This window comes from Agelaius tricolor, unplaced genomic scaffold, assembly GCF_023055355.1.
Source record: "Agelaius tricolor isolate 1412-34295 unplaced genomic scaffold, bAgeTri1.0.p SCAF_3, whole genome shotgun sequence".
In the NCBI taxonomy this organism is placed as follows: Eukaryota; Metazoa; Chordata; class Aves; order Passeriformes; family Icteridae; genus Agelaius; species Agelaius tricolor.
In genome coordinates this window covers 46,130,463-46,274,641 of record NW_027269263.1, presented here as the reverse complement: position 1 = coordinate 46,274,641, position 144,179 = coordinate 46,130,463, and the positions used below count along the sequence as shown (strand labels likewise).

General features: G+C 40.0%; 2 protein-coding genes and 1 long non-coding RNA gene across 11 annotated transcripts; 1 reads left to right on the top strand and 2 right to left on the bottom strand.

Moving 5' to 3' along the window:
• Positions 1–68,856: 68,856 nt before the first annotated feature.
• On the bottom strand, positions 68,857–70,789 carry LOC139588402 (uncharacterized). The gene is made up of 2 exons (XR_011678666.1): positions 70,127–70,789; positions 68,857–69,086 (listed from the first exon to the last, which is right to left on the bottom strand). It is a non-coding gene; the product is annotated as an uncharacterized lncRNA (long non-coding RNA).
• Positions 70,790–118,598, top strand: ANKRD26 (ankyrin repeat domain containing 26). Of its 8 annotated transcripts, none has more exons than XM_071423708.1 (39): positions 70,793–71,224; positions 72,940–73,054; positions 73,291–73,464; positions 73,590–73,696; positions 74,196–74,333; positions 75,097–75,248; positions 78,134–78,184; positions 81,029–81,062; positions 81,145–81,214; positions 82,418–82,478; positions 82,831–83,846; positions 84,373–84,502; positions 86,016–86,077; positions 87,183–87,294; positions 88,798–88,826; positions 88,923–88,989; positions 89,074–89,118; positions 91,220–91,302; positions 92,944–93,927; positions 94,717–94,925; positions 95,503–95,652; positions 96,587–96,620; positions 96,774–96,912; positions 97,359–97,572; positions 97,865–98,048; positions 98,456–98,602; positions 99,751–100,704; positions 102,253–102,405; positions 103,348–103,523; positions 103,723–103,816; positions 104,924–104,998; positions 106,160–106,294; positions 107,226–107,338; positions 108,375–108,516; positions 109,099–109,380; positions 110,089–110,324; positions 111,053–111,299; positions 116,005–116,050; positions 117,120–118,598. In XM_071423708.1, the coding sequence occupies exons 1-39, from the start codon at positions 71,022–71,024 to the stop codon at positions 117,239–117,241; spliced, it is 7,485 nt and encodes a 2,494-aa protein (XP_071279809.1). In that variant the 5' UTR covers positions 70,793–71,021; the 3' UTR covers positions 117,242–118,598. The 8 variants fall into 8 exon arrangements, 7 of the variants coding, with proteins under 7 accessions (XP_071279809.1, XP_071279808.1, XP_071279811.1 ...); XM_071423707.1 differs by having other exon boundaries at positions 81,142–81,214; XM_071423710.1 differs by lacking the exon at positions 78,134–78,184.
• A 7,299-nt stretch (positions 118,599–125,897) lies between these two features.
• On the bottom strand, positions 125,898–130,241 carry LSM8 (LSM8 homolog, U6 small nuclear RNA associated). 2 transcript variants are annotated; one of them, XM_071423715.1, is made up of 4 exons: positions 130,104–130,241; positions 129,241–129,281; positions 127,742–127,869; positions 125,898–126,152 (listed from the first exon to the last, which is right to left on the bottom strand). In XM_071423715.1, exons 1-4 carry the CDS (start codon positions 130,132–130,134, stop codon positions 126,062–126,064), a joined length of 291 nt encoding a protein of 96 aa, XP_071279816.1. In that variant the 5' UTR covers positions 130,135–130,241; the 3' UTR covers positions 125,898–126,061. The 2 variants fall into 2 exon arrangements, with proteins under 2 accessions (XP_071279816.1, XP_071279815.1); XM_071423714.1 differs by having other exon boundaries at positions 129,241–129,314; positions 130,020–130,193.
• Between the last annotated feature and the right edge of the window lie 13,938 nt (positions 130,242–144,179).

Here is a 144,179-nt window from a genome sequence, read left to right as displayed (position 1 = left end):
AGTAAATGTCACTGTAGTTATTACACAGTAAATTGTCAGGGAGTTTTCTATGTCTTATGAAGAGGAGGTCTAGAAATGCCATCAAGATATGAAGATTGTATTCATGGAGGTTTTCTTTTTCTTAACTGTGTTTTTACTATTTTTAATATTCTTTGGTTTGTAAATGATATCCACTTATGCATTGCAGTTATCTCAGTAAAGAAAATACACTTTTATTTGGTAGAGGGGAAACAAAGAAAGCAAGGGAAGATGTTTTCCTTCTTGTAACTTGCATTTGACACAATGAATGAAAACAATGGCTGCAGTTCAGTAGTCTACAGGCTTTGTACTCCAGAAAATAAAACAAGTTACTGCAGTCTTAAAAGGAATCATTTTTTCTGGGATCTCAAAAAATGCAATTACACAAATCTTGTCTGTTTATTCAGATGTGTTGGTAAGGAACAGATGTGGTTTTTTGGCAATACAAATATGAGGACTTGGCATAATTGATTTGTCCAAGGACCTGTGTACAGAAATACTTCACTGGGTTTCAGTTCATCACCTCTCCATTTTAGTGTCAAAGACAAGACAAAGAGAAAACTGAGAGGTTCAAGTCTATACAGTTATCAAAATTCAAGAATACTTAGCAACACACACACCTTTCTTCAAGTCAGATATTTTTCTGTTTAATTGATCATCCAAAAGCCTAAATGTACAAAAGTGGAATTAATTCTAATAGAGTTAAACCAGAATGCTTCCACTTGTGCAATAAAGTAATTCCCTGAGTCAGGTTTCAGTAAAATCCACAGCTAAAGTAGATTCACAAACACCAGTGGCAACCAGTGTTGATTTTCATAACCTCCAAGTTCACAGAAAGCTTCATCATTTTTTCCAGTGTGGGGTTTTCCATTGTCACCTGTTCTTACACATTACCTCCAAACTGAACTGTAGAAGGTTTCAACTTTAGATCACTTTAAAATTACAGCTTTAGAGTGCATTTCTCCAAATTTAGACTAGTACAAATTCCTGCAGGCACAGATCATCTGCTCTGAGGTCTGCATACAACTTCCCTGATCTGACAGTGCAACTCAAAACACTGGTCACTGTGTTCAAAGACTAAAAACCTTGGAACCTGAACTCTGAAAAAAAAGTATCATCTCTTGCTGCTCAGAATACCTTGAAAACCACCCTGAAGCCTCATTCTGCAGTCATGACTGTTGTGCTCCCTTTTCTGCCTGTACCAAAGAACATGAAACTCACTATCCCCATTGCTTTGGAGTTTGTCTGCAGCCACCATGCACTGCTCATCTCTATGTGCCTTCTCTTTCCTTGCATCTCTTTGCACCTTAATCTTTTTCCTGCTATGAAATTTTCGTCTAATTTACTCTACTAAATGTATGTATCCACTAAATTGGTGATAAAACAGTGGAGAAAAAAAAAGGTGTATACATTCATGTTTTGGGATTCAATCTGAGTAGTGGAAAGCATTAACCTCTGCATTGTCTTAATTGCTTTTGTCTGTTTAAATGTACTCACTTTTAGATATATAGCAGTTTTCCCCTGCTTGTAGAAACACAACATTGGGAACCAATGTTCCATGCATATTCAGGACCAAAACCAGCAATAAATAAAAATTACTCTGATATAATATTTTCTGCCTAGTTCTCCAATTTTGCTTTTGTGTGTTACTCCCACAGGTTGTCACACTAGAAGAATGCAACAAATACAGTGTTTTGCTCCTTTTGGAATTAATTTGAAGTCTCTATTTATTGAGGGTAAGTAATATGTACACAAGTAACTAGCAAAAGACAATTTTTTCTCCCAACAATAAATAATTCAAGAAGGAATGAACAATATTATTATCTTTTATTATATTTTGTGAACCAGGATATTAGAAACATTTAAGACAAATTTGCAAAACTGGACACAGATTCACTTTTTTTAAAAGGAGGAATAAAAACATGTATCATTAATTTTCTCAGGTTCCTCTATTTTTTTTTTTCCAAATAATGAGTTTAAAGAAGTGCCATTACAGAAACATAGAATCAGAGAAGGGCCAAGGTTAGAAGGGGCCTCTTGGGATCAGCTTGCTTTCCTATTGGTCAGCCCCTATCTATTGATGCTTATGTCTTACCCAGTGCAGGGTGTTGCACCTCCCTTTGTTGAACTTTATGAGGTTCACAGCACAATTCTCTGGGATGTAAGTCAGTCCTCCTGTGCTATTGGTATACGTGGTAAGGGTATGTTCTGTCCCATCCTCCAGATCACCAGTGAAGATGCTGACCAGGAGATGCTAATCATCAGCCTCCACCTGGATGTTGTACCATTGGTCACCACCCTCTGGGTCCAGCAGTTTTCAACCTCCTGTCTGCTCATCCACACTTCATCAGCTTCTCTGTGAGGAAGCCTTGTCTGTGTCCACTAGTACATACATTTATTTTGATTTTTAAAAATCAACAGAAGTGATTATTTTAACACCAGGTTTACTTTTCTAAGGGAAACAAAAGTCAGAGTTCCTAATTTTAATTATCCCCTTCTACATGATACTAACTTACATCTAATAAAAATAAGACAGCATCAAGTTTTAAGGGTTTGAAATGCCTTAAAACTTGGATACCTTTAAAGATTAACCTACATGCTTTATTTATGCATCTGAATTACAGATTTGGCTGTGATGGAATTAGTGCCTTCAAGCCCTATTGGGAGGCACTGTTTGAACACAGTGTTTTGAGGATTTTTTCATCAGAAATAAAACATATGATGTTTCCATTTCAGCCTTGCTTGTTTCAGCTGCACCTGAAGGCCTTCCTACAATTGTATTTCCTCCACGAGAAGAGCAACAAATAACTTTATAAGACTGCATTTCAGGTTACTGTCTCCTACCAGTCCTGATAATATCTAATTTACTGAAGTGAGAGCACAGGAGGATGGAGAAAAGTGAAAACAATTTGTTCTTGACCACAAAGCTTAGTGCAAATTATTGGCCCATTCAAGGCAGATATTTAATACTAATACTCGTGAAGACATGTCATTATTACTCATTAAGTTCTCTGAAAGCAGCCAAACTGCATCTTATTTATGCCTGTTTACTGACCAATTCACCAGGAGCTTTCTACAAAGTATACTGTGGCTTTTGTTTTGCCAACTGCAAAAATTTTTTAAGTATTCTTTTAATTACAATTAGACAATATGAGTAAGTTTCTGCACTTGCAAATATTTGCAATGTTTCTAAGTTTTAGAAGAATTCATTGTGTTTTATTCAATTTATAAGATGTGTGGACAGCAACTGTTTCTTTAATTAATTCCTAAAACACACAAGTTTGTTTATGCTTTGCAATTAGTTACATTTCATCTTACCATATATCAAAGAAAAGGTCAAAACATTCCATTTTATTGATGACAAACAGAAGCCATGTATACTTTTATGGTTCTTGGACATCTTTTTCCATTGAACTATTTCACCTCATTTGGGAATGATTTGCATTTATTTTGATCTACCCAACCATGTAACAGGAGTGCAGTGCCTGCTTTGATGTAAGTGTCACTTTGCTGTACCCATGCACAAGAGAAAAGGACTCGTGGCTCCCCATATCACTAGAGTTATCTACTGCACAGCACCCTTTCACATCTTCACTGAACCTGAAATTCCTGACATTGTCATCTTGCCATGGCCAACAGTAATGTGTGACGAAGATAAAGTGTGGGCATAGATGCCTTCAATAAGAAAACAAGTTTTTAGTTGGATATTGTTAATCCATTACATCGACTCCTCTCTGACTATGAGACATTATAAAGAAATCTAGGACAAGGATCCTGGGAAGTTTGTTACATTGGGTGGTTATTTTGATGACATCAGTCATTCCTTGCTCTGTGCAGGCTGCAAGTGGCATTTAAGTAAACACACTCTTCAGCAACCTCAGCCCAAATATCAGAATCTATTCCAAGACAGTAGCTATCCACTTGCTACAGATAAAGCAGAATTTAACCAGTTAAAATCAATCCAAGGTTCTGCTAAAAGCCTAAAAATTAACACTGCTTTTCAAAAAATCTATTAAGCTGGTTGAAGTCTAAGAATTATTCAGTGCCTAACTCATGAGGTTGATCTGTGATGCTAGCTTTAATAATTCTCTGAATCTGCTCTTACCTTTAAATACATGCTACCTCTGCTCTGCAAGCTGTCTCCCCCTAGGAATTTCTGGTGATTTTTTTGTTCCTGTAAAAAAGAAGAAGGGCAAGAACATTTCAGACTACCACTCCCCCAAAACAAATCTCTCTTTTCTTTGTAAGACCTACAAAGCCATTGTACAAAACTGCTATAAGCCACTGGGTCCTCCTCAGGCTGAGAAAACTGAGGGAAAACACTGAGATTGAAAGTAGTCTCCAACTAAATTTAATTTCAAGTAATAAAATTTTCTACATCTCCAATATATATAAATAAAAATATTCAAAAATATTATCTTAACTAAGATCTTATTTTACCTGTCACACCACTTGACCTGATCCCATATATTGACCTCAGTCTGCAATAAATCAGTCACCCAATAACATTGCAGGACGGGGTCATGTTCATGGAAAAATCATTCTCAGTCGCTATCCAAAATTGCTCAGCAGATTATTTGTAATTTGGTTTTGACTGTAAAGATTTCCTTGAGTAAGTTCATTAATATTTATCCAATGCTTAGCAATCAGAATTTAAAATCAGTAATAGAAGCAGCACAATTAGCACATATGTTCAAAGTCAGAAGGGTTATTTTTATGGTTAAGTAGAGTTGAAGAAACTTGTTTTACAGTTTAGAATTCATGCTAGTAGGAAAAAGCAGTGCTTAGATTCAATTTTCTCTCATTAAAGTGGACAGGAGTCTTGACAAGTTCAAGGACAGTAGAATCATGCCCCAGAAAGATAGATGTCAATAGTCAAATTCAGAAGTCATGAATGAATATGAACTTAGCAGTAGAAGTTTATACCCTCACCCATAAGAAAATGAACCATACTATGGTTTTTATTCTTTTTAAAACTAATTCCAGGAAAATTATATATCTTAATCCTGATTTACTTTGCGTTAGATATTGTGTATTGAATACAGAGTGCTTTTCAACAGTCTAAACCAAAAATCAGACAGTGCTTTTGCTTCATCTTAGGTTTTAACCTAATTATGGCAGGGCAGATATTTCTAGGGCTTATAGGTACCAACATAGAGTCAATTAATAAATGTACTGATAACTAGGATTAAGAAATCTATCATGCGAGTGAGATCAAAACTGAGTATTTGGTAGGGGGGTTTCTTCTCAGTACAATAAGTATCCTGCTACTTTTTAATCCTCTAGTAATTATATTACCATTAAATTGTAATTTCATATTTGTACTGCTGTACATAACCAATAACCTCTTCCATCCTCCAATATATGAATAAGGAGCTGAACAGTAGGTCAGTCAAACAACCCATCAAAAAAGGGTATTATTTTGTGTGCTTGTGGGCAGCAGAGGCATGAAAGACACCACACTCTAAATGGCAAAGTGACAATGCACCATGCAAGAATAAAACACTGCACCTATGGCATGGAGCCAGCAGGCTTTGACAGGGAAGCCAAAAGCTCTGCTTTTGCTCTGCAAATCCATAGAAGTCTTGCCTGTGTGTTTACATATGTGCATATGTGCACATACACTCCTACCTAATCAGACATCCCACGCTGCATGTGTACTTTGTATGAAAAATATAAGACCTTGTCCTGGTTTCTCCTGCATTTCCTTCACTTGTCCTTCACTTCAGAGGTAGTGACAGAGGAATATATTTGTGCAGGCTGTAGCATCCTTTTTTCCTCATTTAAACCTGGAAAATTCTGATAAGCACATTCTAGGGTATATGAGAGATTGATGTGATGTCCCTTTTTCTAGCAATGAATCAACTCTTCAGTGTGATACGTGTACCTATTAATTATGTAGTGCTCCCATTTTATAAAATCTGTTTGCAGACTCTGTCTGGAATACTAATTAATTATACAGTACATATTATATGCTTTATTTCTCTCCAGCCTACATTCAGCTAGCCTCCGTTATTCATTAGGGCTGTATTTGTATGCCATATACACTGTTTAACCCTTAGCTCTTCCTGCATTGTACTGAACCCCTAACTCTCAGCTACAGAATCCCTAACCAGGGTTCCTGATAGAGCTGAGGTCACTGCCTGACTAATACTTGAGCAAGGGAGGACTTCACAGTCAGGAATACATGTAAGAGAGACGATAAACCCCATGCCTTACACAGAGAGGCAAAAGGAAGTGTGATCATCCTCTCCAGGCCAAGCCCAGGGGTCAAGACTAGATTAAACATATTCTGTGCAGACATTTATGCCACCTTCCAGATGTATTCAGTGTAGTCAGAGCCTGACTGATATTATATGTTTTCAATTTGAAATCCCAAGGCTTATATACTTGTATTTCATAATGATTTATCCTATAGCCACTGATTTTTTAACAAGACACTTGATATTTGCATTTCAATCTGTTCTTTTCAAATATATCATCCTCTATTCAAGATGGAAGGGAAATTTCAGCTTCTAGTGGTCAGCAAGACATTTCCCAATTATTGTTATGGGATTTGATCACTGTCTAGATGAGCAGCCTGTCCTTGGCCCATTAACAGAAAAAAAGTCCAACTAAGTGACTGAAACCCACAGTATGAATGAAAGAAACAAGTGCAATTCTTTCTGTTGTCCCAGTTCTTATTTTGTCCAAACCATAACACATATAAAAATATATTTTGATTCAGATAAGATAGAAAATGAGATGTCTCAGTTCCCCTATGGAATTTCTTAAGCAAAAGCAGAAGAAAAAATGGAAATAAAAATATTCTGGCTGTTGAGATCTTGTTGCTCTAGTTCTTCAGGAAAATTGATATTTAAGATTGATAAGAAAATCAGATGTTCAAAAGCAACAGGATCTGTGTATTCAGTTAACAAGGAGCAGGAATACCACTTCAGATGCTTGAAAGTAACACATAGAAGAGAGTAAAATAACTTATCTGAACTATTTAATGTGACCATAGAAAGAGTCATTGTGATGTTTTCTTTTAGTAATTCTCCCATTAGTTAATATACTTGATGTAACAGAGAGCACTGCATAGCCTTAATGTCACATGGGAAACACAGATTTCTCCATAATTTCTGTACATCAATGGATAAAATTAATTAATTACATTTCATCTTGTGAAAGAGAAAGTAGAATTTTGTACTAAGATATTGATTCAATGATTACCGAAATTTACAGGGAAGATGTCTCAGAGGTGTCATCCTGTAACACTTCATCTTTGTTACAAGATGCATTATGGAGAAATCTCTGACATACTGTGACTTGTTCCCAACATTCTTTCAGACAGTTTTCACGGAAGCTATGTAGCTCTTTTTCCTCACCTCAGTTTCCATTTTCTTACATATTCTTTGCTTTCCAACCCAACTTTTGCAGAGATTACATCTTACTAGTTCTGAGATCAGGTAATGTTTTTTTATTAAATTAATCAGGTAATGTTTTTTATTTATTAATTTTTTATTCTATCTATACATCTAGAGTATTTACAATTACTCTCAGAAATCTACAGACAGGTTCTCCAAGAATTCATCTCTTGACTAGTTGTTAAGACTATCTAAACTGCAGTATGTTCCTCTTTTAGGTCTCCAGCTAAGTCTATGTCAAAAAGTTATAAAGAACCACTGAAAGAGATAAAATTCAGTGTCCCAGTTCTTCACTTCATAGGATCTGCATGCAGTTAAATTTTGAAGACTTGTTTTATTGTGTTCCAGGAAGGCATTTAAATCCCATGAGGAGACAATCAAATTGTTTTTGACGACAGATGCATTTGTTCCTTCCCCCTCTTTCAGTGAGTTATGAGGTCCAAATTAAGCACTTCTGGCAAAGACTGACATTCCCTTCTGTCCTTCATTTCAGACATTTTTATATTCTAAGGCCACTTTCAGCTACCTTTTCACAACATGTGGGTATGAATGTAAAGCATTCATTGATCAATTTTCAGACCAAATAGGACAGGTTATCCGAAGCTTGTGCTCTTCCACACTCTGCTCTGAACATTAAAAGCCTTTCAGGGACTGATCTTTCAAACACTTATTCATGCAATCAAGTTTTACAGAGCTTCTTACACACTTGAAATTAAGCACCTACTTCAGTATCACGTTGAACTAGACTCTAACTCTTCTTTATTACCAACAATTACTAAGCCTCATTTTTAATTTTACCTAGCCTGTCAGACAAACACACCCATAAAACCCAATCTGTTATTGTCATTCATACATACAATAATCCCCAGCTGCCATCATCTGAGCCTGAAGTAGATAAATAAAGAATCTTACACCTGCCAGGGATAAAACAAGACAGTTACAGCAATGAATTTGCACTTGAAACATTTTAAATATTTTTAGATTATAGCAAGTATAGTATTATTCTCAAGAAAAGGAAAACAAATTAATGTTCCTTTAGTATTAGCTCTTGAACTATCAAAGAAGTCTCTGATATCATGAAACATAAAAGAAGCCTGCAAAACAGCTCTGTGATGAAGACACAATGCCTGATGACAACATTGTCCATAATTGTGCAAATCTGATATGAAGCTTTAATTTGTATGCAGACACAACCCTGCAAATCTGTTCAAGTAATCAATTTCTACCAGATTTCTGGGAGTTTATGACATCATGTGCACCTGAATTTGAAGGATGTAGCCAGTGTCCTTCATACCTTCTTATAATTGCCCATCATGCAAAATCACTGATCAGAAAAATCAGTGGAGCTTTAAATTCATCTTTTCTTTTTTTTTTTTTTGCAAAAAATTTGGGTATGACATTTAAGCATATCTCATCTGATGCAAGCTAATGACCTTTGTATCTTCCCACTCTGTACTTAATCTCTCCAAGGCTGTTATCAAAGTTAGTAGGCTGATACCTTCAACAACATATAAATTCCTACCTGTCAAAATACATGGACTCACACCACTGCCTCTTTCCACACTCCATCTGCTGCTTTTGTCATTTCTGACCACACCATGCCACCTCCCACTTGGGCCAACTTGCCTGTAAACTGAGCTCAGTCAGAAATTAGGAACAATCCTGAACTTTGTTGTTCTGCCTCTGCCTATGTTTCTGATATTAGATGAGGGCTATGCTGCCACCGGGATACTTTCTATGATAGAGGACCAAATCTTAATCTTGTTATTACACTAGAACTTCTGCAGAGTTACATGATGGGTTGTTAATAAACACTCAGGGAGTCAAAAATGGGAGACCACCTAGATCCCCAGGGAGCTGAGGACAGCACCCACATTGCTCTTCTCAGTGGAAGCATGTGCAGATCAGCAAGCAAAGAAACTATTTCCAGATTCCATCATGAATCATTCAAGTGATTCAAGTTTTGCAATGAGGGTAGACTTTTCACTATTTTTATTATCGCTGCATTGAAGTGATACCAGTAAAACTGAATAACGCGCTATGTAGTCTCTTCAAATAGTTACCATGACGATACTCATTAGATGTTCTATGCCAAAACAAAATGCTTCAGGTTACTTTGAAAATGTGAAAAAAGCTTGAAATTGTTCAGTTTTGTCCTAATTCTGTCACTGCATGTATGACACAAATAAGCAGTACTTTGATTTTTTTTTTCTTACTTTTTACAGCAGTGTTTTCCCAAAATAAGATGCTTTGCTTATGCCTCACATTAAAAGGAAAGGGAACAGAATAGGATATATCATTAGGGGCACAGAAGCAGAAGTCAAAACAGCATTAAAAAGGAGGAAAAAAGAAGAGCTCAACAGTAGTTGAGAGAAAAGAAGCATTTCATTTCACAGTGATGTAAGGAAAAGAGAAAATCCTCCATAAAGGCAAGATATCCCTTCACTTATGTTTAAGAAAGAGGAATTCAAATGTGAACAGAATCAAAGAAGTACTATCACTACAATTATGAGAATGGAAAATTTTTAAGAACCTTTAATATATCTCATGATACAAGTTAAATTACTTTTATCTGCTTATCCTAGAAAGGAATATGAGAAGCTTTTATAAACACATTAAAAGCAGTATTTGAGAGGGTGGAAAATTACCCAGATTAAAGGATAATAAATAGTACAGACAAAATCAACTGTCAATTAATTGGCCAGAAATATATTTTCACTGAAAAATAGAAGTGTTCTTGTCATGTGCAAGGCTGATTACCCTATGATCCTATAATCTTTTCCAAAGGAAAGTTAAGATATTTAAATTTTAGTGCAGGCTTTAAGGTAGGGGCTCCAGCAGAGCATCTCTAGGAAAGTTCCATGTAAGAAAATTTATAGAAGTTCTGCTAAGCTACACGGGTACTAATAAGCTTCCCCTGCATTTTTCTAATAATGGGTTTGTATGAGGCATGAACCTGTTTGGTTACCAATTGATACTGACATTGTTCTTCCAGAGAGGAAAAGTCACAGGTGACCCGAAATCTCATCTCCCAAACAAAACTTACATGACCCTGAATCTGATGTCTCAGAGCAGCACCAGCCAGGACAAAGAGTGGCTTATCACAGGAACGTTTCTGAGTTGGGGAGAGGTCAGGTAACTTAACTCTGGGGAAAACCTGAGGCTTCCCAGCTGCACAAAACCATGCAGCACCAGAGCTTCTCCTTTGCTGAGGGACAAAACAGCTCAGCCATGAACAGAAGGCATCCTCCCCTATAGGCATAGCTACCAGCTGTGCCCATGCATTGTTTGGAGTGGCACAGCTGGCATGGGCCAAAGCCAGGACAGGGAAAGTGTGAAAAGTCAGACCACAGCATGTCCTTGATGCACGTAGCTGCAACGTACAGGTTTAGCTAGAGGGAATTTATCCTGTGCCTTGTGACCCATTACAGCACTGCAGCAGCCCTGTCCTGTTTGTCCCTGTAATGGAAAGCAGTGCACAATTTTAACAACAATGCTCTCAGGTGAATAAAATTCAGCTGACACCACTTAGTTATATTGTTTCTGAAGTGCTAGCAAGACTGAAAAACTAGTAAAAATTATTTGTAACGCTCGCAGGCATGTTTATGAACAGAGAGAGGGGAACAGATTTGCTGAGTATGGAGGTGCTGTTGTATTTGAGAGCACAGCTTCTTGTAAGCATCCATATTGCCTAAATTTAGCATATACAATATTATCCACCATCAGATCAGCAAGTACTGTGTGAGTGAGAGTGAGATCAGCACAGGCAATTTTTCTACATGAGACAATCTTTAATGCAGTGTTGGGTGAATAACACTTTTTTTAATCTATTCTCAGAACAGGACAATGTTTCTTATTTACAAATAACACCTCCAGTCACTACTTTAATCTACACCTTTCATTCATTATGGATAGGCTACAGCATATAGTGATAGATCTCACAGTCTGGGGATTCATTAATCTATGGTGAGCTGAGAGGTGATTTATCTATGGGATAGAGGAGTCTCCTGGGCTCCCAGAGAGTGACAGTGTTACTGCTGACTTACTGTTATTCCCCCACAGCTGTTCTCAACCAAGCCTGCACCTCTCCAGCCAGCAATGCAATCTCCAGCCCCAAGGATGTAAGGCTCAGTTAGAGTCTGGATGAGAACTGGCAGTGTGTTTGACACATGGAAAAGACCCCAGGCTCCATATCAAAACTCAGCAGCAGCCTACCTATACATGACACACATGCAGAAGGCCACACCACAAGGATTTTGCATCATAAGATACAAGACTACTGTTCCCTGGACTGTTGTTATTGTTGGGGTGCAGGAAAAATGTCCCCTGGTGTTGCCTGCCCTCATTGTCCTCAGGCCGATGCAGCCTCACTGCAGCAGCAGAGCTCCAGAGCACTCAGTTCTGCCACCACAGCCCACAGAGCATACTGTAAATTAGCAGGTTTCAAAACACTTTTTTTTTTTTTGTTCAATGCATAAATGCCAAGCACCCACCTTCTCAGCTCCACCCACACCCACCACTAAATTCCTACCAATCATCTTTCTTGATGGAGAAGAAAATTCTGTGCATAAGGTGCTCTAGATAAACAGAACTAAGAAAGATGAACAGGATTTTCTTGCTCAAAAGTACACTGATGGTTTTTTTTTTTTTATTTATGGCTATATCAGTTAACCTTCTTGTCATCTACAACTGGACCTGAAAGTAATGTCTTTTCAATTTCAGAACCCTGGGCTATAGCCATTCATGCCAGAAGTTTCTTTTATTTGAAATGGGGACTAAGTCTTGCTACACATTGCAGCTGTCAGATGTTTGCCTGAATGTCAAAAGCAGCTGAGTTGATATACAAGCAGTTGTTTATAGAACAGCTTGATTTGCAGACACCTCCTGATTTTACTTTAATTGTCCTAGAGCACCTGAACTGCAATGACAATAATAGTGGGTAGCTGCCATGGAAAGGTTTGTAGCACACAAGATATTTAATCAACAGAGGGAGGAATATATTTTTCATTTTCCATTAAGATAAATATGCTTTCACCTCTGATTGTATGCCACAGTTTACTACAGATAAAAACTACCTCCAGCCTGAGAATTAAAGAATCATTATGCATCTGACTTTTCCTGAGGTTTAAGGCCAGCATTCATGTTGACTGTCCCAGGAGCTGACTGTTCAGCACTGCCTGAAAATGAGACATTTCAGCTACATACACGTTAAGTGAATCAGGTGGCTGCGCACTGCTGCTCTCCTGTGGTCTACAATGGAGTTTCCTAGGAGAGGGCTGGGAAGCAAAGAAAGTCAAGTTCACATGGAGAAGGGTCATCACAAGGGACAGACAGGTGGGTAAAGGATGCTGTATATAAGGGGCAGCAGCATTGGGCCGCCAAACAAACATCAGAAGTCGTTTCTCCTGGGGACAGGAGACAGAAGAACAGAGCCAAGGGCAGGAGGAGGAGGCTCTCTCCTGCATTCCTTCTCAAAACTGCAGGCAGACAGCAGCACAGTACCCTGCAGTCAGAAGAAGCAGAGGTAGGGAGGGGCTGGGCAACTTATCAACCCAAAGTAGCATTATCATCTGATAAGGGATCTTCTTCAGAGATTTTCCAACAGCCAACTCAACAAAATTGCTCCCGGTACTGCTCCACCCTGGGTGGGGCAGGCACTGAGACCCAGCCTGATCCATAACCTACCTTGACCAAATATTTGTGTACTCTTGCAATGAATTCAATACCCAGTGTTTTGCACAAAACAAGTATGATTGTAATGTATACAATAAATGCAAGTGACCACCAAATTTCTTTGAGACATTAAGGGTACACCCAGAGGTACAGCCTGGAAGGAGGTAAACAGCAGGCAAGTGAATTATCATTTTGTACCTTATGTTCTCAGAAAGGTAAGTGAGATAAGGGAGGAGAAACTGGGCATGCGAAGCTCCTGAGTGGAGTTATAATAGAAACTAAACTGCTTAGATAAATCTGTAGCAAAGTGGTAAGGCTGTAATGGACTGCTATATTTTATGTAGTGTTCTGCCCTTTAAATGGAACCATTCATTTAAGGAAGGACTACAAGGTATTAGGACTAAATATAAATAAGAGGGAAATAGAGGAATTTGTTACTAAGAAGAATAAGATATATCCAAGTGGGCTTTACTTATGTACATTCAGCCAGCTACAGACTCCAGATAACCACAGCAAGATTGCAGAACAACAAGCATTTACAAAATTTTTAAATTCACCACAATCCCAGAGGAGGAAAACTGTATTTGTGAAATGGACTTCAGCATCAAGCTTACATTTAAGGATTCTGTAAGTTTCTGAGACTATTAGGCAGGAGACTAAAGGGCAATGCAAAATACTGGCACTTGGAGGCCAGGAGAGTCAAAATTCCTCTAACAGCAGAAGAAGACTGAGAAACACCCCACTCTTTGGACAGCAGATTTTCTTTCTAGAGAGGTATCTTTTTGAGTTATACTGTATGCTCCTATAGGTTTGTGAATCCTCTTCAGCTCACCTTCTGGTTTGCCTCTATTTCCTAACTTATGGCTAGCTTGGGAGAGAAAGCAAAATACACTGACTACCCAGACACATAGGAGTTTGCACCCACTACATCTTGGGATCAAGAGTTCACAGGAAAAGAGAACGTGTCCAATCTTCCTCGGGACCACTCATGAAGTCCATGAAGCTTGTTCTTACATGTGCCGAAAACCACCAACTCCAAAAGCAGAGGGAATGGTGTCTTCATGTGTCTCTAACTTACATTACTACCCATAGAGTCTCTGCAGGTGATGGCCATCAATCTTGGCTCATAGGTAAGCACAAAATATAAGTTAAAATACCCAGGTTTTGTTAAGTACTGTGTGTTAGAATCAGAACCTTAAATAAAAATATAGAAAACTGGCAAAGATATTGTATCTAGTGCATTGAAAGCCACATAAACTCAGATCAAGATTTATCCTAGCTAGATGTCAGAATCAGCTGAGGATCCTCCATAATCCATAGGCTGGGGAGTATGAGGAATCTATAAGAACCCTCAGATACCTGAGTGCTGACACTCTGGGGTCTCCCTGGAGCCTTGTAGGACATGAGCCTTCTCAGGTCAGAACTAGTTTCTGCAGACACTTATATTCATAAATGCTGAGCACTACTAAATGTGAAGGCTTGACCCCAAGATGACAGACACTTTATCTTCTTTCTTCACAGAAAAAAAAAAGTTTAAAAGCAGAAATCCAAAACATTGTTTAGTAATGACAAAGAGCTGAGGACTTTTAAACATACAATAGCAGAATAAACTTTGAGAAGTTTCAGTTGTTAGTTGTGTGCTTTAGACCACATTCCTGATGATGATTTTGGGATTGTAGGAGCAAAAGTAGAAATTTTCAAAAGAAGGACAGTATTTGCCATGGAAAGTATTGAAATCACTTTGATGAATGAAGTAGCAAGTTAACTGTATAAAAGTCATGCATCCATCATGTTACCACAACCATCATAAGAGACTGCTTAAAAGATGCTAGTTTTAAAAAACAGAAGAACAAATCAAACAAAAAACCCAAAAAAAAATACAGAATGGCAAAATATGTAAGTAAAGTGGATTTATTCCATTTTAAACATAAAAATTTAAAAGTGTTTGGAGGGTAAGCCTGAAAGAAGTAATTCTGAATTTTAACAGTAGCCTCATCCTTGAACAAATGCATTAAAATAGTGAAAAGCCTTCACTGTACCAAGAGTAACAAAAAGTTCTTGATCATTGTATAGTAACATGCAATATTAGTATTATACTATTGGACTCCCTTCTCTCTCCAAAAAGTAACTGTCAGCAAAAAGAAAAAACAAATAAAAAAAAAACCCTAAAAATTTCTTCCCAAGACTAGCTTACTTAGCTTTCATGGATTTGCCAAAAGGAGACTGGCCCTTTTTGATTAGAAAGGATGATAAGTTTCATTGCAGAGAAGAAAGAACACATGCAATTATTGAATCAGTTACACAGATGAGCATGGTTTGCAGAAAATGCTAATTTGACTAATGCCTTCTTCCATATCAATATCTTCACCATATGGTGACAGTTGAAGACAAATGGTTGTTCCTGTTTTTTAACAAAAAGTGACATGGTTGAACTATGATATCAAATTACGATGAAACTTAAGTAGCACACTGAAAATAGTACACAATGGAAAGTCATCTGTGTTGTCTGCAACAACAGTTTTTGTAATCTCAAAAGAACATAACTGGTACCAGACTTAGAGCAGAAGGAAAAATTATTCTCAGAGTTACAAACAGGCTGAAATTATTTAACCAAATATTCTTAAAGACTACTCTAAAATGGTAAGAAATTTCATTTAAAAAGTGTATATCAGCATTTTTGCCATGATGATACCCACACAGATATATCACATCACTTAAGCGCAATCTTAAGTAAAATACTTTGATGTTTCACCAAAATATTTGTACTTAAAAATCAAGCTTATTTTTGCTAAACTCTTGACTTGCTGAATTTTATGCCCACATGTTTAATTAAAAGACACTGACAGACACAGAAATGTTAAAAGTATTTTAATGAAATTATATTAATATAATGAAATTACTCAGAGATATTAACTTTAGATTCAGGAGACCACTTCATTCCATGAGTTTGGGGAAGACTCCTATGAGACTAAATGAATAATAAATTTTGGAGAGGTTGCTCACTTTCCAATAATTCTCCATTATAAACATAGAAACTTCACGCTTAGAAGAAACATTTTTTAAACTATGGGGGAAAGAAGATCTTTGAACAAACTGGGGTGAGGGAGGTAAAATTAGTCATGGAAAAGCTAAAGAATTACAACTAAAATTATTTTAACAACAATACCTTCTTCCCCTTATGTTTGCATAGTATGACATTTTTCAGTTACATTGTGGACTCCTGCATTGCTTGAAGATCTCTGTGTCCCCCATTGCACTGGTAGTACAATTTCCAAATAAAGGATCATAGGAAGGTGAATGTCTTTCTTCTGTGTTGAAAACATACTCATCTACTGTCTATGAGTGACATGGAAAAACAAACAGACCATCTTTATCTCTTCTTGTCTCTCGTTGACTGGAAAACAGCTGGTAATTTAATTGAGCACTTTTAATGGAGGACAGATGTGATAGCTACAAAATTCAGTTTGGTTTTACCTATAAAATGTACAGTGTTGAATCAAGCTAGCAAAAGGCTACACTGTTGCATGAGGTCACCAATTAAGACCAGTGAACCTGACAGGTCTTTTGATATGAGCAGCCATTCACATCACCCCTTTGCTTGCTTTTTTGGGGGGAAGAAGTTAAGTCTGAGAAAATGGACTCTGCACAAAGGCAAAGAAGCCATTGCTGCTGCTCTAAGTGCTGAGAAACAGCAGATGCATAGGGAACCCTATGAGATGGATTTGTGTCACCTTCAATGCCTATTTTACAGATATTTGTACACAGAGCTTTGCAGGCTACATTTTAATTTATACAAATAGAAAAAAATTCCATTTTTTCACCAAACATAATGAAAAAAATATGCACAATGTGTAATGTCATCTGCCCTATAACTAAGAACAGTTTGTCTGACAGGCCATTCACTGATGTGCATGATGCTATATGTTTTTATATGGTGGCCTTCTTGGCATATAGTATCACCAAACACTTCAAGGGAAAACTATTATCCTCAGAGACAGGTCCATTTTGAATAACATTTGAATGACAGAAAAAGAGGTGGAAGGAACTGTCCAGTCCACATCTGTTATTTAAGCTGTTTTTAATAACTCTTTTTAACTGTTGAAATTATGGTGAGTGAAGGCAGAAAAAACAGTGTGCCAGATTAACTTTGCCTTTTATTTCATAGGACAGGTATTTTGCTGAAAACTGCTCATTAAATCATCAGTCAGTTTCACTGGCCAGAATATGTCCAAACCCTATTTCTCAAAAAGCAGTTATTAATTGCTGTACTAGAACTATCTCAAGTAAAAATGTTACAGGCAAAACTTATCACAAGCTTTAGAATATGCTTGGATGTATCCCGGAAAATTATTTCTTTTTTATAGCTAGGATATAGACTGAATTTGCATTAAGCACCATATACCTGCCAAGCAGGCAGCTTTGTTCAATATCTAAACTTATTTTTGTTATTCGTGACTTTTGAATGAGTAGAGATTCTAACAAGAAGTATTATGTGAAAATTGCACCAGCTGAATAATAACTTCTGCACAAGTTAAGCACTTGCTTGAGCAAACAAGAGCTATTACAGCTGCCTCCTGAGGAAAAGAACAGCCAACAACTTATGTTTTCAATGAGCTGTCCTGTCTTCTTTTTAACCATGATGGAACACATTGCTCCAAAACCAATCAATAAAAGACAGCCTCAGTAGTAAAGACAGCACTACATCTGCCCTCTATCTAACAGATTCCACAGAACAGAAAGCTTTTCAGTGAGACTCTTACATATGCTGATGTGACAGAAATATAGAAGAAGAAAAACTATGGTAATTAGTTCTTTTCGGCACAAGAATAATCTCTTCCTGTAGTATGAATGGGTTTGAGATAAGAGTGGAGGGAACTGGCTAGAAACAGATTTGCATCAATGCTTTGCACTAGTTAGGCTTTAATACTCCTTTTGGCTGGGGCATTTCTGTGTACACACTCAAGTTAGAAAGACTACACAAACCTTGCCTTGTAGGTGGAATCACAGCAACATAAAGTCATTTCTGAAAAGGGAATAAATCCTGTGCCAGACACTTACTCAGCTGGTTCCCAATATTTTCAGTTTAATGATGCACCTTTCATGTCTATTTGACAGAGGTGACTTGTTAGAAGACAAGTAGATGTAATCAAAAACTAAGAGCTAAACCCAGAACCCATTCACCACTGACAGCCTTTGAAGGCTCTCAACACAAAGTCCACAGGAAAAGTTTAGTTTGGTATCATCAGTCATGTACCCTTAACCAGTATAACCTTCCCTGTGTATCAACTGTTCTATTAATTATTTACTCCTGCTCATATAAATTCTTTTTTAGCACTGCAGTAATAGTGGTTGTAACATGATTTAGTGTTGATCTGTATAATTATAAAAGTATAGTTGACGTTTGAAAACATGTGTTGCACATCTGGGAAAATATCACACTTCAACACACACAGTTTAGTGGAATGGATGCATACAGAAACAAATCTGTCAGTGAAGGTGATAGGTGTGCCCAATTCTCTCAGTGGGTACACACAAACTCTCTTTGCTTTATGGACACTCTCCCCATAAAGAAATTCTGACATCACTATAAGTATCTCATAACATTACATGGACATATTGCATCGCCACAGGTGGCATTTCACTGCAGAAATGATGGCCTAGCTGACTGTAAGGTTGCTACATGAAAATCATTAATTTTAAAGCTTCCCTTTGATTAATAAATGTCTGGGCTAATTAATTTTAAGTCACATATGATATTCCCTTAGAAGTTAAATCCCATCTTTACCACCACTACTGTCATAAACTCAGTCACAAGCTCAGAATTCAGCAAAGAAACCTAAGCATTTCCACATAAAACAAAATTGTAAAGCAGTAAAGATCAGAAATAAACATAACATTTACATTTTTTTATATCATGTTTACAGATTCCACTCATAGGAACTTTTCATGCCTAAGGAAAAAAAAAATCATAGATAGGACTCAAGTTTTCTGGAACCACTGACAGCAATCATATCAGTTCCTGTACTGATGCCCTGATAGCATTCATAAGGACCACTACTGTCCATTCTGGAAGGAATAGAAGAGACTGATACAATCAGAAACTTATTTGCAAACTTCTATGAAAACTCCAGAGGCTGCATTCTTAGTCTCAAGCAAACATTATCCCACATGAGCTCAGACTGGGCAAACACTTTCAGAAATAACACAATTGGTTTTCCCCTAGCAAATGCTCACCAAAGCTAACAAAATAAACCTGCACAGAACAAAGAACACTCATTCTTCTTCATACAGTACATGGTTTTAGTAATCCAGCTACTCACTGTTGCAGTGGAGACAGCCACAATACGCAGTATTGCCACACAATTTCAGAGAGCTTCAACCCATACAGAGCAACACCAAACCACATCAGAAGGCTTCAGGCATCTGCCCATACAGAGTAACATCCTATCACTTCAAAAGGCTGCCTTGCTTGTTCTTTAGCCCCACCTTTTATACCCCTCATGTTCATGCATTGCACCTGTGTGCCCTCTGTTCCCTTTGGTGGTTGGTCAGTGCACCTGGGCACTCCATGGCTCATTGCTGTCAATGCTGCTCACCTGCTTTTCACATTGGGGATGAGGCTCAGCCACAGCCCCACTCCCAATTACCACAAACTGCGCCTATACCTCATCATCATTTGATCCCTAAAAATTATAGGTGTTCAAATGAGAAGCAGTAACAATACTGCTGGACTTCAGTGCCAAGTTCCAAGATGAATAGTAACAGAGTGCCTACCAACGGGAACATTTTGGAAGTGATCCATGGGAGGAATGGCTTGAGGTACCCAGACTATCAGCAAAAGTCACAGCTCCTAAGTGTTAGCACTCCCATTCAGGCCAACCAACACCTTTAGCCACATGCAGAGAGACCCTACAAGCATACACTTTGTTTAAACTAAAAAGGAATTGTTTATTGATCAAAAAAAGCATAAGACTCCCCTGTATTTTTCTCCTCTGAGATTTTAATAAATTTTTTAAATGGATTTTATTTTCTTCTCAATCTCTGCCTCAACAACCCTACATCTGATTGCAATTTCACATTCCTTATCTCTCTGTAGACCTCTCATAGCTGGTTCTCCCCATAAAGCAATTCCTTCAGCAACATAAACCAGGGTTATGCATCTGGCCCATGCAAAATAAAGCCAAGGATCCTCAGACATCACCAGTGCCAGTCTGGGCCAGGGGAAGGCTACAGAGGGGGTTACAGTGTGAACAGGTTGTGTAAGTGACTACTTAAATGAAATACTAAGTTATTCTATCAAGTACAACTACAGTTCTGGTTTTTGTAGCACTGAGAGGAAAGGTTTTTCTTCCTGCTAGCAGCCAAGCACCCCATCCTACTTCAGAGGCAGCACTCAGGATGACCAGCTTCAGAGAACAACCTCTGCTGAGTCCTTCCAAAAACAGCGCAGTCAAAGTGAACTTTGCACTACAAGGATCTGCCAGATACAATATAAAGAATGAAATACTCAGACATATAGCAACAAATTACCACAATGACAGCTACAGTATAATGTCCCAAAGATTGCTACAACTTCAGTCTTACTTGAGGGGCCAGATGGGTATATAGGCTGTGCATCCACAAAACCAGGGTCATATGAAATAATGCAGGAGAAAGGGTTATGCTGCCTAGTGCTACGTCCATTCAGCTTCTCCCATCTTGTATTGCTTCCTGATGGCAGATTTGTCCATAAGATTGTGGGAATCTTTCAAAAACATAAAGGGGTCTTGATGTGGTTAAATTCCATTGGATGCTCACAAAAATTTGAGTTCTTACAGTTATTTGAACCTCTCAAGATGTCACTAAAATTACTTTTGATTGAATTATTGTATGCAAGGATAATAAAGTTAATTCTGCTTTGTGCTGTTAACAATCTGTGTCCTGAATTACACTGCCTACATATTACATTAATAATCCTTTTGCCATTTAATTTCTCTTGACTAGCTCTTCAGAATTGATTCATTTATTCCCCAAAGCATTATGACTTTGAGCACACAACAGAATACATTTAGGATTAGACTTTACATTTGCTGTAGTACTTTTAGGCTCCTGGACAGTCAAAACTAGTAAGACCATTTCTATAGCAATTCAGTTTCTTATTTGTACAATTCCTCCATGCTTTTAGCTTACAAGTGAAGAGGTGTAGGTTACAAAGATTTGCAAAATATAACTTAATTATGCAAAATTTAATCAAGAAATTACATTTTTCTTATAGCTTGAAGTAATTCCTAAAAATCTAATTAAAATCTCTTTAATTACTGCGGCAAAATTGTTCATGTGTCAAAGCAGATCATATTCCCCACCTCTAGCAGAAATGATAAAATCATTTTACAATCTATATGCACTATTGCTCCTGGGAAAATATAGCCATTTGACACTTTCTAAACACTCTGTTCAAAAATGTTCAAAGATAAACTGTGCAATGAGTCATGCTGGCATTGTACCTCATGCACATGACAAGAATAAAAAATCATGATTATTCTGGCAAAAACAGTGTTCTGGGATGTCAAACACTGTGTCAGTCAGAAATGTTATCTGGAGTGTACACTGATTTATTACCAGTTGGGTGAGGCAAGGTACTCCATTCTGTCTAACGTGTATTCTTGTTTTATTCATTAAACAATAACTTTTGAAACTTATGTCTGATCAGTGTCAAAAAGGTAGGGAATGCCCAGATAAATCTCATTCATTGTGGTCAAAAGTCAAAAAACATGAGAGGAGAAACTGGGTACTCACAAAAGCTATTTGTCTCTCTGTACCAGCAAAACCTGCACAGGTATACCTGTTCTTGGCAATATTGGCATGCTCCAGTGACATGCACACAGAAAAGAGCTTGAGCCTTTGCAGTGCAGGAGTTGTGTCCACTCAGCCTTTCATCATGTGCGGCACTGAGTAAATAGGGGACTCATTTTGTGCATCTCACCCCACAACCCTCTGCCAGCTGCACGTTCCATGACCACCACAGCACGTGCCACAGAAAAGACTGCAGCTGTCACAGCCTCCAGCCATTTCTCTGAATGTCTTTCCAAATCGTGCTACAGACTTCTGCACTCATGGCAGACAGTAAGATGTGGACCAACACTAGGGCCAGCATCTCAGGAACATCCTCTCCTCCTGACAGGAGAAACAGTGTAATTGCACAGTGGTAAGTGCATGGCTGACAGGAGATGCACAGTGGAAAGACAAGAGGGAGTGGGCAGGGAGGGAGGAAGGGGAGGAAAAGAAGGAATGGAGATGTGGAACAAGACAGTCAAAACAGAAATGGGGCCACAGAGAGTCAAATGCTATGTCCCTGGGATTTGCAGCTGGGGGTGCACCATTCCTGGTGTCAGCTGTTCCACTCCTTTCCATGCAGCATGGCAAAAAATGCCAGGCACACTCAGCAGGTCTTCATTTCAGTGCACTGGTATTAATGCAAGACCCCTCCTGCTGTTTGTTCTTCTGCCTAATGGAAACTCACCTGAACAGTTAGTACAGACACTGTGTACCAAAAGATCTCTGGCTCCCAGCCCAGAAGAGCTATCTTCCTCATCATTGCCATGGATGTGGTCATGCAAGACAGCAAAAATTCAGGAATACAACAAAGGTAAACAGATCATAGAATCATGAAGTCTTTTAGGTAGGAAAAGACTTCTAAGATCATTGAATCCAACCACTAACCTAATACTGCCAAGTCCACCACTAAACCATGTCTCTAAATTCCACATGCAGACAGATAAACATGCAAACACACATCCATGCCTGTAAAAAATCCTCAGCAAAATTTCTCCTAATTCCATGACACACGATGAGATTCTTCTGCCTTCCCTCAGCCAGGAAGTGAAGGTATAGAAAAAGTCTGGGGGCACAGAGCTAGTAAGAACATAAGAGATCCAGGTCTGGTTGATTAAAGGTTTCACCTGGAGTTCCTACCACAACCCAAAACTGAGAGCTCCCTCTTCCTTTTGAAAATACTTTCCCTGCCACAATGGAGAGAAAACCTATCACTCTCCAAATAATGAAATGTTTTCTAGCAACTTCATTTTCCTTCTTTTTGATGCATTGTTCGGAACCTGAGCATCAGTTCTGCCTCCTTCAGGTCAGCAGGCTGTCTTATTTTGTGAGTACCTCAATTAGCCAGTAGTAGTAGTAGCAGTACATTTCTCATATCAACTGTCTTTTTCTGATTATTCTTTGAAATACCTCAGATACATTGGAGAAGTTGGTGGGGGTAAAATAGAGGTCTGAGGGGTATCTCTATAACTGAAATCTGATGCTTTCAGAGTTAGAACACCTGCAAACCACAAGACATTTGCAGTAAGTGTTGTTTCTTATTCGGCATGAGCACAGGTGCTCTGGAGAGGGATCCAGTGATGATTCCCTGCTTAGTCACAGCCATACAGCCATTCCTCCTGACTGGCTGCTGTTATGGTTTTTACTACTATAATTAATGCTAACAACAGTAATAATAATATTATCTAAAGCTTGGTAGAGCTCTCAATTAGTAGATCTCATAATACTTCCAAGGAACCATTAACTTCTCAGTTTGTCAGTGGCATAAATGAGATGAACTAAAGCGCCACTTACTTTCAAATGTGCATCACTGTCTGACACTAATAGGACTGGCAATTGCCTTTATCCATGTATGTTAGCATAATTACTTATGGTTGTTGTCTCAAGTGCTGCCATAAACTAAGAATTAAAAAGTCTCAAACGCTTTTAAATAAGCTTCCTGCCAGAAGAATCAGGAGGGACATCAGCGTACAAAATCTTTAGACATAATTTAGACAGTGAAATGTTTCAGTTGGTTTTTCGTATTTTCTTTCTACCAGACTGCAAATGGAAACTTTCCATTATTATCAGACACTTTTCTTATTGTATATTTCTACTCAAAAATTTCTGCGTGGAGTAAGCCCACGACAGGCACAAAGCCAATGGCACCTCTGTGCCTCGGCATTCATGCACCAGTGCAAACCATGTGCTAGTACAGAGCATCAACACCACAGCCAGTTCCACAGAAGCCAGCCCAGCTCAGAACATATACACCCTTATTCTCCCTAATAAGCTCTGCTAAGAAAAATAATTACCTGAAGTATAAGCCACCTGAATGAAGGCACATGGTGTTGAAGTTAGTGGGAACTTTTTGTGAGTTTTGATGTGCATTAGAATTTAAAGTTATGTCATGGTTTGACACTGGCATGATGCCAGTGCCCCCATGAGAATACTCTCTCCCTGGTTTCTGCTGTGAGATGTGACCGGGAATAAGCAAAGCAGGCTCCCACTTAGAAATAAAGAAGAATTTATTAACTAAACTACAAGGGAAAGGAAAAAAAAAAACCACACAAGGAAAATGAAAACTTCACAAATACATCTCCTCCTCCTCCCCACCAAATTCCCAATACAATACATCCCCCAAGTCATCGACTCTCGGTCTGGCACCACCCTTCAGAATACCCTCAGTTCATCAAGAGGAGAAGGAGTCCTTCTTGTGCCAATGGTGACCTCTTCCTTTCATGTCCAGCGCTCTCACCACTGAACACGGACCAGAGCTGCTTCTAGGGTTGACTTTTAAGGATGCTTCGTCCCACTCTAAAAAGGCACAGTCTCAACTTTGGGACATCTGTCCCCCCCATATTTTTCACCCCCTGGGGCCGAGGGGTACCCACACCGAATCCTCTTGGTCCTGAGGCTTTGCCTCCCCCTAGAATGCAGTCTCTGTATCACAAGGAAACATGGCTCTGTCCATGGCTACACAAAAAGAGTCCAGCATAAGCTACTCCATCATCTCTTCCACTTGCATTCTTCTCTATTTCTCTCATGGCCCATTTCCTCTTATCTCATCTCTATCTCTCTTCTCATTCAGCTCCAGGAGGATTAGCATTTGTAAGGTTTCCATCATCCAAGAAAAGGGTTAAAAATCCGAGTCTCCGTCTGTCCAGAACTCCCACGGCTGCCCTGCCGGGCACCTTCTCGCACCCCCCCTTCTCCTCCTCGGCCGGCCACTATTCAATTTCAAGGTGGCACAAGCACAGGCACAGGCTCTCTCTCTGTCTCTCCTGGGGGGGTGGGGGGTGGCTGCCCGATGCCTCTCAGTGCTCCTCCACCCTTCCATCCTGCAGGGGCCTTCCCCTCCCTCCTGTCCAGGCCCCGGCCTACCTCACCCGGCCGCATGGCTGCCCCTGGGCCTACCTCACCCGGCCTATAGCTGCCCCTGGGCCTACCTCACCCAGCCCCATGGCTGCCCCTGGGCCTACCTCACCCGGCCCCATGGCTGCCCCTGGGCCTACCTCACCCGGCCCCATGGCTGCCCCCGGGCCTACCTCACCCGGCCCCATGGCTGCCCCTGGGCCTACCTCACCCGGCCCCCATGGCTGCCCCTGGGCCTACCTCACCCGGCCCCATGGCTGCCCCTGGGCCTACCTCACCTGGCCCCATGGCTGCCCCTGCCCCGCCCAGCCCACAGCCAGGCAGGGCAGCTCTGAACCTTTCCCTGACCAGAACCCAAGAGAGTCTCCCAGGGGAGAGCCCTGCTTTAACCCCATGCTCTCAGAGGCGCATCCAATGTCCCAATGGCCACATTAGGTGCCGATATTAAAATCTGAGCACCCATTGGCCTGACCACAGCATCCCAGAAAACATATTTCCTGTCAAACCACCACAAGTTAGCAAAACAGTTTTTAAAGCCTAACTTCTTGTTCCTTTTATTATGGATATGAGCAGAGAATAAAAGGACATAAAAATGAGTTAGAAGAGCATTATTTATGTATATGCAATGTAAATTTATCTGCTGGAAACATGTTCCCAAGCAGAGTAATAAGCGTTATATTTTCCGGATTATGCCTAGTATCTTAATTTCTCTTTTATAGTCAAGTAAAAAATTCTCTTTATTATATAATGATGATATAGTCCAAGAAATAATTACATTTTTAATTAATTATGACAAAGGTATACATTGCAGGATTTAGAACAGGCTGGAAGAGATGAAGAACTATGCTATTAGTTGACTCATGTATTTCATGCTATAAAAACACATAACACAAACATAGCAGTTATAAAATTTACCCTAGATTTTAAAATTAATACACAAGCTGCTAACTTGGTCACTGCAAATAAAAAGAACATTCAGTTACACAAGCAAGTTGGACTCAGATGATGTTGAACACTGTGGCCGAGCAATCACGGTGCCTTTTGCTCCAAAAATGAGTAATTTTTACACCATACTCAGTACAGCTACTCACAGCATTATTTTAACTTTGTTTGAATAATGCATTGGAATATCTGCCCTGAGCTATGAGTTTGTGACATAGTACAAACTCATAGCTCAGGGCAGATATTCCAATGCATTATTGCAAACAAAGTGAGTCTTGTGCGGGCTCAGTACAAGGCCCAGCTGTGACCTAACAACTTTCTGTCCTCATGTTGCAGGCAAAGCTTATTAAAAATTGCTAACAAAAGTTGTTGCAAAACTGCATAAAACCAGATGTAACATGAAGACATATAGGTTTTCCTTTTGGATACTTTTCATGGACACACTAAGAGAGCCAAGGTATTTCTTTCTGGTTTACATTTTTTTAATTGCCAGACTGGGTCTCCCCAGTCTGGCAATTAAAATTGTGTGAGATTCAAATTTATTTCCCCCAAACGTCTGTGCTAAAATTTCCCCCTCAACATCTCCCTTGACTATACAGAAGTGTTGCACTGACCTGAATGGAAAATCGCAAAAGCATCATTGTAGGAAAGAAATATTGGAAAAGGTAATAAATGCATTATCTTTTCCTCATGAACATTATCTGGTTCCTGTTAAGAGCAGAGTTGCATTCTGCAAAATATGTTTTGGGGTTTTTTAGACTGAAAAAGCCCATTACTAGCAGTTCATTCATTCATTAAGCACTGTGGAAACCAAACTCTAATTGTATTAATTGACTCCTTATGCATGCTAAATATGGACAACACCTGTATTTAGCAGATTTCATTGATTATCAGTGCTCCTGAAGTGTAAAGAAGTGCTGTGTACATTTAGGCCTAAAACATGTACATGCCTCTTTTTTGTTATCAGCCAAGGGCAGTTAATCCCTGGAGGAGAGGAGGTACAATGTACTTTTAGTTTGTTGTTCTCAGTATCAAACTTGATCGTCTTTAATTCTCCTCCATTACTTCCTAAAGCAAACAACTGGTTGTCTGTTTCCTATTCCCCTGTGGCTCTGCTATTTCAGGCTGCTTGTCTGAATTTCCTTGAAGAATCCACTTTCTTCCAGTCAGACTTCAAAGGAGAATTATCAAGTGGGCATGGCTATGTAACTAAAGATTACTTTTTCCCTTGGCATCCTCCTCACCTTTTTCCACACACAATTTTTTTTTTTTTCAAAATCTCAGGTTCCTCTGTACTTTGAACAAAATCTTAATCTTCTTTCTCTGTCCTATATTTGTCTCCAGTTGCATGGAGACAGAAGTTTGATGGGAGCACACAGCTGTGATGACTACTGAGGGACTGTCTGAGAAAGGAAGAAGTTGGAGATGATGGTTCTTAGCACAAAGACTGTTGTTGGCAGAAGTCTGAGATGAGGTCCTGAGGGAAGCACTTCTGCTAGGAGGAGTGCTTTGAGGAAGAGGATGAGATAATTTAAGGTGGAACTGTAGGAAATGGAAAAAATTGGGAAAGATTAGGAGAGGAGGAGAATACAGTGGTGAATTCACAGCAGGATGAGAAAGAAATGGTAAGTACAATTCAGTTTCTGAAATAGAGGCATTTAGTGCTATTTGAGATACTCTATAGTATTTTAGACATCTCCATGGGACTGGCAGCTAAAATACGGAACACAAGTGAGCATTCCTGGACTTGCAGGGTGAGATTTCCAAGGACATTTCAAAGGAAAATAGATCCCTATGAGTATTTGATTGAACTATTCCTGGCATATGTGTCAAGACATAGAAATTAGGGAGAAACAAGGAGCACTCTATAAAGAAAGCACAAAAATGTAATCACAAGAAAATGGTAAAAGCAAAGTAGAAAAAGGAAAACTTGACAGGTCATATTAAAGAGAGAAAACATGCTGAAGAGTAGAAAGCACAGAAGCAAGGGATCTCTGGGGTAATAGTAAACAAGCAGAAAACTGCAGTGCTGCTTAAAAGCTCCACTAGTGAGCTACTGGCTGAAACTCTGTACACAAGTCAGGTTAAATTTCAAAAATATCCATGTCCCACAAGCCCTCAAGTTCAACACAACTCTTATTCTGTAATGTCAGGACCTCATCCATGGGTATATAGAACTAACATGTGGAGGTTCTAATGATACCTTTTACTTAAAGGTAATACATTTATCATTTTCTAAATTAAAAGCTAAAACTAAGGACATATGTAGGTCAGCCGTTGAAGCACATACTTTGCTTATATTTGAATCCATCTTTCTTTCCAGTTGGTAAGAGTGAGCAAATAAAGCATCATAAAGTTCTTTATCCAGTAGAAGGAGAGGGGAAGGAAGAAGGTGGAAAGGAAGCAGCTTCATCCTCTTGCCCTAGATCAACTGGGCATGACTTCAGGCAGTGGGCTGTTTTTCAAGCTGGAAGCAAGAATTTAATTGATATGTTCAGATCCAGGCTCAAACTGAACATTTTTCACCATGACTTGCATTTGCATATTCAATTCAAATCCTGATTTAGTTTGATTAAGGACTTGAAAAACATGCTATTTAATAACAACTCTGCCTGGATAGACTGGAAAATAAAGAAAGATGGCAAATAATTCAGCCTAATAGGTTTTTACTATTGCCAAACATATTTACAGATTTCATTGATTCTTCTAGGGAACAAGGAATGTATTCAAGATGGGAGATAAGGGCATACATTCAGTGGCCCCAAATTGCCCATCTTAGGGTTTTAAGTCTGTACAAAATGCTAACGTACTGGAAGGAAAAAAATAGAATTTATTGACACCCCTAATGTCTCACCACATAACCAAAATTCTGTAAACATAAATTGTTCTGTATAAGGCACTTTAGCAGGCAATATACTGCATTAAGAATCAAACTAGCTCTGGCGATGGCTTGACATGCAAACTTGACTTCCTGTGTTCTTGTGTACCTTTATCCATTTTTCTTTCACTGTTAATGAGCTGCAGCACTTACAAAGTGTTATGTAGTACCCTGACAAAAGGAGAGTCTCAGTTCCTATGAGATTTGTGAATGCAGAAATAAAAGTATTAAGAAAGGGTATCCATAGCATCCAACTGTGTGATCCTAATTTAGCCTAGGAGCCCACTCTGTAGGTCAGTAAACCACAGTTCCTGGGAACTGCCTATGGCTCTTTACTGCTAGGCAAATGTTATACCTGTTTAGTGAAGCATGGTGCCTGTTGCTCAGCAAGAGAATATCCTCTCAACAGAAATGTACCACATGTTTGGAGAGGCCTCGTGGGCCTAAAATGCAGCAAAACAAAAGTAAAATAAGAAAACTTCTGCTGTTGACTTCCTATTGTACTTCTCACAGAAGGGGAGAGTAAGAAAAAAGATACGGCAATGTAGTTTCTATTTCAGAACAACTGAGAACCACCCACAGATCACTGTAGCATACAGTCATTTGATACATGTGAATAGAACCATCAGTGCCCAGCCTGGGAACACAGTTCATGTTTTCCCTAAGAAATTAAAGTAACATTAATCCTTGATAAATTGAAGTGTCTTCTAAATACCAACCCTTGTAATTTGTTTTAAAAGCATTTTTTATCACCAGACTATAAATGGGGCAATATGCCTGTAAGCATGTCACTCTGTAGAGAACAGAAGCTGAATACCTATGACAAAGAATTGTCTAATTAGTCTACATTTAAAAAAAAAATTGCCATCAACCATTTAAAGCATCTTTCTGGAAACACATTTCCCATGGAAGCAATTGAAATGACAGGATATGGATCCCTGAGAATATAAACCTTCCTCAAAATCAGTCCTATTTCTGTTGAGTTATAGAAAAGTATATTTTCAGTGCTATTTTATATTTGAAGTTCTAAGCATAAAATTAAGGAAAGATATATTTAAAGGGTTTTCAGGGCTCCAGCAACAGTACTGTTCAACTAACATACAACAGCTCATTTTAAATGACAAGGCCAGTGATTTATTTTATGGTATATGCTAAGTGTCCCTAAACTTAAAGCACTGCTGTTGGTTTTTCAGAGGACATAAAGCCCATGCATTAACAGTGGCATGAACAGAATAGTGTGAGGTTGAAGAAAAAAGGGTTGAATATTAAAGCTGTCACTCCAGGGGAATATGGAGGCTATTTTTGTATCTTCCTTTTAAATTGTGCTTAGAGCAATAATGCATTCATTATCAGACTTCATGGGTACTTCTACAAGGTAAAACTTATTCTGTATGCAGTGGTACAGAGGCTAGGTACTTTCTAAGATACTTTTACATAATTTAGAAAACATAAAACATATTTCAATAAATATTAGTATCTTTAGCAAAGCTCAGATTAGCTATTTTCCAATACCTCATTTTGTATCATGCCTTCTTATTCTAACAGCAATTAGGCACCAGGGAGAAAACAGATCTCATACCAGGAAAAACAACTAAATTAGAGATGGCATAGACTTATTCTGTTCTAGTTATATCCCTGAGGATGAGTCTGATGTGATGTAATCAAGAAACTGCTAAGAACATAGGTGAAAACTCTGCTTAATTATGTATTGAACATTGGTGTTTATAGGTTGGCATAACTCAGCTCTTCATGTAGTACAATTTGTATGCTGTGATTTACAAATCACTTATAGGTAATTTCTGTTTTTTTCAAGGCAAGGGTTCTACACCTTTAAAGTTTAAAAATTAGGAAATTTAGAAACTGGGGAAGTTTTTATGTTCACACTTACCAGGGCTTTCAGCAATGCCTCTGCCCACAAAATACTTATTCTCATCCTTAACACCCAAATATGATATTTAAACAGGGGCTACTAATGTTTGCTTGCAAAAAGTCTTTATTTCATTTTTTACCTTAGAGAAAGATTGTGATATTTGGCTTTCCGATGTATATAAGCAGAAAGAAAAATCCCTGCTAATTTTAATATGCCTTTGGAGCACAAAATTAATGACTACTCTGAAGTTTACACACTAGAAACAAAAAACCCCAAACCTCTCTTTTGCCATCTGAATTGGCAGACACCACATGTAGGAGGTTTTGTGTTTACTTGCCATTCATTATTGGAAATCTCTTAACATCAGCCTTCAGGACTATTTTTGTCACTCTATCTCTGAAGCAAGAACCCTGATTTTCTTTCCACATTCAATATACAACAGATAACAAAGATGGTATTACAAAAAGAAAAGAAATTCCCTGAGATTCATTAAATTAGTGATTATTTGACTACAAGACCTAACAGGAACATTTTCCAAAATACTGTGTTCATTCTTTCAAAATACTTCATTCATTATTTTTGTTAAAAAAGCACCCCAACATATCAATACCTTTAGATGTATTGCTACTAGGTACCCATATACCTAAATCTAAGTTTTATTTTAGCTAGCTTCAAAAATGTCAAAAGATATCCCTTCACTTATACTACAAGGCCACAGGATTGCCTTAGAATTCTTTTTATTTGAAAACTATTTATATTAAAAGATTTTTAGTTGTGTCTATATATATAATATATTACCTATGTGTGCTCTGAAAAATAGAAAAATGTGTGGATTTGGAACTATAACTATTCTTTTCCATGTTACATGGACCATCAAGTTTCCATAATAAACAAACCAGTGACATTACTGATATTTTACTTTAGTACATGCAAACAGAATCCAGATAAGACTGGACAAATACATCAAACAATAATAAGCCATATTGCTTATTGCATATTGCTTAGGTATGTGTTTGGCTTTGATTACACTTTGTGTGTACTATATGCATCATTTTCAGGCATCTCTGCTATAAGTAACTAGAGTGGTAGACTCTGTGAAGAAACAAATGGACTCTGTAAGGCAATATTCTTGGCTATACAAACATCAGAAATTAAGAAAACATGAAAAATTAAGAACCTAACTGGGAAAAAACTTGGCATACCACATCAAATGTGACAAGCAATGTATTAATCAAATATACTAGTCACAAGTTTACTGTGGTGAGTTATGGAAACAGGTCACATTGTACTTTTGTGTAATTTTTAGAAGGAAGTCTGAGCATGCATGCCTCCCACTCTCCCTCATTTGTTCTGTCAGCAACACTTGTCTCTTTGATGTCTAATTGTAAATTGTCTGTATAATGCAATTCTGCTGGTATACACTACACCCAAGCTCTACTTTATCAAACCAAGTTGGTTATCACTGGTCTGAAGTTAATATTCTTGATTCAGTTCTCAACAGAGATGTTATAAATCCTCAGATAATACTGAATCTTGTAGGTCACATATGACCCTCCTGAAAAAACAGGTCATAAACTTGCAGTCCCTGTCAGTCTACTTACTACAAACAATTCAGAGGAGGAGGCAACAATAAAAACTGGCATCCCATCCAAAAGATGGTAAATGACACAGGGATGTCAGAATGGGGAAAAGCACAGGCAACATTGCAATCATCTATGTCAATTTGAAGAGAACATAATTTACAATTCAATGTTATGTGTAACAATAACAAGAAGATAAAAACAATTATAAAGAAAAATACAAGAGAATAAAAGGTTTTTCCAGTGAATATGAGGATAAAGGTCACAATGAATATAATTGGTAAAGCCATCACTGCAATGCAGCTACAGAAGAGGAAATCAAGTAAGTGAAGAAATTGCCTTTTAGAAATGTTTCTATGCTTTTATTACAGAATCAGCATCAACTGAGATTTAAATCTCAGGGGCTTTTTCACATTTATTGCTATGTAAATTGCTAATGTTTCAACTGGAAAAAAGCTCCAGCCCTTAGTGCTGGTGAAGGGGGAGAAAGGAACAACATTTTTTAAAATAGGAACATCTCTATTGCACCAAGCCCTGGAACAAAATCTTACCACTGGGGCCCATGTTAAACTCTTACAGCTACCAACATAATTGAAAAGGTTTATCTTCCTACAAAGAAGACAACTTTCACTGAACTACTGTAAAGCACACATTTTACCATTTCCTCCAAGTTCCTCTTGGCTGCCATCCAGTAGATCATATATAGCTGCTGTGCTGCAATATGCAGTGGGCTTTAAAGCCTTTTCTGCAGGGACTACTGGCATGTACATTTTTACTGTTGCATCATGTCATTAAAAGCAGAATAAATTTTGGTGCACATTGCACTGGCATGTATCTTAGATGGGAAAAACATGTTATTGCAGAATTATTTATGTGATCCATTTAGTTCCTCAGAGATACACTTGGTATTGGCCTCACATAATTACTACAATCTCTATTTTTGCTTCTAGAATACAGGTTGTATTCATAGTTGTAATAGACCATGCTAAACATTACATGGTAGAGATCTGCAGCAGGGAATACACTTTTGTTCATAAGATGCTCTCAAGATTTGAGGAATCAGTATGGATACAGAGAATTCCTGTTAGCTTCACAAATTTTTTGCAGTTCCCTTTTGGTTAACTAACTCACACCAGACAATAATGAGAAACTGTCTTCACTTACAGTCAAAGAGAAATATGCTTTACAGTCATGGAAAGTGATAATATTCAGATTTGAATGTGAAGCCAATTTAAGCTCAATAATCAAATTTAAAAGAAGACTCTGAAAATTTTAACATAGCTCTAGTGATATTGGAATAAGAGTGTGTGAACTCAAAAATAGCTGAAGTCTCTTGAATTTATCTACATGCATACATCAGACCAAAAGTAAGAAAGAAATTTCTTACTATGAGGGTGATGAAACACTGGCATGGGTTGCCCAGAGTAGTGGTGGATATCCCATCCCTGGAAACACTGAAGGTCAGGTTGGACAGGGCTCTGAGCAACTGATCTAGTTGAAGATGCCCCTGGTTATTGCAGGGGTGGTGGGACTAGATGACCTTTAAAGGTCTAAGAATGCATCTACTTAAGCATCACTGTAATTTAAATAAAATAAACTCATCAGATGTGTGGGTTTCAGCTGGGATAGAATTACTTTTCTTCTCAGTATCTGGTAAAGTGCTGTGTTTTGTATTCAGTATGAGAATAATGTTGATAAAACACAGATGTTTTAGATGTGGCTAAGTAGTAGCTACTCTAAGCCAGGGACTTTTCAGTGTCTCGTGCTCTGCCAGTGAGGAGCTGCACAAGAAGCTGGGAGAGAGCATGGCCAGGACAAAGGGATATTGCACACCACAAAACGTATACTGTTATATGTTATAACTTATATACTGGATGCCCAGTATATAAACTGGAGGAAGTTGGCTCAGACTTCTCCTCAGGGACTGCGGGGCATCCATCAGCAGGTGGTCAGCAATTGTATTGTTCATCACTTTTTCTAACTTTCTATCTTTTTGTTTTCTCCCTTTTCATTACATCATCATTATTGGGGTTTTCTTATTATTAATATTAATATAAATATTATTTCAATTATTAAACTGTTCTTATCTCAACCCACAGGCTTTACTTTTTTTCCTATTCTCCACCCCATCCCACTGCGGCAGAGGGCATATGCAGTGGGCTAAGCTAATGGCTGAATGGTACTTACTTGCTGGCTTGGGTTAAAACATGACATCAGTTAATTCAGCACTTTTTTCTTGAGGCTGGGAAAGTCAGCTGATCATTACCATTACTACTTTTAAATCCCTGGGAGGCACTCTGATACTCCAGTGACAGAAGTACACAAAGTCTGAGCCAGGTAAATAGATTTTCTAACTGAAATCTAAAATATTATTATCAGGTTTTCCAGAAGATGTGATGTTCTTCCCAAGGGCAATACAGTGATGGGGACACACTGCTTGATGTTATAAATCCCATACAATTTTTCATTTCTGTCCCTTTCGTCTCCCTTGTAACATGACCCATCTACATGCAGAGAACTGAATGGAAGGGACTTTTGTGGTGGTGGTCACAGGGGTCTTTGGATGAGGGAAGAGACGAGGATTTGACTCCATATTTCAGAAGGCTTGATTTATTATTTTATGATATATATATTACCTTATAACTATACTAAAAAGAATAGAAGGAAAAGTTTCATCCCAGAAGGCTAGCTAAGCTAAGAATAGAAAGGAATGAATAATAAAGGTTTGTGTCTCAGACAGAGAGTCCAAGCTAACTGGGCTGTGATTGGCCATTAATTGTAAACATCCAAGATGGGCCAATCACAGATGCACTTGTTGCCTTCCACAGCAGCAGATAACCATAGTTTACATTTTGTTCCTGGAGCCTCTCAGCTTCTCAGGAAGAAAAATCCTAAGAAAAGGATTTTCATAAAAAGATGTCTGCGACAGACTTTTTACTGGGAAGATTTGCACCTGGAAGGAATGAAATGCACTTTCTTTGTTATCTCTGTGAACAATGGAAGATCTTTCCTGCAACAGCGACTAACTAGGCACTACTGAATCCAGACATGAAGTCATGAACATTTCACAATATTTTCAGAAATGGGCAAGCAGTTGTAGGGGCCAGAAACTTTTCAAGTAGATGACATCACACTGCAGCTTCCATCTCAATTAGTTATCAGTTGAATGTCCAGAAACACATGCACATTTTTTTCTTTTAAACCATGAGTTATATAAAATAGGAAATAATACTTTTTTCAAAATAAAAATCTGGCCTTTTTTGTACATTTAATTCTCCAGCTGCCAAAATTACTGCTCCAAAAAATATTTTTTAGTGTGAAGCTTTATAATGGAAATTGTTGTTTAGTCCTTACTGTGTATCCAACACAGTATTACCCTTCATCATGTAGGGAAATTTTATTTTCAAGCAAAATTATTGCTTGGAGTGTGGAATACAAGTACACTAAATGATTTTGCTGTTGTTATTGTGGTTTTAGTAAATTGTTATTTCAATGCATGATCTCATTTATTGTCCCGTCCTTACAAATAAGGGGCAGAAGGAATGGCTTAGCTAGAGTTTAATTTCTCTACTGATGTCAAAACCAGCACACTGAGCTACAAGCTGGCCACAAAATACACTGACAATTTAAAATACATGTTTGGTAAAGTCATGGCTTTAACAAGAATTCACACTTAATCATAACACTGTAGAGATGACACTATATTTCATTACCTGAAGAGTTGAGTTCAGGATCTATCTCTCTGTGTTATGATTCACTGTTTTATAGTATTGAACTGAATGTATTTGAAGTACAGACTATGACAGGCAATAATGGAGTGTGTTTAACTACAAACTGTGACAGGCAATAACCACTCTCTGGTTATCAGGGAAGTATTATACTCCTAGAAATCTTGAAACACTAGTAAGAGAGATTAACATGAGTCTATAAATCTAGTGAAGACATTCTGCATTAATCTTTCCTCGAATGATAGTGACAAGACAAATTTCAGGCTGTAGCTATCATGAATTTAACTTCTGACAACTTTCTTGTTAGAGTGCAACAAATATTAAATAGTCAGTCACAGGTCTCCTTGGGCACCAGTGAGAGACAGCAGAGTAAATACTCAGAAAAAAGAAATAATGGTAAGAAAAGAAGTAATAAAGCCCATAAAGCATCTTAAAATAGCTCTAAGTGTATGGAAGTCTTTTGTATAGACTTCCATAATAAAATGGAAGTCTTTTGTATAGACTTCCATAATAAAATGGAAGTCTTTTGTATAGACTTCCACTCAATAATTCAGAATATCATGCACCTTAAAAAACATGAGGAAAAAATAAAACAGCATTGAAATGCATGAACAGCAACTTTTCTGTAAGCCTTTATCAATGAACATGTAATGTTTTCATCTAACAACAACTTTAGCTTTATAACTGGAAACTTACACATTTTGCAGTATTTACCCTTAAGTGCTTTGGAAAGAAACTGCAAAAAGTAATCTAGTTATTCTTTCCATGTTGAGAAATGACTGTGCTGGAATGGGGCTAAAACCGGCCCAAGTGCTTCTTCCTCGTAATCTAAAGTCTGCAAGCAGTCCAAGTAACTTTGAAAATTTGAATATTTAAATAGCTACTTACCACATCAAGACTTAAACCTAACCAACAAATGCTAACAGAACTATAAATGCAATAACATTAAAAAATACTGAATTATAAAAATCAAATTGACATAAATAAACTCATTTAGATAAGAACTCAGTTTCCAGCATCTATCATGCTGAAAGAAGTATGCAGCATGTCTTTTTTTTTGTTCAGTCTAATGCTCTCCCAGCTGAGCTATTGAAACATCCAGATCTCGACCTCACTTGCAATGGGTCAATGAGCTGTTACAGCAAGATGGTTTTTTACTCTTTGGAAAATGTAATAAAACATAAAAGGTGTTTGCAGTACTTTGTGACAGAAAGCATTAGAACAAAGGAAAGCATGTTAACCACGCATTTTTCAAGTATTACATGCTGCTTTCTTTTTCTAGCTGCCCAGTATTTTGACTAAACTATAAAACAAGTACCAGGAAAAAATAAAATAGAAAAATATACAGGGGTTTGATAAAAACTAAGCAAATCCAAGAATTCCTTTTTCCTTCTTTTGTCTTGGAATCATGGCTAGGTGAAACTAAGTGCTTTTCATGCACATGTCTTAGTTTTTCTTTATCTTGTTAAAGGGTAAGTAACTGGTTACTTTTATAAAGTTTTTTTAATGCATTCCTGTCACTGAGATTGCTTTTTATGACTCATTCAGGTTCATCTACTGCATTCTTCCATTTATTGCTATCTGAAATTTTATATGCAAGAAACTCTGCAATGACTGCATTTGCACTCTTAAGAATTTTTCTTTTCCTTTCATTTACTCTTCTTTCCTTTCTATATTCTTCTCCATCACCTAGTCTCAGCCCATTGAGGTTTTATTGCTAGTGAAAGAACATTTACTTACATGAAGCAAGCACCCCATTTCACAAATACATGTGAAACAGATGACATGGCCACAGAAAACAAGATATATGCATCCAAGTTATACTGTACCTTGCAAATGCAGTTTGATAACTTAACATTAAAAGCACAGGAGAAATGTACCCCTCAGGTCAGCATTATTCAGATCAGTACAGATGATTGGATAATTTGGCTTATTCAAAAAGCATTCCTTTATGTGATTTAAATGTCACCCATTGAGAAGAAGTAAGTCTTTGGACTGTCTCCTGTAGGGAAGGAAGATTATATTTATGACAGAAAATGCTGAGCTGCCAGTGTAGGTCTTGGGTCCACCAGCACTTTTTTAGTCCAATCTCTTCAGTGTCTATTTAACATACTTATTGGCTCCTACTGATATAGTTTCTAATCTGAGGAACATGTATTCTTAAAATCTTGTGGTGTGAGAACTAGCACTGCTCCTATTCTCACAGGTGGATGGAAGCTCAGTCAGAGGCACAAGTATTTTAAATCATTTGTTCAGGATCAAAGAACAAATTCCTGCTCCTCTACAGTTTAAGTCTGAGCTACAAATGCTCTAGTCAACTTAATGACTTCTGAACTCTCAAACTCACTGATGAACAAGCAAAACAGGGCAGTGCCTGGGTAGCATCAGTCTGATGTGGGGCACATGGATGCCTAACAAGTTCACAAACCACAAACTACATTACAGCAGAACAGTCTTCTCTTCCACAAGTCCCTGGCATATCCATCAGCGCTCCGCTGGTGGACAGAAGTTCTAGGGCTGAGACAGGATCAAATCCATTTAAGTATTGAAATCAATGCTTACCCTAAATAAAATGGAGTAAGAGTACAAGGACTCTGATGCACACTGCTGAGTGCATGTGTCCTGAAACTACACAGGCACCTTCCCCAAAGCAATTCTGGGATAGAGGCAGGTTCAGCGCAAGCTTTTTCTACTTCTTTCATCCTGCTGCAGCTGATGCAGCAAGAACACACCTTAGAGCCATTACAGGCAAAGGAAACAAACTGCAGCATGGAAGACAGGGCTGCTGAAGCACAGCTGTGCTTTGGTTACATGGTGCTGGGCCTGATGCCTTTGGTAGGGAAGAAAGGCCTCTTGTGGCCCTGAAAGCCTTCCTGGGACCACTTATGGGGAAAAATACCCATCATTAGTATAGATAGGAACAAGGACATCAGACTGAAAAGGTGTTTTGTCAGTGACACAAAGTCTCATTATGGCATTTGCTATTGGCTCTGGGAAAAGAAGCCACAGAGCTCTGTACTTAAATCCTCTGAGTCCTCTGTGTTGGAAAAAATTACTTCTATCTGCCCTGAATGTATAAATCAATCCTCTTTTAACATTGCAAATACATGCTTCCTGGCTCTTTGAGATCCAGACAGTCTCTAATAAAGAAGCTGAGGAATTTAACGTTCTTCCTTTTGGCTGTTGAGAACACTTGCCCACCACTATTATGTATGTCACCTAGAACGTCCTTTAGTAAGCTTCCTAAGTGCAGCTTAAATCTAAAACTGATTTAAGCATTTTCAGAATAAATCAAGCCAGATAGGGGCACTGGGCTAAATCTGAGCAGAAGTTTTCAGAGGTAGGTCAGGGGGCCTTTCCCAGGTGGGAGGTGATCAAGCTTAGCTGAGCCTTCCTGCAACTCCTGGCTCCCAGGAAGAGCAGAGTGTCAAGTGAAGGTTCATGGCTACTGTCAGTAATTTAGGAGCAAGGGTTTTCAGAAAAGAAGACCTGTGTTGATTGTTTTGTGTGAACAAAGGTTTGGGATTTTTTTTTATTACTTTTCTCTCACTTGAGCTTCAAAGTAGCCAGTAGCTTTGTAATGCATGTCTGTAATGTTTCAGATGTATGAACATATGAAGAGTATGAAAATCTGTGGAAGGATATTGCTGTCACTTCCTAGCCCCAAAGCTGTTACAAGGGAACAAAATTGCTTGTTCTGTAACTAAAAGAAAGTGTTTAATATTAAAACTAGCTTATTCTAAATCTGTTAGCTTCAAAATAGTCCTATTTGTACATAACTTGGTGATCCAATTTCATTCAGTTGCCTGTTTCAGTGTATTACTCTGTCTGATTCAGCTGTAGGAATCAACAAAGGTAAAATCACTGGTGAATTGATCTGCTTCAAGCTCATTCAAATCACCAACATCAAATTTCTCAGTGGCCTAATTTGTGAATCAGCAAGAGTTTTACTGAACCTAGCGACTGTCACTGATGTCTGATAGCATATTAAAGTACTTGCTTTTCTAATTTTTATTACTTTTGATAGATAATAGCTCTAAAATTTTCCCATCCCCACCAAAATAGTTTCTTCATTAACTGCAGCCTACCAGCTTAAATATACTGTATATAGTTGTACAGTGTTTAATATTCCCTGACTACTTTCTATTTACAGTATCTCCTTTCCTCCCTCCACTCACAGAAGAATATTATATTTTGGCCCCTTTCTCCCATTTATATCTCCTAAACTGCAGTAGCTGTTGCCTTTTCCCTGCTGTTTAAAATGTCTTCCAAGCCATCCATCAATTTATGTCAGAGTGGCGCAGTGAGGGAAATGCAGCAGGGCTCTGCACCTGCACCAAATCCAGTGTTATGCTGGGCCAGTGAATAAAGCAGCAAACTGCAGCATAACACAAAAACAACCCAGCAGATTGATTACAGCAATGGATAATACAAATGTCTTAAATTAAATATGTCTGACAGGATCCTCATCCATTTCTCGCACTTGATGCCAGGATGTGCTTAACTTCAGCACAGTCCATGGCAGCCTGCAGCATTATAACAGGGATAGAAAGAGTCCTGATCCAGGGGGAGAGAGAGGGGAGGGGGAAGCCACGCAGCTGTACAGCACAGACATCAACGGAAAAATATGTTTTGTGTGAGCTGATCCTAATGGAAAGAATAAAGCCTCATCCCTGCTGCTATACCTATGTCTGGTTATTACTTGGATTTCCACAAAAATATCAACACAATGAATTCATCTGCCCTGTGATTCACGTACATCTTATGCAATTAACTTGTCATGACCAAGAGGTATGGGTTCTTGCAATATTTACCCATCTTCCAAAAGCTGGTACAATATAATGTATTTGAAGTCATGACACAAGACAACTGAAATGAGACATGTATTTCTGAAACATACAGACTTTTTCACAACACTTATTTGCATGCACTTAACCTCCAAGCTAGTTTTGCTCTAATATGATCTATACATCACTATCATGCATTTGCATGATAGTGAACCCAAGACACTGCCCCAAGCAGGAGAGTGGTGACAGTACAGGGCCAAGCCATGCAGAGCACACGCCCCAGTGGAGTGCCACCAGTGCTGGAGGCAGCTGCTCAGAACAGTCTGAGGCTGCAGCACGGCACAGTGCACATGATCTAGTTTCTGAGGGGGTTTGTTTGCCCTAGATCTCCATTGCTTTGTCAGACAGAGCAGTGGGAGCATTGAGCAGTGGGAGCATTAAGCTGTGGAAGCTGTCATTAGCCATATTGCTCCTGTCTTCCCAAATACCACATGGCCCCGGCACAGGGCCAGTTGCCATATTGCCTTCATCTGGGAAACCACACAGGGCACTACCTTAGGGAAGTGCTCTTCTTTGCTTAGTGGTGAATATCCTTTTGTGGATAAAACACTCTCTCTCTTTTGTACACTTTTTGTTACTAATATTGTTGTAGTTATTGCAATTTTCAGTTAATTGTTATTCCAATTCATAATGTGTCCTAGTTTTCCTCCATTATCAGAAGGGGAAGGGGAAAGGGAGAAGCTTGATTGTGTTTAATTTTCCAGCTAGGTTTTAAACCACTACATCATCCTTCTTTTATATAGAAGTGTATCAATCCTGCAACCCATCCCAAGTACCCATCTCCTGCACCGCACATGGTCCCTTCCCCACTTTCACTGGAATGCAGGGATAGAAGCAGACCCAACAAAAGAGGGCCATGCCATCCACTTATGCAGATCCACATCAGAGAAGCTAAAGAAAAGGCTCACCCTGAGGGGGAGCAAAGGTTGGGTCAGCTGTCAGCACTGCAAAGGAAAACCAGAAAATGAGGACCAAGGGCTAATAAGAGAGCTAAAATTCTTTCTGCACCACAGTGAAGCACATCTAGACCATTTTCTCTTCAAGATTGCCTGGCTTCAGCAAGTTCCTTCATAATTCCATGAAATACAGACGATGATGCAACGTAAGACTTTAATAGAGAAGCACTATCCCAATATAATCCTAACTTCAACAATACAGCACACAAAATGCATACATTTGGAAGGAGTGATACCAGACTTTGTCTTGATTAATACTGTTTCCAGGCTACAACTGAGTAATTTAAATGCAAAAAATCTGCCTTTGTATACTGCTAGGGTTAATAGTTTACATAGAGCAGGAGTAAAGAAGGAATAGAATTATATTATTTGTCTGCCAAATCAGACAAAATTGATCTATACAGAAGATTTTATATCTAAAGAAAGAAACACATTGCCCACTAGAAGGTAACAATAAGACTCATGTCATTAGAGTACTACAAATAATCTAATTTGTATCATAGATCATGTCACTACAGAATTTTGAAGGGTGCATAATATAATCTTGTTCTACATCTTAGGAAGTTGTCCTGTGGGCACATGTTCCATGTTATGCTTTTGTAGCTTGAAATAAAAGAGATAGCTAATACTGAGTAGGGTTATTTAACAAGAATCAAAACATTTTACTGCATCAATATAAGAAGCCGTCTGAATAGAAAAAAATTATTGTAAAATTAATCACTCCCAATATTAGCAAACCCTAAAATGTCTCCATTCTTAAGTAAATTACTTTGTCACCTTAAAAAATCACTTTCTGGAGGGAAACTTCCTAAAATCTCAGAGACTGGTCTTGCCTGGCCCCCACTGTCTTCCCATGTGCACTTTCCTGACCTCTGTTAAAGCCTCCCTTGTGCTCTCTATCCATCAATTTTTGTGTAAGACATTACAATGCCCTTGGGAGTTATTTGCAAGTTACTGAAGCTGAACAGGTAATCTGAGAAGTTCTGAAAAAAGGACTGAAAATCTGAAGAACTCAATTCTGATTAGAATCCTCCTACATTAGCAAAGAACTTGGTATTGCCTTTACTATGCAACCAAATTGCTTACAGCATCAGAAATATTAACATCAAGGTTTTTGGTTTTTTTTTACCTGCTTTTCATCACATGAGATAATGAAAAACCCAACTGAAAAAACTACAATGGAGTACACCAAGAGGAAGAGAAAGGAAGCATAAAATTTTGCTTATTATAGATTAGTTGATATCCAACTGCCCAAAAGAGAGATGGAGAAAGATGTCGTGCTTATCTTCTGTTTTCCTTCTCTATCTCAAAACCCACCTTTCACCTGTGATCAAGTTATAAAACTGCTCTTAAAGACTTAAAGGCCAGAAAAAAAATCCACTCCCATACACATCATCTGTGGTAAAAAGCCTGCATGACTTGTGTCATTGTGTTCTGGCATAAAAAGAAGACAGTACAGCTTATCGTTATGCCGAATACTGGATTATGGATATTCTGATTATATGAGTCTATAAAAGTAGAGTTTCAGTATTGCTGAAAATATCCTGTACTAGTTCACCAATTATAAATATTTTAAATTTCTCACTGACATTCTGGAACAGCCCTAGCTCATTAATTACCGCTTATGATTAGGAGGATCAAATTAGTGACTAATGGATGAATACATAACAAAGCAAGGCAATGTAGCAACAAAAGTCTGTTAATATGTTTGTTCAGAACAGTTTCATTCATTTTTAATGCAAAGATTTGTGATTAGAGTCAATTAGAACTCTTTCTTTTTTATATTTATTTTTATTTGATTGAAAAAATACTTTCCCTGTGGCAAATGCCATTTTATTAAAATCTGAGACACCATGCAGTAACATCCGAATGCAAGAAAAAAATTTACAGAGAAAAGGTGTACACCTCCCTATCTCTCTGGCATCCTACCAGAGGTTACACTGCTTTGTTCAAATTAGTGTCAGGCAGAAACACTGAGTCTATCTCCAGATAAACTGCTGCTCCCACAGAGCAGCAGTCAGCGTTACCCAGGTTTTTGCTTGGGTCCCATATGCAGTACCCAGCCCATACTTACACAAACCTCTGCTCATGCACATTAGCCTGAACAATTCTGGGTGCCTTAGAGTATCAGGTTTCCAACCTGGCTGGTTCAAAAAAGCCTTGTGCCATACATTCTCATGCCAAGAGATAACCAGCAGCCTGGCAGCTCTTAAGTCTCCAGTAGAGATTAGGGAAGGCCTGCAAGCATCTCCTGCATCTCCTTACTGTAAATATGTATGTATAGTGATAACAGGATTTCCTCATATCTATTTTGTCCCTGTGTACTGTCCACAGAGCTGATCAGGACTCTTTCATCCACTCTAAAATTAGCAGAGTAGCTAATTACTGTTTCTCCAAACTGAAAAATTCTAATCTAATTCTTTTTCCATAGAAATTGTTTAAAATCCATTCCCTTTTTGTTTAATTCATTAAATGATAGGATTTCAGGAGCTACCATGTGTGACAATAATAATGGTACGCTTAAGCCCTAAAATTCAAACTAAAAGTTACTATTATAGAAAACCTGAATTTTCTTCATGTGGCTGTGTTCTACATTTCTCCCTTAGGAGTATCCCTAACATTACCAGCTGGATAGTGAAGGATATACTGGAGCAGGCAACGGCTCCCATTTGGCATCAGGCATCTGTGTTACCTTCCAGATAGTGTATTTATTGGAAATATATCTTCCAGAGGGATTTGAATATGAAGGAAATCCAGAAGAAAACTCACTTTTATGTAAAAAATGCAAAACGTTAATAAAATGCAAGTTTGTAAAATTTTGCTTTAACACTTCTTCCCAAAATATGATTGATAATCTGCCATGATAACAAAAAGGCAGAAAAGAGACTATACATATAAAATAGGAAGCCAAAAGCTGCTAATTAAATAAGAATGTTGAGCTCCAATGATCCCTGCATAACTCTCTGTAAAGGAAATGCACCACTGAATTTGCCTGTTCTTCTAGCAGCTATATATTATAGAAACACACCAAAAAAAGGGAAATTCTCAGTGAAAGCTGAGCCCATGGACGTCAAGTGGGGGATGTCTAGACAGATGGACTTGGGCTTCTCGCTGCTATGCCCTACACTGAGCCATGAACAGGCTCATCCCAGGAACCACACAATCATATTTGTTAAATGCAGACCTGTGGGCAGTGGGAACAGACATGGCTGTGTCACTCTACACAGGAATGATGCCCCAGGCTGGCTTGGCTTACATCTTCTGCCAGGGATTTCTCTGCTGGCTGACAGCGCTGTGTTAGCCAACGTTGTGGTGCTCTGCCTGGGCTCACAGGTTACCCAGTGGTGCTCTCCAGCCTGAGAAGAGAGTCCCCATGGACAGCAAGGCTTCACACTGTTCACACTGAGATCAAGCAGTGCCCCTGAGCCTCACCCCTCTCTCTTCATTACAGAGCATATGCACAGAGTGTAAATAAGCTAATTCACCAGGGAAATTATTTTCTGTGTCACTTAATTTTCTACAGCCTTTCCTTCCAGAGGCCTGAAAAGGCTGGTATTGAGCAAACAGGCAAAAATAATTAACCTCTCTCACCTTCCAATTGATCAGCTGTGGCCATCCTCCTTTTTATCTGGCTACAAGGAATAGGTTTGTGGAATAACTTTTCTATGGTTTACCACTGGTCGCTGCATGAGACATTATGAGATCTACTGATGCAGAAAAAACTTATAATTAACTATCTGAGATCTTCAAAAAACTGAGCTAAAGGGTCAGAGATGAGATCTCAGCCCTTATCACATGCTTGGGGAAAATTACCAGCTCAGTGACAGAGCCAAACCTCCTGCTAGCAACAGTCTACTCTAGAAATACTTAACTTTTGGTCATTATTTTTCACATGGAAATTCTGTTTCCATGCTGCTCCAATGAAACACCTTGAATGAATGTGCAGATTTGCCTTTTTAGTAACCCAGTTGCAGAGATTTCTAAATATTCACAGGTAATGGGCAATGCAGGTCTCAGGATAGCTGTCTGCCTCCAAGCACCTTTTAACATTACTCAATAAACCATTTTCACATTTACTGTGAAAATGGTTCCAAACTTGTGTTACAAATAATCTTCTCAAGATAAGACAGTTCTCTCCATACATGAAAAAAGGCATGGATCTTTTTCTCCTGGACTAAACCTTCCCCAGATTTTGAACAATGACCTGTGGAAATGGTCAGAAAGTGTCTTACAATAACTGTTTTGTTAGAAAGTCAGTGCTCTTCCATGGACTGTTCTGTGTTACGAACAAGACCCCTTATGCAATGCTGACATAGGAGTTCTTGTAACTCTTCTGCCCTGTTTTTAGACAGAGAAAAGGCAGAAGAGATTGGAGATCACATTGACTGCTGTGTTTCGAGTGGTGTTTTGGTCAGTGATGTCATGCATCTTACAGTCAGTGTCAGCCCTGAAGGGATTTTAAGGGAGAGAAGTGAAGGGAGAAGTGAAGCCTTGCAGGGCTTCATGGGTGCCACTGCTTTCTGGAAGCAAAAAGCAGGACCACAGCAAGTGAGAAGCTTAGTCATCACCAGGTGACCAAGGAGATTGTCTTCCTGTGGTTGTATCAGAGGTACTGCCTGCAGATCTTAGGTAGGCCATCTTGGAGAAAGAGAGGATGCTAGGGCTGATTCGGAGGATTTAATATTTAGGCATGTCAACCAATCCTAATCCCTAATCCCTAATGTCAACCCCTGTATCCCAATGGAAACAGGATGGGTAGCCTGTCTCTTAGACCTCGGGGACCAGAGGTCCTGCTTATCCCTGCTGTCTATGGACAATGACTTTTTACTCTGCTATTGACTGACCTAGACATATTAATTATAGTCCTTGAGCCCACTGAGTCAAGTACTTTTGAAGCCTACATTCAGCCTGCATCCAGTTGCTGTGTGTCTGAGGTGCCTGAGGTTTTACTTCAAAAGCAGTCAACCTTGAAGTAGTTTGGCTGCTGTTCCCTTAAAATTAAGAACAGGTGCTCTGTGTGGAAACACAGACACACTGTTCCCCATCTTTACAGTTAAGACTGATCCAAATTATGAACATTTTACAGGCTGTATGTACAGGTCTCTTTTAAATATTTTTCTCTTGAGTATCCCCATATGTAATTTCCTCTCTTACAGTCTTTCTTTACACCTGTTTTTGTCCGCTCTCTTCATATCAGTGCACCTGCTAATTCATTTGTGTTGCAATTAAACTGAACTTGAACATACAAGGAATGAGAGGCCAGTATTGTTAATCTTAAATAATCTGCTGTACAGCTTGTTATCTTGCCATAAACCATTACTCCCAAGATGTTTGTCAGACACAGCACAGCTAGTAGTTCAGTAGTAGATCACAGACTCTGAGGACCTGTGCAAAACATGAACCAGGAAGAAATAATTAAATTTGTATGCTCTACTGAGGCCTACATGTTGTACTTCTGTGAGAAAGAAGTGGCCAGCTGAGTAAAACCCAGGAAACAGAAAGATGCATTAAGATAATGCCAAATAATATGGAAATCTAGTGGTTCTTCAGTAAACATTCATGTTCATCCATACCTGGAGATCACCAAGACTTCCAAAAACAATGGAATGCACAATGTACAAATAAAAATCTCCAGTGGGAACTGCAGGAACTCAGCTACCTAGCTAGCATTCTGATTGCTAGGGTGGGACACAACTAAGCCAAAGGCTCTTGCAGACAAAGTGCTGAACAGACAGGTAAGCTGTCCCTAGAGGACAGTGACAGTAACAATGACACTCCTTTTTTTTTTCCATTGTGGTCAAGCCTAGAGATATATTACTGAGATTAAGTAGAATCAAAATCTCTGTAACATCTTTCCCTGAGAACAAAAAAAGCAGCCTGGTAAAGAGGTTAGCAACAGCCATCAGATCTCTCAGAACAGCACAAGTATTCACTACTGACCCACTCACTCTATGTTGCACATAGCTGCTAGGGGCAGAGGAGAGCCTTCTGACATGTGGTATTACACATATGACAAACTAGGCACTGCAAATATATCTCTTTGGCTTTTATATAAGAAAATGTACTTCTTTCTATCCTTCTTTATCCCCTCTTGGAACAAGGAGAAAAATATCCTTTTCTGAATTTGATCCCTGATGACACACTGAATTTCATTTTTGTGGGGATTTTTTTGTTTGCTTGTATTCTGTATAAACAAAACAAAGGAGATTTTTCCCAAGTAGCCTAACACCACAATTCATCTGAAAATAACAAAGTTTGTATTCCAAAGTTAGCTACAAGTTTTAAGCAGACTATCAATTGTATTTTATATACATACTTACTCAACTACATACATACATATTTATTATGTATATAAAGACACAAATAGTACAAGGTGTATACAATACACCACTGTAATTTGAAATCTATAGCAACATGCAAGGAAAGCTCCAGTCTTTGTAAATATGAAGAAAATGACTGATTTGTGATTATTAACTTAAATATCTTGTCAATAGAAACCAACCAAACAAGAGTATATACCTGGCATAACAGCAGAGGCAAAACAAAGAAATGTACCCAGTTCTTTCACAACATTTATAAAATGTTTTTCTTACACAATTAATATTTTCATCATCAAAAGTAATTCTTTCATTAGCTTATGTAAAATTCATACCCTGTCTTTCAATAACACATTACTTAGAGTTTAAAATACAGAAGCCAGTGTTTATAGAAATGTGATGCTGAAAAATAAATTCATCTACACTTCCTAGCTTGCCTATTGTATGGGTGATTCTATTCTTTTCTGCCTTTTAATTACATTTTAATAAAATGTAATGGCAAATCAAAAACCTGCAATCTGTGGAAATGCTGCACTATATTTCACTAGATTCAATACAAATACCTTTGTATTTGTTGCTTATTTACCTCTTACCACAGTTACTGAAGAGATGGTTGTCCATCCAGTAATCACTAGTAGGCCAATAAAATGATAAATGTCCATTTTTCCTCTAGTTACAGGCTAGACTTGTAAAACCTAAACTATTATAACTCTGCAATAGCAGTGGAACACTCAATGCCCTTTGCAGCAAGCTCTGTACAGATGTAGTGAGCCACATGGCCATTCAAACATGAAGTGAGAAACACGAATGGTTAAGTAACTGAAAATATGGAGAAAGGTGTTAAGAAAGAGCTAACTGCATTCAGCATACTATCCAAAACCAAATACACACCAATAAAACAGGGTAATTGTCCAGTTACTGTAGAATACCAAATACAGTCAGCTGAGCACTAACTACAGAAGGAGGAGAGTTGTTTCACCATTTCTAGCTACTTATCTTTTAATTACAAATATCACTTCAAGAGAAGAATTTGCCACTTCTTTATATCATTCTTACAGGTACAGTTTCTTAGCTTCTTTGAGATAAGGGCTCTGCCCCAGATTGTTACCACTACTTAGCCATTCCACACCCCCCACCAAAAAAAGGAAAAAAAAATTGGCTTATTTACTGGGACTATTTATGTGAGTACATTTGTAACATCCATGTTTTCATCCTTATGTATCAGCACATCAAGTCTTTGACTTATTCTGAAAAAGTCAGTCAATACCCCAATAACAAAATACACCTTCAATATATCTGTTATTGTTATTCTTTTTTTCTTTGCTAGCCTTCCTTAACTTCAGCTCAAGTTCTTGTCTTGAAGTAATAGATTTTTATAAATAAAATGCTCATCCCAAGAAGATGCATGGAAAACATATGAATCCTTTATACTGTGCAGCATTTGGGCTGGACCATTCACACCCCCCTGGATTCAGCCAGACTGGTAATGCTGGTTTGAGGTGTTGGTTAGTGGCACTGTCTCAGAATTATGAGGGAACAAATTACCATGTTTGGGTGGAAGCACATTAACTTTGCAAACAGCCACCAATATTCATATGTAAAGCTACTACCCTGAGCCTGTGGGGTTGTTTTGGCTGGTTTTTTTCCCCACAGCTGCTTCAGGTGGAATCCAGTCAATCACTTTAAAAGGGAAAGCCCATGAAGGAATCAGGGCAACCTTTTTCATTCTGAGTGGATGGCAAAAGCACAGTGGCAGGATCATCCTAAGTCACCACATATGCTTGCTAAACAAACATTTATCAACTAAACATCTGCAAACGGTTTAGTAATTGGGGAGTAGCCATCTGTGAAGTTTCCATAGGGTAAAGCAAATTAACAAGTTCCACACATAGGAGAGGCAAGCCACTTGAGTTCAGTGGGGAAACAGCTCTGTAGTCACACAGCAAACATGGTGGGATAAGAGTCTTCTCCTCATGTTGTCCTGGTGAAGAGGCTGAAGATACCGCTAAACAAGCTCACATGCTTATGGGTGCAAATCTAGCCACAACAACATAATCTAATTATGCTAAGAAAGTTCCCCTATCATGGAATGTAGATGAGAACCCTCCACTTCCTTAGATTAGAAACCTTAGTTTCCCTCCTCCAGTGCAATGCAACTTTGAGCTGTGATTTGAATATTCCTTTTTGACTGGACTGTATTCTGCACAGTGTTTCTGTATCTTGGGAATAATGCTTGGTTTAAAGCCAAGTGCATTGTCTAAAATGCCTGCTTACCAAAGGCAGGTCTTGCATAGTACTTTTCAGACATTATAACCTCCTGGAGACTATTTGGCCATTTCAGTGAGGTTTTGCAAAATTGCTCCTAGGCATTGCCCCCTGTTTTTTTATCTGGAATGTTCCAAAGTAATTTCTGGGGAAATCAGAACATGCCCAAAATAATCCACAAATATATGCACTTTATGCCGTGTCTACTCCTGTGTGAAACAGCTATCCCAAAGAACCACAAATTTATGTGCTATGAACTTTTTGCATGTACCACCCATGCCAGTGACTCAGTTCCTCAGCAGTAATATGGATGGATATTATTCCTATCACTTGCAAACTGGTGGGATTACAGCATGTTTCAGATATGGAGTAACCAATAGCAGGTCTCTAATTTCTGGATGTGAAAAGACACATATTTGAATAGCCTCATATCAGGTGCTAGAACAAGTCATCAATAAAGACAAACCTAGTTCCAGTTCATACCGTTTCAAAAGTGGATGGAAGCTCAGGAAAATGGCCACATACAATCCCTACAGGTGGGCAGAACTGTATTTCAGTAAAGCAAATTCCTCTAAAGCAACTTGGCATCGCTGTTGTGGAGCTGTTTTAAGTACCTACATGTCCTACACAACTGCTGCATTTCAGAGACACAGCATACCTAATGATTATGGGAGGCACTCATGAAACACACACTCCCATCAAAATACAGGTTTTCATTTTAGAGGCTCTACAATCATAGAATTGCAGGATTGTTTAGGTTGAAAAAGATCCTTAAGGTTGTCAAGTCCAATTGTTAAGCCAGCACTGCCAAGTCCACCACTGAACAATGTCCCTAAGTGCCCCTTCTGCACATCTTTTAAATAGTTGCAGGGATGGTGACTCAGCCACTTCCCTAGGCAGCCTATTCCAATGCTTGACAAACCCTTCTGTGAAGAATTTTTTTCTTATTATCCAGCATAAACCTCCCCTGGTACAACCTGAAGCATTTCCTTTTGTCCTATGACTTGTTACCTGGGATAAGAGACTGACCCCCGCCTGGCTACAATTTCCTTTTCAGATCATCATGGAGAGTGACAAGGTCTCCCTGCTGTTTCCTCTTCTCTAGGCTAAACAACCCTAGTTCCCTCAGTCATTCTTTGTAAGACTTGTCACCTTCCAGGATACATCCCTAAATCAGCAACCAGGTTTCCATACGATCACATAGTGAGTATTTGGTTAATTAACTCACAAGTCCATTAAGCTTCAGAAAAGCACCAATTTTGAGCACTCCTGTGGTTTTACTTGACACTGGACCCTTCACCCAGTCTGACCATTCCATCGAGTCTGCTGACCCTTCACCACAGCGGTACAGTCAGTAGCATGGATGGACAGTCGCACCTTGCTGCTTGATGGAGGAGTCGTACAACAAAGTTTTGTATAGTGCCTAAAAAGTAAAATTGTGAGGCAAACAGTACACGAAGACATACGGGCTGCCACTAGATGGCATAAAGTGCCCATGAAAAGCAATAACGCGTTTCTGAGAGCACAACTAATGGTCTCTTCACTTAGAGGAGTATTCTCGGTCATAGGGAAACAGCTAGGAAGGCAACAGGGCAGCACAAAAGCCCTGCCTGAGTATATACTGTTCCTTTCGAAAAGCTGTATTGTATCCCAACACTGTCTAATTCTTCACCTCCCATTGCATCAAGCTGTGTTTTAAAGCTAGCTAACAACAACAAATACAACAAATATAACAAATACAACAACAAAGTTGCAGCTGAAGCCCCAAAGGCTGTTTAGGTAAGCTTTAAAGACAGAGCACAATAGAGTTCAGAACTCTGGCTGCAAGAGACTATGAAGTTGTGACAATATTGAAAGAGGAGGGAACATAGGAAATTCCTGGGCCATTTGAAAGGATTTACTCCAGAAGTCTTGCTGTTGACTTGTGGAGTGAGTATGGGACACAACACATGATATGAACAGAGATTTAAATAACACAAAATGACCACACCTACACTAGGCCTGGGGACAGGCAACACTGTGGGAGTCACTTGAGAAAACACTGGCACCAAACACTAATTACCACAATGATGGTGGTGTAAGTTTTCTTTTCCAAAGATACTGGGGAACAGATCCCACAGCATACTTCCCTCATCTACACAGCATCATCTCCTTTTAACACTAGATTGGGAAGTGACTCCTACTGTCACTGCATCTTTGTGAATACAAACTGAGATGTCCTGAGGGCTGAATGACTGCAAGGGTCACAGGTTAACACGGCAGCAAGGACTTGTGCTATACATCCTGGCAGGTCTGCTACAAAGGACCATATTACTGTCAAGTTTCATTTATTCTGGCACAGTGCTACAAAGTCCATTCATCCCCTTTTTGCATCTACTAACCTTCTTCACATCAAAATTGCCTCTCCAACGCTTCTTCAGTTTAGAAGACTTCGCTACACCATGCAAAGCACGATGACTCAAGAAAGAGCAAACTGAGGCCACCCAGAAAGCAAGTGCAGAACCTCTGGGCCTTCACACTCTCTTGGGACCAACAGGGATGTGTTTTCAAGCGTGTTTGCAGCAGGCCGCGTGCTGTCGCTTGGCTGGTGGAGCAGCAAAACACAAAATCAGCGTTGGCAGCTGGCATAGCAGCAAGTGCCAGCAGTTCCCATGGTGTAGGGGGATAAAGAGTCTGTCTGCTCTTCAAGAGGGGCAAGACAGAGGAGTTGGGGAATTGTCCTGGAACTCCAGCATTGCAGCCTGGGAGCGATCACCTCCGAGATGCCTGAGAGCTCCTGTGGCCCCGCCCGCTCGGACTGAGATCCGACCCCAGCCTGAGCTTCATTTTGGGGCCGTGAGCCTAGCGGCACCCTGGCCATGCGCTGAAGGCAAAGCCCAGAGCGGATGAGGCGAGAGTTGCTCGAGCGCCTGCCGCAGCCCCCGGCCCGGCCGGAGCAGCCCGGCCTCTGTGACGCCCCCGGTGAATCCCCGCGCGTGCCGCCGGCCGTTGTGGCGCCGCAGGTTCTGTGGGTGCCCGGAGCGGGCGCTCAGAGCTGCCCAGCCCGCTGGGGAGCCGCAGCGCGTCCCACGCTGGCAGCACTGCCCGTCCCTGCCGCCCTCTCAGGGGATCCAGACCGCCGCCACTGCGCGGGGCGACCTTGTCTGCCGTGTGCCGAGCGCCTGTTCTGGTCCTTTTCGCTTCCTTGTCCTTCATCCTCGCCCTGTCCCTCATCCTCGTCCTGTCCTTCATCCCCCATCCACCCTCGGGGCCAGTCAGCCCGCCGGGTGCTTCCTGCTGCTGATCGCCCCCAGCAGGGCCATGTCGTCGCACGCCCTGCAGAAGAGAGTCGGGTGGCTGTTCGGCAGTAGGCGACGGCAGTGGCCATCCAGCAGCCCGTCTGGGCAGCCCTGTGCCGCCGCCGCCCGTGCCTCCGAGCTCAGGGACAAGGTCCAGGGCCGGCTGCACCCCGCGGCCGCCCGCCGCGACCGGGCATGGCTGAGGCCGTGGCGCTCGTGGTTCAAGAGAGTCGGCATGGAGCCGCGAGACCAGCTGAGGCGGTGAGTTCTGTGGGCCACTGTTGGGACACCTTGGCTGCTTCTGGCAGGCGCTGCCGCGACATTTTCCGAGCCAAGCTCCACTAGTCCTCAGCAGGCTTCTCCTCAGGAAAAGGCAGAACGAGAATATCAGCAGGGTGTGACCAGCACCCCACAGCAACTTTCGATGCCGCGTGGAAGCCCCCGCCCTTAAGGCCGTGTGTGGGATCGCATTCAAGCTAATGGCTTGAAAAGCGAGATTTGTCCTGTCAGCTGGGAGAGTGAACTCTAGGGTTTTTCATGGCTTGGAGCGGCCTGGTTAGGTGGAGCACTGTTGGAAGTGCATGCTGCCGGCCTGCCGCTTTGTCGTTGTCTCTGCAGGGCTGATTCACAGCTGATAGGACCTCACCCATTCTCTTGTGCCCTGTGGCTCTTCCTGTGTGACTGATAAATGCAGGTCTGCTCTTGGCTGCTCTTAGACCTTCAGTAGTCTTGTATTTTGTCTGCTGAGGACTGCCAGAATGTGTTGTCTGTGGTGCACTCTCCTCACACAGAGCCAGACTCACTGGGAAAATTTGCCATTAGATCAGCAGCAAGGTTGCTCTGCAGGAGAGGGCGTTTTAAGCAAAGGAACTAAGTGCTATGAATGGGAGCACTGGGAGAAAGAGAAGAAACTTGTCCAAGGGGAACTGATGGATTCCAACCACAGTTGATGGATTCCAACCACACATGAAGATAAAACATCTTGCCGTGTAGATGGTCAGGCAGTTGAACAGCTTGCCCCAGGAGTTCATGCAGCTGCATCCAGGGGGATTTTGAAGAACAGTTGAAGGAGCATTAAACAGCATGGCCTTACCCCGTAGTCGAGGCTGCACTGCAGAGGTAGTAGGACTGGAGACATCCTGATGTTCCTTCTAAGCTGAATTCTCCAAACTTCTGTGTACTTGGTTGTCCTTTCACTGTTCTTGTAGGAAAGGGGAAGGAGTAGACTTGGGAGCAAGCAGGGAAAAAAATGATGCCGAATTAGACGTTTCCTATCAAATTTTGGATGCTTTAGGACTGCTCTTGCTGTTACTACAAGCCATGAGGCTGATGAGGAAGAAGACAATCTGAGCATGCAGGAGGAGTTGGAGAGGGTTGAAGCAGAGGTATGGAAAGGCTGTTCCTACAGGAATAAACCATGAGGTGCTCGATGCTTTCCTGTCCATCACGAAAAAGAACAAAAGAGTATCCTGTGGACCAGAAGAGAAGAGACCTAGGAAGTAGTGGTTACATTGGCTTTGATCTTCCTCAGTCCCTTCTGACTTTGCGACCCACCATGCTGAGGTAGAGCTGCCTCTCTTCAGGGTTTCACTACTTCCCAGTCAGGTTGTGGGATTCCTCTCTCTGCTCTACATTCGAGGTCTTCCTGGTTTAAGAACACTCCCCAAGCACTCTTGGGGATTCCCAACACCAGAGCAGGTCTGATGGCATAGTTCACCTGGAGCCATTGCTGAAATGGTGCTCACCAGGATACAACTGCTGCCATTCCTCCCGGCCCCACCACACAGAAGCAGAGCTGCCATTCCTCAGGAATCCACTGCATCCCGTTCAGCGGGAGCTGGGCACCTCTCTCAGTGCTGCATTTGAGGTCTCTGCCACTTCAGAAAACTCTCCCTGGTGCCATGCTGTGCTCCAGAGCAGGTCCACTGGAGCAGTTTTCATCTGACACTTCCAAGACTCCTTCCTTCTTTCTGACTAAAAGCATTTCAGTTTATGCTTTCCTGCAGTAGCAAATAAAGTGAATACAAAGAGCATCCGAACAGGTCCCCAAAAGGGTCAGGGCAGCAGTGTCAGTGCTTAGAGCTGTGCTCTAGGAAATCTGTGGAGGGATGGGAGAGGCCGCTGTAGAAGACTAGGAAGTAACACAGCTTGTGTTCATTTGCTAGTAGAAGGTTTGAAGGTACTTGAGACGATTACAGTTCTTTGGGCAGTGGGCATGGGCAGATATCTGCAGCAGGTGAGTCCTTGGGCAGCAGCTCACTGCCCTGTATAAAAGCTCACCTGAAGACTGTGGACTCTTGCTGTCATTTTACAGCTGCAGGAGATGAAAGAAAACTATCTTAAGTCAAAGCATTTTACTCATGACTTGAAGATTGCATTGGAAGATAAGGATAGAGAAGAGCTGTCTGCTGTCCAGGAACTGCAGGACCAGCTGTTGGCATATTTGGAGAACCAGACTACTGTGAAAGGACTGGAAGAACATGTGCAACGGTAAGGGAACAATACCGTGGGATGATGTGTGTGTTGCTTGCAGGGGCTGGGACAGAGGCCTGCACAGGACACATACTCTGATTTTGAAAGACATTCTTGCTTTTGATTCTGTTACTTCACACTGTTTATCTGGAATTGGAGCTCTCCTTGTAGAATTTTCTTCAATAAGACCTCTATTTCTCCTAAAGCCTTGAAATTCAAAATACCAAATTGGAAGCCACTGTCCAGCAACAAAACAACAGGATTGAAGCCCTGCAGAGAGACCTGCAAGCCTCTGCCTCAGTAAGCTGCTCATAAATTTCTCTCTTGGAGACTCCTGAGCCTAGTTACCTATTTCCGTGGGGAAATTGTATTGTGGACTTCTCCTGAAGACCTGAGGAAAGCTCAGTGCCTTCATTCTCCTGAATACAAGCTTCTCAGAAACCAGCTGAGGACCTGGCATTCACAGCAAGTGGCCTTTGAGTGGCCTTTCAAGTCTCAAATAGAAGCAGTGAAGTTTTCTCTGTTTCCCACTGCAGCATTGGGCTGCTTGACTGGAAAAAGAGAAGTGAGAGTTCACTGGGTTTTTTGGCTACCTGCTGGTGGCCAGCAGCATTTCTTACTCTGAAGACAGGCGTAATTCTGCAACTGAAGAAGTAAAAGCACCCATAATATGCTTAGCAAAAACTTCATGCTTGTGGAATACCATTTCCCTAGGACTCAGTGCCACACCTGCACTTTCATTGGCAGAAGGTTGCCAATGCAGTTCTAGAGCAATCTACATCCAGAGCTTCACTGTCAGTAACAATGAGCCTTGAGGCTGACTTGGAGAGGGGCAGCCTGTAAGGAATTGGCTAGGGTTTGAGCAGAGTTAGGGAAAGCCTCTGCCTTTAGAATCAAGCTGTGCATGTCTCTTACTTCCAATACATGTTGAAAAAGAGCAAGACAGTATTCCAGGGGGAAGGAGAGAGACCTAGGAAGTGGTGGTTACATTGGGCTTTGATGTGCCTTTGTCCCTCCCGCCTCCTCCTCTAACCATGGTGAAGTAGAGCTGCGTCTCCTCATGGTTTCCACACTCAGGGGTGTGGGATTCCTCTCTCTGCTCTACATTCGAGGTCTTCCTGGTTTAAGAACACTCCCCAAGCACTCTTGGGGATTCCCAACACCAGAGCAGGTCTGATGGCATAGTTCACCTGGAGCCATTGCTGAAATGGTGCTCACCAGGATACAACTGCTGCCATTCCTCCTGGCCTCACCACACAGAGCATACTTGGGCAGCAGCTGACTGCCCTGTATAAAAGCTCACCTGAAGACTGTGGACCCTTTCTGTCATTTTACAGCTGCGGGAGGTGGAAATAAAATACCAAAATTCTGAGTGTTGTGTTCAGAACCTGATGGCTACCTCGGATGATAAGGATAGAGAAGAGCTGTCTGCTGTCCAGGAACTGCAGGACCAGCTGTTGGCATATTTGGAGAACCAGACTACTGTGAAAGGACTGGAAGAACATGTGCAACGGTAAGGGAACAATACAGTGGGGTGAGCTGTGTGTTGCTTGCACGGGCTGAGTGGAAACCACAGAATAGATACTCTGACTGTGAAGGGCACTTCTCAGTTCTGTGACTTCATGCTAGGATTGATGCTTGTACTGGTGCATTTTCTGGCAATAAGACCTATATTTATTTTTAAGCCTTGAAATTCAAAATACCAAATTGGAAGCCACTGTCCAGCAACAAAACAACAGGATTGAAGCCCTGCAGAGAGACCTGCAAGCCTCTGCCTCAGTAAGCTCCTCGTAAATTTCTCTCTTGGTGACTCCTGAGCCTAGTTACCCATTTCCATGGGGAAATTGTATTGTGGACTTCTCCTGAAGACCTGAGGAAAGCTCAGTGCCTTCATTCTCCTGAATACAAGCTTCTCAGAAACCAGCTGAGGACCTGGCATTCACAGCAAGTGGCCTTTGAGTGGCCTTTCAAGTCTCAAATAGAAGCAGTGAAGTTTTCTCTGTTTCCCACTGCAGCATTGGGCTGCTTGGCTGGAAAAAGAGAAGTGAGAGTTCACTGGGTTTTTTGGCTACCTACTGGTGGCCAGCAGCATTTCTTAATTGAATTCACTCTGAAGACAGGCGTAATTCTGCAACTGAAGAAGTAAAAGCATCCATAATATGCTCAGCAAAAACTTCATGCTTGTGGAACACCATTCCCTAGGACTCAGTGCCACACCTGCAGCAGAAGGTTGCCAATGCAGTTCTAGAGCAATCTACATCCAAAGCTTCACTTTCAGTTACTGTCAGAGCCTTGAGGCTGACTTGGAGAGGGGCAGCCTGTTCTTGCATAAGGAATTGGCTAGGGTTTGAGCAGAGTTAGGGAAAGCCCGTGCCTTTAGAATCAAGCTGTGCATGTCTCGTACTTCCAATACATGTTGAAAAAGAGCAAGACAGTATTCCAGGGGGAAGGAGAGAGACCTAGGAAGTGGTGGTTACGTTAGGCTTTGATGTGCCTTTGTCCCTCCTGCCTCCTCCTCTAACCATGGTGAAGTAGAGCTGCCTCTCCTCATGGTTTCCACACTACTCGCTCAGGGGTGTGGGATGTGACGGTGTTCACAGGGGTTCTTGGATGAGGGAAGAGACCAGGATCTGACTCCATGTTTCAGAAGGCTTGATTTATTATTTTATGATATATATTACATTAAAACTATACTAAAAGAATTGAAGAAAGGATTTCATCAGAAGTCTAGCTAAGAATAGAATAGGAAAAGAATGATAACAAAGATTTGTGGCTCGGCTCTCTGTCCGAGCCAGCTGGGCTGTGATTAGCCATGAATTACAAATATCCAACATGGGCCAATCAAAGATCCACCTGTTGCATTCCACAGCAGCAGATAATCAATGTTTACATTTTGTTCCTGAGGCCTCTCAGCTTCTCAGGAGGAAAAATCCTAAGGAAAGGATTTTTCATAAAAGATGTCTGCAACAGTGGGATTCCTCTCTCTGCTCTACATTCGAGGTCTTCCAGGTTTAAGAACACTCCCCAAGCACCCTGGTGTGATTCCCAACTCCAGAGCAGGTCTGATGGCATAGTTCACCTGGAGCCATTGCTGAAATGGTGCTCACCAGGACACAACTGCTGCCATCCCTCCCAGCCTCACCACACAGAGGCAGAGCTGCCATTCCTCAGGAATCCACTGCATCCCGTTCAGCGGGAGCTGGGCACCTCTCTCAGTGCTGCATTTGAGGTCTCTGCCACTTCAGAAAACTCTCCCTGGTGCCATGCTGTGCTCCAGAGCAGGTCCACTGGAGCAGTTTTCATCTGACACTTCCAAGACTCCTTCCTTCTTTCTGACTAAAAGCATTTCAGTTTATGCTTTCCTGCAGTAGCAAATAAAGTGAATACAAAGAGCATCCGAACAGGTCCCCAAAAGGGTCGGGGCAGCAGTGTCAGTGCTTAGAGCTGTGCTCTAGGAAATCTGTGGAGGGATGGGAGAGGCCGCTGTAGAAGACTAGGAAGTAACACAGCTTGTGTTCATTTGCTAGTAGAAGGTTTGAAGGTACTTGAGACGATTACAGTTCTTTGGGCAGTGGGCATGGGCAGATATCTGCAGCAGGTGAATCCTTGGGCAGCAGCTCACTGCCCTGTATAAAAGCTCACCTGAAGACTGTGGACTCTTGCTGTCATTTTACAGCTGCGGGAGGTGGAAGAAAAATACCGAAATTCCGAGCATTGCGTTCAGAACCTGATGGCTACCTCGGATGAGAAGGATAGAGAAACAACAGCTTCTGTCCAGGAGCTGCAGAACCAGCTGTCAGCATATTCGGAGACTGTGAAACAACTTGAAGAACACGTGCAACGGTAAGAGAACAACACAGTGGGACAAAGTGTCTGGTGCTTGCAGAAGTTGGGTGGAAACCAAAGAATAGAGCCCTTGTTGCATCAGAGCAAATCAATATGGTTTTGAATGATGCATTTGCTTTTCAATATTTTACTCTGTTCTTTTGGAATTGGTGCTCTGGCAGATTTTTATAGTAAGACCTATATTTCTTTTTAAGCCTTGGATTTGAAAATACCAGTTTGGAAACCACTGTGCAGCAACAAAGCCACAAAATTGAAGCCCTGCAGAGAGACCTGCAAGCCACTACCTCTGTAAGCTGCTCATACATTTCCCTACTGATGAATCCTGAGGCTAGTTACTTATTTCTATAGGGAAATTTTGTAGTGTGGTTTTCCCAGAGAGCCAAGTGGAGCTTAGTTCCTGCATTCTGCTGAATTGCGGCTCCTTAGAAAGCAGCTGAGGACTTATCTGTCTTTCATAGCAAGTGGCCTTTGAGTGTTGTCTATGCCCTGTCCTACAGAGATCGTGCCCTTTCATTAGTAGATTTGAACAGTAGTACTAATTTGGGCTTCATCCTGAGTGAAAAGACTTACGGTATTAGCTCCAGGGTTCTGCCTTAACTGCTGATGGTAGTGAGAAGGCACAGCTGCCTCTGTGAGCCAGGCTGGGCCCTTGAACTTGGGTACATGCAACTGACAGGTGGGGAGAGTTCTCTTTTTCTTTGTGGTGGTTGAAGGTGCACTGTCTCTTTCAGGCACAGGCTGCCACTCAGGAGTTCATAAAACAAAGCAGAGCCAATCATGACTCACTGACCAACCAGCTAAAAGACAGAATTAGAGATCTTGAATATGAATTGGACAGGATAAAAGATACTGAACAAGAGAGTACTTTTCAAAAACAATGTATACAGGCAGAAGTGGAAAAGTACAAGGAGCTGTATCTGGAGGAAGTGAATATTAGCAAATGGCAAGCAAAGGAACTGGAAAGGCAAGTCCATATTTTTTGTAGTGGTAATAAAAGTGGCTCTTGTTTCTTCATGCATCTTCCTTCCAAATCACTCTTCTCCACCTGTTTAGAGTCATGTGTGGAACCATGAGATGGCATAATTCTGGTGAAAGACCTTCCCCTTCATCAGCCTTCTCTTCATTTCTCTTTAGTGTTCCAACAGCAACACCACAGTAGCAACATTATGCCATGAATAGGATACTTTTCAAGTTGATGATTTTTTAACTAGCAGCTTTGTTTGCCATTCTCTATAATCTCTTCATCCTGTGGACCACAGAAATGATTAATTTGATGTCCATTACTCTTTAAGTATGAATAGGCCCCTCAGAGAACAGAATTGGATTCTGTGAAGGAAAAAAAAATTATCTTTTTTGGCTTCTGTTTAAGCAGTGGTTCTGAGCTTTGAGCTTTCTTTGGGAAGGGGATCAGCCCAGAGTTGTTACAGAGGTGATGCTACAGAAGAAGCTCTGTAAACACATGGCTTTCACAGAAGGCTCTGAAGCCCTCATGCTGAGCACTCCTAAGCGTTGGTGACGCTGCTCCCTGCACCTTGTGACGTCCTAGAAACAGGCCCTCCAAACAAGCTCAGGTCAAATGATGTACTACTTTTGGAGGCTCTTCATCTCAGAAGTCAAACAATAGTTGAGGACCTGGAGAGTAACTCTGGGACAGTGATGCTACTGAAGGTAACTGTTTGTGTGCTTGCAAATGTTTCAGAGCTAATGAGAGACTTGAGGAAGCCAATGCTAAGCTCCTCCGGGAGCGCCATAAAAGCAAATCGTTAATCACAAGCAGCATTGTCAGTGGAGGTCTGGCTGCAACTCCAGTTCTGTATTCAACTGCACTGGGACATCTTGGCAACTGTTTAGGACTGGACAGAAGTCTTATTCTAGGAGGAAGCTTCCTAAGCCAATATGAGATGATCTTCTCATCAAGAAAGAGGTTTGCAGCCTCTGTGGCCAAGGTAAGCATTCTGAAATACCATTCTCGACTCCTGCTGAAGAGTTGCCATATGCAAGGTTCTCCCTTTTAGCCTGAAGTTAGAATCCATTTATTGTTCCATATTGTCTAATAGGCCAAAGCAACTGCTAATCCTCAGAACAGCTGTATGTTGTAAGGCTGAAGATTTTTGGTCATCAGGGTTGTAAAAATTTTAAACTCTTAAAACCTCTCTGAGTCATAAATAGGAAGTACTGTTAGTGGTCTGTGTACCAGAATTTGAAAGTTGGGGCCTTAGGCAGAGAATGTCTCTGCAGCAAGTATTGCAAGAAGATTTTGGGACTCAAGGCCACTTGTTATATTTGCAAACTGTCAAGCTTCCATCCTAACAGCTGTGCCAAAGGCTGCTGCAAATGAATGTGGGTGTCTAGAAAAGAATAGTGAACTCTGCTAGCTGCAACCAGTGTGAATTGGTGGATTTATGAAACCAGTTTCCCTACAAAATGTTAGAAAGGGAATGTCAGCTCCCTATGCGCTCTCTCAATTTTTGTTCCTTTTCTGGTTTTATTTTCCCGCTTTCTTGTATTTTAGTGGTTTTTCTATTGTGAGCTTTTTTCCTTGCCTCATGTACATGTAGGCCATGTGTCTCACTGAAGACCTTTGAACTTAAGGCTGTTTTTCTTTCTTCTTCAGACTGTTAATCAACAATCTCTCTCTTCTTTGCAGCCAGATATATGACAAGGTTTGTAGCCTGAACAGTTTAACCTTGGGTGCTATTGCAAATAGTTTTGTCTATTTATGCTGCTAGGTTTGATTCAAACTTACTGATGCATTCACATTGGCCTAAAGCTGGAGACACTTTGAACTTGCTGGTTACTAAAATAAATAAGAGGCAAACAAGACCTTTTTCTTCTCCCGATTAATCTGCACATGTAGCAGAGGGTCCTGTGGACCTTCTGGTCATTGTGAAGGCTTCATAAACTGGGGAAAGTGCTTTCTTCCAACAGCTCAACTACTATGGCTTTGCTTAGGATTAGTCCTGTTTAGGTCATCTTTTGGTCTAGGCCTGAGATTTCCTGCTTCCTTCCACTACCCATGTCTAATTTCATGCTCTGGAGGGATCCCTCTTCCCCTGGATTTTACTGTCCATGCTTGAAAAAAACTTGAGGCTTGGAGGCAGGTGGACTTTTGGTACCACTGAGAAGAGTTTGGCTCCATCTCTGTTACTCCACACCCTAGTAGTTAATACACACAGACAAGGTCGCCTGAGCTTTGTCTACTTCAGGAAAGAAACAGTCACAGCTCTCTCAGCCTTTCCACATAGTTCATGTGGCCTTCAGCATCTTCTTGGCCATCACAGGCCATCATCTCTATTTGGGATGATATTTTTAGGTTTTATCATATTGTCCATGGGGTGTAAGAATGTTTTAGAAATTTTAGCAGTTACATTTGGGTCATATTATGTATATTATGTCTTAACTATATTTTTGATGCATAATTCTAGGCACAACAGGAACTGGATGAAAAAATCACTAAGGAACTGAAAGAAGGTAATGTGTCATTCCATTTAGAGGGTTATTAAAGAAAAAGGTGTCTATTTCTAAGTCTTGACATGTTTCAAGCCATTATTTTCAACTTCTCCTGCTAAGCACAGAGATTTTTTTCTGCAAGCTCTCCAGTTTAGACTTGAATGTGAAAAATTCCTGCTTCCCAAAATACTGCATAGAATGTTATGGACTTGCTTAGGAAAAAACCAGCAAAAAGAAAATTCATCCACTGCTCCACTCAGAAACACTGAGCTTAGGATGTAGCTGCTATTCACTAGAGTTAATCTCCAGCAAAAACATCAAAGAAGCCCCCAGATTTTTATAGATCTTTATAGACTTCAGCCATCCCTTTCTTCCCTGTACATGGATTGCATTCAGTACTAAACCATACCCTACGTATTCTCTGCTCTTAGATCTTGATTTTTTTTTTTTTTTTTTTTTTTGCTATGATTCATGGCTTGTCTTTGTAGCTTAGGTGTTGCAGTCTTGTTTTGAATAATTAAAAAGAACATGATCAGGGATAAAAGACAACATTTCTTTAGGAAGAGATGGTTCAGTAGTGTTTAGGCAAACATGAGTTCAATGCTTGCAACATGGAGCCTAAAACACACCCTGTAACTTGAGGCCAGGCATCCAAAGAGGAAATCCACTTGCTTCATGATAGCTGGTCCTCCAGAGTCCCTGCTTTGCAGGGACTGCAGCTGTGTAGTTGTAGTGTTGCAATCAAGCACAGCTTTGAACGTTTAAGGAAAGCAAAGACTTCAGGTTGAAGAGCTCTGCAGGGGCTACATTCAGAAGCCCTGTTAAGGGCCACTGGAGTCATGTGGAGTCCCACAAGATGTTCAGTGTGTAGCCTCTGGAATGTCCATCAGTAGCTTTAGAAATGCTGTTGCCTGATAAGCACATGTGCACAAAATGTGTTTCTTCCTTTGTGCCCAGCTTGTCCCTTGTTAGGTGTCTTTGGAAATTTTAAAGTCTTGTTCAGATTTGCAGACTAGCAAGTAAGGTAAAATCTTCTTACAGTGCCTTATTTCTCCATGTCTGCTGTAGAAGTAACATAAGGAATTTTGTCTCTTTTCCCCTCAGCCACCGCTGAACTTGAAACTGGATTTGCTGGATCTTCCAAAAACCTTCATGTGGACCAGAATCCCCTTTGCAGAGCAATAGAGGAGTACCGTGATGTTTTAGCCAAAAATTACCTAATTAAATGAAATGCTGTAGAAAGGCTCTGAAGACTTTTTGCTTTTATAGAGAATCTATGGTTTCCCTTCTCCCTAGTTAAGATGCTAAAACTTGTTCATTGCAGACTGAATATAAACTCTATTAAATGGATGTCAAGCACAGTGCACCCATCTGTTGGGTTTTTTCCTGCATAGCTGGTTTCTTTTGTACTCACGATAAGAACCACATCTGTTTTTTCTGACCAGGAGATTGACTGATCTGGATCCTTAAGCTTGACAAAACTGTCAGAAATGTTTCCTCTTACAGTAGTTTCATTGTGTTACATTATTCATGTTCTTTTTTTATTTAACAAAAGTTAAACCAAAGTTTCCCTTTATTTTTTCTCATCCTTTCCTTTAATGTGTTTGGAATGTTTCCAGTGTTATTTTCATGCTTAGAGACATGTTTGAGACCTGGAAGTCAAGAATAAAAACCATTCCCAGGTCTTGCTGGGAAGTGGACATCTATGGAAGTCCACCTCACCAGTCTTCATTTCCTCAAATTCATGAAGGCAGGCATTAGAACTCTGAGACATCACTCTCCACACCTATACCAAAGTACAGTTGGCAAAAAGTGCATTAAAATAATGTTCCACCTCCTCTCCAGGTGATTGCTGTGAAAGTTACATTTATTAGCAAATGTATGGGTTGTACATCCCAAATGCCCTTTGGAGGCTAACAATTTTAATTAAACAGTACATTGCATGAGTTCTTCACATAATTGAGAATGAGACCTCTGCTCAGAGGAGGAGAGGAGCAACAGTAACTCTAAGTAAAGGCACATGACGTAAAAGCAGCAGCAAGCTCTCTGGTGCCATGTAAGCTGATGAAATCTGGCTATTTAGCAATTTGATCACAGCAAGTATGTTTTGATTTAGCACTGATTTCTTTTTGTCTGATGCTGGCTTGATTTTAAACACCAAGTATGCATAATTGTTTCAGGAAGTCTCAGTCTTTCAAGAAATTGAAACTAACTTGAACTTGAAAAAATGCCTAATAATCAGTATGTGAGGGTCACAGAAAAATCATTTACCAACTGAAGCTTTCAGGGGACTTTTCTGGGAACAATCATGGTTCTCTCCCTCAGTGTCTGTTGAAAACCATGTCTAAGCCTATTCTAAACTCAAATTTATCAGTATCTGAAACACAGCTGGCACAAACTGTAAGGACAACAAAACATTTCATCAGACAACAAAGTGAATAATGTCATCATTGACTTCCTGCCTACTCTCTTATTAGTTGTTCACTGCTGGAAGGATGAAGGCTCCCATACCTCTCCATCAGAATGTTCCTCACACGTTCTCTGTACTCAAGCACAGCTCCTAGGCAGGGCTGATATTTGCACTGCAGACTCAGATTAATTGATGTGTTAAGTTCACTGTCCGGATGCACCAAACCCAAACACAGGTCTAATCCTACAAAGCATTTCAGCTCAAATTATTTCATTGCCATTACTGGAATCACTGATAGACTCTTCATTGGAGAGGAATGTACAACCTTAATGCAGTTGGATTCTGAACATTCAGCACTTTTCAGAAAAAGTAAGACTGGAAATTAAGATTAGTTCTGCCATCATTGCTGCCATGAATAAAACTTTCTACTTGATTGTTTGGCATTGTTCTACCTAATTTAGCCCAGGGGTATCCCAAATATCTTCTACCTGGGTAGGTGGTCTGTGATTATGCTCTCAGGACCTGACATTTTGTGGCTATCCCAGAGCAGGTGGCCCAGGACTGCACTCTTAGGACCCAACAGCACTGCTCAACAATGGCAAAAACACCTCTACATCATCATCATCACTATGCTCAGAACAAATCAAAAACACAGCCCCATACCAGTCACTGTGAAGAAAATTAACTCTACCACAGCCCCACCAGCACAATAACACACTGTTTTGGCTGTTGCTGAGCAGTGCTTATCAGAAGTCTGGGAGTTTTCAATGTCTCATGTCTCAGCCAGTGGGGAGATGCACAAAAAGCTGGGAGGAGTAAGCTAGGACAGCTTACCCAAACTGGCCCAAGGCATATTCCACACCATAGAAACTGGGTCAAGTTATACAGGATGGGCATCAATCAGTGGGTAGTGAGCAACTGTATTGTGGATCACTTGTTTCTTATGGGTTTAATTTTTCCTTTTTTAGAAATTCTTACCTTTTTGTTTGTATCCATTATTAAACTGTTCTTATCTGAACCCACAAGTCAGGGGTTTTATGTTACTTTTTCTAATTCCCCATCCCACTGGGTTGAGGGGATGGTGGTGTGTATGCAGGGGATAGTGATCATGCAGCTATGTGGTACCTCAGTTTGGGTCTGAGGTTAAGCCACAGCATTTAGGAATTGGAGTAAGTCCTCAATGCATTTCAGTCCTACTGTCAGCAGACATTTCTCCCTTTCTTGTGGTTTATAATTTCCAAGTAGTTTAATAAAAAGAAGGAAGACAAAGGTCTTACTTTGCATTTCTCTCAACTAAAATGAACCAAACCTAACAAATCCAATTGCGACCTACCTGACTCCATAATAACGCAGAGTTCATTCCATAACTGTATACTGGTAGCCCAGAAAGTTTGAGCCAGTGAATTTGTGTGGTTCTGAATACTCTAATAAGCCTCTTCTGAATCATAGTATCACAGAAAATTCTGGGTTGGAAGGGACCTACAAGGATGGATCATCAAGTACAACTTTTAAGTGAATGGCCCATAAAAGGATTGAACCCATAACCTTAGTGGTGTTAGCACCAATCTCATATAGTAACTCCTTTAGTGTATTGAAAAGAAAATAAATTTTCTTGCTCATCACTTAAGAGGAAGCCAAAAGAAATCCCTTCTACATCCTGAATGGAAAGCTAGCTGTTAATCCTAGCATGTGCATCGGATATGGTGTGTCAGGCTGGACTGGGAGCAAACTGCCCCCACTGGACTCACAACTGTCCAATGACTCTGGAATTCAGAGGTGGCACACCAGAAGCACCCCCACAGCTGCAGCTCTGCTCTTAGAGCAAAAGCTGCTGAAGTCACTGTCTGCAGGATATGTTCTAACTATCCTGTCCCCTTCAAAGCCTCAGAGTTGGCATTACTGAGACATGCAATCCTCCCAGGCAGCTTTTCTAAGCTGTATCACTTCTTCTATAAATACAGCAGTTGCAAAGCAGGTGTACTATACCAGATTCTTAGCAGCATATTGTTATCAGCCCAAGTCTTTACTGACACTTTTCCTTCCTGGTAGACAAAATGCACCAGGTGGTCTAATAGGGGAATTAGCCATACTGGCAAAGGGGAATTTCAGACTGTCATTTTATACCTCAGCTGTACAAAGATTGTGAGCTAAATTATCCAGCTACAGTGAATCATGTCGAAGGAAAGGTGTACCTATAGCAGACTAATCCAAATACCAGTGCTTATGCAACACTTAAGTCACACTTAAGCCCTATTTGGAAATCTCCCTGTGATACAGAAGTCTTGTAATGAAACAAGAATTCAGGAACAGGAATGGAACATTTCATGCAGGCAGGAAAAGAAACAGCTGCTATTAGATGATACTGAGAAAACTACAGATAAGCATATAGAACCCTGAACAGAATAGGAAATACCAAAATTTAAAAAAAAAAAAAAACCCAAACCTAAATCCAAAAAGGAACTATAAAAATTAAATTTAAAATAGAAATAGATCAAAACTAAAAACATACACTTTGGTATCTTCAACAGCACCCTGAGCCAACACAATTAAAGAAGTAGTATTGATAAAACAGCTGACAGTTGCTTTAGTGACAGAGACTAGCTATTTCTTTTGCATCTTTTTTGGCTAGTAAGGAATGAACAGCTCCAGTTGTACCCATATGACTCTATGATCCCATCTGCATCCCCTTATCTTCAAAAGCATGAAACTAAATTTTAGCCCATTCAGCTTTCAAAGTCACCAACTGAAACTGACATTGTAATCACAGGGTTTTTTATTGATACCATTCTGAAATATTTGACATAGAATTAGGGTTTCCTGCTCTTAGCTGGGGAGTAACCTGTAAAAACAAAACTATCTGTGGCTGAGCATGTGTCCACTTGAAAAGTTGAGATAAAACACTTCCTCCTGAAAAGCAGAGAGATGACTCATGTTTATCCCATGTTGCCATCTTGTAAATAAAAACTTGCCTTTCTTCTAAGATGGCTGGAAGAAAACAAATATATCCAGTTAGAAAATGCATTTTGCTCTCCATTTTTCCATTAAATGGTCAGACTAACTATAGAGACACTCTCAAAATGGTTACTAGTAATTTCCTAATACTCATAGAAATTTAGGTTTTGCAGCCTGAATCTACTTAGCTGCAGTTTCAGCAAAAGAGTATTTTTACATCTTTTTAAAATTATTGTTATTATTACTTTGGCTCTTCTTTCTAGTGTCAGGTCTGAAAAAAAACAGAACACTGCTAATACACTGAGAATCAACTAATGAAAGTGTCTGTACATCAGTCACCGCAGCAGAAGAGAATATTGCCAGAAGCAAACCTTTGATAAAGCTGTGAAGGTTCATTCTGGAAAGGAAAATAAAGATTTTAATATATATACCATTCTTAGTGATGAAGGAAAAGAAAATATTTCTAAGGGCTGAATCACCTCCCTACAAAGTGGTACTATATTCCTGTCCAGTTGCAATAAATATTTTTACTGCTTATGATAGTGAAATGCATTTCTCTGTTTGAATTAGGTTTTGTTTGCCATCTGTTTTTCAGAAATTCATATGCAAAAAGTAGTTTCTATAGATAGGAAGAATTGTTTTGGCAAGGTGTTCCATTAGCCAAATACCCTAGGGTATACTGTACCATGGCATCAGCCCCAAATTATATGGTATCTGAACTACCCAGTAGCATCACTGTAGCAGTACAATATTAATAATTATTCCAAACTTACCCAATATTTTGCTTTCTCTACTACAGTTTCATACAGCCGTCTGCATGCATGTTTGTATTCCTCTGTGTCGGTGCCAACTTAGCCCCAGTTATCAGAAAGTAACTTTCTGAGTCCGTCATGGATGTTAGGGAAGCTTCCCAGTCTGACCGTTCACAAAGCTCTGACAGTCTCACACCCCGAAGGTGTCACAGCTTCCGCTGCTGGAAGCGCAGCCCCCACGGGTCCAGCGCGCTGAGGGCGGCTCGCCGGACACATCTCCCCGCACCCCGACTCTCACACGGTCACACCAGCTTTCCTTACCGTTCGACCCCGCTTTCCAATAGCAGAGTCCCAGATATCTCGTTCCATAAAGCAATTTATTCCTGTGCAGTAACACAGAAACAGCTCGAGCTGGTGCCTCTGAGGAGAGCACCTCCATAAAGAACCTCTGGACTTCTACAGCCTCACAGTCGACCCCTGAGCCAGTCCCGCTCTTCCGCCCGAGTCTTCGGCTCTTGTCCCACTCTCCATGTTCAACGACTTGGCTGGCGCTCTTCATCTCCCTTGCTACCCAAAAAGTCGGCAATTCCAGGCTCCTGCTGCGTCTCCCAGAGTCTGTTCACCTGACTAGCATCACACATCTTCGCGCTCTTGGCTATATCCCGAAGGTTGGCAGCTCACGTCCTCTTGTCTTGGGCTCCCACCCAAAGCTTAAGCTGCATCTCAGTCGGCAGCTTGCAATCCCAGCTACCTGGACCAGACATATTCCTCAGCACCTGCTCAGCCACGGAAGTAGATGATGTCTGAAGCTCGGCTCCATCCCCTTTCCTCTTGTATTAATCCTTGCTGTCCTTGTCACCCATTCACCCAAGCCTGATAGCGACACCCACGCAGCACTGAGTGCCCTGGGACATTAATTCCATCCGAGCACTATTCTCCTCCTAACTCCCCGCCTCCCGCGGCCGCGCCTGCGCCGGGCCGCCCGCGCCTGCGCGGAGCTCGCGGTGCGGTGGGACGGGGCTGCTGGGGGCGGTGGGCGCGGGCTCTGCCCGGGGGTCCCGCCGCGCCCGGGGTTCGCTCCGCAGGAGCCGCATCGAGTCGAGCTCGGTGCCGGGAGCTGCCCTCCCCTGCCCCTGCTTGAGGCACGGTACAGCCCGCCGGTGCTTCCTGCCGTCGCTCTCCTTAGACGGGACTGTGCCTGCGTTCCTGCTGCAGGATGAAGAGGATCTTCGGGTTCGGGAGGAAGAGGAAGGGGCAGCCGCCGGCCGGCAGCGCCTCCCTTCCCTCCCCCGGCGGTGCCTACGAGCTTCGGCAGAAGGACCTGGGCAAGCTACACCGCGCGGCCGCCAGCGGCGACCTGGCCCAGGTGCGGCAGGGACTGAAGAAATACGGCATCGACGGGCGGGACAAGGCGGAGCGGTAAGGGCGGGAGCCGCGGGGCGGTCTCGGGAGCCCCAGGTGCAGCTGTCGGAGCCCCGCGAGCTCCCCGGCGCAGGAGCGGAGCGGCAGCGGCGCTGGGAGGAGTGGGAGTACGGGCGCCGCAGCCCTTGGCTGGCTGTGGGAATCAGCCTTGGGCTGCCAAAAACCCCTTGAATTCGGCCAACTGTCGCCTTACCGTTTGTGACCCGGCTTCCTCAGTGCCCTCATTCCCGGACTCCTATGTCCTTGCCCAGGGGCGCGGGGGTAGAAGCGAGCTCTTAGCCTGGCAAAGGGGGACTGCAAGAGGAGCCTTGTGGCCATTCTCTAGCCAGGGTTTGAAGTCTGAGTGTAATCGCATCCCTCTCTGTGCACCTCTGAGGGCTCAGCCTGCAGGTTCAGTAGCTGAGCCCGAAGGATGTGCTGCCTCAGCTGGGAGCAACTTAAAGAAAGGTGGAAAGCGTGTTGTTTATTGATGCTGCACGCATAGTTGCTTTTTTTGAGTGTGATGCGACAGCCTAAGCCACAGTGTGGTTTTAGGTGGCAGTTAGTTTTTTGCTCTGAGGCTTTGGTACAGCTGATCAGTACCTTGGACTGAAATATCTGTTCAGTGACTTGCAGGAGAAGCTGTTGCTTTCAGGCAGGTGTTGTGTGGGGGTCTGAGTCAAGCACAGCAAGCACTTAACAGTTCTACCTTCAGGAGAAGCCCTGGGCTGCAGCATAGTTCCTAGTGATCTATCATAAGCAAAAGGGAATCACTTTTTCTGAAAAGGCTCAGAGTCATATCCTTTGTGATGTTCTGAAGAGGGTCTGGTTTTAGCAGAGTAGCTCAGCTTCCTAGGCTGGACTTCTGGCAGCAATAAAGCTCATCTAGTTTTATTGCCCTAAAAACACCTACTAGATTTGTAGGAGGAAACACGTGCAAGGACTTCCTCGGTGGTTGTGTCTTTGTGTGCAAGTAGATTGGTTAATTGACATCAAACCTAAGATGTTGTGGTTTGAAGGACTGCTTTTCCTTCTGGCAAGGCTTTAAATTGAAGAAGAAAGTTCGGTTTTTCTGTGCTGGTTATATATTGTGGAAACACAGTATTGCCTCCTTGGAAAGGACTTAATCTGTAGTAGGCTTTTTATGACTATGATAGTTAAACATTACAGGAAAGTCAAAAATTACTTTCCTGTAGTCAGGATCAGAGTGTTCTGCTCTCTGGTTTGCTACATGTTGTTGGAGGCACTTTGGTGCAAATGTGTTCTTGGTTTTGCTTCAGTAGTAAAAAGCTAGAGAAAAAGGAAAAGTTCTCAAAGTGAGGGGAACCTGTGCTATTACTTCAATTCAACCCATCTCTAACATCTCCAATACACTTCTGGCCCATGAATGATCAAAGAAAAACTTAGAGGTTGATTTGCCAGCTCAGATTGCCTGGCTTTGGTCTCTGTTGCTGTGCCACATGTGTAGTCCCACACTACAGAGGACAATACCCAACGCCTGGGCACAGGAATCTCTGCAGACTGTGTTCTGCAGTGAAGGAAATGTCCCCCTACTAGCAGATGCTGTGGAGGGTTTTTGCTAGCAAGTCCCAGCTAGTGTGCAGCTACTGTGCAGCTAATGGAGTGTGTTCTTAAGCTTGAGATTTGCAAACTCAAACTTGTGGTCATATCTGTTTATCAAAAAACCCTGAAATTATCCCTGTCTGTGCTAATTCAATTTATTTAATTTTTAGGACAGCTCTGCATCTTGCTTGTGCAAATGGCCATGTGGATGTAGTTACATTTCTAGTAGAAAACAAGTGTAAGCTAAATCTTTTTGACAATGATAACAGATCACCACTGATGAAGGTATGTGGACTATGGTACGTTCTTGCAAGTAAGACTTACTGATTTTGAACTAAATGATGTATTTTTCAGTATTCTTTATGTGGACCTTTGTAAAATCACGCATATTGTGATTGTTGTGGAATGGGCATATGTTAGCTATCTTTGAAGGTGCTCTTAATTCCCAGTATTGGGAAGATGGAGGAATTGCTACAAAGTGAAACTGAAAATGCTGGAAGTTTTTTGTGTTTTGTTTCCAGGCAGTACAATGCCAGCAAGAAAAATGTGTGGCTATTCTGCTAGAACATGGTGCTGACCCAAATCTGGCAGATGCTGATGGCAACACTGCCCTTCACCTGGCTGTCTTGTCTGGTAATACTACTGTAGCAGGGCTGTTACTTCAGCATAATGCCAATATTGATGCCCAAAATAAGGTAAATTTTATATTTGCTAATGAAGTGCTTTCCAAAAGGTGCATTCATATTTTTCTTAAAGTTTTGTTTGGTTGGTTTTTTGGATTTTTTTTTAAACTTTGATTTTTAACTATCTGCCCTTTCAGGAGGGATGTACCCCTCTTATTCTTGCTGTCTCTGAACATCATGAAGAAATAATGGAGTTTCTCCTTAAAAAAGGAGCTGATGTGCATGCTCGAGATCAATGTGAAAGGTGAGCGGCTGTCAAAACTTTACACGGGTCTCTTTAATATTCTTCAGCTTGGCTTGAGAGAGGCATGGGAGTGATGTTTGAAAAAATGCAGAACAAGGAGCCACACAGAAGCAGTTACTTCTGTGTGACTTGTGAAAGATGGTCATACCTTGGTGCTTGCTGTCGTATCTCGTTCGATGCTTTCCATATTGAGGATTGTCTGTGATGGCTTTTCTGGCAGGAAGCCTGCCACTAGCTCAGTGGCCTTCCCTCAAATTGAAAAGCCATCTCCTGCATAGTAGTAGAGTTACTAAGTGTTGTCTGTGTGAAAGCTTTGTTTCAAGATTAAACATTTAATTGTTTTGAGACCCTCTCTGATTTTATTGTTTATCTTAATGAAAAATTATTTTTCATTTGTTTGTTATTTTAAAGTAAATTTTTTTGAGGGCGAACAGAAACAAAAATATTTATGGTGACTGTAAAGCAATCTATTTCATATCATATTTCTTGGATCCTTCAGAACCCCACTTATGACTGCTGCTTCTGGTGGAGAGCTTAATGTGATAAAGGTTCTTCTTCGGTATGGTGCTGATGTTTCCCATAAAGACACTAATGGATGGACAGCTGAGGATTATGCTGTTATTCATGGATATTCTAGGTAAATTTTAAACCGTATCATTAGAGTAAGTTTTCAGTTATCAGTGTGGTTTTTGATAATTTTTGATAACAGCACCAAAGTTTAGTAGTGTGCTGAGACTTGTGTTGAAGGTGCTCTCAGTGATGTCTTCATAGAATTATTTAAATTGGAAAAGGCCTCTAAGAATCAACACTGCCAAGCCCACCACTAAACCATGTCCCTAAGTGCCAATCTACAACATCTTTCAAATACCTCCACGGCTGGTGACTCAACAGCTTCACTGCTCAGTCTGTTCTAATGCCTGACAACCCTTTCCCTGAAGTAATTTTTCCTAATACCCAGTTTAACCTTCCCAGCACAACTTGTGGAAATGTCCTCCTGTCTTCTATGTATCATTCCAGTGTCTAGTGTGAACTTGGAAGATGAGGAAAATTTTTACCCAGAGTTCTCTGTTAGATTTCAAGTTTTATTGCTAAGCTCACATTTGCTCAATATAAACTCTAAAATATGTCTGTCTCCTACAGTTACCAGAGGTGAAACTTGACAGGTACCAAGCAGGAGTTAATACCTTTGTAGGTTTGAATGTGACTGTAGAGTGAATGTGACTGTAGTGAATATTGAAGTATGTAATAGTCATGCAGTAAATGCATATGAGTATTTAAATGGCTATGGATGGGATAAGAATAGGTTGGATAAGAAGTGGCTGTTAACTCTTCTATTAAATGGTATATGCAGGTTTGGGATTATTTTTTACCTAATGCATTTTCTCTCTTTTTCTGTACAGTCTTAGCAAACAACTGGCAGAATATGCAGACTGGGAAAACACAGGAGAAGCTTCTACAGGTGGTGGTGCACGAGGCATCACAGCACTTGGCACTCCACACAGGGCAGCAGCTGCTGGCTTCACCTTGGGTGCACCTGCTGTGGACAGAGGAGGTAAGACCCTTCACCACAGAGTAGCTCACGAGGAGAATCAGTGTGGCTTTTTCTTAGTGGGTTTGTGTACTTAGTGCTTACTGTGTTCACCATTTGCTTTAGTGGAGGCATCAGATGGAGTAGCACTAGCTTTGTCAATGTGCTTATTTGATGATAGTTGGAAGTGCTGCTTGTTAGGCTGTGAAAGCATTTGATTTGCATTCTGTGTTCGCTTCTTAGGGTTACTCTCTGTCTGAGTAACCTATTGTCCACCTATTTGGGTTTTCCTTGAGAGAGCTAGGAGGATAGGGAAGGAACTAGGCAAAAGTGTTTACTTTTCAAGCATGTACTTTTACCTAGAGATGGCAACTCAGATTGTGAAAATCCAATTACAAAAGCAGTGGGTTCTACCTGAGTAGTTGTTCCTCTTTCTGTACTTGGGAAGCAACAGAGAAATGAGCAGAAAGGTATGTGTCTTGTTGATTTTCATGAAGTTTGTGTCTTCATTTTAATGTTAATAGTTCCATCTGCACTAAGGTCCTTTTTGCATGTCCTATTTCTCAAAATCAGTTTTAACTGTTTCCATGTAGGTGCTGTAGAGACATACTTAGCAAATATTATATTGGAAAAGTAACTTTGTTGACAATAACATTGGAGTGTCTGTGAATGCTGCATTGGCTAGAGCATAGTTTGATTTACAATAAAAGTAATAAGAATGCTTTTCTTCCACTTTCAGTAATTTTTATGAAATTTTTTAGAAAATAATAATTATCTTGTGATCCAGAAAAATTAAATTGCCTTGTGATCAAAAAATTAACTCCTTCAGTGAGTTTTAAAAATTCAGCCTATGGTTATGAGCTCAGAGTCCTAGAGGAATCTTAGAAAATTAATACCTTAGTATAAATGAAATAGTGTGTCTTGTACTTTACATTTCAAGCCCTACAAGTGGGAGATTTTACTCTTTCCAAATTTTTAAGGGTGTTACTTTGGTACTATCTGGCAAATGGGCAGAAGACACTGCTCAAACACAATTCATTATTCCTTTAAATACAGTTCCTTACTCCATTTTTAAATATGTCTAGAAAAATGAGCAAAATATGGGATATATTTTTCCTCACTGACCTTTCCTAGATACAGGAATTTAATTTAGAGTCAGGCTTTGTTGCTTTGACTTAGGAACACTTGATTTGAACTAGTCAGAGATTTGGAGAGTTTCTTGATAGATTGCAGGGATTTTTTCTTCTTTAAAGATTTTGATACCGGTGGTTTAACCAGGAAAGTGTTGCTTTTGCCCAAACAGTGCACACTGTTACTGTCTCTTAGGGATTAGTAACATAAAGAGAATATTTACCTGCATTAATTCTGCAGTCTCTACCTTGCAGACAAAAGTACAGGTCCTGTAGCAGGAGAGTCCTTCTAATATGCTGCAGTAACAGACTTTGAAGCCTCTGTTAGAGGAGAACTTGGAATGATCTCAGGAGAACAGAGAAACCTATTTTGGAATTATTTTTGTTTCTGTTGCTCTTCTATACAATTTTTTCTGGGATCTTCAGTGTTGTCTTTGTTCTTTTTGCTGATTTTGCACTTGTTGAATATTTTTCAAAATACTCTCCTCTAATGAGCAATTCAGCCTACTTCAAAAGTTAGCTTTTGTTTATATGAATACTGTGTGATGTGTTGTTCCTTTCGTGTTCCTGGGTCCCTATGGAAACTGTTGGATTTCCATCATAGATCTCTTTAAAAAGAATTCAGTGATTTCTGTCTCCCAAGTTCAGTAATAGCTGTCCTGTATTATCCCTTCAGAAAGCTGAGAAATGTAGAACACATGAGAAAACATCATGCAGTCCTTTCTTAACTCTTTAAATGTATCTTGTTTTGATACAAGTACATTCCTTCCCTGTGGTAAAGTCGACAGAAGCAGGACACCCTTCTGTTCTGAGACAAATGTTGCATCATGAAGGAATTTGGTGTCAGTTAGCTGCAATAACAGAATGAATTCTTGCATTTTACTAGGTGGGATGGGTAGAGCAGATGCATAGTGATTTATATTCTGAACTTGTGTTCCACAACACACAGACATGTACACACACAAACACATCTGTGTGATACACCAGTCAATGCACCCATTTTAGTCCAGTTGTGGCCTGCTCTATAGCCCTGGGGGAACATGCTGCTCTCTTGTCATGTCTGAGTGGTCCAGCATGGTCAAATGAAGGACTCTTCAAACTGAGGTAGAAGTGGCCTATGTTTGTATCAGGCACCAACTGACACAACTTTTCAGATGAGCTGGTTTAAGGCAATAAGTTACTGGGTTCCTTTTTTAGCAAGGGATAACAAACATGCTAAAACTGTAACTTAAGATGAGTTTGTGTAAATAACAATGTCTCAAAGTTGCATGCTGGTCTGAGTACAGGAAGCCAAGATTTCCTTGAAACTTCTGGATAGTCTCCAAAGTTTGATTCTTGACACATAAGGACTTTTGAGACGCTTAGAATAAGGACTTTTGTGTGCTCTATGTGTAAGGCACTCTACAACCATGAAGGAATTTAATTAGCATCTCTGCTAGAAAAGTAGTCAAGTTGAGGGAAATGCAAAATTGTCAGGAGAGTATATTTCTGATAAGATGTTTCAGTGTTTCAAAATACTGAAATATAGATGTTTTACAGGGAGCAAGTACATTAAGTTACTGTTTTACACTGTCCCTTGAGAGCAGAGTTCTTTAGACTCTGGTTGGGTTGTTTCCAGCACTTCTAACTGTAGAATAGGCTGATAGTTACAGTGTGTTCTCCCATTGCTGTAGCTGTTTTGATGTACTGCTTATGTTTTCCAAGCTTCTGGAAATTCCAGTTTATTCTGATGTCATTGTTCCATCTGTCCTTTCCATGCCTTTTCCTAAATGGATATAGAAATGCAACAATCTCCTAACCAGACATCAAGAACAGGAAAATCAAGGAAAGGTATTTTGTACAGTAGCATTTAAAATATGAAACATGTTGTACAGTATACAGATATCAACACATCTGTGATGTTTATTATCCTGGAGGCTCCTATTTTGATGGTTCTGGTTTTATGAACTACATTTGAGAGCAGGCTTTGTGTGGTTTTTGTTTGATTGCATGTTTTGCCTTGTTCTTTATTATTGAATTTAGTGTTTGCTTTGTGTCATTTGTGATAGTAAATATGTTTTTCAATAAGCCCTTCTTTTACTCTGAAATGGAAATGGGCTTGAATTAAAGTGGAAGCAAGCAATCCCCAGAGACTGCTTTTCTAGATCCCATTTCTACTGTAATCAGAGTTCTGTCTGAGAGGTGGCTCATGAACTTTCTCTCTTGCCTTCTAAAGGACAATGTGACTTGTTCTTGGTCACTGCTTAAAGTCACTATTTACAGAATGACAGAATATTTGGAGTTAGAAGGGACCCACAAAGATCATCAAGTCCAGCTCTTAAGTGACTGGCCCATACAGGGATTGAACCCACAAACTTGATATTATTAGCACCATGCTCTACCCAACTGAACTAATCTATTCATTGGAAGCAAAATTTCAGAAAACTTAACTCAGCTCATTTGATTACTTGAGTACTAATTGAAAATATAGCTGAAGTCACCCATCAGGCATGATAACTGACTGCTCCACACTGGTGGAGGCATTTTTACTCAGCTTGGGAAATTAGCAGGTAGGTTAGACTGCTGGTTCTGATTGAGTTAACAGGAACTGTGGTATGTACAAGTAATTAATATTATTTAAATATTGTGTGTTTACAAAAAGAAACAGTAAAAATTAGAGACTGTGTTGGTATTTTTAACTGTTAGCTTGTCCTTGTTTCAGCTTCTAGGCTTTCTCTACATGACACACACACTGTATTTCATTGTCCAAAAGTCCAGTGCAGGTCTGGAGATGTACTCATGAACATTTCTACACGTACCCTGTCTTTAAAACAGCCAAAATTCCTATGCTCTTTTGTGTTTACTGCTAGTGGAGGAGATGTCTTCAGGCATATGATATGCCTTTGTTTTCCTTTCCCTTGAATGATTCAGCCAAAGACCTTGGATTGGTTGTTATGATAGTTGACAAGAATTAGTTATCAAGAATTGAGAAATACCGAAATAGGTACAATTGGAAGTTGTGGAAATTGTGTTTGTTTTCCCCTTCTGTTTTGGGAATTGAAGAGCCCTTTTATATGATCTGAGCTGTTGATAGTTGAGAAGGTTCTAGGACTTTTGAAGCTGGATTCTTGGAGGTGAGGTTTCTTTAGTGGATCAGTGATATGCTGGAGTGCACTCTCAACAAGTTTGCAAATAGCCCTGAGTTGGGAGGATCAGTGGATGCACTTCAGGGCAATGCTGTCATTGAGAGGCATTTACTCTGACATACTGTGTAAATGAACTCTCAGGCCTTTCTAGCAAAATTCAGCCTGGGCAAATGCAAAATCTGCACATGGAAAAGAACAACCCCTTGCTAAAAGCATGGTGGCACTGCCTGGCAGGAGAGATGCCTTGCTGAGGAAGCCTGATGTGTCTTGGCAGAGTGAGCTGAGAATGAGCCAGCAGCAGGGTGCCCTGACAACAGTGTCCTGAGTTGTATTAAGAGCAGCATAGCCAAGAGATTGAGGAAGGTGATTATCCACCTCTACTTGGCACTCTCTGGATTATGTCCAGTGCTCTGGGTGTAATTTGAGCCTCCAGTTCAAGAGATTTGTCTTTCAAAATTGAGCAAGCTTAGTGGAAAGCCATCAGATTCATCAGGGACAGGAGTATTTGCCCTTTGAGGAGAGGCTGCAGAAACTGGAATTTTTCAGCCTAGAGAAGTGAATTTGCAGGGGACCTAGCAGCAGCTTCCAGTATATGTGAGAAGACAAAGCCAGGTAACACTGGTAACCCAGTGGTACTTTGCCAGGAGGCAGAGATATAAGAGGCATATATGGCAACAAAATAGTTTCAAATTGGATGTAGGAACAGTAAAACAGAGAGGCTGTACAGTCTCCCTCCTTGGAAGTGTTTAAGACCAGACTGGATAAAGCCCTGAACAGCCTTCTCTGACCTCATAACTGAGCCTGCTTTGAGAAGGCTGGCTAAGAGACTTCCTGAGGTTCCTACTGACCTGATTTATCCAATTATCCTACATGCAAGTCGTGTTTGTAACACTGATAAAAGCTTGGAGTGTCCTATAGAATGCCCTGGGTTTGCCACTTGTGTGTGTCTGCTGAATTCCCTTTTTGATGCAGTGTACAGAAGTGTTGGTGATTCTTCTACTTGAGCTTTAGAGCTTGATTATGCTTTTTGATTTTCGTTACCTTTGCAAAACAATCTGTATCTGGGTAGAGCAGCAGATAGTGTAATGTTATCATAATGTTATACATAATGCTGCATAAAATAATAAATCTCTGCATGTGATGTGTACTTGTGGGTAAGATGAGTACTTTGGAAGTCTTAATGTCTTGCTAAACCACCACCATTTTGTTAATTGTTTACTAATGTAGGATATTAATGTTATACTTTTTTTTTTTTTTTTAAGTTTAGGGGTGTTTCTATGCTTTTTAAACTTCTAGGTATAAGACTCCAAAAGAGATATAGCTCTGGTCTTTTTATTTCCTTTTTTATTTTTTTAAAATTCAGTGTTGTTTGAAGATGCAATTTTGTTTTGGAAATGCAGTCATTTATGCCACCTTGTACTGAATTTACTACCCAAAGCATCGTTCTATTATGATGTGCAGAGTTGTCCATGTAAAATATTTAATTTTTAAATGGTTAATTTTTAGCATGCTAAATTTAATTTCAACATATTGATTAATGTTTGAACAGCAATAGATGACTTCTCCCAAGGAGACTCAATAAGGTGAGACTTTAAAAATAATAACACTTAACCTGAGGAATGACTTGAGAGACACGGTACTCATTTTGCTTTGCTTTTAAAGAAGCTCTGAGAAAGAGGGGAGCGATGACAGTTGGCATACCTCTGAGGAAGAGGAACTTGATTTTACCCCCAAGGTATGGTGCATTTACAGGAAAAATATCCTGTAAAAATAAGGGGTTTGAAGGCAAATTCTTTGGAACTGAAAGAAACTGCAGCTCCAGCCAATATTATTTTCTCTTTAACGCAATCTCTGGCCTGCCAGCCTTCCTTCTGCTGTTTTTCCTAAAGGACCTATAGCTGTGACAGAGTATGCAGTAGATTTGTAATTTGAAGCCAAAAAGCAGTAGGTGACAAGATAACCACATAGTTTTATATTTTTTCTTGTTCATGTGAGTCAGATTTGCAGACTTCAAAAAATTGTGATTTATTATTATAACCTATCCTGTTCTTGTCCAATCATTGTTATTGTTTTCTGTAAATTTGGGGATAGATTCCTAAGTGATAAAGGACATTTATTTATCAAGATCTGTAAAAATCCTCATCACCCAGTTCTCCTTTCCTCAGCAGGTTCCTCAAGAGTACTCAGTGAGCAGATGAGTTACTCAAATGGGTCATCTATTTTCTTCTATAAGATGACATTCAGTACTTGCATGTGATCTCACACTGCATGTTTTTCCTCATTTTTTTTAATACTTGGGTAGTACTCTTTTTGTTAGTTACAAGCTCTTATGTCTGCTGTTTTTACTAATGATCTGTAGAATTATGAACTTCTGAGTGATGTCTGGAGCATCATCTGTTGCATTGGCATTGTGCTGTAATGTAGAACCTGAGTGTGGTAGCTCAACCCACTCTGTAATGCTGGAGATGCAAGCATGTTTAGTTTTAACTTGATTTTATTTTCTTGTACTGATTTAAATAGAAATGATAGATTTTTCTGCCATGATTTTGAGATTTAGGGGTATTTTTTAAGTGTACTTGCAGGGACTAAATTTATGCATTAAGTATGGGGATATTAACAGTTACCTTGTGTACATTTGCAAGTAAGCATCCTGAAAATGCACTTTTAAATATAATTGAATTTTACTTAAGTATTGCTCGTATTAGAAACGGATTTTTAGAATAGTTATGCACGTAAACATTTTTAGAAACAATTTGCAGAAGGGTGCCTGCACATACTTACTGAATTGGATATGAGAGGAGTGTTTGTGTAGTTAGAAGTATAGGATGGAGCCAGCATTATCATAAGGACAGTGATTATATTTACTGTTCAAGATTTGATGTGAACAAAGGATTGGTTGTTGTTACTGTTAAAAAAAATCTTAAATCTTTATTTACAGAAGCTGCAGAAGCCAAACCTGACGCTGTTAATGAATGCATCACAGCAGTTCAGGAAAAACAGTAAGTTAATTTGCAAAAGGTTGGATGATACATTGATATATAAGATAGACTTGCTAAGTAGGTTTTTTTGTCAGTTTGTTTTTTTTTAATAGTAAATAAGAAAAGTAGCATTTTGTAAACACTGCACTGTTTACAATTCAGAATAAAATAAATCATTAAAATGAAGATATTAATCACCTCTTAAGCCCCTTTTCTTCATCAAGTTCATCCTCCATCCTGCCCAACCCTCTATTTCTAGACATTCCTAAATGGCTCCTCTCTTGTATATTAATCTGAGAACATCCCTATTACTGTTTACCTAATTCTTTCTGTTCACATGCTTTTTTTTTTTTTTTTTTTTTTGTACTTTAAGATGATCGTGGTGGTTCTAGAATTGAAAGTCCTAAGTCACCAAAGAAAAGTCTCAAACAAAGAATCCCATCAGGTGCAAATGTGAACAAAGGGGACAGTGAAGAATTGTTTAATCAAGATGTCTCAGCTGCAAGCAACCTGGATGAAGAATTGGAGGAGGAGGAAGAAGAAGAAGAGGATGAAAATGACAATGAAGATGGTGATGAAGATTATGAGGAGGAAGAGGAGGAGGAGGAGGAGGAAGACGATGATGAAGATTTTACTGAAGATGAAAAGGAGGAGGAAGAGTTGAAGGATGAAGGAACTCAGTCTAATGAAATACTGGAAGAGGAGAAAACAGAACCTAAAGGGGAAATTCATCAGAAATTAGAGTATTTCAGTAAAGCCAAGTATGAAGGGGATGCTCGATGTGGAACAGCAAATGTCTGTGATGATGATGAAATAAGTAAAGAGCGTGATGAAAAGTTGGAGGAATCTGTTGTTACTCCTGTGTCTTTCATAGCTGGGTCTTGTGAAAGGTTTCAAGAAAATACAACAGCAGTGTCTCCAAAGATCATGAATAATGAAATATCTTGCAAGTCAGTACCAAAACAAGCTGTCTTTCAAAATCTAAATAATCTGCAAGATAGGCAAGAAAGCTGGACCAGAAAAAGCATGATTGAGGAAAAATTTCACAGAAACGCTGACTCCTGTTTTCCAAATTCTGAAGGGACAGACTGGAAAAAAGAGATACCTCAGCCTCTCTTAGATAGTTGTGCTGTTAGGGAGAAAAGGCCAAACTTCAGTGATGGCTTTGAAAGTGACAATAATTCTTGGTTAGCAGAAAAACCCCTGGGACCTGAAAGGGAAAGACCAATGTCTGTCACACTTGAACATGTGGATGGTGAAGATACTGAAGAAGAGGAATATGAAGGAGTAGATGATCAAGTCTATAAACCACTGAAAAAAGAAGGTGAAATTTTGCACTTAAATAAGAAAGAAGAAAATTTGAGAGCAGCATTTCATTCAAGCAGCGAAGTAAGTATATAAGGATGATTCAATCACAAGGGTGTTTTCTAAGGGTCAGATAAGTAAGAAACACATACTAAACCAGATTTCTCTTAATACTTATTTTTCACATATATCCATCTTTTGATCATCCATTTTTGATGTTAGTGTCTTACTTGGAGTCAAAACAGTTTCTTTGCTATGCTATGGTAATACATTATAGTATGGAAAAAGAATAGGCAGCAGACTCTGGAATCGGTTAGATTTTTCTAAGTTCTATGTTACAGCTTTTATCTGTGAAGTTTTACTACCATTTAGGGAAATTCATGTTATGATAGCTGAAAGTGAGGAAACAAAAAGAATTTTGTATAAGATCAAGAGCAGGAAACGAATGATTTTCCATGAGGCAAAGTAGAGGAAAAAAAGAAATATGCTCTGGAATGTTGGAACTTAAATGAAGCTGGAGTTAGACTGACATGAGGAATTGCTTATGGAGGAACAGCAAAGATAATGTGTGTTACTGTTCTTTTCAGCTGTTTTCATTGGTCTCTTTTAGGAAGAATCATCTGAACATGAAGAGAAGGAGGGTGCTGGCAAAAAGCTACAAATTACAGTTGCTGAGGATGTGAAAAATTCTGTTTGTAATGATAGGCACGAAGTCCACAAAGCTTCAAAGGACAACTCTGGTGAGAGAAATGACTTTGTAAATCCTGACCCAAGTTCTTCCTCTACAAATATTAGTGCATTGAAAATGAGCTAAAATGGTGATTGTCTCCTATGGTAGCAAAATTTTCTCTTTCCTGTGAGTCCCAGTGGGCATTGGCAGAGAAGGAAAGCAGATTGTGTTGCTTTTCATTCATTCTTAAAGAACTGAAATTGTAGCATTGGGTGTGAAGCAATGCAATATGAAGCAGGTGCCATTCTTGATTTGTTGCTATGTTCTTCCTGAAGTGATGTGAACAAAATGCACAGATAACAAAGAGAAGGAGGACTAGAGGGTCTTGAGTGACAACAGTATTCCTTTTTATCACGAGTACTGTCACAGTGAATGGCTGTAATTGCTCTTGGCTGAAGCCAGGGAAGGATTTGAGTCAAGCTGAGAGAAAGCTGTTCAGTGCCTCACCTTGTCCAGTTTTAAAATGTAGAAGGTCTCTCCAGCACCACATGTGTGTGCTTGAAAACATTACCAGCCTAGTCAGAGTAGAGCACTTTGGTACTTACCTGAGGTCTGACAGTAGGAAGACAAAGCACCATTTCCATTGTCTGTCTCCAGAGGTGTTACTAGAGTATGTGTAGCTGCTGCTCAGATGCTGCACAGGGGGCACTGGCAGAACCTGCTGTAGTGTTGTGCCTATACCTGCTCATCCACCTATATGTGTTTTACTGTATGTATGTATCTGGCACAGTGTAAGTAGTCAGAGTTCAGATTGGAACCAGCAGTTGCCTCTTCTGGAGTGGGTGCCCTCACAGGCATGCAGGTCCTTGCCCCTTCTTTATGTGTATGTGTCCACACAATTGAATCCGGAATCAATTTTTCCTAATGGAGTAGCTTAAAATAGAAATACGATAGTAAAATCTGGCTAGTAACCCCCTGAGACTGACTCTTAAAATTGTAGGGAAGAGGTTTGAATTTTAATTCCACCCTCCCCAAGACAGAAATGGCTTTTGTGTGTTTGGTTTAAGTGTTTGAGGTGTGAGCTTCTATTTTTAAATGGCAATGCTTAGGTGTCTGGCTTCTGGGAAGGGGCCGGGTAACAACTTTGTCAGGGAAGATCTTTCCTAGTAGCACAACAAAGGGAGGATTGTTTCTTGGTGACTTTGTGCATGTTAGTGTGAGGAGGTTTTGGATAGTGTTTCTGTGGTATCCCCTGTACAATGGAAAGTGATAGCAAATGCCAAGTTTTGGAGCTATGGGCTGGAGACCTCTATATACAGCAGAACTGCAGGATACTGAAGTATCTTCCTGAATGTTACCTAAGTATGTTGGATATTGCCTGTAGCTTTGTTAGCTGTTGTGCATAGCTATCTTCTGATAGAAAGGAAGCAAAAGAAACTGGAAGTGTAAAGGAGATAACATGATGTGTCTGGGTGGGAAGAAGCACTTGAATAAAACTTGCTTTGTAGTTTGTCCTCATCAATGGAACCTGCACCTTTGGATGTACAAACACTCAAGCGTCTCACTTCTTACCTTATTTGTAGGTGACCTTCCAACAGTGGGAGCAGAGCAAGAGGAAGATGCTGAATCTCCCTGGGATTCCGAGGTACTCTTTGTGAAGGACACAAGGGTTTCCACTGCAGGAAGTAGAAGAAAGATCCAGAATCATTTGAGAGCTTCCTTTTCATTTGGACACTACTGTTGATAAGGCTTATTTCCTCCTTCCTTCCTTTTGCTGTATGTTTTTAACTGGGGGCCCTTGAAATAATTATGCTCTAGGCCAGCTGCTCAGTTAGGATTGGGATGAAGTTAGGGTGAGCTAATGGCTTGGGTCACAGCAACTGGCTGAGTTTGGTTTCTGGTATAGTCCTGAAACAGTGAAGTTCCTTGCTGCTTAAAATACTCTGACCTTTTCACAGAGGCTGTCAGGATTGTTGCATTTTCACCATGCAGCCCCAGTCTGCTGACCTGGTTAGCTGTTGCCCTTGGGCTCTACAAGCTAGATGGCTTGCTGCTTATGAACAGATCCTCTCCACCTTTTGTAGGTTACTCTGGCCCTCTTGACAATCATGTTCAAAAGAGGTGCACTGCACATGCTGGCCCTGTTTGCCTTTTTCATTTTTTCTGTCCATGGCAATCAGCAAGGTCTGTAGCTAAGTCCCTCTGGTTCTTCTTTTGAGAAAAAAGAACTCTTCCCATCCCCTTCTTAAAAATACAAGGCTCAAACATTGTTAGTTTCAAGGTAATTTTAAGCTCTGCCTTGCTAATCTTTGTTCAGTCCAAATGGCTCTTGCAATTGAGAGCAGCACTGTGTTCATTCCCTACTGCAGGGAATGTCAGTACCAGCTTGAATGTCATATACAATTTCAGTACTAATGCTGGACCACTGCAGACATGTAGCTGTTGGTTCACAACCTGTATCTTGAGTTACCATGTTAATTCTTGTTTGTGGTTATCCAGTCTGTCAAGGTCTGTTGTCAGCGTGGCACAATAGTGGCATGAAGTTTTTGCTTAAGATCTGAAAACAAACACAATTGCTGTGATTTTCCAATATACTGTGTTTTGATGGATTCTTGCCAAGGGCCTTAAAAAACATTTTTGTATCTAGAATATACTTAGATACCGTACTACACAAATTGGTTTAGCGGGAACTTTTTATATAGAAATGAGTTGAAAATGCATTTGTACTAATTTTCATTCGTGTGTTTTAGGTTACACAGGCAGATTCTGAAATGCCAAATAAGATACCATGTGGTGTGCTGCTCCCAGCTGCAGAGAGACATGGAACATGCTCCCAGTTTGTTTCAGAGGAAAGTGACAATGGTAACTTCCTGGTGGGCTAATGTTTGTCTGTAAGCATTTATAAGCTTAAAGTAAATTTTTATCAGTGTCTGTCTTAGAAATGCTGTCACAGTGTGAGTGCAAACCATACCAATGAAGTTCTTATTGTTTGTTAACTAATGCCAGTAATCACAGCACTTGCTGGCCAGTTTGTAAAGGAAATTCTTTGCATTATTTGTGTTCTTCCAGTGAGTATCTAGTTTTTTTGATTTAGGTTCTTGTTTCATAGTGATGGCAGTGTATGTCTATTAGGACTGACCATTCTTAGATGATAATGCAGCAGAAGACAGCTGTGATCTGGCTTAGCATTTTTGTTGCCCCTAGCTTAACCTTTGATAGCATTTTGATAACTTTATGTTTTGCTTTGCCTAGGAGCTAAAGTAGGACTATAAGTACAGGGATTTTTGCTGAGGATTTCTGCCTGGAGTTCATGACACTGTCTCTTGAGTGTCTTGAGCAAAACTTTACAAGTTTCCAGGAGTTTCAAATGTAGTTGTTAACTATTTGTCACGGAATTCTGCTTAGACAAGAATTCTACTAAGACAGGTTTAGGATCAGTGTGAAAAGATGGTGAAAGGTGGTTATGGTAATCTTTCTAAGGTCTTTCCACACTGCTGAACCACCAGGTTTACTGAAATTGAATACTGTTTGTTTTTTAATGCTGGTTTGGATTTTTTAAAATATAAAGTATAAACAATTTTATTTAAATAAAAAATTCTTGCCATGGAGCCATTCTTAATAATTCTAAGTATCCTTTCATATACTTCTTTAGTGAGAGGACTCAAACCATAACATGACTTAAGCAGAGGATTTGAGAAGTATAGATGGGATTGTGTGGGTTTGGAAATTATTTAATATTGAACAAAATTTTAAAAAATATTTGGAACTATACTATAAATGTAGATTAAAATCAGACAACATTTGTTTCTGTTGTTCATCTGCAAGCTAAACCACAACAATCTGATGAAAACTGCCTTGATTTTACCTTGTTAGATATGTATGAGGTTTCTCTGTCTGCACCCATGCTTTTTTACTCCCATCAATGGAAAAGAAAATGCTCCTCAATATTAAGCACTTGTAGAATAATCACAGTCATAGTACTGTTTGATGATCATTTATTGCAACAGACAGCTTTGGCTTTTGAAATAATCCTTTTAGAAAGCAGGATTCAGCTCCTCAAAAGGACTAAATATTTTAATCTTGTTCTGTTAACAAGCATGACCTTACTGCTTCACCTATATTGTCCTAGTTATGTGATAATCATTTTTTAAATCCAAGGTGTATGATAGGAAGTATGCATTGTTCTTTTCTTGTATACTAAGACACATGCTGCATGATGAGGTAAATGGAATGTTCAGTATTGTACTCTTGATGAAATAATGCTTGTGACTAATACTTAGTTGTAGAAACTACTGATGTTGAATGGAGTAACATGTACCCACAATTTAAAAAAATAACATTTCCCAAAATATTTTTCACTTCCAGGCTTTTTGGAGAAACCCAACAATTCACAGGTAAGTATTTGTTCATGTTAGACTGACTACTTATTCTGCTCATTAAATAGTAGTTACTTTGAATTTGATGTTTTAACATTGAATTCTCTTTCATAGCTGAAGACTCCCACTTCTTCTTTGGAAATGAACAAAACTTCTCCTGAAAATAGGCAGCAGAAATCAGGTAATATTTGCCTTAAGTAGTTCTGGATTTAGCTTCATAATCTTTTAGGAGTATTTAATAAGGCATCTGTTTTATCTTTTGCAGATCTATTGCAGGAATTTGATTTAGAAGATGTTGAGGATATTGAAGGTATTCATGACCGTCCCTTTGTCATGTTCTTTCATGGACAGACACATTGTAATCGCAAATCTTTTCTTAATTTTAAATTAATCATTCTAACAAGGTGTTCTGGAAGCAGAAGGACTACTGGAATATGCACCTGTACATGTTTGCTCCCTCCTACAGTCTACCCTTCCATGATGTTGGCTTCCTCCAGCATACATGTTGTCATCTCCCCTTTTCAGGCAGTCCTGAAGGTGGAGGAGCATTGATGCCTTGTGTCTTTCCTGCCTTTTCCCTTGTTCTCTGCCAGTTACACAGAAATTTCAAGATTGGTTAAACACTATGTGAAACAGATCTTATGGGCTCCAAAGATCCTAAAATCTTACTTGAAGACTGAGACTTCAAACTCAACATAGCTGCTGTTGAAAACTCCTCTGATGGGCAAGACTAAATGGGAGTTAGAGTTGCTTTTGATTACAGCAGTCTTGATAGTGATAACTTAGGATACCCTCTGCAGTAATTTCTGTGGTGCTACCTACGGATGTTCCTTGACCACCAGCACATCTGTCTGGTTTTACTGCTGGCTGGAGCCTTCATCTGTACCAGCAAACAGCTTGGTATTGGGATATCTAATAAGCATGAGTGAAGTCTAAAGCACCTCTTGCTGAAAAACAAGGAAAAGGGAAAAATGCCTGTGTTCCTTGTAGAATGTTATCTTTAGATAATCCCTAATTATTGCTGTTATTATTGTCTTTAGTATTTATCAGACTATCTGAACTGCATCAGTTATCAAGAGATCATCATAGCAACCCTGTGAAATAAGTGCTGTCAATCCACTAATGACTGTTGTGTAATGCCTTGTACTGAAATACCCAACAATCAAATCTACAAAAAAATCTCAAATTTTACCCAGCAGTGAGGTGGGAGGAAAAGGTTGTTACTTCACACTGTGTAACTTGGGTCAGAATGGACCTCTGGAGACCTTTGATTGACTGAGGAGTTCAGACATTAAGTTGTGACTCTTGTATCAAATGTTAAGAACCCTTCAAGGAATGAAGGCTTGCAAAAGTATTCACCTAAAGCAGAAAATGCCAAGAAGTGAGGTTGTGCCCTTTTGTATTTTTATGAGGATACCTATGTATTTTTCTCAGTCTGGCTCATTTTTTTGTAGGAAGGATATTGTGTCCCTCTTTAGCAGTGAAACTTTGTATATAGAAATGCTATTGTGTAGAATCCATGGCATTATGGAGCAAGAGAGGAGGTGCAGAGTGATAAGGGTGAAAAGCCTCTATCTCTTGTTTTTAGATTCCCCACTTGAGTTGCTAAGATTAATTTCTTTCTGGAAGCTTGTCACTTGAAAGTGTACAATATGTCTTCCACAAGAACAATGACAGTGAGGTGCTGCTTCTAGATTGTGTCTGGGATTATCTGGAGTGCAGTTCTCTGGTGTAACAGAGATTCAGGGTAGGCTGCCAGACTGGGTGAATACCTCTGAGAAGTTTGTGACCTGCCCATATTATATAGAAATTCTGAGAGGGGGAAGAGTGGAGTCCGTTTTCAACAGTATAAGCAAAGTGTTGAGATCATGGATTGTTTCTCAGCATTACACAAGTCTGTCTTTCAGTTTTCCATTCTGCAACAGATAAGATAGCAGTTTGAAATACTCAGTCCAGATCCATATCTAGCAACACATTTCTTTCATGGACAAAGTAAAGCTGGGGTCTTAAAATATTGCAAAGCTGTGATTTTTTCATGATTTTTTGTGTACTGCACATATACATATAGGGGAATTACAGCTGCTGGAACCATGTAACTATTTACTGTATGGCTTACAGTGTTTCAAAGAGAAAGATCAAGACAATGCACCTTTAAGAAACAGGATTGGTTAATTTGTCACCACTTGCAGCAATTTTCAGCAAATTTCCTTTAAATGCCCTGTAAGAAAGCAATGTACACAGATAAATCTTCAATCTGTTTTTGGGTAATTTTTGTCTCTAAGAGCTCACAAATTAGAGGCAATGCATTATTTTGTGTTAAGATTTTTCTCACAAATATGATTCAAGATGCACTCTAAATGTAAGTAGTATTAGGTCATGCTGGTTATCAAAATATAGTTTTCTCATTGTAGGTGAGTACTCAGGACCTACTTTTCATATGTCATCAGCAGCTGAAAAAGAAGATAAGGATGCCATTGAAAACTATGGAGTGTGGGTATGTAACACCAAAGGTTTTGAATTAGGAGGCTGAAACAGTAAATTGTATTATACACTGTAAAGCAAAGAATTATATGTTATATACGTGTAAAGTGAAGGAAACTTACCAGTCAATGAGTAATTCTTGAGAATTCTGTAGATAAAGGTTGTATAACAGCCTGAAGTAAAATGGAATACAGTCTTCTTACAATGGGGAAAAATCCTTAGTGTTATATTGGATACTTGCTGTTATACTAATTTGTTTCCAGCTGGTTTGCTTAGACTTTGTTCAGTGTTCTTCCTTTTTCACAGTGCTGAGAAACAGTGCAGTCAAATTCTTTTGTTTCCCTATGCAACATGCACATTCAAGTAAAGAAGGAAATTTGTCTATAAGTATGCTGATCTATTTGATTAAGTATGCCTGGCTTTCCACTTTGTAACAGAAGAAGAAACAAAAAAAAAGTTAAATTTTGTGACCTCAGTGCTTTCCCTGTCCCTGCAGAATATGTGCTTTTTGACCATGTTAGTAAGTGTTCGAAAAGGTTTTTTTCAGAGGGTGTTTTAGACAGGAATAAGGCAGACATCCTGTTTGTGTTGGGCCTACAACAGGAGAGGGACAGGGCTGGATAGAGGGGTCTGGAGTCTTCTGTAGCACCTGAAGCTACAGTGGAGCAAATCCCTTCTACCCCACACCCAGGTATGGTGAGAAAGGACCATGCTTAATATTGACACACAGAGCATGGAACTTCGGCCTACTGGAAGTGGCGGTGGGTGGACAGTGAACTTGGGGATGGTGAGGCTGAGACAGATGGGAGCTGGCTGAGGTGCTCCTTCCCTGTCCTGAAAGCAGGAATTTGGCAGAGAGAAGGGCTTGGCTAATGAGAGAGAGGAGGTGAATGGTTTTAGCCCCTTGGGACTGAGGCTGCAGGCCTGTATGGAAGGCACTAGGAAGCAATGGGGAAAGGAGCCTGTGAGGAGCAGGGTGTGGGGTCAGGGACAGGGGGAGTCTGAGGGGCATTGAGTGAGCTGAGCCATGGTATGGTTTTCACGTAAGTTTGGGTTCCTGACTTTTGGGATGAGGGAAGGAATGGACAGGTTTCCCTCATAAATGCTTTTCTTTGGATCTTGGAATGAAATTTAACATTCCTGTACCTTGGGTGAAGAAATAGGCCCAGTTGTCCATGTTGTGGACAATAAAAAGGTTGTCGTGTTCATTAAGACTGCATAGCTTAGCTGGCAGGGGATTGTAAAATGCCAGACAGTATGGAGGAAGGAAGGTGAGGAAATATGGGCAGTTCCAAAGAAAAATGGTATTAAAGCAATAAAACATGAAAAAATAAATTGCTTTCTAACAAAGGCCACTGGTTACAAAAAGCAAGCAGGCCTAAAGGTGAAAGTAACCCTCGTCTAGACAACTCCATTCCTAGAAAAGCTGTTGTCTCTAATAAGTCCTAGTAGCTAGTAAGTCCTTTATTTTTAAGAAAAAGGTGAGTCAATGAACCTTTAATTTAGTATCCCTTGATTTATGTTATAAAATTTGTTTTCAGAATATCTTGATGCTGTTATTGCTGTTACACGATAGGATAAGTTTGCAATGGAAATTACCTAGATTAACTTCCTTTTTCTTGGTAATCTTTTTGTCTGTACCTGTTTACTTAAGGATAAATATATTTTAGAAACTACCAACTTTATAGAAAACACAGCACATGAAAATCAGACTGACAAAGCAGAAGTTTCACATCAGGAAGCCCTAACAAAAAATGAGGAATCGCACAGTGCTGACAAGGACTTAAATCTAAAACCTTGGGAAGAAAGATATGAAAGAATGTGGGTTGAAAATGAGAAAAGGGAATTGAAAACAAATTTCAAAAACATTACAGCAGAGCTGAAGCAGTTGTTTGGTGAAAATGAAGCTGGGGAAACTGCTTCACTTGTGGAAGAAATACCAGAAGATGGCATTGGTGAAGAATTGAGGAGTTCTCACACTTTTTCATCTCCTGTGACAGAATCAAGTAATAATTTAGAAAGCCAAGGTGAATTTGGGGATATTAAACCTACACTAGGTGGAAAAATACCCAAAATGGAAATTGTATTTCCAAGTCATGGTGTTCTTCCTGATCAAAATAGCTTAAAGACATATGTAGAAGATACCTGGAATACAGATGAAGCAGTTGGCATTAACAATGTAGATAACAGAAAGATGGCTCTAGCTAAAGGAGAGAAAAAGAAAATGCCTACTATGGAAACAGAAGAGAATGATAATGGAAATAGCAAAAGTGCAGAGGAAGGTCCTGCTTACTGCCTGAGACATAGCTTAGAATCAAGTATTTTGGGTGACATTTCTAATGCACTTCCTCAAATAAGACCTGTTTGTGCAAGGGATGAAAGTGTACATTCTGTAACAGAAATGAAACTTAAAAAGTACTCTGGATTTAATAATGATATTCCCAAGAACTGCTGTATCAACAGTAATATAGGGGAAACTGAAAGTCTTTTCATTAGTGCTCAGGAATCCTGTGACATGCTGGAAAGGAATCTTGATGAAGAGCTAAAAAGAGATATGGAAAGATTTAAGAGTAAGGTAGGAATGCTGCAAGCAGTATTCCTGGCTTTGGAGAAGGAGAAGGTACAGCTGCAAAAAGAGGTAGTTCACCTGCTACTCCTTATTCTTTAGTCTTTCTCCATATCAATGGTCCTGTTCACTTCAGCTATTCATCATTAAATGAAGAAGCTTTGTGCAAGAGTTGCCTTTTCCCCTTTTTCAGAAAACGCAGAATGTGCTATTGTTGCACTTTAACACTATGTGGCACTCTGTTCCAGTGTAAGAAGTTATCACTTTATTGACATTAAAAGAATTGCACACAATTGAATCAGTTTTGTTTCTGAAACAAAGAATGAAAATAGCTTCTGAACAGGGTCTTGACTGAACTTCTCATTTGCTGTGATTTCTGCATGGTGTGTCTTCATTGCCCTTCACTTAAATTCCTGTTTGCTGTGAGTGGAGATGTTTCTACTTGTGGGTTTGGCATCTTTTTCCCTGCTACCCTGCCTACCCTCCATGGAGGAAGCAGTAGCCAAGCACACTTCCATTTGATTTTTTTTATTTCTGTTTTTATAACAAACATTGTGCAGTCCTTCTAACTCTTTAATCCATCAGTAATGCTTTTGCATTTTTGTTGTTCATGGTTTAAGATACATTGTTGTTTTCTTTCTAAGGACCATGTTTCTGTTACATCATAGGTTCATGAGTGAATTTGAAGGACTTTCAATAACAATACATTTTGTAATATAATTTTTGTAAACATACTTGTCTATATTTTTTTTCATTTTGCACTTCTTCAAAGGTAAATGCTGAGTTATTCAGTCTTGGATATTGTGTTTCTCTTTTATGGAAAGACTGATTAATACTTGAAACTTAACTTAATTTTTGTAGGTTGAGAAGGAAAAAAACAAAGAAAGAAGTTTCAATACACAGACAGTGGCAAAAGAGGAAAATGGTGATAAATTAAATACACCACCAGCCAACATTACTAATCAGCAAATGAAAGAAAAGCTTTCACTAAAGAAGAATGACTCTTTGAAAATGGAGGATGAAAACACTACAGAAGAAAAAGTCCACAAGAATTTTTCACCTGAGGAAAGGTCAGAAATTATTAAAATGCCAATGAAAGTAGAAACTAAAGACATGATCTCTAATTCATATCTGTAGGAATTCTTAAGTATCTTTCAGGTTTTCTAATATTGTACTAGTTGAAGCAGTTTCTTTGATACTGAAAGCAATACTGAGCAGACCACTGCTTCACAAACATTTAAGAAAAACAGTTTTTTTTAGGAAGAGGGAAAAGATACTACCAAATGAATATTAAAAGTTTGAAGGAGGCATTGATATTTTTATGAAATCCTAAGCAGGAGGGTTTTTCTGTCTGTCCTTCAAAGGAATCTCTGCTCTTAATACTTCCCCTAATGTGAATATAAGATACTGCCTGAATCTCATTCAGGTTCCACATTTCCCCCTCATTCCTAGGGCAAGGTTTTTTAAATACTTTTAAATACTCCACAATCCTTGGAGTTAAGTCTGTATTTTATCAGAGATATTTTTAATCTCAGTTGTTTCTGAGATCTGACAGATCTGAGTTTCTGATGTCATCTTATGTCTGTTTCAAAGAAATATTTTCTATAAAGTTACTCAAGTGGTATTTTTTTTCTCTGTTTAATGTAGTGAACTTTCCCTGAATCATGATGTTGCAAAGAATAATAAAGGACAGACTTCAAAGCTGAAGGCTAATCAGCAGATGAGCTCTTCCAGTGGGAATAATTTTCGAGTACCAGATGATAGCACTTCAAGTGAAACATCTCAAGAGGAAGGAAGGTACTGAATATAAGAACCATTATGACTAAAACTTACTTAATGATAAAAATTGACCTAAGGCTAAAGGTAAGTTTTTTTGTGAACCTGATGTGCACAGTGGTTTCTCTTCCTTCATGTGACAATATGACTTGATTGTGTTCCAAAGCACAACCTTTTTGCTTTATGTGCTTTGAACATCTTACCCAAGTTCATTATAAAGACAAATGTGCACAAGTGCTGGAAAATTACCTGAAGGTCAGTGTATATGTGAACATGTATTTTTTAAAAGGGAGGCGAGAGACTTATACAAGAACACAGTTGCTATTTCATCACATGCATCTTAGGGTTTGAGTTTTTTTCTTTTTTTTTTTTTCTTCATCTGTATATCCTCTTGACTTCTTGCCTACTTAGACTTAACTGTGAGGGGCAAAATGAGAAACAGAAATTGTCAACAGGATACAAGCACTGTTCAGCAATAGCTAAAACACTGATGTGTTGTCAACGCTGTTTTGGTCAGAAGTGTAACACACCGTATTGTGTGGGCTGCTCTGAAGAAAATTAACTCCACTCCAGTCAGCCTAAGTATATTAGAGAATCTAAAATTACAGTTCTTTGACCTTAAGGGAAAGAGTCTAAATACTGAAGGGAATGAAACCTCTAGTATTAAACAGGGAATGCACATAACTATGTATCTATATATCTCCGTGTCTGTAGCTGTATGATTCCTGTCACTTTGAGTGAACAGTTATTTCAACTCTTTGCTTAATATCCAGTAAAAAAAATAATCTTCCAATAAGGATGATAATTTTTTCCAGTATTCACCTACGTCTAAAAATACTCTTGTATTAAATTTTACTTTAATTCCCTACTGAAATTACATTTTCAAAACAACTTTAGATATTGTTCTTAATGCAAGATAAACATTCTAGAACTGAAATACTTTTCTGTTTTCCAGACCTGCAGCAAAGACAGCGAATGAAAAGAACAAGGTACTGAAAAATTAGTTTCTTGATAAATAGTTTTATCAGCTTGTAATCGCTCAGATGGGACCAATCAGATATGGACTGTGAATGAAAGAATCAGTCATTCATGCATCTGTAATATTACATAGTTGTATACAGAAAATACTGTATTGTTTGTAGGTCAGCATACACATGGATGTAACTGATGACCTCGATTTAACTCACTCATCTGACACAACATCAGAGGACGTCAAGTTACCAACGTCCACCTACAAAGAGGCTGTGTTGCTCTTAGAACAGCTTACTGTGGATCATACAGGTATGTTCTAAAGTCACTTTTTCCTCAGATGTTACAAGTTTTTCTTTTGAAACATGGTTTCTTTGTGCGCACTCCTAGGTATCTTGGTTCATTTATATTTAGGATAACACCTCCCCACCACCCCCTTCATCGCTGACATGTGTGTACAGAGCAGCTGTTGTTCCTATTTTTTGCCTTTGCCTGAGTGGTGGTTTTGTCTTCTCCTAAATATATTTTTATGAGGTGCCACCAGCATGGCTGAAAGGCTCAGTTGTGCCCTTGCATTTGGTCCATTGTCTTGTGTCTGGAATGGGGCCAGCCCTGGCCTTTTCTCATAGAGAACTCCCACTGCCTTCCTTCAGTCTTCCCACTGCCAAAACTTTTATCACCTGCACCAAATCAAATAATTTACACATTAGAAGGTATTTATGCATATGTGCAACTTTGTCTTCTCTATGTCAAAATAGGTTCTGCTATTTTACTGAAAATTCAAAACATACTTCTTAAATATGAACAAATAATAGAGCATGAAAAAAATCGATATGCAGCAGTCTGGAGAGAAGTAAAAAAACTGGAAAGTGAAAAGGAGGAATCAAAATTAATAGCAGAAGAGACTCAAGATTTGAAATCCATATTGGCTCATCAAGAAGTGGAATGGAAAAGTGATATCCAAAGCCTTAAGTATGTAATCTTGTGTTCTGATAATGTGTTATCTTGTAACAGTATATTTACCTAGATAAACTTACAAATGATAAAACAGTCAATAGTTTATTTCCATATACTATAAACTTGATACCATAGATAATGGAATGATGATAGAATTCTTTAAAAAGTTAAAAATTCGAGTAAAAATATAAAATCTGAAAATATTTAACATTTTTTATGGTTTGAGTTGTTTCTGCAAGTTCATAGTGTAGAATATCTAATTTTTGTATTAGTGCTTTAGTTTCTCAACTATATTGCTAATTCCCAGGTTTACTTTGAAACAAGAAGAAGAAAAGAGGCTCAGACTAGAAACACTATATGAGAAAACAAAAGAAAAACTCAGAAGGAAAGAAGAGCAATATTGTAAAGAGATGGAGGAGAAACAGCAACTTGAGTTACAATCAAGGAATTTAGAAATTGAGTTAGTAACACTGAGAAAGCTCCTCAAACAGGTATGTTAGACAATGACTTAAACACTTGTCTTCTTATTTTCTGCTTCTTTTTAATTGGTGTTGTGTTCCAGTATGCCTAGAGAAGTGGTACTTTGTTCATGGAAGAGGCATTGGGTAACTATTGCCAGATTTTGCAAACAGCTGATTTCCAAGTGTGTGTTCCCTTTTTTTTGTTTGTATTTCAAAGCCTAACTTTGAGTTATTTTTCAAAATTATTACAAAATAATAATTAAAATAACTAAATTATTCTGTATTTCTTCTTAATTTTCAGAAGAAAATTAAAATTATAGATGGATTATTGTAACTCTGGAAAGCAAAAATATTTAAAAGAATAAAAGGGAGAGTGGAATGATATTGCTAGCTTTGATTTTTCTGAAGGTGCAAGTAATTTAATTGTATTATTGTAGGTTGAAGACGAGCGTGATGAAACACAGAGACAGCTCTCTCAGGAAAAGAGTGCCAGAGCCCTGCAAGAAGGCATTTTGAACAACCACCTTTGGAGACAAAAGGAACTAGAAGAAGAGACAAGAAGAACTATAGGAAAAAGTTCAGATGTAAGGAGATTTTTTTTCTAATTAATTCAATTTCACCATGTTTGTTCTAAACTTATAATAAAATTTATAATTTTTTTCTGCTTCTTGATGGATTATGTACAGTGTGATTTTATTGTGCAAACACCTCTTCTGTTTTCCCTTTTGTCTTTAAAAGTTTTGAGAAGCAGTGTCAGCGCTGTATGTACAAGTAGAAAGCTAAAAGAAAACATTATTTACACCATTTTTTACACTGTCTTGTTTTTATTTCCTTGACATTTTATCACCACTTTTTGAGGTTTCTAGCATTGAAACACCTAGCTACCTACATCCAGATTGGCCAGGAAGGAAGTTGACACTCTGTGTTCCCATTACTTGGGGTTTTTTAAATTATTTATTCCCTGATCAAGCTTGAAGTATGAAGTTCTGTTCCACCTCCACATATTAAAGTTTTATGAAGGAAGATCAGCAATAAAACTCTCAATACTAGTTAAATAATTGAAGGAGAATAAGCAATCATGGACACTAAAAAAAAAAAAAGTCTTGAAAAGTTTAATGAATTTACTAAGAATGTGAAATTCATGGAAGAATTATTTGTTCTTGGCTGTACTGCCCAATAAATATAGGGTGAATATGTTTACATGGAAAATAATTTGTATAATAAACAGGCACTATACAAGACTCTTGCTTTCTAGGGATGGTTCAGCTGTATAGCAAACTTCCAGTAATACCAAAAAAAGTGTCAAGAAGACATTTAAAAAGGAAAATACCCGTTTTAGCCTGGTAAGCAGAGATTTTACCAGATCAGTAACACAGCTAAATTAATCTAAAAGGGAATATTTTAAAGGCATGCACACATAAGAAAGCACTGTTATTTTGTAACCTTTATACCTGAAATATTTTAAATAATTTTATTATTTAGTTGCTGGTTTACAGAAAAAAAGGCATTATGTATTTGGCTTGTTTATTTATGGATGTGTTACTCCTTCATTCTATGCCTGCTTTGGACACATGCACTGGTTCATAGAGTAGCTTATGTCTTATCTGAAATTTCATTCTCATCTTTGCAGTCATGTTGCAGTGTTAGAAACATTAAAATGCAGTTTAATGCTGAAGTGGTTTTGTAGATTTATTTCCCACCTGGATATTTATTCATGTTCTCTGTCTTTCAGGAATCCGACACTGAGAGAGAAAAGGATCTGTTGTACAAAAATCAGTTACTGCAAGATGAGATTGCCGTGCTAAGACTAGAACTTGATCAAATAAGACTTAGACACCAGGAGGAAGAAGGAAAATATTTAGAGGAAAATGAGACCTTGAAAGAAAAAAATGAAGATCTCCAAAAAGAACTTAAGCTGAATGAGGAAGCCTTAACGCAAACAGTTTTTCAGTACAACGGACAGCTGAACTTACTAAAGACAGAATCTGCAATGCTAACTTCCAAACTTGAGCAGACAAAAGAAAGCAAAGACAGGCTAGAGACAGAAATTGAATCATTTCGTTCCCGCTTGAACACTACTGTTCAAGAACTTGAACGTCAGCAGTCATCAAGAAGCGATGTTGAGCGAACGTTTCAGAGAGACCGTGATGAATGGCTTCGCCTGCAAAACAAGCTCCATCATGACCTCTCAGATGTGCAGGAAGCCAACAAGAGCTTGTCCCAGCAGCTGAGTAAAGCTGAAAGCAAAGCTAATAGTCTAGAAAATGAGCTTCACCAGTTAAGACAAATGCTCAGAGAGAAAACATTGCTTTTAGAAATGACACAAAAAGAATTAAGTCAAAGCCAGTGTCAGGCAAAGGAATATGATCATGCTCGACAGCTTGAAAAAGACCAAGTAAACAAACTTATAATAAAGCAGGAATCCATGCAGGAGCGATTGGCCCAGCTCCAGAGTGAAAACCTTTTGCTCCGTCAGCAACTGGAAGATCTGCAGAACAAGGGGATCATCAAAGAAAAAGTAGTTAATGATGTGCAAGATCGGTTTAATGATATTTTCAACAAACTCAGAGCTGATACTGAGAAGCAAGTTTACCTAGTGGAAGAGAGAAACAAGGAATTAAATGCCAAATGTACTGATTTAAGAGAACAAGTCTTCAAATATGAGAGTGACAAAATAGAGAGAGAGGTAAAATACAGAGTTACAGCAATTTAAAGTTTTCCAGTTCTTGAAATTGTTTTGTGTTTTTAAAGTGTATCAGATATAAGCCATATGCATGGGACCAGATAATGATGATTTGTTCTGGTTTGTTGTGTTTCTCTTGAAACTGGAAGGGTTTGCTAAATGGGGTGTTACTGCTCAGATCTGAGCAGAGAGCAGAAAAAAGGTATCCAAGTCTGCTTTAATCAAGAAAGGTGATTCTTCTCTAGAACTTCTTTAATCGCTTTTCCTTAATCCATCTTTTGCCCTATAGAATTGGTTTAGGTATTTGATGATTTTTTTTTTTAGTATTGCATTGGTGGCACAAGTAAGTGATGTAAAAGGAAGAATGATCTAATATATGACAGTTGAGAAATGAAAATGCAGATGAGTTAATTGTGTGAGATGGACTAATATTGAGTTCCTACAGAGGAAAAACATTGCTTCTCCCTAAGTTGCTATCAAAATTGAAGAGTATTTTAGTGTCCAGGTATTAATTTATGAATATTCTGGGGTCTCTAAGGGGTCTGCCTAGAGACTGCATCAATATCTATGTTCCTAGGAGTAAGTAGGGTATTCTGTAATGATGGTGTTCTGGCCAATTTCAGGTAGAGTAATGACTTAAAAATTGCTTTACCCATTTTGTTTAATCTCCCTTACTTTCTAGAAAATAGGAGCTAATAAAAGTCAGTATTTAGACACACTGGTGTATGGTTTATAGCCTTTAGTGATTTGAGAAGTGATTTAAAATTACACTTCCTTCTTCCTAACATGTCCAGAATCTTTGAGTGAGATAAATATAGGCATGTGTGAGATAACTGCTTTATTCTTCATTTATCAGTTACTGTAAGGTGTGTGTGGGGAGAGAACTCCAGCAATACTATCAGTCATTTTAAGCTGTGAATTGCTCTGTATTCTTCATACCAAAACAATAGATTCCCTCTGACAATACTAGATCTGTTTAACTATGACCTATCCAGGTTTTAGCAAACCTAATATGTCAGTATAAAGGCAGTTGTTATTATAAACCATACTTATTAAGACAGCTGTAAGAGGATGTGATTCAACATATTCTTAGAGTATATGTAAAAAGAACTTTTAGATATTGGTATTCATTTAATTATATTTGTAAAGTGTAGGAATAGAACAAAGAATGATGTGATGTCAAGTCCTGCCTTTGGTCAACAAAATAGTATCTGCAGTCAGATTATGGCTCTTGCATCACAACAGATTTCTTTGTATTCTCTTAGTAAAATTACCATGATTGCAGTGTGTGCTTATGCATGGTTTCAAGAAGAACAATATCTGGATCTTTTATGTACTAGGAAACAAAAATCCTCATGAACAGCTGCTGACAGTTTGGGGTGCTCAGCTGAGAAAGATGGAGAGGTGATTGTGCACATGCCTGCTGGTGACAGACAATTTCACTTGAGTTCAATCCAAAGACAAGTCTAACTGTATAATGAAATAAGTCAAAGTAAAGGCATTTTTCATTTTCTTACAACTTTATTCATGCTCATTTAATTGTTTCATTAGGGCATGATCCGACAGCTGCAGCAGGAGCTTGCTGATGCTCTTAAAAAGCAATCTATGTCAGAAGCTTCACTCGAAGTTACTGCGCGCTACCGGAGTGATCTGGAGGAAGACAAGCTGCGCTTGCAAAAGGAATTGGAAAAGGCTAAAACCAAGGTACACGATGTCTGTAATTATATGAATAAATCTTATGCTGGCTGTTAAAAGTAGGATTGGATGTCATCCTTAAACCCAAGGAAAAAATAAAACAGGATAGATTTAATGATGTGGGAATCAATTGCATTGTTTTAAAAACTTGGTGTCCACGTCTTTGACATGCGGACATTATGCCCTAACTTGGACAAAATTTTTTATTTGCAAAGGTGCTTTTCCCAATAAATTTGTGTCTATATTTATGCCTTGTTACCTTTGGTTTAGCCAAGCAGATTGTCTGATTTCTGAATTTCTACAATATTCAGAAATATTGGACTGCTGTGTTTGGACATTTTTATGCTCTTGCTTTCCCCTTGCCCCCACTCCCCTACCCTGCCCCGTCACCCGGTAACATGTCAAATTTTGAATGCTTTTGTACTTATTCTGCATTTTTCCCCTTTGGCCCTGCTATAATTTGCCATCTGAAGTGGTTTTCCTGCAAGGGAAGTGTAAGCTCTTTCTGAGTTAGGGACTACATTTTCCAAGGTGTGGGCATAGAGAGGCCTTGGAGTTCTGAAAGGAAAATAATTTAAAATCTGATCCTTATGAGGGACTTGTGAAGTCACTACAGACAGATGAACTTCTTAACTCATGTTTTCACAGAGGAGAAAATGAGTGACTACAAAAAGCATCCTAAGTCCCCAAAAGGGTCGGGGCAGCAGTGTCAGTGCTTAGAGCTGTGCTCTTGGAAATCCATGGAGGGATGGGAGAGGCTGCAGTAGAAGATTAGGAAGTAACACAGCTTGTGTTCATTTGCTAGTAGAAGCTTTGAAAGTTGAGATGATTACAGTTCTTTGGGCAGTGGTTATGAGCAGATATCTGCAGCATGTGAATCCTTGGGCAGCAGCTGACTGCCCTGTATAAAAGCTCACCTGATGACTGTGGACCCTTTATGTGATTTTACAGTTGCGGGAGGTGGAAGAAAACTATCTTCAGTCTGAGCATTGTGTTCGTGACTTGAAGACTGCCTTGGATGATAAGGAAAGAGAAGCAACAGCTTCTGCCCAGAAACTGCAGGACCAGCTGTTGGCATCTTCTGAGACTAACACTACTATAAAACAACTGGAAGAACACGTGCAACAGTAAGAGAACACAGTGGGGCGAGGTATCTGTCACTTGCAGGGATTGGCTGGAAACCACAGCATAGATAGGTAGCCTTGTTGTGTCACAGCAATTCATGAAGATTATTAAGAATGTTCTTGTTTTTTATTATTTTGCACTGTTCTTTTGGAATTGGTGCTCTGGCAGATTTTTATAATAGGACCTGTTGTTTTTTTTAAGCCTTGAAATTGAAAACACCAAATTGGAAGCCACTGTCCAGCAACAAAGCAATAGGATTGAAGCCCTGCAGAGAGACCTGCAAGCCTCTGCCTCAGTAAGCTGCTCATAACTTTCTCTTTTGGTGTCTCCTGAGCCTAGTTACCTATTTCTGTGGGGAAATTTTATGGTGAGGTTTTCCCAGAGAGCCAAGGGGAGCTCAGTGCCTGCTTTTTCTGAATAGAGTCTGCTCAGAAAGTAGCCTGCTCTACTTTCCAGCCATCCAGCTTTGAAAATTTTCCCATGCTATAGCAAGTCAAACATAACACTCAAAAAGGTAAGGATTTGACAGCAGTACACTGGTGTAGCTATTGTCTGCTTTAGACCCTTCGTAACATCAGATGCTGCTTTGGGGACTGCAATGTGTTCCATTTAAGTTATTCATCAAGTTTACTGGTAGAAATTCCACAGGGTATATTGATGCCAAGCCCTTTATGCCAGAGATCTGGCTGACATCATCAGACTGAAACAAAAATTACATGTCCCAGAGCTTTTGCTGTGCAGAATTGCTTTTTCTTTGGCTACTTGATGTGTGTCTGTTTTCATGAAACAGTGAAGAGGACTGCTTGTGGTATCTGCAAAACTCAGTTTGAGCCTTGGAATTTACCACAGCTTCTACACAGTGGTTAATTTTGGCTTTGATAAGGTGCTAACATCTGTGGCCTGAATTAAGAGATTTTTTTTTTTATTATTGTTGTAGTTTTGTATTGTAGCCACTGAACTAGGGTTCTTGTTACGACTGTAGTTATCAATTATAGCTAAAGGTATTTTGAAAATCATTACATGTGATAGTCAAACTTTGTGATGTACTGATACTGTGACTGCCAGTGGGAGGGCAGTGACAAATCCTTCCACTTTGATTGATAGGGCATGATTTTCAAGTGTACTGGGGATGAGAAAAGCTACTCCTGCCTGTTTTCAATGAAGATTCTTTATATCCCACATGGTCTTTTCTCTCTCACTCTCTGTGTCAAGTGCCAGAGGTGATGATTGCTAACAATTTTACAGTGGCATCAAACTAAGGCCATTCTGATCATTGTTGTGGGTGTAAATAGTGTAAGAATAAAGAGGTTAAGAGGTTGTGTGTAATACTTTTGTCAGTGAGGTGTAACTTCAATCTAGCAAGTGATAGTGTGCCTTCTTGCTTCTTGTAATGCTTATCTAGGTTCATAACCGCCTGGAAGACTTGATAATGAGCTTGCAGACAGCACAGGCAGCTGCAGAGGACCACCACAAGCAGGTACATGACAGGCTTCTGTGAATGACTGTTTTAGTCTTTGAATTTTTTGTGTATAGGTAATTGATGAAAAGATCATGTGGGTTGTGTAAGCACACAGCTGTTAAATATCCTGGTTTTAGGGCAAGGCACCCTCAAGGGATAAGACTGTAAATTTCCTCATTTTCCTACTGCTGTGTTTTATATGTGTTGTGATGTGCAAGATAGTTGTGTTCATCAGTGTGATTCATCTGATGAATTCTCTTCCCCATGCCACCTGCAGGGAGTGAGCCAGTTGCTGTGAAATGCTTAGCTGCCTACCAGGGTTAAGCCATAGCAGATGACTGATAGAGTGGGTGTTGTGGACAGCATGGGGATCTGTGGTTGAAAGCTGAGAGAGGAGAGCAGACTTTACAGATCCATATTTTCTTTGTAAGTTTGTCAGAGCTTATCTTGAGGCCATGTTAGTTTTTTTCGTGAGACACCAGTGTTTTACCTCCTCTGTGAGGACTTGTGATAGTCATACACCCTAAGGATTTTTTTTTTTTTACCTGAGACTTTGTGTTAAGTGTTTTGTCACTTTCTGTAGCCAGTAAGCATCTCTTGTTTTTTCCTTTTTTGCTTTTGTAATTGTCTTTTTTTTTTCCTTAAAAAATGCCACTAAAAGCCTCTAGTCAACTTCCAGTCTTTATACTTGAACTGAATCAGGAAGTCGTGTTCAATTCAAATGCATCTGTTAGGCAAATCTTTGTCCCTTTAGATAGAACCATCAATACCATTGCCAATTTCCGAATGTTTTCTTGCTGTGAGGAGATATACAGCTGTCACAGAAGCCATGAGGGTAGGGTACATTCTGTGGTGGGCACTAGAAAAGACTGCATTAGAAAATATGTAATGAACTCTGGAGAACCTTTGGAAGAAAGCTATGGGGTGATTTTGTGTGTGTGTTTGTTATTCCCCAAAGTTCACCTCATCTAACTATCCCTATAGCATTCATTCTTTTTACTATCTTCAGTTTCTCTTCTTGGTTATGTTTCACAAGCTGTGTTCTACATCCCACATTAACATTAACCATAGACATGGGATGGAGAGAGGAGAGAATTTCCATTCAAGTTACAGCTTTCTGTTCCAGTGTATTCTTTAGAGTCACCTTAGTTTCTTCTTCTGCTATTGTTGCTTTTACAGGTGCAAAAGCAGAATGTGCTGGCTCTGACATCAAAGGACTTGCAGAGCATGTGGGAAGAGCAGTTTAAGTCAAGATCTAACCTCGAAGAGCGTGTTGCTCAACTTGACAGGGAAAAGGCAGACCTCTTTGAACAGGTAAATCCAGAAAATTCTCCAGAGACCTAAGCCAGTACCTGAGAGTACTACATTAACCTTTTCGTCAAGTTCTTAGATAAAGAGCATTTTGTATTACCCCTGCCATTCAGGCTCTGGATATGTCATGATTTATGGATCATCCAGGAAGCAAATGAAAGTTATCTGGGTATCTTGTGTAAGTTTTGGAGTGATTCTCTTTGAGAGAGTTCCCAGTATGGTTTGCCTCAGTTGAACACATCAAGCAGTTCAGTTCCCCAGGGGAACTTCCCCTGGGGCTTCAGTTCCCCAGGTCTTTCTTGGATTCCTTCTGGCTATCTTCTGACCCCTTGTTTTCCGGGCAGGATTGAAGTATTTCATTTTTCCAGTGCAGTGCAGGGAGTAGCAGCAGCGTGTTTTCAGGGTAGTGGACACTTAAAATCCTTGCAGAAAAACATAGTGAAGGAATTCTGGGGAGATGAACTAGTGCTTGGGAAACCAGAAATGACTGACAGTTGCAATGGGGCAGTCTTTCCCTCTTTGCCTGTAGAGGAATAAAGGAAGTAAAAAGCAGCTAGCACATAAGTAGCCACAAAGAAGGGGTGGAAGGGAACAGTTTATTGAAAAAATTCCCAAAGATAAATTCCTCTGCCTGCTTATCAATAAAGATCCTGTAAAAGCTTTAGATTAGTTTGTATTCTCCCATGATAAGAATACCTAAATAATCCTTACTATGAGTTGAGAACTCTTATAAGTAGTCCAGCATCTTCTCCCCCTTTGTTTCAGTGGAGGCTTCTATTTTTGTTCTTCGATATTGGCCCAGTTTGCTGTGAAACCTAACATGTAACTTGGCTAACAGAGATGGACTGCAGCTTCTAGAGAAGCTAGACACATATTGCACATAGCTGTTGTTTTTACATTTTGTGCATGTCATGTGTCTTTTCTGTTTTGAAAGTGTGAGAGTGAAAGAAAGAAAGTGAAGAAACTGATAGAGTTAAAACGCCCAGTTGAACTCCGTCTGGACCAAGAAATGAGACGAAACTTGGAATTGCAGAAAGACTTTAAGAGGTATGGCTTTTCAATATGGTGAAGAGATATCCCTGAATAGAAGTGCAGTTTTATTGAACTGTAATGTAAGAATATTGGAATAATTACCAATATAGCCGGACAGGACATGCCTGAGCTTCTCTGGCCCTTGCTGCTTGACCAAATATGGGCAACTGTGGTGGTTTCACCCCAGAGACACCTTTGGCTGGGTGGATGCTGCAGCTGGGTACCTGGAGACAAGTCCAGGCATGCAGGAGCTCAGGTTTACCTCTGACAGAGAAGCTTTAAGGCGATGGTGAAGGAAAGGAGTCGGTTCTGATGGAGGGTTTCAATCCAGAGCTTTGTTCTGGCCCACAGGCCTCTGAATCCAGCAACAGCTCCAACAGAACTCCCAAACTGTGTGGTTGCTGGCTCTTTTAACCCCAGGGAGAGGGGGAGGGAAGGGGTAGAGATCCCACCAATCAGGTACGTGATAGGAGGTCTCAAGGGACAAAGGACACCTGGATGGCCCAATGTCCCCCCAGGGGTAGATGGCATCTTTTGAATTCTGCCAATCACTCCATGCCCTTCTGGAATGCCAGGATTTCCAGACAGTACTCAGCAGGGGGCAAGGATGGGGGGGAAGGAGAGGTGACTGACACACCTGGCAGGGAATTGTCATGGGAGGAACCCGAGGTTATGAGGTAAATCCTGAAATCACAATGAAACATAATAGGTACACATACTCTGCAAGCAAACTGAAGTCTTGTGTTAGTTCCTGCAAGGTACCTCTGTGCATGAGCCTATACTTATGGCTGCAAGAGGAATTGCCAATCCAGGTGGCCCTGCAGTTCTCCAGGGTTGGGGAAGATAGTCTTCAATTCATCTTTTCAGCTGAAATTTGGATGTGTCAGGTGATTTGTGGCACAGGAAGACCAGGTTTTTTATCATCAATTCCTGGTACTTTCAAGTATGTTAAAGATGAAGAAAGCTATTTCTGCATGCCTTACTGGAGACCATATAGAAAAGGTTGCTTATTCCTGTGTTTCATTGTTTCCTGAACTGATTTGCTATTTAGGTTGAAGAGACTTCTCAGTAGAGCTACGAAGAAAATAAAGGTGTATGAGGAGAGAGAAATGGAGTCACAGCTTAATTTGAAGGGAGAAATGAAGAGTAGATACTCTGAAATGGTCAATGAAGTTGATAGATTGAGAACAAAGGTGAGCTCTGCTTAATTTGAGGTTTGTTTGGTTGTGGTGTTACTACTTTTCAACCCTGTGTGAAGCTTTGCCAGTTTTTCTTGTCATGTTGATGATTTGCTTTCCTTGGCTGTATTTTTGATTTGATTGGTCTCTCTCAATGCTTTTTCTACTGTTAGAGAAGCAGGTGACTATTAACCAATACTGATGTAGTCATCCATATGGGTAAAGATGCAATCCTAAAGTGCAAAGCAGCATCTGCAATGGCACCAGAAGGGCAGAGGAAGGGCAAGCCAAGAGTGGCAGCAAGGCTGTCAGGGTCCATGACCTCATGGGCCAAGGAGCCATCCCACAGCCACTCACCAAGAAGAACAGAACAGGTCTGGTGACAGCAGGCAGGGTCAGCCAAGAGTGCAGATCCTTAGGGAGGACCTTAGGGATGGGCAGTTCTGCTGTCCTACCAGGTTGTCATGTCCATGGGTGAGGGTCAGGGCTGAGTATGCAGATGATAAATAGTCTCCATGGACAGCCCCTTCAGTGATTTTAACAGAATTCACTGCCTTTAGTTGCCTCCGAGTTTCTTTTTTTTTTCCCCACATATAGGTTGCTGAACTTTCCCAGCAGCTGGACATGGAGTCTAAAAAAAGCATGCAGCTAGAAGCCCAAAACCGGGATTTGCGAGAAGAGCTATCTACCCTGCACGGGAACTGTGAAAAACTGGAGAAGAGCAAATGCCAGCTGAAAGAAGAAGTGGCAAAACTCCGACATCACTTAGAGACTAATATGGTGGAGCACAGCCAAATAGAGCAGTATAAAAGAGAGGTTGATGAACGAGCAAACCAAGAAATAAGACAAAAACTACAAGAAGTCAACCTATTTTTGCAAGTGAGTGACTTTCTGACATGTGTCTGTAGGCACTCTGTAGACTTTGGTTGTGGTCACCATTTTTTAGTGTTTTGTTTTGAGTGCCTGATTCTGTGTGTTAGTGCTGTACTTGTGTCTGTGCCAAAGGGCAGTGGGAGAAGGGCATATGGCTGGGCAGGAGTGCTCTTATGGTGTGTAATGTCCCTGAAGGCAGGTCCCTGAATCAAAAGCTTGCCCAAGGTAGGTTTCCTTTTTGCAGTGCTTGGGCTGTCTCTGTCCACTGGTCTGCTCCTTCTTTCTGTTCATGCTTGAAGAGGTGTTGCACCTTCCAGCTGTCACAGGCAGACCTACAGGTCCGGTTTTGTCCTTGTACAAGGGAGAGTGTTCAGAAAACAAGCGACTGAAGTTGCAGGTGTGGAGATGGGGAGGAGGTGAGGCATCCTGCTGAGGTCTTTGAGGAATCCTGTTCTCCATGCCCTGTCCTACAGAGATAATGCCCTTTCATCAGTAGCTTTGAACAGTGGTGATGATTTGGGCTTCATCCTGAGTGAAAAGAATTATTTACCCTGGTGGTAGATCCAGGGTTCTGCCTTTCCTGCTGATGGTAATGAAGATGTACAGCTGCCTCTCTAAGCCAAGCTGGGCCCATGATCTTGGGTACATGCAATTGAGAGGTGGGGAGAGTTCTTTTGGTCTTTGTGGTGGTTGAAGATGCACTGTCTCTTTCAGGCACAGGCAGCCTCCCAGGACAGACTAGAACACATCAGAGCAAGTCATCATGCTTCTCTGAGAAACCAGCTAAAAGACAGAATTAGAGATCTCGAATGTGAATTGGACAAGATAAAAAATACTCAACAAGAAAATACTTTTCCAAAAGAATGTGTACAGGCAGAAGTGGAAAAGTACAAGGAGCTGTATCTGGAGGAAGTGAAAACTAGACGATCCTTAGCAAAGAAACTGGAAAGGTAAGTCTGTGCTTTCTTTGGACTGGTAATAAGAGACTCCTTTTTCCTCATGCATATATATTTCTTGTTAATTTGTCTTCTGCACCTGGCCAGCATTGAAAGCCTATGATGACATGTTTGTGGAAGAAGTACCTTAAGACCCTTTCCATTTAGCAGGCCTTCATTTCTCCTTAGTGTTTCTACAGGAATACAACTGATCATAGCATCAACAGGAGACTTTTCAAGTTGATGTTGTTTTAACTGGCAGCTTTGTTTGCCAGTCTCTATAATCTCATCCTCTGTACAACAGAAAAAATGAATTTCATGTCCTTTATTGTTTGAATAAGAGTAGGCCTATCAGAGAACAGATTTCTGTTCTGTGAAGGAAATATAGGAATTACCTTTTTTGGCTTCTGTTTAAGCAGTAGTTCTGAGCTTTGAGCTTTCTTTGGGAAGGGGATCAGCCCAGAGTTGTTACAGAGGTGATGCTACAGAAGAAGCTCTGTAAACACATGGCTTTCACAGAAGGCTCTGAAGCCCTCATGCTGAGCACTCCTAAGCGTTGGTGACGCTGCTCCTTGCACCGAGTATCCTAGAAACAGGCCCTCCAAACAAGCTCAGGTCAAATGATGTACTACTTTTGGAGGCTCTTCATCTCAGAACTCAAATAATAGTTAAGGACCTGGAGAGTAACTCTGGGACAGTGTTTCTACTGAGGGTAACTGTTTGTGTGCTTGCAAATGTTTCAGAGCTAATGAGAGACTTGAGGAAGCCAATGCTAAGCTCCTCCGGGAGCGCCATAAAAGCAAATCGTTAATCACAAGCAGCATTGTCAGTGGAGGTCTGGCTGCAACTCCAGTTCTGTATTCAACTGCACTGGGACATCTTGGCAACAATTTGGGACTGAGCAGAAGTCTCAGTCTAGGAGGAAGCTTCCTCACCCCAGCTGAGAACACATTATCCTCGAGAAACAGGGTTGCAGCCTTTGTGGCCAAGGTAAGCATTTTGAAATACTCAAGTCCTGCTGAAGAGTAGCCATATGCAAGGTTCTCCCTTTTAGCCTGAAGTTAGAATCCATTTATTGTTCCATGCCATATTGTCTAATAGGCCAAAGCAACTGCTAATCCTCAGAACAGTGCACAGCTGTATGTTGTAAGGCTGAAGACTTTTGGCCATCCGGGTTGTAAAAATTTTCAAGAGGGTAAAGGCCATAAAATATTTAAGTCAAAGCAGTGAACTGTGTCCTGACATTCTTTTACAAGAGAAACTGTGACAAGGAATACTGTGGCATAGGGAGCTCCCAGCTAAGCTCATCATGAAATTCCAGTGTATGGTTTGGCCAACCTGTTTAAAGTGGCTAACATCACGTTGAGTGACAAATCCAATCAGACATCTCTGAGACACTTTTTTCTTCTTCCTTGATCTTCACTCCAGCAGTTTCTTCACAGAACTTGCATTAGTATGTTACTACCAACAAAAGGATGCTTCAAAAATAAGATGATATGAATGGGATGGCATGACTTTGCTCTCACACTTCATTGCAGAATACATACTATGCATAGGAGACATTTGTTGTTGTAGTTCTGCCATGTGTTATTTCATTAAATGGTAAAATTACCTACTCTTTGGCAAGTCTTCACAGCTTTCTTATTTTACAGCAATGCTGTAACCTCTGCAATGCCTCTGGTCTAAGTATGCCATGTAATTACCAGTCCCTGTGATAGCACATCCCTCACAGAAGGCTGAACATTATGCCATGAAAACCCCACACCAATAGTTGTAATCAGTGAGAGATTGACTCACTTAACATGGCCGAGTTTCTCTGTTGAGCTGTTGTATTCTGCTGTCAAGGAAATGTGACAAGTATTTCTTCACTTTGAAGTCCATTTCAGTTTGATGGTCCCCCCCTCATTGGAAAGAACCCATTTAAACCATGTGTCTACACAGAGCACCTGTTCTACAAAAACAAGCCAAGACAACAGATGGGACCAAAGCAGCATTGGAAATGTGTAGCTGTAGCAGTTACAGAGATGAACTTGTCTGTGTAGCTGTGAACACTCTTTTGAGGGCAGAGGTGGACAGACATTACTGGAAGAACTCATGAAGTCGTTTGTACTGTATCATCTGCAGGGGCTATTCTGCATACAAGCACTAGAAAGGAAGGAAAATACAGGGACTCACTGTGAAAGGGAAATAAAGAGGAGACCAGGAGGGGTAGGGAGCACAGAACAAAAGAGGGAAAGAAAGGACAGAGAGATGGAAACAGAACATTAAAAAAAAGGCAAAAGAGGAAATCATTCCTCTTCTAGGCAAAAAAAAGCTGCCCTAGGTTATAAGGAAAAGTTTAACAGTTGTGGCTTTTTTGGAGAAGAATGAGGAAAACAGATAGTGAAGGGAAAGAAAGTGGAAGTACTCAGTGCTTCTTAAAACTCAATTACAGCAACAGTGTTCAGGTAGTGCTTTCCATTTTCATTTTCCAGAACACATTGGAACTCTCTGAGAATCTCAAAGTTTTGTCAATATCAAGATAGGCACCTTCACGGGTTTCTGCCTTCCCCTAAGTAGGGAAACTTAATTACAGAAATTAAATATTTCTTCAGGCTATTTTGTGGCTCATTGTTTTATACAGCTGTTAATAAATACACATGTATAGTTCAAACTGCTGTATAGGCCTTTTCAATGTTTTTTGAAAAATGCTTCCAAATCCACTTGTGAAAAATATTTGAGCTGATTCCAAGACAAGTGTGCATTAGATCTGAAAATGGTGATACTGTTCCCTCTCAGTGTCCTGACTTCAAGAGCACCCATAGAGTTTCTTTCCAGAGCATGTGTGTCTCACAGCTTTGAGCATACTCTCAAGGAAGTTGTTGAACAATTATGTATGACATTTTCCCAGTCTTCAATTACTAATGTCCAGTATTTTCTTCTTAATTTGGGGGCTTTCTTTTATACTAACATTTTTCCTTCCTAGTGCAGTTTTGTTGATAGGACTTAGTCCCCTGAAGTTCTTTTTGCTCTTGATCACAACCTATGGTTGTTGTCACCAGAGGAGCTGAGGATAATTTACTCTCACTGTACACAGTTTGTCTTAGGATTCCCTTTGAGCTCTAATATTGTATCAAATTCTGAAGTTTTTCTCCCTGGAATAAGGGTGAGACAAGCAACTGCTATACCCACAGAAAACATACCTATTTCTTACCATTTCAAGCAGGTTCTTTTAAGAGAAAGATGGAAATCTCAGCATGCCAGATTTCTCTCAGTGAAAGCAAAGGGTGGTGTCTGGGACTCAGATTTCCTGCTGTGAATTTATCTGCCTTCATACTAAATTGAGCTGCACATTCTATTGTGATAAGTCTTCCTGAAATCATCAAATAGGGAACAACTGAGACTGTCATGGCACCACCTGTAGCCTCAAGTACCTCAATGTTCAGTGTGTTCAGGGAAGTCTTAAAACTTGGTCTTCCCTCTCTGAGTCATAAATAGGAAGTACTGTTAGTGGTCTGTGTACCAGAATTTGGAAATGTAGTGCATAGCCCAAGGCAGAGAATGTCTGACTACTTGCTGCAAGTATTGCAAGAAGATTTTGGGACTCAAGGCCACTTGTTATATTTGCAAACTGTCAAGCTTCCATCCTAACAGCTGTGCCAAAGGCTGCTGCAAATGAATGTGGGTGTCTAGAAAAGAATAGTGAACTCTGCTAGCTGCAACCAGTGTGAATTGGTGGATTTATGAAACCAGTTTCCCTACAAAATGTGAGAAAGGGAATGTCAGCTCCCCACGCTCTCTCTCAACTTTTGTTCCTTTTCTGGCTTCATTTTCCAAATGCCTCCTTGTATTTTTAGTGGTCTTTCTGTTGTGAGATTTTTTCCTTGCCTCATGTATATGTAGGCCTTGTTCTTGTGTCTTACTGAAGACCTTTGAACTTCAGGTTGTTTTTCTTTCTTCAGATCCTTAATCAAAAATCTTCTCTCTCTTCTTTGCAGCCAGATATATGACAAGGTTTGTAGCCTGTACTGTTTAACCTTGGGTGCTATTGCAAATATTTTGTCTATTTATGCTGCTAGGTTTGATTCAAACTTACTGATGCATTCACATTGGCCTAAAGCTGGGGACACTTTGAACTTGCTGGTTTCTCTTGAGTAAAAGAGTGACTTCCTGCCCAGTAGTTCTGTGCTTTATGTCTTTGTGAAGTTATGGCTTCTGTGGTAGCTCAGCTTCTGTAAGATGGCACCGTATGTATGGATTTCACCTCTTCTGTTGGAACTTGGTTAAACTAGAGGAGAAGGCTCTTTACTGCCCTTGTCTGTTCTGATAGTCAAGAAGTTCTGAGTAGCAATAGCAGTTGTGTATGCAGTAGCAGTGCTGCTGTGAAGTTGAGTTCCTAGACCCTGAGTATCATCTCATGGAGTCTTGGAGGATCCAACTTACTCTGTGCTCAAGAAGCCCCATAGGTAAGTAGTAAGTCAACATCACCTCCTGAAACAGAATTACTGAGGTAGTGACTGCTGCAAGTGACCCAGTATGCTACAGCCTGAAGAGCTAAGCAGTGAGAGTACCTGCTCAGGACACAGACACCGACTTGAGGAATAGTGGAATTTACTATAATGTAAAACTGCAGTGAATTCTGGAAGGATATGCTAAGCTAAGCAAAGCATGTAATCATTAGCAAATAATTATAAAGGACAAGCTAAGTAATGCTCCTAATAATTATTACAAAAGAACGCCTATAGTGATAAAGAAAGATACATCACCAGTTACTGCAGTACTTTGCTATAAACCAAGTCTGAGACACCTCAGCTGTCAGGGAAAGGTGTCATAGTGAAGGACTGGAGAACGAAGGTAACTGGGAACTCCTGTGGTGCATCCACCTTGCAGGCCACCAGGCTCCCCCATCTTTGCTGTGAAAATAGCCCAGCCTTTAAACTGTTAAACAAACAAGCTAACATGGTGTGTAATTTCATTCACCTGTTGGCTTTCTCCCAAAGCCTGGCCAGGGCTCAAGGAGGAATCAAGTCTTAGATCCTATACCCCCTTAGGGGGTTAGGCCAGATTAGTTTCTAGAAGCGCAAAGGTAAATACATGTTCTGCCAGTAAATGTACACATATAACAATACTTTGTTAATGAGCAGATATAAATATAGATAACATTTGGTTGGAAGATTCATTTAAAGTCAACTTTGCCTCCAGGCCTATTGTTGAGGTCTCATTAGGGCCTGTTGTTCAGTCCTTGGTACATCATGACTTTTCCAGAGGGGGCAGGACAGTGGAGACATTGTCAGTCCTCAAAGGTGTATTTTCATTCAAAGGCCTTTTCCTTCCTTTTCAGAGAAATCCATGTGTTTGCTTTATTTCCACACTTGAAAAAAAACTTGAGGCTTGGAGGCAGTTGGATTTTTGGTACCACTGAGAAGAGTTTGGCTCCATCTCTGTTACTCCACACCCTAGTAGTTAATACACAGAGACGAGGTCACCTGAGCTTTGTCTATTCCAGGAAAGAAACAGTCACAGCTCTCTCAGCCTTTCCACATAGTTCATGTGGCCTTCAGCATCTTCTTGGCCATCACAGGCCATCATCTCTATTTGGGATGATATTTTTAGGTTTTATCATATTGTCCGTGGGGTGTAAGAATGTTTTAGAAGTTTTAGCAGTTACATTTGGGTCATATTATGTCTTAACTATATTTTTGATGTATAATTCTAGGTACGACAGGAACTGGATGAAAAAATCACTAAGGAACTGAAAGAAGGTAACGTGTCATTCCATTTAGAGGGTTATTAAAGAAAAAGGTGTCTATTTCTAACAGCTTTCAAGCCATTATTTTCAACTTCTCCTGCTAAGCACAGAGATTTTTTTCTGCAAACTCTCCAGTTTAGACTTGAATGCAAAAAATTCCTGCTTTCCAAAACATTGCATAGAATGTTATGCACTTGGCTAGGAAAAAACCAGCAAAAAGAAAATTCATCCACTGCTCCACTCAGAAACACTGAGCTTAGGATGTAGCTGCTATTCACTAGAGTTAATCTCCAGCAAAAACATCAAAGAAGCCCCCAGATTTTTATAGATCTTTATAGACTTCAGCCATCCCTTTCTTCCCTGTACATGGATTGCATTCAGTACTAAACCATACCCTACGTATTCTCTGCTCTTGGATCTTGATTTTTTTTTTTTTTTTTTTGCTATGATTCATGGCTTGTCTTTGTAGCTTAGGTGTTGCAGTCTTGTTTTGAATAATTAAAAAGAACATGATCAGGGATAAAAGACAACATTTCTTTAGGAAGAGATGGTTCAGTAGTGTTTAGGCAAACATGAGTTTGCTTAACTCATGGAGCCTAAAACACACCCTGTAACTTGAGGCCAGGCATCCAAAGAGGAAATCCACTTGCTTCATGATAGCTGGTCCTCCAGAGTCCCTGCTTTGCAGGGACTGCAGCTGTGTAGTTGTAGTGTTGCAATCAAGCACAGCTTTGAACGTTTAAGGAAAGCAAAGACTTCAGGTTGAAGAGCTCTGCAGGGGCTACATTCAGAAGCCCTGTTAAGGGCCACTGGAGTCATGTGGAGTCCCACAAGATGTTCAGTGTGTAGCCTCTGGAATGTCCATCAGTAGCTTTAGAAATGCTGTTGCCTGATAAGCACATGTGCACAAAATGTGTTTCTTCCTTTGTGCCCAGCTTGTCCCTTGTTAGGTGTCTTTGGAAATTTTAAAGTCTTGTTCAGATTTGCAGACTAGCAAGTAAGGTAAAATCTTCTTACAGTGCCTTATTTCTCCATGTCTGCTGTAGAAGTAACATAAGGAATTTTGTCTCTTTTCCCCTCAGCCACCGCTGAACTTGAAACTGAAAGTGCTGGATCTTCCAAAAACCTTCATGTGGACCAGGATCCCCTTTCCAGAGCAATAGAGGAGTACCGTGATGTTTTAGCCAAAAATTACATGATTTGAATGAAGTGCTGTGGAAAGGCTCTAAACACTTTGCTTTTATAGAAAGCACATCTCCCTTCTCCCCAGTTCAGATGTGAAAACTTGTTCATTGCAGACTGAATATAAACTCTATTAAATGGATGTCAAGCACAGTGCACCCATCTGTTGGGTTTTTTCCTGCATAGCTGGTTTCTTTTGTACTCACAATAAGAACCACATCTGTTTTTTCTGACCAGGAGATTGACTGATCTGGATTCTTGAGCTTGACAAAACTGTCAGAAATGTTTCCTCTTACAGTAGTTTCATTGTGTTGCATTATTTGTGTTCTATGTTTTAACAAAAGCATTCCCTTTGTTCTGTTTATTCCTTTCACTCAATGTGTTTGTAAGTTCTCCAGTGTTATTTCAACGCTTAGGACATCATTTGATGTTCTTTGAGCCCAGTGCTTCAGTCCTGATGGAGTACTAAGTTCTGCTAATTAACTTATAGAGGTATTCAAGCTGGAGAAAAGGGCACTTTACATTGTTGTCACTTTATGCAACGTAAGTTTAAAATGACTGTGAGTGTGTAGTAGTGCCAAGACTTGTTTTATGGTCTTTTTGGTATTTTTATTTTGTATCACAGAATGAGTGAGGTTGGAAGGGACCTCTGGAGGCTATTTTTTCTAGCCCTCCTGCTCCAGGAGGATCACCTTTAGCTAGTTTCCCAGATCTGTGTTGGTTTTTTAATTTAAAAATGGAGACCCCAAAGCCTCCATAGGCAACCTGGCCTCATGATGAGTCACTGTCACAATACACTTGAATATCATGAGGGGTATTCAAACTCAGTACCTCTCATGGTATTGGTGTTGATTTCTGTATGAAAAATTGCTGCAGCTTCAGACTTTTGCAGCACTTGCTTAAACACGGTACACCTGAAAACACTTTCAGTGGGAGGGGTAAAAAAGGAACATTAATATTATCACCACTCCTCAGTACTCTCCAGAACTTGTGTGATAGCATACCCAATCTTTTTGTTGCTGCTAGCAGCTAATGATATGGTGTCTGTAGCACAGATGTGGTGGAAAATTGATAGCAACCATATACGCAGTTTTACTTATTTCAGAGTTACTGGTTTTTAATGAAGATGTGTGTTGTCATTTCCCATCTGCAAAAGTCACAGTTCTGGAAAAGTAAGAATAATTGTACTGAGATGAATCAAGACTGAAAGAATTTTAGGATTTTACCCACTATTTTAAGGACTTGAGTTAACAGATAGTGAGAAAAGCATTAAATGCTGCTGTAACACTCTTCCTTTTTATATGGATACATTTTTGTGAAGCTATTACACTGTATTTAATTGAACTTGATATTTAATAAACTTTGCAGTCTAGAACATGGCTTTGTTTTATTGTTCCTTTTTCTTGACACTGCTTTCCACCCCTTCCCTGCTCATAGAACTCTCCAGAACTCTCCTGTGCTCACAGATGCACCTTGCCTGTCCCCCTGTAAGAGACTGGCCTGCTACAGATGACTGACTCAAACACTGGACCATTTGCAGTAACTGCCCAGGTGCTGCAGGAGACTGGACTGGCTCAAACAATCAGCTGGGTGCTTGGCCACTGCTGCACAGAGTGGCCTCCCCAGTGCAGGTGGGTGTGCACACCTAGGCTGCAAACTGGGATTCCAGGTAATGGAAGAGGCTGATAACAGGCAAACCCTGCAAAGTGGGATTGTCCTTCTTACCATGCCAGATCTTCCCTTACATAATGGTTCTGCTGTGAGAACTCCCCTCTGAAGTACTATAGGATGAAGGTATTTATCTCAGCTGGTGGGCCATGATTAATTGAGCTATAATGGGTAAGAGACTGCTGCAACACCTTAGAAGATGTCAATGACTCAGGGAATGTCCCATGATCCAGTACTGCATCATCCAGGGGAATTACAGGGGCCCTTCCACTTAGCCTCAGCTAATATAAACCCCATGGACCTGGTGTTTTGTGGGCTCTTTCCTCCCCACTTGATGGGTACAGTCTGCAACCACCACATCATCAGGACTGCAACCGCCGACGAGAGAAGAGAACCAAGAGGCTGTCATTGGAACCTGTGGGGTGGTGATACTTCTGATGTTTATTCTGTTTTTCAGTCTCTCTTCTCTCCCTCTCCTCTTCCACTTGTCTTTTTCCTATCTCTCTCTACCTCACATTTACTGATAAATGAAAATCTGAACTAATGCCTTTGGCATATGGTCTCACTTGCACCTTTAGTCAAACAGAGGCTTGCCTCTAATAATTTTAATAACTGGTCAGATCTTAACAGTCAGAGGCCAGGGAAATGTGTCCTGTGGTAGATGCTTTGTCATCTTAGAAGTTTCTCACTTTATTAAATTACTGAGGCTCAGGTGGCCCATGGCAGAGAGCATGGCAACTTCAGTCCTTTCAATGCTTTCATAACTAATGCTCTGCTGCTTAAAGACCCAAGACAAGGGAGGGCATTGCTCAGGCATTCCTGTGTGTTGAAGAGTGGCATTAACAGTAGGGTAGCCTGATAATTCCCTTTTAGCTAAGGGCCATTTTGCTGCCATCTGCACTTTGCCATTGAGACTCAGAAATAGCATAATTAGAACCAAACTCAAAACTACTGACACATACAGTGTGGTTATAAAACACTGTACATGTCTTATCCATCAATGAAATGGATACATACAAACATATTAATGTTTGCATTTCTTACTCCTTTCTGCATTGGCTGGACTTTTGTAAAATAGTGAAATCAGAAGTTGCAGCATAAAACTCAAAATTACTTCATGGCTGTTATAAATGATGCAAGAAGTTAAACTAGTCTCTAGACAAATCAGGACACTGTCCCATTCAGCCACATAATGATCATCACTTAAATTATAACAATTGCTCTGCTCCATTCTTATCAGAGACTGTTTCCACTTGGATCCTGACAATTTTCATTGAATGTGAGCTGATGACTTTTCACAGAAGCTGTCTTGAAAATCACAAGCATGATTCCAGAGGGATCCTACCTTATTACAGTTACACAAAATAATCTTAAACCTTTCTTTTCAAAGTCCTTGACCATTTGCCCTTCCTAGATTTAAATCTCACTTACACCTGACTCTTGTATCCAGGATGAGTTAGGACAACCTGTAGAAGAAACACAGCAAAAAGCAAGAAGGCTGCTTCCGTTCAGCATTGATGAGCACAGGCCTTCATGGATTTTGCACTTTAATCATGGAAATCATTCTGCACGCTCCTGCTGCTAATGATCTGATTGTTAGGAGAAAGGCTGGCCCCAGTCCTATTGACTGTTTACATCCTAAGGTGCTGGTTTTTAAATCTGTTTCCAAACTGACTGAGCTTCTATTGTCTGATGTTTCCTCCACAGCATCACACATTTTCAATTAGCATCAGCTCCTTAGCCATAATCACTTCCTGTCTTGGCTTCTGTTCAGTCTTGTAACTCAGTGCAAAACAGAACTGTACATTAGGTCTGTATGCATCAAATGGTGCAGATGAGGTGGTATTTATGTGGCACTTGGCAAGAAATGGTTTTATTAATTGGAAATGCTACAAACCAAATTTGAAACTTTTATAGATAGCTTGGGGGGGTTAATGCTGCATGTTTATTCTTGGTCTTTTGCATGCATGCTGCTTTGAATACAAGCTTGACAGCCTGTCCCCTGTATCCAAGGTCTCTACATCACACATGTGTTCATCAGTGTGAATGCTGCAGATCCCAGCCATACACCACCAGCAGCTCTGGCCAATTTGCAGAAACATGACAGCATTTACGTGCATACAGGTTTCCATCTGCATCAGCAGCAGAGTTGAAGTCTGAAAATTACACAAGTGAGAATTACCAAAAATTTAAGCACAAAAATAAAAAGCAATAACCATAATTAAAAAGTACCATTTTAGGATAGGAAGCTTCCATATAAAATTCCAGTGCCTTAAAATACTTCTGAGTAGAAAGCGTTTTCTCACAATTTCTCAGTATTTCTTATAAGATGAATGATTTATACAGATACAACAACTGTACCTGTGTTTAAGAGAATTTCACTACAATGACCACTGCTGTAAAGCCCAATGTTATTCACATTCAACAGGTTTCCATCCTAGTTATTTCTATTTTTTATGCATTACAGTACTTCAGGTCCAACTTCTTCAATTTCTCCACTGAATAATTTCCACTCACATTTCTATGCACTGTAATCATCACTGGATTCAACACTAAAGATAAAATAAACATAGAGTATAAAACAATACGGCAGGAAAGCCATTAAAGAGGTTTTAGCAGACAAAAGCAGCACATGCACATGTGCTTGTCGGGTCTGAAGCAATGAAAGCCTTTCATCTAAAAGTGCAAGGAGCTGGAAAGAAGTTGAGCACTGAGTGAAATTTTTTGGCATCCGGTGGCACTGTTACTGATGTAAGGCTGACTGGCAGCAGCACATTGTTCCAATCCAGTTCCAGAGCTCCTGGAACGTGCTGCAATGCTCCAGGAAGGAGCATTAACAAGTAGATAAGTCCTGTTTTTATGGCTAGTAAGCAGGTTTTGGCAAAAGTCTGAATGCTGTTGCGTTTTCAGCTTTGGTTTTCACCTGCGTCAGTGGAGCTTTTATTTCCTTCAGGGAAAATGCTACTGATGTAAGAAATATCAGCATTTCTGCCATTACTGTAAAAAAAGGCCCCTGAAAAGGACCCTAAGACAAAATATAGCACTCTGAGAGAGGCCATCAGGAACAGGATTTTCAGAACAAATACCTGGGTCTTTACTATCTTCTGTCATGTATTTTTAACCTAGGTGTTGTACAAGCTTTCCCTCCCTCACCTCAACAATCTTGAATTTCTGGCACATCTGGGTTTCATAGTTATTTGTCCATGAATACCTGATACTTGAAGTTATAATGCCTTATTATTTAAGCAACACAGAAGTTCAAACTGATTGATATGACACAGTTTTTCTGGCTACTTCAAATGCCACTTAGCCCACTGAATTATTTTCATTATTCTTATCAATAAGCTGCAGTTCTCTCAATTGGAAAGTAGAAATAAGAATCCATTAGTAAAAATTAGTAGAGTAGCATACACTGGTGCCACAAATGCATCATAGACCAAATATAACTAGCAAACACACCTTGGTGTTCTAACTGGCCTAACTCACATTCACAGTTTCCAAGTCTCTTCAACTGAGGCTTCTCCTTGAGAAGTGCTGTTGTGGTCATGGTAATTTAATTCCTAAAGGAGCAACAGCAGATGACTTACTATTTGTCATGTTAACAATGGAATAAATTAAATCCTTTCATACCAATGCATGGAGAATACAACTCTGGTATTTAAGGATAATTTCTATATTAATCTGCAGAATAAAGTTCTTAGCAGAGTGCAGCAGAGGCTAATTGGTGGAATTATGGTGCCATGGGTACAAAACACCTACTCAGGCACACAGATTTGGTACATCTGCTACAAAAGTAGTAGTGGCCATGAGATGAATACCATCAACCTGCACTTTATCTTCAGTTCTAGCACTGAGTGTTTGATGTGTATCTCAGCTGTTTACTTATAAAATGGATTGGAGAATAAACACCACCTCCAGGGCTAAGGACAACAGGCTATAGTTGATAGGAAAGGTCATGTTATACGGAAATTGTCCACTGTGGGATTACATCCTCAAAACAGTATCCGTGTTCAATCCAGTACATCCAATAATCCACTTGTAGGCCATGCAGTATTTGAAGCACTTTGATGTGGATTGCAGTTAAAGAAATTACCCTTGGACCACAGAAGGTGGTTTCTCTGTTTCTTCATGCACACCAAATTAATTTACCTAATCTCCTCATAAACCAGCTCATCCATTTCACTGGAGGATTCTTCCACTAGTCAAGAGTTGTCCTTTCACTCCAAGATCTCAATTAACCAAACAAAAGGAGGAAGTGACCAACCTATGACAATGCAGGAAATTTAATGGCATATGACAATTACCTCCAATTCAGCATTACTTCCTTTTGGCCTTAGTATCACCTTTTTCTGCCCTTCTCGTTTTTGTATAGTATGTTTATTAGTCCTCTGCAAGGACTCACTAGATTTTATTGAATATCCCTGTTATTTACTGAATATTTAATCTAGGCTCACTGCAGGAAGACAGTTTCAGGAAGAAAGTATTCCTGATCTCAGCAGGGCTCTTCATGTACCCCATGGAACCAGGTGACAGCCATAAGGCACCAGCAGTCAGAACTCTTAGGGAGCACCTTCAGTTCCAGAAAGAGAGTTACTCTTTCTTTGTTAAGAGTACTTTTCTCTCCAGGAAGAATAAAGCAAAGGCTTTTTGCAGACAATACTACTTATCTCCCAGGAGAAATTTGCTTTGCTGCATCTCTGCAATCAGTGTTAAACAGGAGAACCTTCAACCCAGCCAGCTGGCACACAGCAAACATACCCCTTCTCAACACAGAACAAGAACCTGTGGTGCTCTTTTCTCATTCCATCCAGTCCTCTTTCATACCTCTTCAGCATCTGAGTTTTGCTCTTAAAAATTCAGCTCTGCTTTATTTGCTCTGTTGTACCTTTTTACTACCCTCAATGTGCTTGCAACACTGACTGCAGAGTTCCCCTAATGTGAAGACACAATACACAGGCTTTACATGTGCTGAGCTTCCACCCCACTCTTCCTCCAGGGACCAACACTCTCTTCAGAATCACTAGTACTAGTGACTTCTTCAGAATCACTACTACTAGGCCATCAGTCTATGGCCACTTTGTGGTTTCAATTGCATTGATTTTTCCCATCTTTTTTCATTTATGAAAACAATGACATAAATTACTCTCATTGGTGGTCTGTTTTTTAGCCTACTGTGCTACAGTCTTGGTTCAATGAAAATACTCTTTCAGACTGGTTATGTAATTCAACTTCATGCATTAAATACTGTTTTACTGAGTGATCTCTCTATACTTACAGGTACCTAGTAAGCCACTATAGCTTAGAGTCCCTGAAAGTTCACAAAGCTTTAATTGCATCTTAACGTTTTTTAAAGCATTATCAAGTCCTACATTTGATTTTAATAAATACCTTCTGACTAGGTCTCCTGGCTTTGATCCCTTCACCATTGCAAATGTGTTTGAGGTAAATGGTCTCCATAATGCATTAGCATTCCATGATTTATCTTCAAACATAATTTCTCAGCTATAAGACAACATATTTCCATAGTTTTTCCAGTGCTACTACAAGTATTCAATCCATGTGTTTCAACTATAACTCTCCTAATACATCCAACAATAAGTAGTGCATTAGTGCATCCTGACTCCACTCTTTGCCTCTGCACTTTTTGCTGAGCTCTAAAATACCTAATTTAATAACCTGCTTTTTCTTTATCAATACAATTCAGTTCCTATACTTTCTTTTCTCTTGTGAAGGTATCAGCATTTCAGCAGCAAAAAGGCTTTTTTCTTGATTGTTTAATGAAACTGATTCTCTTGACATAATCAGTTATGGCCAGAATTAGTACTGACTTCTGGTAATCACAGGAAAAACATTATTTGACTTATTCAATGTTTGCTCAGCAGTTCCAAGAAGGAATGCGGACAGAACACAAGACAGTACCAGATCACAAGATGAATAAAGGCAAAAAAAGGTTTGCTGGGCTTCACATGCTCCACCAAGAATAATCTTGTAAAACAAGGTGGAAGCTACAAGACTTGAGAGACATTTTAAGGAAAACAAGTATCTTCAATGTATCTGGTTTCCAAACAGTGAACTTGCAATGAAAAAATCCCACTTAATAGTAAAATTAGTACAAAACCCCCTAATAAGCACATTAAAATTCCTTTTTGTTTGTTTCGACAGCACATTTATATACAGGGGAAAAATACTGGACCTGTGGGACACTGGGGAATAACAAGAGCTTTGTTCAAGAGTACAGACTTCATGCTGATATGGCATCAAACACACTATGCTGCACAGAGCTTGTCCCACTTAGCTTGGTATAAGAGGTCTGTATGTGACCATTGTTACTTGGGATCCTTATATCCAATATTAAGCCAAATTTCTTTCAAAATAAGTAATTTACCTATCAAAAGTACTTTTGTGTCTTCTAAACTACATTCTAGAGACAATGGTTACACATTAGCAAACACACAATTCTCTTTCTGTAGGTCTTACCCAAATTTTGAGCAACACAACAGCTGCTGAAAGGTAAAGAGAGAGAATTAGCTGGTCTGGAATTTAATGGGCTTCAAATAAATGCATGCATTTGGGTTTTTTGTTCCTGCTCAAAAGTCTGTTTCTCCAATTTGTCTGCAAGGATTAAGGCATTACGAACTCCTGCACCTCCAGTGGACTCAAGGTCTGACACCACAAAAAAAAAGTACTATGTGCATATGCCATTAATTAGACTGTGAAAGCTTTTAACGTTCTTCCTTTCTGCACTACACACATACACAAAAAAAATGACAAAGAACAGTTTTCTACATACAGCCACAACTACATTTAGAGATGGTTAAACTGACTGGCACACATCTACCTTCAAATAATCCTGGGTTAACTTGAAAAAAACCTTGGTTTACCTTTAGGAATGAGATCTTATTTTAAGAACAAGGTATATATACTCAGTACCAGGACCATCACTGATACTGATTGCATTTCCCAGTGAAATTATGCAGCCTGAAATTCAAAAGAAATTCAATGAAAGTATCTTTAGCAAAATGTAGAAACTTTAATTTACATGCAAAACTACAACATGTTCATAATAAAAAACTGGTGACTAAACAAATTAAACACAATTTGTAAAAACTGTCCACATTGCTAAATAGGTCTGTACAACCAAAGATTTACAAAGTCCCAGTGCATTTTTATCTTTTCAGTGCACAACTGAGTTTAAAGGTTCTGCTCGAATATTCCCCAAGTCAAGAGCAGAATCTGTCTCTTCATCAATTTCACCAATGACAGCACTGCAATTAAAAAAAAAATCAGGTTATTATTTGTTGAAATCAAATCACACAGTTCTAAAACAGAAGCTGTATTTTATCTTCTAACAAGCCTTACATCCTGTTGAACTATACCAACTTCTGATTGATGCTGTTTATTCCATGAAAGCCTCTAGTGATGCACACTGGAATGCTCAAAGTACTTTGTACCATGTACTCTTTATTTCCTTTTATTTTTCAACAGCTTCCCTATTTCATGAGAGTCCTCTATTTTGAAGTTACTGTTACTTGACTGTTGATTCTTTTTACTTCTTCCTATAAGGACACTGAATTTCAGCATGTTGAAGAGTTGCATGAATACATAATTATTACTTGTATTAAATATGTTTGAATTTGTTAAGACTCCAAAAACAATTCTATATGACAGAAGCATATTCTGAATATATTTCAGTAATGTGGCTGTATGATGATGTCTTTCATCATACATTTCAATTGTATGATCAAGCAGTGAAGTAGTAAACCATTATCTGCTGATTTATACACATTTTCAGTATCTGAATGAAAAGCTACTGGTAGAATGGCATACAATGTGTCAAATTAGTTTTTTTTAAAATTTCAAGTCCAAAATGATGAAAGCATTCAGAATGATCCACTTTCTCAATGATATTAAATGCATCTAGATATCAATTTAAGCCTTTGAATTTTGCTGTACAGAAGTATCCATTAGAATTAAAAGATGAAAATTCCTATCCAGGCTCATGTGTTGGTCACTGCAGCATACTCCTTTTCCAGCTGTGATAAAAAAATAATCTTACTTTTCCCATTGGTTTCACAATGCTGCTGCAAAAGTAATCTTCCTAGCTGGCCCACTTACCAGGCCTTCTTCCACTTCTCCTGTAACCCTCCCATGGGTTTGGCACACCAGCTACTTCCCTCTGCACTCATTGAGCTTTCACCCTTATTTTGTAAAGGAATTTTACATCAAATACCAACTCATACACTTGACACATCACTACATTGGCTTCAACACTTGCTACACTGTCAAGTCAGAACCTTCAAGGATTTTCCAGATTATAAAGTGCTCTCTGTGAACATCTGCTCTAAAGTAAAAAAAAAAAAAACAAAACAAAACTGTTGCAAGTCAACTTTGTATACCAGATTGCTGACTTTTTGCAGACACAAGTTCTAGCTCATTTTTTAGCGATTATTCTGTCTTTTCCTTCATCATCTCCCAGCCTGTCCTTGTAGGAGAGATGCTCCAGCCCTGAGATCATCTTCAATCTCAACATTACAAGGCAATCACTTCTGTAAAAGAAGTGTAGATGTTTGCTATTTAATACAGCATCACAGCTGCGTGTTAGGAAAGATCAGGTCCAACCATTGACCTAACACTGCCAAGTCCACCACTAAGCCATGTCCCTAAGTGTCACTTCCACACACCCTTTTAGTACCTTCAGCTTTGACAATACTTTCAGTGCCACCCACAAAGATGCAAGGTGTGTGCAGCTATCATGATTTATACAGATTATGGAAATATAAATATACACAGACACGTGTGCATCCACACACAAAGTCTGTATGGAAGGATTTAAACAAGAGCATGCCATACTTACACGTTATCACCTCTCACAATGTATAAGCCCAGCACCACTTGCTCAACTCCTTGTGAAGAACTGAATACTCGTTCATGGCTTTCATCCAAAATCAAGTTTATGGTCTGGTCAAAACCTTTGAGTGTTCCCTGAAAAAAAAACACAAAAAAGCACACTGCCATTGCCCTTAAAAATTGCCTCTGTGCTGTCAAGGATATCGTAAACAGAGTGGCAAAATAAAGGTACTGGAGAACAGATGTTCTATTCAGGTTTTACTCTTTAGCTTAAACACAAAAGCTAAAGAATGAAATTTTAAAAGTAATAACCAATTTAAGAAAAGCACCCATGTGTTACTGTGTGTTCATGCTAAAAGACAATAAGCTTAAGCTTTATTATTAAAAAAATTAATTTTCATTTTATCAATGATGTTCCTCTAGACAACAAATTTTACTATTTCTACACTGTTTTTTTGTATGGACGTTTCCAGAAATTAAAAAAAAAAATAAATAAACAAAGAACAGAAAGGTTGGATTCTTGTGGTCAACAATATTGAAACCATTCCTAACAAGCAATTTAAAGTGGTATCTCTTTGAAGGAGATTACCTTGTGTTTATTAAATTATATAAAAAATAAATTTAAAATACAGTATTTTCTGGCACTTAAGTACACGTTTGGAAAATTCTTAACATAAATTTGCCATCACTAATTAAGAAATTCAAACTCACAAAAAACAACCCTTCAAACAGCCATAATATGCATTTGTATCATCTAACAATGAGTCCTATATACCAACTCCATTCAAATCTTTATTGATAAGAAGTATCTTGTAGCACACACAGAAAGTTTACCAGACTGACTTCAGCCAAGCAGATTTGGTGAAGCCAACAGATTTCTGCTCTCTCTTTCCAGAGGCTGCACAAAGCTAAGTACAGACAGAAAGATACAATCCTGCTGCAGCAATCATACTATTAAGTTACACTCAAAACACAAAAGAATAAAAGATGGGGGGAAGCAATGCAAGAAAAAAAAGCCCCAGAACACAGAAGCAATAAAGCCAAAAATATTATACAGTCTAATGTATTAAGTTGGCCTATCCTCAGGTTTTCAGGTACAAGCAGAAGCCCACAACACTTCTCCAGCTGATGTTTTTCTACAGCAATAGGGAATGGTTTTAGCAGGAAAGCTGAAGAGCATACAGAACAAAGTGGACATTTTAGATAGAAACTAAATTACTGAACAGAAGAGGAATGCATTTTTTGGTGCATTCCCACAGGAAAAGTCATTTGACAAAAAGGCCAGAGCATCTGCAGAAACAAATTTATCAATGGAAAAAAGCTGACATGACATGCAAGAACAGTAAGTGTTCATAAAATTATCTTTTTAAGCTTTATGGAAATTATTCTATACTATATAATTTGGTTGTGTGAATATGTGAGACTATCCTAACAGAGTTCTTTATTGCCACAATGGAAAGTCTTTATGGGAGAAAATAAAACATTAAAAAAAAAAATAAGTCTTACCACAATCATTCTTCCATCAGAAGTAATTACTGCAACAGTACCTGATATTTCATTAAGGAAACATTTAGTCATATCTGGAATAGAAGCATTAACATTTTTTGAAGCATTCATATGGAATACAGGTTTTATGAGCCATTTAGAGCCCCAAAAGCCTATCAGCACTTATTTTAAAGCAGCATGGTTGACAATAACATGTGACAATGCAGTATTTTTCATTAACATCTCCTTGAAAGTCTCTCTTCACCCAACCATGGACAGTCATACACAAACGTGAAAAAAAAGCCTTAAAAACAGAATACAGATTTGAGCTCACTTCTCTTCCCATTACTAACTGCACTGCCTCAAAATGGAAACAACCGTTTCATAAACACTTTAAGGCCTTAAAAAACTTTAAAAGTCCTTAAAAAGCTCTGCAGTGGTGATCTCGAGGCTAGTATTCTGCATTCCTTCTTCCTGAAGATCTGACTATCCCCATTCGATGATCACATATTCATCATCTTGACTAATTCTGGGTTACTAGCTTACTGTTTGTGAATAAAACTGAAAATGTCCACGGGTTACAAGAAGCACAGAAAAACTAACACCAAAAGCGCTGCAAGAACCCCAGCTGGCAGGTTCTGAGCAAATGATGCGAAGCTGTTATTAACCGCACGTTAACAGCCCTTTAAGGGCGCAGGCCCACCGCGACTCCCGCTCCGCACGGGCAAAGCTCAGCCCGGCAGCACCGGGTGCTATAGGGGACCCCATTCTCCGCGGAACCTCCGGCCTGCAAGGCCAACCTCCCGTGAGAGAAACCGACACCGCCAACAGTGTCGGGCCCGAGCAGCAGAGCGGGCGCACGGCAGGCCCGCAGCAGAGGATACGGTTGATGTAGTTCTCCAGCGCGGAGGTCATGGCGGCCGACTCTCTCCGCGGGGCGCCGCCACGGCCGGCGCGCGCCGCTGACGTACGGGCCGCCGCGCAGGCGCACAGCCCAGGGGAGGGGCCGGCCGCGAGCGCGGGGAGCGCGCACGCGCTGGGGGCAGGAGGCGGCCAGAAGGTGGGAGAGGGCCGTACCAATGAACGAGCCGCGCGGGGGGGCTGTGGCGCCCCCTCCGCGGCACATGGCACCGCCCGCAGGGACGCCGGGAGGCGCGGCCGGGGCGGGGGCTTGGTGTGGTGTGGGGCGGGAAGGTTCATCCCTGCAGCCGAGCCCAGCTTCAGCGCCTCCTGCAGCGATTGGCCTCTCAGTGGCCGCAGGCAAAGAGCTGAGGACAGGGGGTCATTCTCCACGTGAAGATCAGTGACTAGTGGTGTCCTTCCAGGGGCTGGTGCTGAGGGCAACTCTGTTCATCTTTATAGGTGACATGGACAGTGGGACTGAGTTGCTCTCATCAAAATTGCTGATGATACCAAGCTGTGTGGTGCCATCGAAATTATGCCATCCAGAGGGATCTGGATAGGCTTGAGAGAAGTTCCATGTGAATCTCATGAAGTTTAACAAGGCCAAGTGCAAGGTCCTGCACCTATTCAGGGCAATCCCAGACACACCTACAGGCTGAGTGGAGACTCGATTGAGAACAGCCCTGCAGAGAAAAACTTGGGGGGTGATGGTTGATGAAAAACTCAACATGAGCCAGCAGAGTGCGTCTGCAGCCCAGAAAGCCAGCCATACCCTGGGCTGCATCAAAAGTAATGTGGGTAGAGAATTGATTGTTCCCCTCTCTTCTTGTGAGACCCTACCTGTGTCACAGGCTCTACCAGCAAAAGGAAGACATGGAACTGTTGGAGCAAGTCCAGAGGAGGGCCATGAAGTTGATAAGAGGACTGGAGCACCTTCCTTATGAAGACAGGGTAACAGTTGGGAATGTTCAGCCTCAAGAAGAGAAGGTTGCATGGAGGCCTCATGGCAACCTTCCAGTATCCAAAGTGGTTCTACAGGGAAGCCAGAGAGGGACTCCTTTTCAGAAACTTTAGTGACAGGACAAACTGAAAGAGGGGAAATTTAAGTTAGGTATTAGGAAGAAATTCTTTACTGTGAGGGTGGTGAGATACTGGAACAGGTTGCCCAGGGAGGCTGTGGATACCCCAGTCCTGGCAGTGTTCAAGGTCAGGCTAGGTGAGGCCTTGAGCAGCCTGGTCTAGTGGAGGGTGTCCCGGCCCATTGCAGGAGAGGTTGGGATTAGATGATCATTAAGATCCCTTCCAACCTGTAAATTCATATGAGTCTTGCTAGTGTGTGAGCCATGTTATCCTCCCTTGGTTTCCTGTGGGCTGCCGGTGTGAGGTGAGCAGGAAGGAGGCCTGACTGCTGCCCTTCCACACAGCCACCAAGTCCCACACAGCTGCTTGCTGATTTCCCAGTCAGTGGGATGGGGGAAGGAATTGTAAGGACAAAAGCTGGAAAACTCTTGGGTTAAGATAAAGACAGTTTAATAGGGTAAGCAAAAGGCATGCACACAAGCAAAGCAAAAGAAGGAACTAAGTCACTGCTTCCTATGGGCAGGCAGGTGTTCCACCATCTCCAGGAGAGTAGAGCCCCATCACACGTAATGGTGACTTAGTATGTCAAATGCCATCACTCCAAACATCCCCCCTTTCTTCTCCTCCCCACTTTATGTACAGAGCTTGATGTCATGGTACAGAATATACCTTTGGTCAGTTTGGGTTACCTGTCCCAGCTGTGTCTCCTCCCAACCTCTCAGTTTAGATTGTCCCTGTCAGTAGTCCAACTTCCTTTTCTTTATTCTCCTAACATGCCATTTTTTTTTCTTGCATTCTATAGCCATCTGAACCACAGGGAAAGCAATTTTTTTTTTTAAGGTAAATTAGCCAGAAAAAAACCAAAAAGGTGTTCTTTGGCACCTATGAAGGTAACTATAGTAGAGGAAATGTATTTAAATACCTGTATAGAGGCTTTGCCCCGGAGGTCCCGGTTGTCCTTGATGGGCTGCAGCTGCGATGTCCTTAATTGGGCTGCAGCTGTGACCAATGAAGATAACTGGGGTAAAAGGGGGTGGTCAGGGAGAGCCTTGGAGGAGCCCTGAGCTGAGAGAGAACGAGATGCAGAAGAAGGAGTCTGTGTTGTGAAGATCTGCAGCCATGAGAACACACTGAGGAGGTATGGACTTTAGAAATCTGATAGAACAACAGTATGAGACTCTAGAAATAGAACAACAACAATTGGTGACCCTGATGTGATAGTTAATAGAAGATAAGGCAGCCAAGAGCTGCAGTGGTATTTGGTAGAAGATGAAGCAGCTAAGAGCTGCCAGAGAACATAGCCTTGGGGTCAAGGAGCTGTGAAAGAGTATGGCCTTTGAGCAAGGAGCCATGTGTGTTATACATGGCCTGTGAGTCATGGGGAAATGTATGTATTATACTTGAACATCTGTACAACTGTTAAGTAAAAGAAAAGGGGGAAATATAGTAGAGGAAATGTTTTGTATTTGAATATCTGTATAGAGGCTTTGCCCCAGAGGTCCCAGTTGTCCTTGATGGGCTGCAGCTGTGATGTCCTTAATTGGGCTGTAGCTGTTACCAATGACGATAACTGGGATAAAAGGGGGTGGGTTAGCCAGTCAGGGAGAGCCTTGGAGGAGCCCTGACCTGAGAGAGACTAGCATGCAGAAGAAGGAGTCTGTGCTGTGAGGATCAGCAGCCATGAGAACACACCGAGGAGGTATGGAATTTAGAAATCTGATAGAACAACAGTATGAGACTCTAGACATAGAACAACAGGTACCTACACCAAAGTAGTCCCTGAAGAATTTGTCCAATGGCTCAGCCTTTATTAGAAACATGACAAGAGATGTCAGAGAACAAAATACTTTTGGAATTGGGCGTTACATAATTCTCATCCTCTTAAGCTTTTATTATAAGAAGCTTAACAATTTCTACTAATGGTTAGACCAGGACTGCAATAATTATTCTGTATTTCATGTAAGAGGCTAAGGGTTTTTTTTGGGGGGGGATTGACATTTTCCTTTTCATACTCTTCTTTCTCTCTGTCAAGAGACATTCTCAAAGGCCAAGAGCATGAGATCATTGGGATACAAGGATGTAGGATGAAATTTTAAAATACTTGCAGAACATTGCCACAAGATGTGATGTCAAGGGTCTCTGATCCACCTGTTTATATCACAAGTGTCCCTGAAAACCAGAGAAGGGCTTTTTAAAAAACTGTTTTTATTTTACAAAGGAATATTAAAATCCAAAGAGTAAGGCCAGACACCTGAAGTCCAGTGCCCAGGCTTTGCCAAACAAGGTGCTTAAAAGCAGTTAGCACCCTCAGTATAAAGGAACTCTGAAAAGAGAATTCCTGGCTTCGTCTACTCTTAGGCTCTCCCTGAAGGCAGGCGGCTCAGCCCTTCTTCCCACAGCCCTAACTGAGGTTCTGTCCTTCGTTTGAAGCCACCACTGCTCTTATTCTCTTCTTACAAAACACCCCCACAGAGAGAGGGAATGGAGAACTCTAATTTAAACCTGTATCTTTTGGGGAGGGAAAAAATATCCTGCCTCTGCCCTTCAGGAGCAAGGTTTGGCAGGCTAAATGACAACTTGGGGGCACAAGTTGCGTAATTTTGTGGAAGTTGTGCCCGGGGCGGAGAGCGCGCGGATCCATGAGGGAAGGCCCGAGGCTGTGGTTCGGCCGCGTGCCCAGCAGGGGGCGCCCTGCGCGCAGCCCGTGCGCTGAGGGGAGGGAGGGCAGCGAGCGGCCCCGCGCCACGGATCCGCCGGCTTCAGCCTCGGCAAGGCCCCTCCGCCTTCTCCACACAGAAAAATCCTGCTCTGCCCGAGAATGAGGTGCGTTTCCCACTAAAGACGCCTGTGTTTCTCCGGTGCTTACATAGCGAGCCTACTCTGAGTAACTCACATAGGGACATTTCACAGGTTCAAGCTTGCACTAGACCAGACACGTTTTATTTTTGGTGACTATGTAACATTGGCAACATTTGGGATCAGAAAACTGTAGCTAGCAAGGCTTTGCCCCTTCCTTCAGTTGCTGCGGAACTGGCCTTGGGGACATACTAAGTAATTATAATGCCCATTAAGCTCTCAGTTGAAGAAACAAAAGACCTTTTTAAAAAAGCTTCCTTTTCTCTTACATTGTTTAGATATAGCTTACTTGCTAATTACATTTGCTCCAGTAATTAAAATCAGTTTATTTCTGCAGTTGATTCTCCAAACGTTAAGGTTGCTATGGCAAGTGATTGCTCCATGTTATGCTTTCTGCAGAATATGTGACCAACTAATCATGCCCTGTAGTGCCTGCACACTTTCCACTTTCCACACTTTGCTTGAAGGCTGCCAGGGCAGGGAGGAAGCCTGCAATGGTAGCTGTAAGGTGTGTGTGCAAGCAGCTGTGTGCAGAATTGTTATCTAGCCTAAGGCTGGTAAAATGCCTCAGTAAAAGCTTTGTTGCTAGTCACTGTATAATGCCTGTCAGTTTTACATCTCTTAAACCATGCTAGCTGCTGCTGGCTGTGCTTTCCTTAGTTACTCAGAAGCAGCCAGGTTTTAGAGAGCCTGCCAGGCTGAAGGGTGAAATGGCTTTGTGATGCCCTCGTGAGAAGAGGGGCCCTGACTGCTACTGCTGTGCCATGGCATGTCAAACCATGTCCCTGTCAAATCAGATTGAGAAAGATGCAAGACTTATTCCTCCAGCTTCCTTGGAAGCTGAAAATCTAGTATAATCACCTCATACACTGTTGGAATAGGAGCTTTAAAGAATTTAACAAAACTCCCCAAATTAGTAACATCTGTCAGCCTGCTCAACAAGAATTGCATCCCTTAGTTGCTGCTCAAGAAAAATAGAGCACCCAAGGTAGGAAATAATGGAGTGATACATACTGATGAAGAAGAATCAGGCAGTATGTACTCCACAGGAAAACTAAGCATCCCCGAATCCCACATATTTAATTTACTTAATCTGATAACCTTTCTAGTACTTTCTGAGACTCAAAGTTTTAAATCTCTCTGATTTTCACCTACATGCTCAGAATATCACTTCATAGAAAGACCTTAGCCCTTTAGCTTGTCTTTAGTTTATACACACCCAAGCTGGCTAAACATTGGTTATGTATGTTCAGGAAAAACAGCAACATCCCTTCACCTCCACTTTATTCCTCTGAATCTGTAGATACTTTAGGGCCCATTATCAGCAATGCAAGGACATAGATTTGGTTTTTTCTGGTAGCTGGAGAAAAGTAGCAATCTCACTCATCTCATGCATGACTAGCTGCAATCTAAGCTGAGCTGTGTTTCATGTATATTATTATATCAAATGACAGGGGTTTGCAATTAAACAACTGGAAAATATCATGGAAAGTTAGCGGTCTGAAAAGGGTTGGTAGACTGTGAATGTGTTACAATGCATTAGAAACAAATCTGTAGCGTGAGGTCTCAAAGTACTTTTTATTTATCTTTAGAAATTCATTAACAAACACCTGATCTAAATTTTGTTATGATAGCAACTTCTGCTATGGGAAACATTAAAGTAATTTATTCCAGGTGCTCCTTTATATGAGAAAGTGCATATTTTCCCCAACAATTTTTGCTAAAATATGCAAAATACCATAGCAATCTTAATGAGACTATCCCTACTTTATGTGTTACCATAAAAAATAACTTTGCATGTTTCTGTTGGCAGGAAAACAAACTCTTTTCCATTTTCCTCCTTTTATTTTACTGAAGAAATGCATAACAGCTGTAGAAGTTCAGTACCATTATCCTCTTAGCTAATCATTTTAGGGGGTGTTACAAACTAGTGGTAGGAAAAATGCCATTGGTAATGGATTGTGTACCTACTACAAAATAACAGAGCTAATGGATTCTTGTTTTCAGTTGGTCTAGGCAGAACATAAAGACAATTCTGTTGAACCTAGAATAAATAATAAGCTTCAAGTCACTGACATTTACTAGCATGTCATAGAATCGTTTTTACAGTTATAGCTGAAATTGCATTTGCTAAATTGCTTTCATGAAGCAGGCTTTTCCTTCTGATAGATTCCCTATTTCTCAGAGTATAATTCATCTTCCTGTGAAAGCACTGATCCTAATCTTTAGTCTGCGTTAAGATGACTAGATCTTCCAGTTTTAATTATAAAGTCCTTTATCTTAATACTCTGCAGAGATGCCCATTTGACCCCATTCCACTTCTTGTTTCATATGCTCTGTGGCACATAATCACCATGTAAAAGGAACAGCACATTGTCAAAGGGCTCTGTTCAGAGGTGACTTACATTTTGCCTGCTGCCAGATATAATGTAGATTGCACTAAAAAATCAATATATTTCTGCTTTGTAATTTATATAGCATCATTATTTTTGAAGTAGGTTATCTATTGTACCACAAGGCAGTCTTTTGGCACCAGGACCTTTGAACAAATTATGAAAGTGGAGAAAGATTATACTGCAGATTTTGTCCTGCCTAGAAGCTGTGTTGGAATCCTTGTCAGAAACCCCAATGAAAAATGATCGACAGGAGCAGAAGATAAATAGGACTACATGCTTTCTTTTAATAGGCACTGTGTCTTTTCTGGTAAAAGGCATAAGGCCAGAGGGCAGCAGAAGGCTATTTTTCTTATCAGTAGGCTATGCTATGAAAAGCAAACCTTGAAGAGCAAGAAACAGAATTTCACCAACAGAATGAAGAGAGGTGGCACACAAGGATGGCAGATGCTATTCTTTCTTCAGAGCCTTGAGGCAGGCTGTCTGTTTTGTCATTATTTCTAGCCTAGGATTTTACAAGCTACTGCTTCAGCTGGGTATTTTCTCTTATTACTTCCATGATCTCCTTGGTAATCACAGCTGGCATCCTTGTTCACTGCCAGAGTATGTGCTTGTACTTTTAGGCACTCTCTTCATGTCCTCTGGTTCATGTTTCAGCTGCCACTTGAGACACCTTCTAGTGATGAGTCTTTTTAGCTGCTATTGTTGAGATACTGAGGTTGGTTAATGTATGGGGAGAAAAACCAGCTTCAGTGAGATATTTGAGCTTTACTGAGGGCCTTGCTTGTCCCAGCTGTGGTAGCTCATGATTCACTCAGGTGGGCAGCTGACACCAATGGCAGGCTCAGCACTGAGGCCTTTGGTGAGAAAAAGAGAACTCTATATGCTGCACCTTGGACACCGTGCTGTAGCCAGCACAGGGGGATCTGCAGGGGAAGGAGGAGCTATGATTGCAGAGATTAATAGATGTAAAAGCAAGTGACAGCAGGAAAAATCCTTTTGGTTGGCTTTCTGTTTGTACAGTTGGTCTAAATTGGGGAACACCTTTGTAAATAAACAAAAAAAAACCAAACTGGGGCTTTGGATCATGATGAGATGGAATTACGTTGTAACTTCTTGTTTGAACAAATACTGTCATGGGTAAAGCTTTTTGCTTGAGGCAGATCAGCTTCATGGCAAGTTGCACACTGCTAAGGGTTTTTCCCCCTTTTAATTGCAGGAAAAAAAAATTGTTCTTAGATTACCATGATCACATGTCCAAGGCCTGATTATGACTCTGGAGTGATGGGTGGCACAGATAAACTCTGTGAAATTTCTGGGCTATTTGAATTGGTACATCTGACACCTGACCTGAAAGTACTGCATAGGTTTTGCAGCTCTATAGTGCTGTTAGAGCTGAGGGGGGCAATGATAAAAGGCCTTGAGAAGTGTCCTTCTGTTGGAGTCCCACCTGCTTACCTGGCTCTGGTGTAGAAGGGTTACCATCACTGCACAGTATCTCACATGAGAGAAGAGCAGTGTCCCAGAGAGCACAGTGCTAACCACTGGTAACTTCTGCCTTTTCATTATCATCCACTGTGCTATTGCATTATTGATTAATGCTGTTGAAAGCCATCCATGCTGGTCTCTTGTGTTCTTACTGAAAAACACTTAATATATTAGCCACATCTAATTGAATACCAAAAGGAATGAATGAAATACAATTCATAAGCACTCCCTTTATAGTCATTGACAACAATATATATGTCACTGAATGTTGAACCCATCTGGAAGGCATAAAATCTCCAAATAAATGTTTTTTTAAAGTACTTTACTCAATTTCTGCTGGATATGGTGCTGCTATTAATGTTCTGAAGACTCACATGCTTCATTTATTGTAGAGGGTAAAATTATTCTTTCCATTTAGTTGAGCATTACCATACCTCAAAATGATTGGTAAATATTACTCTAATCATGTACTAAATCTGCAAGTTGAACTATATAGATGTTCACTGAAATAGCAGAATTTCTTTTGAATTCAGTGGTGGAACTATAAATAGAAATGAGCTATTTTTAAAATATTGGTATTACAATGACTCCAGAAGGCATCAATCAATATTAGGGCCTCATTATGGTTAACTGTGGAGGGATAGAATGTAAGAAAATAAAGATAGTGCAGAAGGTAGTCACACCTGAGGAGTTGCAGCTGTACTAATCACCAAAGATTAGGAACAGGCCTGCCCTTAATGGGCCACAGCTGTGTCCAATAAGAAGATGAGTGCTACAAAAGGATGGATTAGCTGGGTGAGGAGAGAGATGGAGTTTGTTGGTTGTGCTGTGAAGAAGAAGGAGTCAGTGCTGTGAGGAGCTGCCTATCAGACATCACTGAGAAGGTATGAGAGCTTTGCAATATGGTGACAACAGGAAACCTCTACATAGGCATGTGAAAAGAGAGCAACAGTTTGGGCTGCAAGTACTTTGCATAGTGAATAGTCAAGACAAAGTGCAGAGACAAGAAAGTATTTATGTCTCCATTTTTAAGCCCTTAGTAACATGCCTTAACTTCTAAGCCCAGAAGTAGTTAGACAGACTACATGATCGTTAAAGGTCCCTTCCACCTGAAAATAATCTATTCTGTTTTATTCTATAGTATTTTACAGAGAGAATGCAAAGAAAAGTAATTTGCCTAGGGCTGCCCTGTTCCACCCATAGAAAAAAGAAATCAAATATCTGAACTAAGTTCTAGGCAATTTCTAATAGTTTATTTTACAACACCCTTTTGGTCTTTGAGGAAGGCTCTTCTGCTTCCCCCTCAGCATGTAATTTGATACAGAATATGTAACATCATTTCCCATCTTGCCCCTTCTTATGTCCTTTCCAGAGACTTCAGGACTTTGCTCATCACCTTCATTGTCTTTCAGCCTCAGAAAGAGAAGTTTCAGAGTGGAATATAGATGCTACATGTGACATTAGAAACTATTATCATCTGCCTCACCTACTTGTGTGACTTTAAATAACTAAACAAACAAACAAAAAGATAATTACAGGCATCTGAAAGAAATAATTAGAATGGAAAGAATGTTGATTGCCATTCCTGGTGATACTGGTGTGACATATTAGGGTCTTTATACATCTTTCAAAAATGGTTTGTGATTTTTTTTAATGTCAAATAAGTGATGGGGCAGGTACCATTCTTAGGCAAAAAAGGCCACTGCAAATTAAATCACAGTAACAAGATAAGGCTGTCACTGTGCAGGTCTCTGCTGCCCTGAAACTAATGTGCACAATCTGTTTTTGCAAGTGCTTTCGTATTTTTGCTCTTTATTATGAACATATACAGCATGTAAGTGTTTTTAGTATTGGCTGACTCTGGTATTTTGTAGTCACGATTGTGGTATTTAAACAGGAGATGATCTGTTCTGCACATGGAAAATGGGCTGTGTTAAAGAGGAAATAATTTTAAAAAGCGTTGCTATTTTTTGGCAAGAGGATGTTATGTTTATTTCTCAAAGAACATACTCGGTGTTCATTATGTTCATGTACATACCCATGATGATTTGAATCTGACTTCTATTCTGTACCTCGGAAGCACTATCACTGTGTTAGAAATGCAAGTATGCTATTAAATTGCAAAGTTCTTACGTGTATATAGTCTCATTTAGTTCAGATGTTGTATAACATGACTTCCCAATTTCACTCTAGGAGCTGTGATTACTTAGACTAAATGAGCAGTGTCATTTGAATAGCAACTTTCATAAATAATGGGGATCTTTTCATAAAACTTCATCATTTTGTTAATATCCAAAATGCATTTGGTAGGGAAAAACAGCACAATTCCATTGGTTAAGAAAATTTTGTTCAAAGAATCTGCCAGGCAGTGATTTTTAAAACACATTTCAAGACTTTCTGAAAGTCTTGAAATACAAACATGGCACGTTTGTGTTATGAAGGTGTGTTTGATGAGGTGAAAGCAATGTAGATTTGAGAGGAGTGAGTACTGATGTTATCTCCTGAATAAATTAAGAATCAATAAGTTTCTTGATGGAGAGCAAGAGTCAAGGTGAAGGTGAGAAGGACAAAACAAAAGAGTAGAGGTGAGAATTAATCCAAACAGGCAAGTAGGAAGTACTTTCTCTCTGGCTGAGATCTTCTTTAGACTTGCTTCCATAGGATATGATGGAATTGAATAAGGACGTAATTCTGAGCTCTGTGGTCAAGGCACTGGTTTGACATAATAAAAGAAGCTGTCTGCATATGAGCTAAAGATAGGTAAGTAAAAACAGTCATCTTTTGTTTGTGTTCAGCCATTTTGGTAACTTCTGTTTCTATTCAGCAATTTTAAGTGAGAAGTATAGTGCCCTAGGCATAATTTCCTACCAGCAGATGGGTCCTCTAGGGGGTCGGTATAGATACCAGAAGATGTGAAAAGTTAGGTAGGATGATTGGACCCTGAAGGAATCTTAACACTCCCTTTCACTTCTTCCTGCCCATCAACGTCAATAAACCAGTGCACAGAAACACTGGCTGTTTGGAAAACAGCCAATTCAAAACAAAACTTTGTGTGTCATTGTAGTTATATGAATGCTAAGCAACACCTGCAATGAAGCAAACTGTGTAGAAGCTGTTGTGCCCTTTCAGAAACATTTCATAGAGTTTCATTAAAAAAAAAGGTAAAATGTCTTTGGTAACAAGTCTAGCCTAGAAACTTTCCCCAGCAGCTTTCCATGATGGTTTCAGAGTAATTTTTGTCGAAAAATTCAAATATCAGCAGAAACTGTGACTTCATAGGTATAAAGTGACTCAGTGTGACATCATGATGATAGAACTGTGATACCATGGCGAAAAAACACAGGAACTTCTGTTATACTTGTGTGAATAGGTGTGCAGAACCCAAACCCCCCCCCCCCCCCCAAAAAAACCTCACTGAATGTCAAAGATACGATTCTGTCAAAGGTATTACCCCATCTAGCCTGAGATGACGACATAAAATTGTGCAGCATCTCTTGACTTAGTAGGTCTTTCATAGTTGATGCTTTCTGAAGCTGTGTACCAAACAGAGTATCACTGTCTTTCAGTTCATTCAAAGTGTCAGATGGGGAAGACCTATGACCCTTCCCTGTGTGCTGTGGCCCAAGCTTGTCCAGAAGACAGTGAGATGTGTGCACATTGGCTGTCATGTCACCCCAGGAGGCACAACTCCAAGGCTAGACTGTAATCCTTATCACATGTATATCAGTAATTCCTTTCTCTTCAGTGGAGTTTCACTGCTGTTGTGAGGAACATCAGCTACAATTCCTGACTGTTGGAAAGCAACCAGAAATTTGATTTCTATAGATGAAACAATAGTTTAAAACAGCAGATTCACCAAGTCTTTGAATATCAACAGGAAACTTATATATGAGCCTAAGTCTTATGGCTTTAAACTTTTTAATTTTAATGTAGCCTTATTTTTAAAATGGAATTAATTCATGTTACCACTGTGTAGTAACATCTTACAGGCACTATTAATTCTTATCCAGGATTACAAATATGCTTAAGAATTAAATGGAAGTAGATGTTATGGTATTAATTTACGTATTTTTTGGAAAACATCAAAGTCACATAACTTTATGACTAATGATTTCATTTTATTATACAGTTTTGCATTTTCATCTTCAAAGAAATCTGCAAACAATGACTAATTAGTCCTTGCAGCAGTGCTTTGAAATAGGTAGATAGATGTAATTAATTCTATCTAACCAATTCCTTGCCGAAGGCAATACATTGAATCAATATCTAAACTAAGATTAGAGGTCATTCTTACTTTTTGGTCATTTCACTAAAGTAGCAATTCCCAAGTTTCTTTGATGTGATAGTTTAGATGGATATATGCTTTGACCTGTGCCAGATCTTCAGTCTCTATCTTCCACCTCTCTGCCAAAATGCTTTCTGTCCCTCTTCCCCTCAGAAATTACTTCCACTCCAGTCAAGCCACATGTGCAATGTCCTACTTTTCACCTCCAGAATCCCATACCTGGCTTTTCCTTGCTTCTGTGCTTGTAGCATACCCTAGTGAAATACCATCTCTCTTCCCCTCCCCCTGGCTCCCCCAGCAGCCATGAGGAAGCTCTGCTGGTGTAGCTGCTTTTCCTTCTAGCTGGCTCACCCTTGTATGGTGAGCAGAGAGAAGATTGAAGGTAAGCCTTGCACCATTAAATAGCACGCACTGTTCTCATAGGCCATGGCCCATACCAAGGTGCAGCCTGCAGATCACATCTCTGTTGTTCTAGGTGGAGGCTCCTGAAAGGCTTTGCAGCACATGGTGAGTCACAAAAGCAGTTTGTAGGGTCAAGGGCAGGCATTGTCATTCAGTTGATATTGACGCCTAAGGAAGTTCATGAGTGTGGAACCAAAGAGAATCTTATGTAGTAAAAAAGAATACTACTTGCCTTGAAAATAGACTAGTGATAATATTGACTGGGGTGAAGCAGGTCTTAGCACCATGGTGACCAGGAGGGATTGCACAATGACAATAGTTGTCTGTGGCAGACTGATAATTTCCTGATTTGACAGAAGAAACTAATTCTGCATTGCATTCGGTGATGGATGTGGTACAAGAGAAGAGGAAAAAACAAAAGAAAATGAGATCCCCATGTCATCTCATCAAAGACTGGCACAAAACCCTGAGAAAAAGTGCCAGAACCTGGACTTCGTACTGTGGTCGTGTTTAAGATCTGGTCAATCTTATTTGGCTATTGCTTTTCTTATCTGGTAGGAAATAAGAGTTAATGTGGTGTATCCTGTAACATTGTTACAGGAAGTACTTTACAAAAAGTATTCACAGTGACTGTAGGGAGTCTGCTCCCCAACAAATTAGTGAAGGAACCAGAAGTATTCCTGCAGGCAGCTGATCTGACTGCCCTCAATTGACGTGCCAAACGTTTTTGGACCTGTCATTACTTTATAGAAAATGTTATGTCTTCGTGTAACTGCAGGAGGTAAAAGAAGAGGATACACAGAGAACCTGAAACTCTTCAGCAGCATTGCACAGTAGCTAAGGATATATTCTAAACCTGATGCGATATCGCAAAAACTCTGGTTTCTCTCAGCATTGCTAAAAGTGTAATTTTATATGGGTGAGACTGCATAGCTATGTCTTCTGCTTGTTCCAGTTCCTTTAGAAAAATGTTTGATGCTCTGCCCCTTACTCTCAGGCTCTCTGCAGCTGACTAAAAGGGCAGATAGCTTCCTAAAATAGCCTGACTCAAACACAAATTGACTGAGCTAAGACTACATAGAATTTTATGTGGTGCAGAAGGTCAGACAGATTATCGTAATTGTCCTGCTTGGCTTTAGATCACTGAATTTACTTGGGTACTAAGTCTCTCCATTCAGCATGATTCAAGAGAGTAAAATCCAGATCTCTATAAAATAGGAATTGTCCATTCAACCAAATGGAGAATGGCTGAGTATAGACATATGGCAAATTCATTTTTGCAGGCTGTTGATAATCTCAAAGAACATGTAGTAACAGAACAAATCAGCATGATGGTGGAGGTTCCCCCGCCACCCACAATGGCTGATATTTTAGGGCATATAAACAGGACTGTTACAATAATGCATCCCTTTCAATCTGAGTAATTTTCACTGAAATCCAAGATGACTGGATGCATCTGGTTCTTTCTGGTTGAAAATAATTATATACTGCTGATACAGTATATACTGCAAATACATGCAGGAGAAGGCAAATCACTTAAGGATTTGTCTTGG

Bases quoted from the DNA above. Each gene is read 5' to 3' on its own strand.
- LSM8 (XM_071423714.1), bottom strand. From the start codon at position 130,134: ATGACCTCCGCGCTGGAGAACTACATCAACCGTATCCTCTGCTGCGGG. The intron at 129,315-130,019 runs GTTGGCCTTGCA...CTTCTATTCCAG, and splicing joins GTCGGTTTCTCTCACGGGAG to ATATGACTAAATGTTTCCTT. The intron at 127,870-129,240 runs GTAAGACTTATT...TTTTTTTTTCAG, and splicing joins CTGATGGAAGAATGATTGTG to GGAACACTCAAAGGTTTTGA.
- ANKRD26 (XM_071423707.1), top strand. From the start codon at position 71,022: ATGAAGAGGATCTTCGGGTTCGGGAGGAAGAGGAAGGGGCAGCCGCCG. The intron at 100,705-102,252 runs GTAAAATACAGA...TTGTTTCATTAG, and splicing joins GTGACAAAATAGAGAGAGAG to GGCATGATCCGACAGCTGCA. The intron at 116,051-117,119 runs GTAACGTGTCAT...TTTTCCCCTCAG, and splicing joins CACTAAGGAACTGAAAGAAG to CCACCGCTGAACTTGAAACT.